At 53.0% G+C, this 114,489-nt stretch overlaps 3 protein-coding genes and 2 long non-coding RNA genes across 5 annotated transcripts; all 5 read left to right on the forward strand.

Annotated features, from left to right (window-relative positions):
- Window positions 1–18,483: 18,483 nt before the first annotated feature.
- Window positions 18,484–22,182, forward strand: LOC127462015 (anionic trypsin-2-like). The gene is made up of 7 exons (XM_051770273.1): window positions 18,484–18,601; window positions 19,199–19,288; window positions 19,363–19,407; window positions 19,507–19,684; window positions 20,048–20,301; window positions 20,531–20,667; window positions 22,030–22,182. Exons 1-7 carry the CDS (start codon window positions 18,484–18,486, stop codon window positions 22,180–22,182), a joined length of 975 nt encoding a protein of 324 aa, XP_051626233.1.
- A 917-nt stretch (window positions 22,183–23,099) lies between these two features.
- LOC127462016 (uncharacterized) lies at window positions 23,100–29,881 on the forward strand. Its single transcript, XM_051770274.1, has 5 exons — window positions 23,100–23,200; window positions 23,954–24,197; window positions 24,550–24,702; window positions 24,898–25,053; window positions 28,497–29,881. Exons 1-5 carry the CDS (start codon window positions 23,100–23,102, stop codon window positions 28,833–28,835), a joined length of 993 nt encoding a protein of 330 aa, XP_051626234.1. The 3' UTR covers window positions 28,836–29,881.
- Window positions 29,882–45,127: 15,246 nt separating this feature from the next.
- Window positions 45,128–51,246, forward strand: LOC127462009 (uncharacterized). The gene is made up of 2 exons (XR_007900280.1): window positions 45,128–46,498; window positions 47,848–51,246. It is a non-coding gene; the product is annotated as an uncharacterized LOC127462009 (long non-coding RNA).
- Window positions 51,247–56,393: 5,147 nt separating this feature from the next.
- On the forward strand, window positions 56,394–87,508 carry LOC127462017 (ankyrin repeat domain-containing protein 26-like). Its single transcript, XM_051770275.1, has 16 exons — window positions 56,394–56,798; window positions 57,213–57,327; window positions 57,572–57,745; window positions 57,834–57,940; window positions 58,648–58,738; window positions 58,995–59,170; window positions 59,340–59,433; window positions 59,776–60,057; window positions 60,316–60,551; window positions 62,225–62,357; window positions 63,560–63,841; window positions 82,214–82,449; window positions 84,124–84,256; window positions 85,460–85,741; window positions 86,439–86,674; window positions 87,262–87,508. Exons 1-16 carry the CDS (start codon window positions 56,581–56,583, stop codon window positions 87,506–87,508), a joined length of 3,042 nt encoding a protein of 1,013 aa, XP_051626235.1. The 5' UTR covers window positions 56,394–56,580.
- Window positions 66,800–68,554, forward strand: LOC127462002 (uncharacterized). Its single transcript, XR_007900274.1, has 4 exons — window positions 66,800–67,107; window positions 67,462–67,607; window positions 67,719–67,969; window positions 68,088–68,554. It is a non-coding gene; the product is annotated as an uncharacterized LOC127462002 (long non-coding RNA).
- Window positions 87,509–114,489: the final 26,981 nt, after the last annotated feature.

The raw sequence follows: 114,489 nt of genomic DNA on the forward strand, positions 1-114,489 counted from the left end.
CATCCTCCTCTGTGACTGTTGTGGTTTGAGACCCCGAAAATCCAATTCCCAGGTCCAAGCCCCCTCCCACATCTCACCCCAGTGTGAGAGGGGTTTCCCAGACACACAGAAGACTCAATATGGGATGAAGGGAATTTTATTACAATCACTACAAAATAAATATTATAATACATCATATACATAATCCTAACTGTCTCTCCTATGATAAATCAGTATTTACATTGGATCAAATATCTTCTCCCTCCAATAAAAGTTCAGAAGTGAAGAAGGGGAAGATCCTTTCTACTTATGAGCAGCAGTGTCTCTCTTCTTCCATGCAGTAGCTGTAGCTGGATTGTTGTAGCTGGATCTCTTTCCAATAGACACCAGAGGGGTCTCCTCTCACCCCTCTTGGCTCTTCGACTCCAATCAAAGGTCTCTCTCTGCGATAGCAGGGACAGGCTCGCCTCACCGTGTTATATCATGAAGTGCAGGGGGCTTTGTGACGGTCCCTTCCTCAGGGGATTCAAGCTCCCCTGAGCCAGAACGTTAGGGCAGCTTTCAGTTGAAAGTCTTTGCCTGGAGCGGTCCATCAGAGCTCCTGAGCTCTGTCTCAGGCTGCCAGCTGGGCAGCAGCGGGGGCGAGGCCCTCCTCCGCATTCCTTCTGCCCGTCCTGCTCCAGCTCTGGGACGTGTCCGAGCTCTCAGCTCCTCTCTCCCTGGTGCTGCTGCATTCCAAGACTCCCCTCAAGTGGGAGTCCACCCCCTCCTCCTCTCTGGGAGGTCTCAGAGGGGTTTTGGGGAATTTTGGATTCAGTTCTTACCCCAGACTCTGTCGAGCTCAGTCTTGCTCTGTTGCCGGCTCTGTCTCTCCCTCAGACATCTCTCTGTCTCTCTGCTCAGCTGCATGCTTGTTTCTGATCTCCTGGGCTTTCTGCCATAGCCTCTGCTCAGTGCTGTCTCTGCCGCCGCCTTTCCGTCTTCTGCTGCCCACTCCCAGTGGAGAAAGACTCCCAGCTTCTCAGTCACAGCCCTGGGTCAGTTTAACACTGTTTCCCAGTTTCTATGACCCCAGCTGGGGGCTGAGGGGCCGTGGCCCCCAGTGGGGCTCCTGCCCCCTCTCCTCATGGCTTCAGAACATGGCCACTTCTTCTCCAACAACTACATCATCCTCCTTTTCCAGTCTGATGGGATATGTTTAATTTTGCAGGAGTGCTGATTGGGTCAACCCCAAGAGAGACACCACCCCCTCGGGGGTTACCATGTTTTTAACTCCAGGGGGAAAACTCTTTTTTCCCCCACCACAGTGACGTCACATCCTTCCTGTGACATCACATTGTTTCTGTGACATCACATCTCTGCTATGACGTGACAGCTCCCCTGTGACATCACAGCTTTCCTGTGACATCACATCCTTCTCTGGGACATCACATCTCCTCTGTGGCATCACATCCTTCCTGTGCCATCACATCTTCTCCCATGGTATCACAACTCCCCTGTGACATCAAATCCTCCTCTTTGACGTCACATCCTGAAGCCAGACAAGATCTAGAAAACAAGTAGAGCTAAAATCTAAGCAGAATATAGGAATATAAGCAGGATATAAAAATATAAGTATAAACAAAAGCACAAAGAACCTTGCCAAAACTTAGGTAGGATGCACTTAGAGATAGAGGATAGATGGTACTGTACACTGAAAGAATGCACACACCCCCCCAACCTGAGTAAGATAAGGGGGAAAAATAGGATTTGGGTCCAAGAATACACCATTAAGCCTGCCAAAACCAAGAAAGTTGAAAAGTTCAGTCAAGGAAGAGGAGTAAAAACGACCACCAAAGGATGAAGAAACAGGAACGACCCTCCTGAATTCTCCCCAAATTGAAGACCACGCCTCCGACTCCACCTAGACTCCGCCTATTATGAATATTATAATCAGATGTTGCAATTATATGAATATGTATGTAAATATGTTGCGATCACCTGTAAAAATGGTATAAAAACCTGTGAATTCACTGGAGAGACAGAGCAGTTTTGTCCAGCGCCAGCTGGCTGCTCTCCAACGTTGCTCAATAAACACACCTCGCTGCTTAAAGACTAAAATTTGTCTCTGAGCAGTTTTCTGTGCCTTTTTTGGGGGCAAAATAGGCATCAATCCTCCTCTGTGACATCACATTCATCATATGACATCACATCCTTCCTGTGATATTATATCATCCCTGTTACTTCACGTCCTTGTGGTGACATCACATCTTTCCTATGACATCACATCCTTCCCGTGACATCACATCTCCCCTGTGACATCACGTTCATCACTGTGGGGACTGTGGGGCACTGGGGGGCACTGAGAGGGACTGGGGGGCACTGAGAGGGACTGGGGGGACTGGGAGGGATTGGGAGGGACCGGAAAGTGACTTGAAGAGACTGGGTGAGACTAGGGGGAACTGGGGGGGACTGGGAGAGACTGGGAGGGATGAGGAGGGACTGAAGGGGACTGGGAGGGGATTGGGAGCAACTGGGAGGAACTGGGAGGGACTGGGGGGAGATTGGGAAGGACTGGGGTGGACTGGGAAGGGAATGAGTGGGACAAATTGGGAGGACCCGTGTTTGACTGGGAGGGGACTGGAAGCAATTGGGGGGCACTGGGAAGGATTGTGGGGGCACTGAGTGGGACTGGGAGGCACTGGGAGGAAGTGGGAGGGCAGTGAGAGGGCCCATCCCCAACTGTGACCCCCCCGTGACCTCCCTTGTGCCCCCCCACGTTCCTGGGGTGCCACGGGAAGAACATCCTGCTGTCCAACGGGAACAGAACGGCCTCCAGGCTCTCCAGCTACAACCAGGGGCTGGTGGTCATGGGGCAGCCCCTCCCCCCCGGCTACCTCTTCCACGTACCCCTCCCTGGTGACGTCACAGGGGAGTGTGGTGATGTCACAGGGGATGTGGTGATGTCGTAGGGCAGTGTGGTGATGTCATAGGGGATGTGGTGATGTCGTAGGTGGCACGGTGAGGTCATGGGAGCATGGTGATGTCATAGGGAAACGTGCTGATGTCATAGGGGAACATGGTGATGTCATAGGGGACCATGGTGATGTCATAGAGGAACGTGGTGATGCCATAGGAGGCACAATGATGTCATTGGGGACCATGGTGATGTCATTGGGGACCATGGTGATGTCACAGGGGAATGTGGGGGTGTCATAGGGACTGTAGCAATGTCATAGGGGACCATGGTGATGTCATGGGGGAGCATGGGGATGTCATAGGAGAACGTGGTGATGTCCTGGGGGCGTGGTGATGTCACAGGGAGCATGGTGATGTCATAGGGGACTGTGGTGGTGTCAGAGAGGAATGTAGTGATGTCATGAGGGCATAGTGATGTCATAGGGAAGGTGGCGATGTCGTGGGGGAATGTGGTGATGTCATAGAGGGCAGGGTGATGTCATATGGGAATGTGGTGATGTCATAGCGGAGCATGGTGATGTCATAGGGGAAATGGTGATGTCATAGATTAACATGGGGATGTCATAGCGGAACATGTTGATGTTATAGGGGAACATGGGGATGTCATAGGGGAATGTGGTGATGTCATAAGGGAACACAGATGTCATAGGAAATGTAGTGATGTCACAGAGGAATGTAGTGATGTCACAGAGGAATGTGATGATGTCACAGGGGAACATGGTGATGTCATAGGGGAACGCAATGATGTCACAGGAGAATGTGCTGATGTCATAGGGAGCGTGCTGATGTCACAGGGAAATGTTGTGACATCACAGGGGAACGCGCTGATGTTTGGGGGTAGCTGTGTGATGACATCACTCCGTGTGTCGATGACATCACCGCGGTTGTTGATAGTGTCACGGTGACATCACGGTGACATCACCCAGGTGCAGATCGACACCCTGAACCCGCACTGGAGCTCCTCGCTGGCCCTGGGGGTCACAGGGACCCCCCTGGGCGCTCCCCCCCTCCCTACCTGCGCCACGGTTACAAGTGAACCCCCAAAATATTCCCCCAACCCCCCCCCCCCGGGACCCTCAAACCTCTCCTGGGACCCCCAACATCCACCAGGGACCCCAACCCCCTTCGCCCTCATCCTGTATCCTTCAGAGAAGGGGGTTCTTACACAATGCCAGGAAGGTCAGGGGGACCACCAAAAACACCCCCTGAAACCCCCCAGGAGCCCCAAACCACCCCTGGGACCCTCAAACTAACCTGACCCCCCTGGGACCCCCAGCATCCACCAGGGACCCCCAAGCACCCCCACCTCCAGCCTGGATCCTGCAGAGGAGGGGGGATCTTCCACAATGCCAGAAAGCTCAGGGGCACCCCCAAAATATCCCCCAAACAACCCCCGGGACCCCCCAACCACTGCTGGGACCCCAAAACCACTGCTGGGACCCCCACCCCTCCCCCCTCCCGAGATCCCTCAGCCCTCCCAAACTCCCCCACCTTCAGCCTGGATCCTGCACAGGAGGGGGGTCTTCCACAACGGCAGGAAGGTCAGGGAGCTGCCTTGCTCCCAGTGCTGAAGAAACAAATACCTTGCTGCTTAAAGATGCCAAGTCTCTGAGCAGTTCTGTTATTCCAAGGTTTTTCTGCATCAGTTCATATCCCCCCTTGGAGTCTGTTTTGCCCGTGAAGGTGATCAGGAAGTGACCTCTGCCAGCTCCTGGTTCATGAATGAATCCTTGGCTGGTTTTTTTCTCTGTTCTGTCCAGTTGCAGAGGGGAGTGAGAGAGCGGCTTTAGGGGGTCCCTGGTGTCCAGCCAGGGCCAACCCACTACACCTGCTGTCTGTGCCCTGTGACTGGACCTGGTGACAGTGATGGAACGGAGCACGATGATCCTCCCTCCCTTCCCTGGGTGCTGCTGGACAGACCTGGTGTCTGAGCCCAGCGGGAACACCTGATCCCTGTCTGTGCACTTGTCCCTTGAGGGGACAGGCATCCCTCTCGTGCCCAGTCCTTCAGCCCCTCTGCCACCCACCACCACAGCAATAATTCCTCCCGTCAGACCCCAAAGCCAAACCCCAAAGCCGCCGAGCGCCGGCAGCGCCGGGAGCCAGACCTGGCAAAGGGCTCCTGCCCCTGCGCTCTCCCGGCGGGCGGGAGAAGCCGTGCCTGGAGCCGCTCGCTTTGCGCTGGGCTCTGCTGCCTCTGCCCCTACAGAGGCAAAACAGTGGAGCCTGAGTGTGTTGATCCAAACTAATCCCATCTCACCTGAAGATGTCCCTGCTAACAGAGGTCCTGTGTGTTCCCTCTGCTCTCTGGGCACTTGCATCCTTTGAGAGCTGCCCATCACTCTGGTAGCCAAGAGCACAGGGCAGGGGATCCCCTGGAGGGGGAGCAGAGACATCTTTCCTGGATCACCTTGCTCAGAGCCCCATCCAACCTGGTCTTGAATGTTTGCAGGGATGGGGCATCCACCACCTCCCTGCAAATGTGTTCCTGTGTTTCATTCTCATCATGAAATGTTCCTTCCTTATCTCTAGTTTGAACCTGCCCTCTTTTAGTTTAACTCCCTCACTCCCTGTCCTATTGTGACAGGCCCTACTGAACCCTTTGCCCACATGTCTCTAAAAAGCTGCCTTGAAGTACTGGAAGGCCCCAAGGAGGTCTCCCCACAGGCTTTTCTTCTGCAGGCTGAAGAGCCCCCACTCTCTCAGCCTGTCTCCATGCAAGAGGTGCTGCAGCCCTGGGATCCCCTGGGTGGCCTCCTCTGGAAGTGCCCCAAGAGGTGCGTGTCTTTGCTGTGCTGAGGAGCCCATGGAGCTGCAGGAGATGCCAGGGCTGGCAGGGGAATCCCCCCAAGCCATTGCCATTGCGGGTGGGTGCGTTGCAGACAGCCAGAGGAGCCCAGAGCTGGAGGCAGCACTGCAGGGGGGTCTCAGCTGAGCGGAGCAGAGGGGCAGAACCCCCCTGCCCTGCTGCCCACGCTGTGGGATGAGCCCAGGACGGGGGGGTTGTGGGCTGTGAGCTCCCATTGCTGGCTCCCATCCTGCTTTTCATCCCCCACTATCCCCATGGCCTTGGATGCAGGGCTGCTCTCCATCCCTTCAGCCCCGAGCCTGGCCCTTGAGATCTGGGGGCATTTGACACCCGCTGGCTCCTTTGATCCCCTTTCCCATCCCTCCCAGAGCACAGGGAAGGACTGAGGGGCCTTGGCTGATTGTCCCTGACCCTCCCCTGCCCCAACACCAAGCTGTGCTCCTTGGGGACGGTGCTTGGACAGCCCCAGTCAGACCCTGTTTCCCGCTGTGCCCCCAAACCACTGTGTGCCCCAGGGGACGTGGGAACACACATGGACACGGGAAGGCACCCGTGGAGGTGGGAACACACACACCCAGACAGACACAGAGCATTTGTTTTGCTGCAGGGGTTTATTGATTCTTGCAGGGAAATTGCCAGGGCACCCAGGGGATCAGGGGGGTCCTCCAGGGATGATCATCTCCTCATGCTGCTGGAGGGGCCAGGACAGGGGTGTCACCACCACTTCCAGTCCTGAAAGACAGAGCCCCAAACGTCACCCCCGGTGTCCACAGGGACATGGGAGGGGCCTTGTCCCCACCCCGTCTGTCTGCAGGGAGCTGGGGCAGGAGAAGGGAATTGGATGCTGAGATCCATGTGGCCCCCAGAGCCCCTGAGCCCGGGATGCTCTGACACCTCCCCGAGCCCCTCCCTGCCCTCCTGGTGAGCCTGGGGGTCTGCAGAGCCCCCAGTGCAAGGCCAGGCTTGGGGGCAGCTCTGTCCAGCTGCCCCGGGACACGGAGCAGGGACAGCCCCCTGCGTGTCCCTCTGCTGTCCCCAAGCTCTGCCCACTGCAGAGGGCTCAGGGACCCCCCAGGGCCCTGCCAGGCTCCTTTGGGGGGCTGAGGAGCCTCCCATATTTCTCACCTGGACATGCAGAGAGGCAGCCGAGCGTCACTGGCGCATCAGCTCCACCTGGTCAGCCACGGGGGGCTGGGGACAGAGGCAGGGTTAGAGACACACTGGGCTGGTTCTGGGACACACTGGACTGGACTGGGACAAACTGGGCTGAACTGGGACACACTGGGATGTACTGGGGCCCACTGGGCTGGACTGGGACACACTGGGATTTTGGGGAGGGTGGTGGCCATGAGAGGGGAGGGTCTGGGCCCAGCAGAACTCGGGGTACCCACCTCAGACCTCTTCACTCGACCGATATCCATGCCTCCCTGGAGAGAGAGCATGAGGTGTCACTGGTCACTGGGGTGTTCCCAGGCCCAGGAAGGATGGGGGGACTACATTTCCCCCGTTTCCCACACTGGGGACATCCCAACTCCAGGACTTACCCCAACACATCCACCTCCTCCTTGTCCCGAGATTGGCTGGGGAAGGAGAGCAAAGGTTTAAGCAGGATTGGTCCCTGTGGGGCTGGGGAAGAGACACGGGTGTCCCCAGACCCCCCAGCCCATGGTTGGCCCCTGGTCTGATGGGGAAAGTCCCTTCTGCTCCCCCCAGCCCCACTGCACCCAGTTTCCCCTGGGATCCCTGTTCCTGCAGGGCCCAGGGTGGGGATGGAGACAAGGAGAGCCAGGGGAATTCAGGGCCTGCAGGAGGGTGGGGGGAGGAGGAGGGGACCCAAAGAGGGTGAAGTGGGGGGAATTGGGGATCCCACAGGATGGGCATTGGGGTGTGGAAGGGATGGGACTGTGGGGGATGCGGGTGAGTAGGAAGGGATTGCAGTGGAGGGACCCAGGGAATGAAGCAGGGCAGGGGTGGGGGCAGGAGAAATGGGGAAGGGGAGAAAACTGGAAGGGACTGAGAGGGTCTTTGGGACTGAGGGGTCAAGGAAGGGGATTTCTGGACACGAGTGCCATGGGCAATGGGAAAGGGGAAGGATTAGAGGAGAAAGAAGGGAAGAAATGGTGTGGGAATGATGCCCTGAGTGTGTGTGGTGGGGTGGACTGGGGTGTGTGGGAATAGAGTGGGGGCCCTGAGGAAGGGACCTCCCCAGTGCACACTGGGGTGGACTGGGGAGCACTGGGATGGCCTGGAGGGTGGTGGCCACCAGAGGGGAGGGTCTGGGCCCAGCACAAGCCCTGGTACCCACCGGGCCGCCGATGACGCCTCCCTGTAGAGAGACAAGGAGACGTCACTGGTCACTGGGGTGTCCCCAGTGCCAGGAAGGGATGGGGGGCCCAAAGTGCCCCCCACTTCCCACACTGGGTGCCCCCCAACTCCCAGACTTACCTCCCCACATTGGACGCTGTCGACCTCAATGGGCTGCAGGAGGAGAGCAAAGGTTTGGTTGGGGTTGGCCTTGTGGGGCTGGGGGGGACACGGGTGTCCCCACCCCCTCCAGCCCCGTCTGCCCCCCGGGCTGAGCGGGGCTCTTTGGGATTGCGGCTCCCAGGCAAGTTGGGGACACCAGTGCAGGGGGAAAGGCAAGGCATTGAGGGCAAAGCCTGGAGGAAAGGCCCTGGGAAGGGGCCATGGCAGGGCATTTCCCAGTTGGTGCCAGTTCAGTCTGGCCAGGCCTTGTCCCACTTGAGCCCAGGGTGGAGCTTGGACCTGTTTGTCCTCCTTGGACTCCAGTGGGGCTTGGCCCAGTTCCACCCAGTTTGGGTTGGGCCTTTGCCTTGGCTGGGAAAGAGAGGAGATGGTGGGGAGATGCCCCAGGGGACCAAGAGGATGGGATGGGGAGGCCCAAGAAGGTGGGATTTGGGGTCAGAAAGAGCAGGAAGCGTTGGGACTGTGCCAGGATGGAGGCGGGTTCAAGCATCCCGTGAGGAAGCGGAGCTGCAGCAGCAGGAGTTGAATTGTGGGAAGGGGAAGGAGAGAGGGAATTGTGGTCAGAAGAAAGTGGCCTGGCCCGGGGCTGGGGGTGCTGGGGAGTGCTGGGGAGCCCCTGGATTGGGAAGGGGCCCATCCCTGAGCCCATGGCCCATTCATGGGGGCCTCACCTTGGCATCTGCCGAGGGGCTCAGCAGGATGGTGAAGAGCAGGGCCACGCTGAGCACAGCGACCTTCATCTTCCTCTGGGCCTGGGCAGCGCTGGCTGAGGCTGCACAAGGGCAGGAGCACATTTATCCCTGCCGGGACTCCTCCCTGCCCCCTCCCCGAGAGCCCCCGGGGCAAAGCCCGGCTGGGCACAGCCCCCAGCCCTGGCCACAAGCCCAGCCCTGGCACAGAGTCCATCCCGCCTGCGGCACCCATCCAGCCACCTTCCCCGGCATCCCTCCAGCTTCCTGCACGGGGCAGCTGCCCCTGGAAGGGCCCAGGGCCCTGGGGGTGCCAAGGGGGTGGGCAGGGAGCTGAAAGCAGCTGCATACCCTGTGGGGACAATCCCACACAACACAATCCATCCTCCAACAGCCCCCAAAGCCTGATCCCCCCATGTCCTCCTGCCCATCCCTTCCCAGAGCTTTCCCTCTGGGACACCCCAGAGCTCAGCCCAGCCCCAAACGCAGGATGTCTGAGCACAATTGTCCCTGTTCCCACTCCAGCCCCTTGGCTGAACACAGGGCTGGCACTGCCCCCCTTCTTAGGGCACCAGGAGCCCGGGATCAGGGAAACAGGGAGCTGGGAGATAAAGGGGCTGACGGGCAATGGGCACAGTCGGGTGACTGGGATCTCCAGTCTGGGCAGGCACTGGGGAGCACTGGGCAATGCTGGCCCTGGCACACAAGGGCTGGGCCCAGGGAAGTGCTGGGGTGGTGGCAGTGCCCGGCTCCAGCCCATTTGCGGGCACTGCAGCCCCCAAGTGGTGCATGCCCAGCCACGGCCTCCCCGAGCAAAGCCCAGAGGGGCAGATGCCCTTTGCTGGCCCTGCCCCTGTCCCAGCTGGGCACACCGTGTCCTCCCGCATCAGCCGGGCCCCGCTCTGCTGAGCTGGCCCAGGCAGGGGGGGCCAGGCACTGGCAGCCCAGCAGGGCTCTGGCTCCACACTGGGCTGGCCCTGGCACACAGCTGCCCCAGTGCCCCTGTCCCCAGGGATGGCCCTGCCCTGCCCTGGGCCCAGCGCTGGCCCTCAGCAGGATGGCACCTTCCCACCCCACTCTCCCTCCCTCCCCACCCACCTCACAGGCCCCTCTGGGCTGGGACCCCCGTGGGCACAGATCAAGGACAGCCACTGAGCGGGGGCTCCCGGCACCTGCCACAGCCTCAATTCTCCACTCACCTTTGGCCACATTTCCGCAACACCTTCCATCCTTACGGGCCCCTGACCACACACAAGACACCATTGTGGGGCAGCTGGGAAAACATCTCAGCTGAATGACTTGACTGTTTGCCTTGCATTTTCCCCAGGAGCCGGCAGTGACCTGGAAGATTTTCCTTTTGCCCTTTTCTGCTTCGTGTCTCGTTTGTTGGATAATTGAGGAACGTTGACTGAGGAGGGGCCCAGGGGAGGTGAAGCTTCTCAAGAAGGAGGCATTTACAGCCCCTGCACCCCAAGGGGATGTGATTGCCTCCACCACAGGGAATTCCATCTCATCCTGGGCACCTCCTGCACCGGGAGCTTGCAAGATCTTTCTCCAAGCCATTCCTGTCCTTCCCTCTCTGCAGGAGACACCTCCAGAGGCTGAGGACTGCTGCCCCCTTCCCAATCCCACTGTCCTTATCCCCAGCAAGGAATCCCCAGCTGGACTCCACACCCTCCAATTCCTCACTCCTGGCCCCAGTATCTGGCCTCTTCCTTAATGATGGAGGCCAAGGGATGGAGGGCACCCTGAGCCCATGACACTGAGCTGAGCGGGGCAGGTGACACACCTGAGGGATGGGATGGCATCCAGGGGGACCTGGACAAGCCAGAGAAATGGTCCCAGAGTGTGGAGAGAGAGATAAGGCTAAAAGTTAACATAGAATAGGAATTAGAGAGGAAAACCAGCTGCTGCTTCCCAGACAGCAAAGAGACTCCAGCTGCTGCTTCCCAGCTGGGATAAGGTCACGATGCCCCACAAAACTCCCCAGGCACCCAGAAATAATTGTAACACTTCTCAGTAGAAACCCTCAAACTTCTCCAAAACCTTAAAAATAGCATAAGAGATAGTTGGAAATGGGGAAAGAATTGTGGGAGATTTCCATTGAAACTCCTGGGATCAATGGAGGGGTTGAACCTGCCTTCCTCCCCCTCAGGGACACCTGTGCTGGGTGGGAAGTGTCAGCTCTGCGTGTTAGTCACTGCTTGGAAGGACTAGAGCTGGCTTTTGCTTCCTAATGTAGTTGTGGATTGGTTTGGTGTAGAGGTTGTGCTTTGCTTTGCTTTAACAACAATTTTGAGATTGTTTGAAGTGTGTTTTTGCAGCCAGACCCTGTCCCTGACCACCACGAACCTTTAACCTGTGCCAATTTGTATTAATAAAGAGTGTTATTCCTCAGACTGTTGGAGGGAGTCCTTTATAAAGGTGCTGCCAGTTTTGTTGATGCTGGAGTAACTGGTGGAAATATCCACTGAGGGGTTTTCCTTTGGCTGTGACGTGTCAGTGTCCGAAAAAGGGCACTGGAATTCCCCCCCAGCTGGTGGATCTGTTTGGTGGAGGGTTCCTGGGTGGAATATGGGACAGACTAGATGGGACTGACAGGGTTTTGTTTTGCCCTGGGGCACCAGCAGACAAACAAATCTCCAAGAGTCGGGTGAATTCCCCTTCCCCCCGTTTGCCGGCACACACGGGAATCTGCTGAGGTTGGACAAGACCAAGGTGGTGCAGCCGGGTCAGGGCAACCCCCGGGATCGGTGCAGGCTGGGGGAGGAAGGGATGGAAGAACCTGCTGGGAGAGGGCTCTGGGGGTGCTGGTGGGTGACAAATGGGACACGAGCCAGCCCGGAAACCCCCCGTGTGCGGGGCTCATCCCGGGGCAGGGGAGGAGGGGAATGTGCCCCTCTGCTGCCCTCAGGTGAGACCCCACCTGCAGTGCTGCCTCCAGCTCGGGGGGCCCAGATCAGGAGGAATGGACCTGTTGGAGTGGATCCAGAGGAGGCCACAAAGATGCTCGGAGGGCTGGAGCCCCTCTGCTCTGGGGACAGGCTGGGACAACTGGGATTGTTCAGTCTGGAGAAGAGAAGGCTCCAGAGAGGCCTTTGAGCCCCTTCCAGTGCCTCGAGGGGCTCCCAGAGAGCTGCAGAGGGATTTTGGACAAGGACCTGTAGGGATGGGAGAAGGGGGAATGGCTTCCCACTGACAGAGGGCAGGTTTAGAGGGATATTGGGAAGAAAGTTTTCCCTGTGAGGAGGGAGGCCCTGGTACAGGTTGTCCTGAAAAGCTGTGGCTGCCCCATCCCTGGAAGTGGCCAAGGTCAGGATGGACGGGGCTTGGAGTAACCTGGGCTAGTGGAAGGTGTCCCTGCCCATGGCAGGGGGTGGCACGGGATGAACTTTAAGGTCCCTTCCCACCCAACCCAGTGCATGATTCCAGGATTCTGTGCTGAGACAAGTCCCAGTGGTGGGCAGTGACTGTAAACCAGTCCATTATCCCAGTCAAAACCAGGACAACAGGACAGACACCTCCTGCTGAGTCTGGTCCTGCCTCCCCTCTCCTGCAGCTACTGAGGGACTCTGGGAAGCTGAGGGCACCAGGAAATTGGGAAGGGAGACATAAATGTGGGGAGAACAGGGCCTCCTTTTCTCCTCCCCTTTCCCTCTGGGAGTCACCACAACACCTCCCTGCGGGTCACGGCCTGAGGAGAACGGCCAGGCCCCAAATCCATTTGGAACCAGAGGGTGGGAAAAATCCCACAGCAGGGACTGCAGGAACAAGAGGAATTTCCCCAGGTGCTCCCAGCCCTGCTCAGGGGGAAGGAAGGAGACAGTCCAGGGGGATCAGCTGCACCTCAGGCACCCTGCTCACGTCTCTCGTCCATCTCTCTCTCAAACACCACACTGGGGACATTTCCCTCTTCCAGTGAGCTGCTGATGCCCCAATTTGGATGGTCCAGAGTGGGATCATTGGTGTTGAGGGGCTGTAAATGCCTCCTTCTTGAGCGGCTTCACCTCCCCTGGGCCCCTCCTCAGTCAACGTTCCTCAATTATCCAACAAAGGAGGCACGAAGCAGAAAAGGGCAAAAGGAAAATCTTCCAGGTCACTGCCGGCTCCTGGGGAAAATGCAAGGCAAACAGTCAAGTCATTCAGCTGAGATGTTTTCCCAGCTGCCCCACAATGGTCTCTTGTGTGTGGTCAGGGGCCCGTAAGGATGGAAGGTGTTGCGGAAACGTGGCCAAAGGTGAGTGGAGAATTGAGGCTGTGGCAGGTGCCGGGAGCCCCCGCTCAGTGGCTGTCCTTGATCTGTGCCCACGGGGGTCCCAGCCCAGAGGGGCCTGTGAGGCGGGTGGGGAGGGAGGGAGAGTGGGGGGGAAGGTGCCATCCTGCTGAGGGCCAGCGCTGGGCCCATCTCACGCTCCCCCCCCCAGGCCGCCACTGCCGCTGCAAATTTGACCAACAACCCAGGTAACTGGGGGGACTGGGAGGGACTGGGAGGGACTGGGAGGGGATTGGGAGGGACTGGGAGGGGATTGGGGTAACTGGTTTAACTGGGGGGTCACTGGTTTAACTGGTGTAACTGGGGGGTCACTGGTTTTAACTGGTTTAAGTGTTTTAACTGGGGGGTCACTGATTTAACTGGTTTAACTGGTTTAACTGGGGGGTCCCTGGGGTAACTGGTTTTAACTGGTTTAATTGGCTTAACTGGTGTCACTGGGGGGTCACTGGTGTCACTGGTTTAACTGGTGTCACTGGGGGGTCACTGGTGTCACTGGTTTAACTGGTGTAACTGGAGTCACTGGTTTGAACTGGTTTAACTGGTACCAGGACGGGGGAACCGGACGAGGCCGAGGGACCCCTGAGACAGTCCGTGAGATGTGAGTGGGGGAGGGGACTGGGACCCCAAAACCCCCCCCGGGACCCCCAAAATCTCCCAAAACCACCCCAAAATCCACCCCGGGACCCCTAAAACCCCCACAGGACCCCAAAATCCCTGAAAACTGCCCCAAAATCCACCCAGGGACCCCCAAAATCCACCAAAAACGCCCCCAAATCATCCCAAAACCCCTCCAAAATCCTCCTGGGACCCCAAAATCCACCAAAACCGCCCCAAAATCCTCCCTGGGACCACAAAATTCCCTAAAAACTGCCCCAAAATCCACACAGGGACCCCCAAAATCCACCCCCGGACCCCCAAAATCCACCAAAACGACCCCCAAAACCCCCTTGGGACCCAAAAAACCCAACCTGGGACCTCCAAAATCCCCCCGAAATGCCCCAAAATCCACCCAGGGACCCCCAAAATCCACCAAAACCACCCCAAAATCCACCCTGGGACCCCCAAAATCCACCAAAACGACCCCAAAAACCCCCTTGGGACCCAAAAAACTCAACCTGGGACCCCCAAAATCCCCCTGAAACACCCCAAAACCCACACAGGGTCCCCCAAAATCCTCCCTGGGAGCCCAAAAACCCCCAAAACTGCCCCAAAATCCTCCCTGGGACCCCCAAAATCCACCAAAACCGCCCCAAAATCACCCCAACCCCCCCCCAAATCCTCCCTGGGACCCCCAAAATCGCCCAAAACCACCCCAAAATCCATCCCGGGACCCCCAAAATCCTCCCTGGGACTCCAAAATCCTCCAAAACTGCCCCAAAATTCACCCCAGGACCCCCAAAATTCACCAAAACCGCCCCAAAATCGTCCCAAAACCGCCCCAAAATCCTTCCTGGGACCTCAAAATCGCCCAAAATTGCACCAAAACCCCTCCCAGGACCCCAAAATCCCTGAAAACTGCCCCAAAATCCACCCAGGGACCCCCAAAATCCTCCCTGGGACCCCAAAACTGCCCCAAAATCCACACAGGGACCCCCAAAATCCACCAAAACTGCCCCAAAATCGTCCCAACCCCCCCCCAAAATCATCGCTGGGACACCAAAATTGCCCAAAACCACCCCAAAATCCACCAAAACTGCCCCAAAATCGTCCCAAAACCACCCCAAAATCCTCCCTGGGACCACAAAATCCCTGAAAACTGCCCCAAAATCCACCCCGGGACACCCAAAATCCACCAAAACTGCCCCAAAAACCACCCTGGGACCCCCAAAACCTCCTCTGGGACCCCCAAACCCCCTCAAGATCCCCCAAAAAATTCCCCCAAACCCCCTCAAGACCCTCCAAAATCCCCCCAAAACCCCTTCAAGAGCCCCAAAAATCCCCCCAAAACCCCTTCAAGACTCCCCAAAATCGCCCTAAAACCCCTTCAAGACCCCCCTTTTGGGGGGATCTTGAGGGGATTTTGGGGGGTCTGGGGGGGGGGGTTGGGGGGTCCTGAGGGGATTTTGGGGCACCTGGTAGGGGTTTGGGGCAACTGGAGGGGGTTTTGGGGGGTCTTGAAGGGGTTTTGGGGGGGTCTGGAGGGGTTTTGACGGATCTGGGGGGGTCTGGAGGGGGATTTGGGGGGTCCTGAGGGGGTTTTGGGGGGTCCTGAGGGGGTTGGAGGGGGTCTTGAAGGGGTTTTGGGGGGTCTTGAGGGTATTTTGGGGGGTCCTGAGGGGGGTTTTGGGGGGTCTGGGGGGTCTTGAGGGGTTTTGGGGGAGTCTGGAGGGGATTTTGGGGGGTCCGGAGGGAATTTTGGGGGGTCTGGGGGGGATTTGGGGGGGTCCTGAGCGGATTTTGGGGCGACTGGAGGGGATTTTGGGGGGTCTCGAGGGGGTCTCGAGGGGTCCTGAGGGGGTTTTGGGGGGTCTGGGGGGGTTTTGGGGGGTCCTGAGGGGATTTCGAGGGGTCCGGGGGGGGTTTTGGGGGGTCCTGAGGGGGTTTGGGGCGCCTGGAAGGGGTTTGGGGCGACTGGAGGGGGTTTTGGGGGATCTGGGGGGTCTGGAGGTGCATTTGGGGATTCCTAAGGAGATTTTGGGGGGTCTGGAGGGGTTTTCGGGGGTCTTGAAGGGGTTTGGGGGGTTTATTGGGGGGTTTATTGTGGGGGTCTGGAGGGGGTTTGGGGGGTCTGGGGGAGGGGCTGAGGGATTTTGGGTGGCCCTGAGGGGATTTTGGGGAATCTGGGGTGGATTTTGAGGGGTCCCGAGGAGATTTTGGGGGGTTCTGAGGGGGTTTTGAGGGTCTTGAAGGGGTTTTGGGGGGTCTGGGGTGGATTTTGGGGAGTCTTGAAGGGGTTTGGGGGGTTTATTGGGGGGGTCTGGAGGGGGTTTTGGGGGCTCGGGGGGGGGGCTGAGGGATTTTGGGGGGTCTTGAAGGTGTTTTGGGGGGTCTTCAAGGGGATTTTGGGGGGTCTGGGGGGGATTTTGGGGGGTCCTGAGGGGGTTTGGGGGGGAATTTTGGGGGGTTCCGGGGGGTCCTGAGGGGGTTTGGGGGGGTCTCGGGGGGGAATTTGGGGGGTTTGGGGGATCCTGAAGGGATTTCGGGGGGTCTGGGGGGGATTTTGGGGGGTCCTGAGGGGGTTTTGGGGGGTCTGGGGGGGAATTTTGGGGGGTTCCGGGGGGTCTTGAAGGGGTTTTGGGGGGTCTTGAGGGGGAATTTGGGGGGTCCTGAGGGGAATTTAGGGGGTCTGGGGGGGATTTGGGGGGTCCTGAGGGGGTTTCGGGGGGTCCTCAAATCCCCCCCTGGGACCTCAGAAAATGGGAGAGAAACGGGGTAAAAATGGGAATAAAAGAGGGAAATTTGGGGGAAAACGGGGCAAAAATGGGAATAAAAGGGAGAAATTGGGCGAAAATGGGGCAAAAATGAGAATAAATGGGGCAAAACTGGGGGAAATGGAGCAAAACTGGGGGAAAATGGGGTAAAAATGGGAATAAATGGGGCAAGAATGGGAATAAAAGAGGGAAATTTGGGAGAAAATGGGGCAAAAATGGGAATAAAAGGGAGAAATTGGGGAAAATGGGGCAAAACTGGGGCAAATTGGGGCAAACTGGTCGGAACTGGGTCCAAACTGGGCCAAACTGGGCCAGAGTGGTGCCGCGGGGGGTGGGGGAGGGGCGGCCCCGCCCGCGTGGGGGCTTAAAGGAGGAAACGCGGCCCCGCCCCTCCCCCACCCCTGCCCCTCCCCCACCCCGGGCACAAAAACCCCCCCCGGGAGGGACCGGAGAGAGATGGGGGAGAGGTGAGGGGGAAATGGGGTGGAAATGGGGGGAAATGGGGGGAAAGAGGGAAAAATGGGAAAAAAGGAGGAGAAATGGGGGGAATGGGGGAAATGGGGGAAAATGGGGGAAATGGGGAGGAAAGGGGGGGAAATGGGGGGGAAATGGGAAGGAAAGGGGAAGAAGGGGGGGAAATGGGGAGGAAATGAGGGGGGAATGGGGGGAAATGGGGGGGAAATGGGGATAAAAATGGGGGAAATGGAAGGAAAAAGGGGCAAAGGGGCGGCAATGGGGGGAAATGGGGAGAAATGGGGGGAAATGGGGGGAATGGGGGGAAATGGGGGGGAAATGGGAAGGAAAGGGAGAGAAAAGGGGAGGAAATGGGGGAAAATGGGGGGAAATGGGGAGGAAATGGGGGGGAAAAGGGGCGGAAATGGGGGGGATGGGGGGAAAGGGGGGGAAAGAGGGGGAATGGGGAAAAAAGGGGGAAATGGGGGGGAATGGGGGGAAAGGGGGAGGAAATGGGGGAAATTTGGGGGGAAAGAGGGGAAAATGGGGGGAAATGGGGTTATGGGGGCAGAAAAAGGGGCAAAAGAGGAGAAAAAGGGAGGAAATGGGGGGAAATGGGAAGGAAAGAGGGGAAAAAAGAGGGAAATGGGGAAAATGGGGGGAAATGAGAAGGAAAAGGGAGGGAAATGGGGAGGAAAGGGGGGAAGAGAAAAAAGGGGGAAAAGAAGAAAAAAGGGGGGAAAGTGGAAAAAAGGGGGAATGGGGAAAAAGGTGGAAACAGGAAAAAGGGGGAAAAGAGGAAAAAAGGGGGAAAAGAGGAAAAAAGGGGGAAATGGGGGGAAGGGGGAGGGGCCAGTTTGGGGGGGAGGGGCCAGTCGGGTCACCTGTTTGTGTCCCTCCCCCCCCCAGGGCCGTGACGTCACTGCTGCTGCTGCTGCTCTCAGGTAACGGGGACACACCTGGGGACAGGTGGGGACACACCTGGGGACACACCTGGGGTCACCTGGGGACACCTGGGGACACCTGGACACACCTGGGGACAGGTGGGAACACACCTGGGGACACCTGGGGACACCTGGGACAGGTGGGAACACACCTGGGGGGACCTGGAGACACCTGGGCACGTGAGGGGACACACCTGGGGGGACCTGGGACAGGTGGGAACACACCTGGAGGGGACCTGGACACACCTGGGGGGACCTGGACACAGGTGAGGACACACCTGGGGTACCTGGGGACAACTGGAGGGACCTGGGGACATGAGGGGACACACCTGGGGACAGGTGGGGACAGGTGAAGACACACCTGGGGACAGGTGGGGACACCTGGACACACCTGGGGACACACCTGGGGACAGGTGGGACACACCTGGAGTAGCTGGGGACACACCTGGACACACCTGGACACACCTGGTGGCCCAGGAGGTGCCGGTGTCCCCACGGAGGTGACACACCCGGCGTCCCTATGAAAGTGCCACGCCCGCTGGCCCAGGGGACACACTCGCTGGCCCAGGGGACACACCTGGTGGCCCAGGTCACTATGGAGGGGACACACCCGGTGGCCCCAGTAGATGCCACCCCTGGTGCCAGTGTCCCCACACTCCATGTCCCCAGGAGGTGCCACCCCCATGTCACCCCAATATCCCCAGGTGTCACCCCCATGTCCCCAGGTGTCCCCAGGTGTCACCCCAATATCCCCAGGTGTCACCCCAGGTGTCCCCAGGTGTCACCCAAATATCCCCAGGTGTCACCCCTCTGTCCCCCAATATCCCCAGGTGTCACCCCCATGTCCCCAGGTGTCCCCAGGTGTCCCCAGGTGTCACCCTCATGTCCCCAGGTGTCCCCAGGTGTCACCCCCTTGTCCCAGGTGTCACCCCCGTGTCCCCAGGTGTCCCCAGGTGTCACCCCCATGTCCCCAGGAGGTGCCACCCCCTGTGTCAGAGGTGTCACCCCCTTGTCCCCCGGTGTCACCCCCTTACCCTCAGGTGTCCCAGGTGCCACCCCTGTGTCCCTCCTGTCCCCAGTTGTCACCCTCATGTCCCCAGGTGTCCCCAGGTGTCACCCCAATATCCCCTGGTGTCACCCTCTTGTCCCCAGGTGTCCCCAGGTGTCACCTCTTGTCCCCAGGTGTCCCCAGGTGTCCCCCCCGTGTCCCAGGTGTGACCCCGTTCCCCCCCCAGGCCCGGCTCTGTCTGTGCCAGAGGAGGACGAGGGTCGGATCATCGGGGGGTCCCCGTGTCTGCCCCGCTGTCCCCTGCAGGTGTCCCCAGGTGTCCCAGGTGTCCCCAGGTGTCCCCAGGTGTCCCCAGGTGTCCCCCCAGGTGTGACCCTGCTGTCCCCCCAGGCCTGGCACTGTCCGTGCCCCCCGAGCCCCTCCCGGAGGACGAGGGTCGGATCATCGGGGGGTCCCCGTGTGTGCCCCGCTGTCCCCTGCAGGTGCCACCCCCTGTCCCCAGGTGTCCCCCCAGGTGTTCCCATGTCCCCCCAGGCCCGGCTCTGTCCGTGCCCCCCGAGCCCCTCCCGGAGGACGAGGGTCGGATCATCGGGGGGTACCCGTGCCGGCCCCTCTCCCACCCGGCCCAGGTGCTGATTTACGGCCCCCTGCGCTGCAGGGGGGTCCTGGTGAGACCCCGATGGGTCCTGACAGCGGCTCACTGCAACAGAAGGTGAGACCCCGAGGGCCCCAAAGCCCCCCATTTATCCCAAAGCCCCCCATTTATCCCAAATCCCCCCATCTGTCCCAAATCCCCCCAATGTCCCCAAAACCCCCCAATGTCCCCAATCCCCCCATTTGTCCCAAATCCCTCCAATCTCTCCATTTATCTCAAATCCCCCCAATGTCCCCAAATCCCCCAAACATCTCCAAATCCCCCCAATGTCCCCAAATCCCCCCATTTATCCCAAATCCCCCCAATGTCCCAAATCCCCCCATTTATCCCAAATCCCCCCAATGTCCCCAATACCCCAAATCCCCCCAATACCCCAAATCCCCCCCTGACCCCCATCTCTTTCCCCTCCCCTCCCCAAAGGGGTCTCCGTGTCCGGCTGGGCGAGGACAAGCTGTGGGGGGAGGAGGGGTTGGAGCAGGAGCGGGGGGTGATCCAGGGCATCTCCCACCCCGAGTTCGACCCCTCCACCCTGGACAACGACCTGGCGCTGCTCCGGCTCGACCGGCCCGTCCGGCTCGGCCCCGCCGTGGCCACCATGCCCCTCCCCCGCTCCTGCGCCCCCCCCGGCACCCCCTGTCTGCTCTCGGGGTGGGACACGGTCACCTCCCCCCAGGGTGAGAGAGGGGGAAATGGGGGGGAACGGGGGAAATGGGGGAAATGGGGGAAATGGGGGGAAAATTAAGGGGAAAATGGGGGGAAATGGTGGAAAATGGGGGGGAAGTGGGGGAAAATGAGGGGAAAAGGGGGGAGATGGGGGGAAACGGGGGGAAACGGGGGGGGAGGAAGGTGTCCCCTCCCCCCTTGACCCCTCCCCCTCCCCTTGACCCCTCCCCCCGCCCGCAGTGACCCTCCCGGGCCGCCTGATCTGCACCGACGTGCGGGTGCTGCCGGACCGGCTCTGCCGCCAGGCCTACCCCCAGCGGGTCACCCCCAACATGTTCTGCGCCGGCGTCCAGAACCGGCGCGTCGACTCCTGCCAGGTGACACCCCAAACCCCCCCAGAAATAGGCCACGCCCCCCCAAATTCGCCCCGCCCCCCCCAGTCTCCCCTCCCCCTGCCCGAATCCAAACCGGACGGATTTGGCACCAAATTTAAGGGGTTTGACCTCAAAATCAGGACTGAGCCACGCCCGGGAAGTCAAGACACGCCCACGAACTCGAGGCACGCCCACAAATGCGAGACACGCCCACAAAATCAAGACACGCCCCCAAATAGGCCACACCCATAAATTTGCCCCTCCCACCCCAAAGTGAAACCAAATTAATTTGGCACCAAAGTTGGGGGGTTTGCCCTCAAAATCAGGCCTGAGCCACGCCCAGAAAGTCAAGACACGCCCACGAACTCAAGACACGCCCACAGCCTTAAGACACACCCCCTAGAATAGGCCACGCCCCCAAAGTCTCCCCTCCCCCTGCCCGAATCCAAACGGGACGGATTTGGCACCAAATTTAAGGGCTTTGACCTCAAAATCAGGACTGAGCCACGCCCGGGAAGTCAAGACACGCCCACGAACTCGAGGCACGCCCACAAAAAATAGGCCACGCCCTCCAAAGTCTCGCCAAAGAAACCCGATGAATTTGGCACCATAATTGGGGGTTGTGCCCTCAAAATCAGGCCTGGGCCACGCCCAGAAAGCCAAGACACGCCCACAAGCTTAAGACATGTGCCCTAGAAGAGGCCACGCCCCCAAACTTTCCCCTCCCCCTGACCAAATTGCAACCCTCCCCCCCCAAGTGTCCCCTCCCCCACCCTCAAAGTGTCCCCTCCCCCCTCAGGGTGTGTCCTCTCCCCCCCCAAGTGTCCCCTCCCCCCTCAGGGTGTGTCCCCTCCCCCCCCCAAGTGTCCCCTCCCCCCTCAAAGTGTCTCCACCACCCTCGGGGTCCCCCTTTGACCTCAGGGTGTCCCCTCCCAAAAATGTCCCCCCCAAAAGTGTCCCACCCTCAAAGTGTCCCCCCACCCTTTGAGGTGTCCCCTCCCCCCCCCAGGGCGTGTCCCCCTCCCCCCTCAAAGTGTCCCCCCTGTCCCCCCCCTTTAGGGTGACTCGGGGTGACCCCTCTGACCTCGGGGTGACCCCCCTGACCTCGGGGTGACCCCTCTGACCTCGGGGTGACCCCCTGCCCTCGGGATGTCCCCTCTGTCCCCCCCCCTTTTAGGGTGACTCGGGGTGACCCCTCTGACCTTGGGGTGACCCCCCTGACCTCGGGGTGACCTCTCTGACCTCGGGGTGACCCCTCTGACCTCGGGATGTCCCCTCTGTGTCCCCCCTGTCCCCCCCCCTTTAGGGTGACTCGGGGGGTCCCCCTGACCCCGGGGTGACCCCTCTGCCCCCTCCCCCCTTTAGGGTGACTCGGGGGGTCCCCTCTCGTGCAACGGGACCCTCCAGGGCATCCTGTCCTGGGGGCTCCAGACCTGCGCCCTGCCCGGGCACCCGGGGGTCTACACCAGGGTCTGCCGGTACCTGCCGTGGATCCAGATCACCATGGACACCAACTGAGGGACACTGGGGACACCCTGGGGACGTGGGGACATGGGGGGGACATCGTGGGGACACCCTGGGGACGTGGGGACATCGGGGGGGACACGGGGAGGGGGGACATGGGGGTCAGCACCAGGGTCTGCAGGTACCTCAGGTGGATCCAGGAGACCATGGACAGGGATTGAGGGACCTTGGGGACACCCTGGGGACACCCTGGAGACATCCTGGGGACGTGGGGACATGGTGGGGACACGGGGGGGATATGGGGAGGGGGGACACAGGGGTCAGCACCAGGGTTTGCAGGGACCTCAGGTGGATCCAGGAGACCATGGACAGGGACTGGGGGACCTTGGGGACACCCTGGGGACGTGGGGACATGGGGGGGACATCGTGGGGACACCTCAGGGATGTGGGGACATCGGGGAGATACAGGGGGCACAGGGGGAGGGGGGACATGGGGGTCAGCACCAGGGGCTGCAGGGACCTCACCTGGATCCAGGAGACCATGGACAGGAACTGAGGGACACTGGGGACACCCTGGGGACACCCTGGAGATGTGGGGACATCAGGGGGACATGGGGGGGACACGGGGAGGGGGGACATGGGGGTCAGCAGCGGGGTCTGCAGGGACCTCAGGTGGCTCCAGGAGACCATGGACAGGAATTGGGGGACACTGGGGACACCCTGGGGACATCCTGGGGACACCCTGGGGATGTGGGGATATCCTGGGGACACCCAGGGGACACCCTGGAGATGTGGGGACATCGTGGGGACATGGGGGGGACACGGGGAGGGGGGACATGGGGGTCAGCACCGGGGCCTGAGGTGGCTCCAGGACACCATGGACAGGGATTGGGGGACACTGGGGACACCCTGGGGACACCCAGGGGACACGGGAGGGACACGGGGACACTGTGGAGAACATCTTGGCCACCATGGAGAGCATCTGGGCCACCATAGAGAAGATCTGGGCCACCATGGGGGACAGCTGGGCTGTCGTGGAGGACAGCTGGGCCACCATGGAGAAGATCTGGTGGTGGGGAGTGGCTGTAGTTACTTCTTTATTTATGTATTTCTTTTATTTTGGGACGTGGGAGGCAGAGGGGGCCGGAGAAGGGATGTTGGGGGGGAGCGGGCTGGTGTTGTTTGTTTCCCTTTTCCAGCACTGCATTTTGGTTTGGTTTGGTTTTTACTTGTCAGTTTTTCAATGCAATAAATCTCTCCAGACATGGGAGCTGCCATCCTGCAAAGGCCGGGCCCCCCCACTGCTGCAACGCACAGACACAGACAAAGAGATACAGACACACAGAGACTCCCAGACATACACACAGACACACACACAGAGTGTAGGGGCAGAAAACCTTCCAAGAAACACCGAGGATGGGAAAACCTTAATGCCCACTCAAGGAAACTCTCGCTGCCAGGGAAAAGCTTTAACGTGGGAAGAAACAACTTTCTCCTGTAGGGTGCTGCGATGTTTTCTTTACCTGCTGCCCGGAGGTAACTCCCTTGCTCCGAGCGATAAAATCCTCACAGAGGTGCCTGGGCCCCCCCAGGGGGGTCAGGCGGGTCCCAAACCCAGGGGAGCACACAGCCTTTCGGGGTTTGTCGCTCACGCCAAAGGGGTTGTTCCAAAAGCCCCCAAACAGGTTTCTGCTCCGGCTTTCTTGGCCAGCTTTCCCGCAGTGTTCTCGGCCGTCCCAAACAAACAGTGTTCAAGCTCCGGGCCCGGCCCGGTGCAGACACAGCCCCTGCCGCGCTCTCCCTCTCCTCCCCCGCCGCCTTTCAGGCCCCGCGCACGGGTCGGGGCCGCCCCGCCCTCCCCCCTCCCAGCGGCGGTGCCGGAGCGGGGCGGCCAAGGCGGTCCCCGCGCCCCGGGGCGGCGGCAGCGGCAGCGCCGGGGCGAGGAGGAGGCGGCGCGGGGGGAGGCGAAGGCGTTCGGCGCTGGGCGCGGAGCCCGGAGCAGAGGGGAGGCCGGGCACGGGCCGGGGGCGCTGCCGGCGGGGCCGGGCGGGGTCTCCGTGCGAAGCACAGTTGGGGTCGCGTCGCTGGGAGTCTTTTCGGTGTCGTGGGGTCGCCCCGATAGGGGAAAATGTTAAGTTGCTGTGGAGAAGATGTTACGCTGCTGCCGCTAAGGGGAAATCGAAGCTGCAGAGTTGAACAAGTGCAGCTCGCAGGGCCCGGGGCTGTCGCTAAGAGAGCAGCCGTGTGGGCGGGGAGCAGCCAATGGGGAGGTGCCCAGAGGCAGCCAATGGGAAAGCTGCGGGATGGCGGGAAGGGGCGGCCAATGGGAGAGCGCGCGGTGCAGCCAAGCGTAACCAATAGACAACCGATGGGACACCGAGCAGCCAATGAGGAGCTGCCGCCAGGGGAGGGTGCTGAGAGACTGCGCATGCTCCGAGAGCGAGGGACCAGTTCGGAGAGAGGAAGACTCTGAGCCTTCATCCCCTACGACCACCCGAGACGGCCACGAGAGAGAAGCGCGCGGGCGCCAGAAGGCGTGTGCCGAGATTGACCTCGAACACCGCCCAGTCTCGGGTAGGTCATGAATATGTAAAGTGCGCGATGAATATGTATGCCGGAGTTGTAGACAAGGGGAGCTGTGAGGGGGGAGGGTGTGCGCCTGTTAGTTGGAGGTGTTTTCTTTTCGTCCTGCGCCGTAACAAACAAATAGCGGCTTAATAGGACCTGTGGCTATTGGGTTTTACTACCGTCGGCTTTTCCCGGCCTCAGTTCCGGCCAGCCAGGCAGGAGCCATCCTGTGCTCGGCTGCAGACTCCGCTGGAGGCAGGGACTCCCTGGGGCGCCCTCGAGATTTTGCCGAAGGGACTCCTCACTTCACTGGGCTCGCTGCGGGAGCAGACGGGGACCTCTTGCGACCAGTTGAAGGTATTTGTTTCGTATAATTTGGTTTGGGGTGACCGGTCATTGGAAAGTACCTGTAAGCCGCTTTCTGTTTCGGAGTTCGTGTGTGTCCCGGTAAATTGTTTCTGTTTCGGAGGTCGTGTGTGTCCCGGTAAATTGTTTCTGTTTCGGAGGTCGTGTACGGTGTGTAAGGCAAAGCTTGTGGGTCTTAATAAATTATTTCAGAAGTTTGGTGAGTGCAGAGTGTGTGAAGTATAGCTCTCAGTGTCTGGTGTAGCTGCTGTGAGAGAAGTTTTCTTAGTGTCTTGTAGCACGGATTTTAATGGGCACGTGTTGGCACCTGAGTGTCTGGTGGGGGTGCTGTGAGTGAGAGGTTTTGTTATTGTCTTGTAGCACCGATTTTAATCGGCACATGTTGGCGTCTGAGTGTGAGTGCTGTGAGCGAGAGAAGAGTTTTTTCTTGTCTTGTAGCAGCGATTTTAATGGGCACGTGTTGGCGTCTCGGTGTCTGGGATAGGTGTTGCGAGTGAGAAAAGTTTCCTTGTCCTGTAACAGCGATTTTAATCAGGAGGTGTTGGCATTTGAGTGTCTGGTGTGGGTGCTGCGAGTGAGAGAAGATTTTTTCTTATCCTGTAGCACCGATTTTAACGGGCACGTGTTGGCATCTGAGTGTCTGATGTAGGTACTGTGAGAGCAGTGTTCTTGTCTTGTGGCAGGGATTTTAATCAACACGTGGTGGCATCTGAGTGTCTGGTGGGGGTGGTGTGACTGAGAGGTTTTGTTATTGTTTTATAGCACCAGTTTTAATCGGCACATGTTGGCGTCTGCAGTAGATACTGTGAGAGCAATTTTTTTGTGTTTTAGCAGCGACTTTAAATCAGCAGGTGTTGGCATCTGAGTGTCCAGTGTGAGTGTTGTGAATGCGAGAAGTTTTCTTGTCTTGTAGCAGCGATTTTAATTAGCAGGCGTTGGCATCTGAGTGTCTGGTAGGGGTACTGTGACTGGGAAAAGATTTTTTTCTTGTCTTGTAGCAGCGATTTTAATGGGCACGTGTTGGCATCTGAGTGTCTGGCGTAAGTGCTGCGAGTGAGAGAAGATTTTTCCTTGTCCTGTAGCACCGATTTTAATGGGCACGTGTTGGCATCTGAGTGTCTGGCGTAAGTGCTGCGAGTGAGAGAAGATTTTTCCTTGTCCTGTAGCACCGATTTTAATGGGCACGTGTTGGCACCTGAGTGTCTGGTGGGGGTGCTGTGAGTGAGAGGTTTTGTTATTGTCTTGTAGCACCGATTTTAATCGGCACATGTTGGCGTCTGTACAGTAGATGCTGTGAGAGCAGTTTTCTTGTGTTCCAGCAGCGATTTTAATCAGCATGTGTTGGCATCTGAGTGTCTGGCATAAATGCTGCGAGTGAGAGAAGGTTTTTTCTTATCCTGTAGCACCGATTTTAATGGGCACGTGTTGGCATCTGAGTGTCTGGTGGGCATATTGTGAGAGAGGTTTTGTTATTGTCTTGTAGCACCGCTTTTAATCAGCACGTATTGGTGTCTGAATGTCTGCTGTAGCTATTGTGAGAGCAGTGTTCTTGTGTTCTAGCAGCGATTTTAATCAGCAGGTGTTGGCATCTGAGTGTCTGGTGTGGGTGCTGCGAGTGAGAGAAGGTTTTTTTCTTGTGCTGTAGCACCGATTTTAATCAACAAGTGCTGGTATTTTATTGTCTGGGTTAGATGCTGCGAGTGAGAAGAGTTTTCTTTTTGTCTTGGAGCAGCGATTTCAATGGGCACGCGTTGGCATCTGAGTGTCTGGTGGGAGTGAGAGAAGTTTCCTTAGTTTGTCTTGCAGCATCGATTTTAATCAGGAGGCGTTGACAACTCAGTGTAGGTGCTGTGAGAGAAGTCGTTATTGTCTTGTGGCAGCGATTTTAATTACAAAGTGTTGGCATTTCGGTGTCTGGTGTAGGTAGTGTGAATGGGAAAAGTTTTCTTATTGTTTTGAGACAGGAGTCTTAATTAGCACCTGTTAACATCTTAATGTTTACTGCAAGCAGTGTGGTAAGAAAAGGCTTTCTTCTTGTTCTGTAGCACTAATTTGAATTCGCAGTTGTTAACATCTCAGTGTCTGGTGCAGGCAGTGTGATTAGGAGTTTTTATTTTCTGTGGCAGTAATTTTCATCAGCTTCCCAGTATTTATTTCCCGCAGTTCCTAACTTAAAAAGCAGTTGTATTTAAGGGTTGGTAAAAAGAAAGGAGGTAGAAAAGCACCTGTAAATTACTATGGGAAATAGCCAGAGTAAGAAAGTTGTGGAAAAGAGTCCTGTGGGCTGTATTTTAAGCCATTGGAGAGATCTGGGTGGTGTGAGTGGAAGTGGTGTCAGTAAGGCTAACACGATTAAATCTTGCAGATAATGGTGGCTTTTGTATAAATGAAAGGAGGGAGAAAGTTGGCTGCCGAATGGAACTTTAAATTATAATACGGTTTTGCAATTAATGTTATTTTTAAGGCGTAATGGAAAAGGGAATGAGGCAATATGTGGAGATAGGTTTTTCTGTTTGAGAAACCATCCAGAATGGCAGAGAGATTGCAGGATAAACGTTTCACTCCAGGATCCCCTGTTATTAGGATTAGAAAAGGACAGGGGGAAAGAGAACCAAAAGATAAAAAGGTGCTGCTCATCATGCAGCATCGGGCAAAGGTGCTTTCAAACAAGAAAAAGGAGAGGCCTTAAGTCTGACGGGGTTATAGATCCGGAAGAATTGAGAGCACCACACCCCCAGTTACCCCCGCGGGACCTGAAGCCCCTGCAGTGGCATCAGGAGATGAATCTAGCAGTGATGACAGGGAAGCAGGAGCCAGCGGCAGCACCCCCATCACCGCACAGGAGGAGTAAAAGGAGCCAAAAGCCCCCAGCTCCGGGCCCCCCTTGGGCAGGGAGTAGGACGGGCAGGAGAGTTGGTGAGAGTAAAGGTCCCTTTTAGTGCAGCAGATCTTGATAATTGGAAGGAGGTGGTTAAGGGATACCGAGATGATTCCAGTGAGATAGTGAAACATTTTGAGAGGACTGTTAGAAACCAATATTCTGATTGGTCAGATGTAGGGAATTGGCTATAGAACACGGCTTGCCTAGGCCGTGGGAACATCTTAGATAGGGAGGTTACAGTGCCCTTGTACCCTGTTAGCTGGCTGGTAAACAGGACATTGTGATTAGCAAAACAAAAGTAACTGAGAGCCATCTGTGTCAACATAAGAAATGAGTAAGAGGTGAGATCAACATTTAAGCAGAGCCAATAATGAGCTTAGCTTTTGCAATATGTATGAGCTAATTATAAAGCATATATTAAGCTGTTAGCAATGATCAATAAACGAAGCTTGCTGATTCTCATATTGAGGGTCCCTTTCTTCCCTCGTCAGGACAGTCAGATGTTGATTTAATGCTTAATGAGATGACTGTCTGCGATTGCCTTTGTTCACAGGCGAGCCAGAGTGGTGTCCCTTTGGCCGTGGAGAGGAGAGGAGCAGATGAAAGACTAAAGCCATTGAAAAAGCCCGAACCCCATCCGGATGGAAGACACTCCTCTAGCGGCCAGGCCAAGTCCATTCCCGGAGCCCATGTGTACCAGGCGAACCCAGGAACGGGGAGCAGGCCTACCTGCGGCAGCGGGATCCGCCAGGCAGGGGGAAACGGGGCACGGGAGTGGGATGCCATGTCTGCCCCACCCAGCCCAGGCGTGCCAAGGGTGGGTGGCCCTGGCTCGAGGGCCACCAGGTCTCCTGTGTGGTGGGAGATGGGAGCAGCCGGAGCCCTGCACTGATCAGCGAGGGGCCGCCTGCCACTGCCACCCCCTGTGACGGTGGGTTCCCCCATCGCAGCCCAGCCCCAGCCCCGCGGATCCCCACCGAGGGAAGCAAAAGCCTCCAGTGGCTTCCCATGTGCACTCCCATTGTTACCTGGTCCCTGGAGCCCAGGTGCTTGGTGCCAGAAGTGAGAGCCCCCCTCGGGGCTCGCCCCCCCCCCTCAGTGGGTAAGTGACAAAACCATCAGAGTAGCGTGTGCCCGGCCTCCTCCTTGTTCTCCACCTCTCATGTCTCTTGACAGCACCAGGCTGGAGTCAAGCTCCACGGGGTCTTCTTTCCTCAGTGATTCAGCCCAGCCAGTTCCCTTGGCTGTGGTTTTGGTGGACAGTCAGTGGGGACAGTGGTGTGAGAAACAGAGACCCAGTCGGGCGATTTCCAATCAGAATTTATTATATGATAAAAGCAACTTCAGCGCTGGGTGATCAGGGAAGGGGTCCAACAACTCCCAACGCCTGTCACACCCAAAGAATACAGTTGTTCTACATTTATTTCCAGCTACTTCATGCATATTCATTATACATAAGCATAAACATTACACATTGTTAGGTACATGAGTATAAACATTACACATTGTTAAATCAGACTTTCAGCAGATGTTCGCTTGTTATCTATACAAAGTTATAAATTTTAAGAAAGGTGCTATTATCTAGCTAACTAAACAAAATTCTCTCACTATAAATCCTACACAAGGTAAAAGGGAGGTAACTTGTTTTATCTCTTTATAGGGGCCCAATTAAGTTTTACGACTTGTTTTTCTTTTCTCTCCAGATCATATTGACCTTACACTGTTTTCTCTTAATTAGCTCGAATCATTTTCTCAGTTGATCACAGTGGGAATCTCGTTCCTCCATTCATGCTCATCACTAATTAAACGGGGAGGTATTTGGCTATTCATCAGGCACATATAATAGTATATGTAATTTCTGTCTCCTCTTTTTCTGGATTAAGCGAAGGTGGCCTGTCAAGCTTGGTAAAATTTTGTCACAGATTAGTGGTATGTGCCACATACCACCAATGGTCTGATTCCATTGTCGTCCCCACCTGCTGTCCAGGCCAGATTTAACTGGATTGTGGTGACCTTGCCTTCACAGCACTCACTTTAAGTGCTGTGAAACTGTTGTGAACTAAGAGGATACAGCAGTATGTGTTTTAGTCACAAACATTGTACAATATCTACAGAGGTAAGGAGTGCTCTGGAGGGCAGGGCCTGGGCTGTCTTCTCTTTCCTCCATTTGGAGAAACACAGGTCCCTCAAAAGTTCCTCATTTCTACGGTGCTGGGGGGTCTGTGCTTAAATGAGCACTCCCACGACTTCTTAGAAGGAATTGGTAAGGTCATTTTATTGTAGGATGGGTAGTATACGAGGCACAGCTGAACAGATCAGGAGAGAGAACAGAAGAGCCTCTTAACACAAAATGGCTCCAGCCTTAGATACTTTAGGGTAGGGAAGGTGCTGGAATAAGGGGAGGAGTTAAGGCAGAGCATGCAAATTCATGGGCAATCAGAACACAGGATATATATACATAGGGAATAAAGCTCAATATATATAAAATCGTATCACGTACAATGGACTAAATACAGAATTTATAATTTTAACTCCCCAACACGGTACCATTTCCCCTGTGCTCCAAGGGGAAAGCCCATAAATACAGTGTCTGCTGCATTTGTCAGATCCTAAATTTGTTGGTATTTCCCTAGTTTTTCCATTGCAGCCTCTTCCGAAGATGTGTCAGTGTCACAGTGACATCCACCACGTGTGCTGGGTTGTCCTTCACAAATATGAGGTGCCATTTATGTAACTTGTTGTTATCTCTTCTGTGTGGTTCCTGAAACACCACCCAAATTTTCTGTTTAGCTTCCTTTGATAAGATATCACAGATACAGTTGTACCTTTTAAGTCTTGCATCCTGCAAGGCTGGGCAATTCCCAATGATATGGGAGCATGTTTCCTTCTCAGCCTGGCAGTGTCTGCAGGATTTGATGTGCCTTGCTTGTCTGCCCGTTGCCAGGAACTCTCTTGTGGGGTAAACGTTGGCTCTCAATTGCAGTGCTGTTCTAGGCTTCGTGTGGGTGATGCCTCTGTAGTTGTTGATCCCAAAGTTGCTGGTCCCACCCCTTTCAAAGTTAGTAATGCCCAGGTGCTGGGGTACCAGCTTGGTCCATTTTGCAAATTCTGATGCTCTCCAGTTTCAGGGTTTCAGAAAGCTGATCTTCAGAGTGGGTACCTCCCATTCCAATGTTCTTTTCTCATCTCCATCATTGGATAGTTGGATTACTGGTTTGGGTTCCAATATTGTTGGCTCTTTTCTTTGTCTCCTCCAGCTTTTATCCATAGCTTTTCATCTGCTTGTTTGATTTGTTCTATTTTCAGAATTGTTTTGAGTGTTTCATCTGAAGACTGAACCAGTCTCTGCCATCTTTGGGCTTGTGCACTTGGGATCAATCCTGTCAACCTGGTGATACCCAAACCTCCACCCCTTGTGCTTGAATTTAGGATGATGTGAGATGTGCTCAGTGGCAAATGCAACTATTCCTTGGCAGTGGATCGTATCTGTAGGTCCAGGGACTGGAGGAACCCTGCTTTCACATCAGTGTGGGGCCCGAGTAGGTTAATGTGGGGATGGGATAAGTTTTGCAGATGTCAGTTTTCTGTAATGGTTTCAGCGGTGCCTTATTGATCCCTTGTGACCAATTTGCTAATTTTGCAGATAGTTCTGGTGTATCTCTACCAGTCCAGGGGTCAATCTGCCGGCCCAGATATTTCTCAGAACTACCGGGTTCAATCCCATTGAGGGGTGTGCAGTTAAGGGTCTGTGCTGGACAGTCACTGACGGTGTACGAATCCTTAGTTGGCTTGATGTAGAAGCCGTGGCACTTTTCTCCCTGTGTCCTGCAGAAGGTCTGTAGGATTTTGATGTTGTTTTTCATGCCTTCCCAGGATCCATTTATTAGGACCAAGTCATCAGTGAAGGGCGTTGCTGTTATGGTGTTCCCTCCCTGTTGGTACCCTTTTCCACACTCTTGCAGCTTGCACAGCAGAGGGTCTACAGGCAAATTGAATAGAAGCAGCGCCATTGGATCACCTCGTTTCACACCACTTTGTATGTGGATGTGATCTGTGCGTTCATTCTTTGTGTCTATACATGTGTAGATGTTCTCATCCAGGTTCTTAAGCAAGGTGATAATAGGAGGGTCTACTCCCTTCTGTTTGAGACCCCTTAGGATGTGTTGATGGCTCACGGTATCAAAGGCCTTTGCGATATCAACCAATAGCACTCGCAGTTCTCTGTGTCCTTAGCATTTCAAATTAGCAGTTGTAACAGTTTGGGATTTTTGGAGCATCCTGCCTGTCTTCTGAATCCTCTCTGCCTGAGATTAATGGGGCATGCCTTGGCCAGCCTTGCTGTCATTGTTCTGGAAAAGAGGCTTAAAATGATTGATCCAATGGTAATGGGCTGTGAGTTGTTGTGCAAGTTTCGAGCTGGCTTCCCACCAAGTCCCCGAAACTCGACAACAAGGACCCGCCTCCCAGAGAGGGGAAAGAAAAAAAACCAAGCAGCCAAAGCTATAGCAAATATATATATATATATATTACATATGAGACAGATACACAAAAGGAGAATACCACACACCAGGAGGGGGGGTGGGGGGGGAAAGGGGAAGGGAGAAGGACAAAAAGGGGCAAGGACCGAACAAGCCAACCAGCCGACCGAAGGCAAACTAGCAAAAATCTCACCACTTCCCTTCGAACAGGCAGGATGGCTAGACACGGCCCAAGGCTCTCCCCTCACGCGTGGCAGATAACAGCTGTCACTGTAGGCCTCGGCTCCAGATAAACCAGACCAAAACAGGGACCCACCGTTCTCGAACCTCGCCGGAAAGGAAGAGAGCGAGATGCCTCCCGCTGGCTTTATTTATACCTCAAGTTACGTAAAGGAATAGCATGGAATACTTCCGTGATCACTTTCCTAGTTCCTTCCTGGTTACAAGTTGGTCTCCAGGAAGGCCTAGAGTGAAACCACCACATTCTCCACCCCTTATTCCATACTATTTCTTTACGTAACACCTATGTCTCACGTTCGTCTACATCCCGCGCATATATACACATATGCATATATATATATATATAGTTCTTGTTGGTCTCTCGGCACAGTTGTCTCGTCGTTGGAAAATCAATACCGATGTCAGTTCAGTCCAGATCTTTGGTCTCCTCAGTCACAATTACAGTTCTGATTTATGGCTGTTTCATCGCTGGACAGTCTCATCACCGGATACCAGCATCAGCTTAGTTCAGGTCTCTCATCTGGTGACTGGCTTCCTGTAAAAACACAACTTAGGACATACAATTAGTTTTTCCCCAAGGCTAAGTTTCCTTGAGGCACACACTGGATGACTCCGTCCTTCCTCATTACCCACCACGTATGTCCTGGCCCTTGAGCAAAGACAATCCCACGAATGGGTTTGTCTTGGCCTGAGGCAGGGGTAACCCAAACAGCTTTCCCTAGCATTCCCCTCAAATGGATTGCTGGAACTTTATCTCCATCAACAATGTGAAGGGATTCTGCCTGTGCAGGGCCAGCTCGATTGACAGAACCTCTGGTGTTAACTAGCGAGGTAGCCTTGGCTAAGTTCTTGTCCCAGTTTTTATAAGTTCCCTCACCTAATGACTTTAGAGTGGTCTTCAATAATCCGTTATATCTCTCAACCTTCCCAGCAGCTGGTGCATGATATGGAATGTGGTACACCCATTCGATACCATGTTCCCTCGCCCAAGTGGTGACTAATCCATTTTTGAAATGAGTCCCGTTGTCCGACTCAATACGTTCTGGGGTCCCGTGTCTCCACAGGACTTGCTTTTCAAGGCCCAGAATGGTATTCCGGGCCGTTGCGTGGGGCACTGAAAAAGTCTCTAACCATCCCGTTGTTGCTTCCACCATGGTAAGTACATAGCACTTACCTTGGCGGGTCTGTGGCAGTTTGATATAATCAACCTGCCATGCCTCTCCATACTTATACTTATCCCATCGTCCACCATACCACAGGGGCTTCAGTCTTTTCGCCTGCTTAATAGCGGCACAAGTCTCACAATCATGGATAACTTCAGAAATGATATCCATGGTTAAATCCACCCCTCGGTCTCGTGCCCATCTGTGGGTGGCATCTCGACCTTGATGACCGCAAGCATCATGGGCCCATCGGTGTTCTGGTCTGGTTGACTTTGGTATTAAAATAGTCCAGCAGCACCTCACCATGTCTGGTATCTGCTGATGCCAGCCATAGATGGAAAACTTCCATGGTCTGGGAGTGGCGAGGGTCCAACTGCCAGGGGTAACAAGAGAATATGCATGAGAAGGGAGTGGAACTTTAGTGGGAACGAACCATTACAACATGGGGATATCAAAAAACATTAAAAGAGCCATAAACTTGTAATTTCGCTCCATTCAGTAGTCTCAGTTAAATGAGTCCATTATTTCAAATCCATTCTTCCTCCTCTGCGACTTCTTTCAATGCTGCAGTCCAGTGCTGGTAGGCTTTTCTCTCTGGTTCTTCGGAGTCCTCATCCACACTCTGAGGAACCTTGATGAAGTTGGTTCAGTTCCTCTGTCACCGAGGGGTCTGTCAGTTGTTTTGCTTCAGATTTTTTCCAGGCCTTTTGTTTTATCCATCGCTCTCGTTGCTGCTGTATTGCCAGTTGAGCTGCCCGTTGTTACGACCCGCCCCAGGAAAAAAGGGAGAGGGGTAACCCAGGTTTTATCAATAATTCCCTTGGGCTGGATTAAAGTGAAACGACACTGAATAATCGGTGTCTGAAAACATATATCGACAAGGTTTATTTGAACAATTTTGTATCAACAGGTACGCCAGCATTTTGGGGGCTGTCATAACCTTTCCGGGGAGGAGAAAAATGCCCAGGGGAGAGAAAGACAGGGTAAGAGTAAGGGAGAGCAAGAGAAAAAGAAAAGATGAGAGTGGTATAATCACCGCCCACTGGATCCAGTGACGTCTTGATCCGCAGGCGGTGGGGGGAGAAGAAGAAGAAAATCCCCCCCAAACCCCCAAAGTCACCAGTCAATATCCATATCCTTTGCACCTCCCCCAAGGCGGGGAGTTGTTTTCATAGGGGGGTGTCCCCCTTTTTGGCGTGGAGTTCATGTGGAGGGCATGGTAAACTTGACTCTTCCTGCCTTTTCAGGGCTTGCACTGCAGGAGGGGGGATGGGCCCAGTTGCCCATCAGAAAGTCAAAAGCCTGCAGAAGTCTCTTAGAATGCATAAATGATTAACCATTTCTCTGACATAGGGGTGTTGTGTTCTTGAGGTAGAGCTTTCAGGTGTTTGAGTCTCTACAGTAATTGTTATAAAAATAAATTAAGAAACTTAATATATCTATTAATTACAAAACATCATATCATTACAAACAATTAGAATATACAAAACAACATATAAAAACATTAATTAATATACATATATATATAGATGTGCATGTATTTTTAGAGTTTGTCTGTAGTTTCCTGGCTATGTAGTTTTCTTTTTTTTATTAATGATCCTTCACCTTCTTTTCCTTTTATTATAGAAGCTTCTCCTTTTCTTTTTCTAGATGTTTTTCATTATCGCGATCGCCTTTTTTTACCCTTGGCCATAAAACTCAGCAAATATATTAGTGACAAAGAAAATACTTATCATTCAATTTTATAACAAAACCATAAAGATGAAAATAACTTCCTATTCCTAAATATCAAAAGTAGCACGGTCGTGTGGGTGTGCCAGCCATGCGGCCCAGTACCCGCCGTTCAGCCGGGAGGACTGTGTGAGCAACACCTCCCTCCTGAGGTGTGCTTGTACCCTGCGCAAGCTGAGGTCGACTCGACTCCTCTACGCCAGGAATCAGCTTCTCAGCTCCGCCTTTGGTTTCCATTTCACAGCCCAAAGGGGATGTCAACCTTGAAAGGTTAACGAACGGGGAAAGGGATCTGCCCCTGGTTGCTACCTCTTAAGCTACTCACTGGTTTCCCAGGAACTGTGATATTTAGGAAGAGTTTTAGCCATTGCGTTACAAACGTGGTTAAATAAAGGATCCCCGTTAATACATACACTTATATAAAAATGAAACATATACACCCATAAACAAGAAGTAATAGCAGCAGATAGAGTTTGAGGTAGTTAGTTGTTAACTAAAATGTTCATGATTATTCCAAAAATTCAAGCTTTTCTGGAAACACTACTTTTTGTTCGCTGGAAATGGTTTGATGGATTCGACGCTTCTTCTTCTTTTGGCGGGCTACGAGTTCTGTGATATGTTTTGTTGTCTCATCTGTCACGGCTCGGAGAGTGACATCGCCATTCTCGCGCTGAGAAACTTGGACCACGTCCGGTACAGACGCGACCAGTTGTAATACAGCTTGAAAACCTAGTTCTTGGACAGGCAGATCTTTATATGTCATGGCTTTCTATTGCAATTCTAGTGCAGTTGGTGTTAAACCCTCTCTTTCAGATATCAGGGTCGATCTCAATTCTTTTTTTACTGTGTCCATTGACGGTGTTGGTTTTACTGAATTAGTAGTGGTTGTTCCTTTTGAGGGGTGTTACTTACCAAATGTGGTGAAAGCTAGTTCTGAATTTGAGGCCCATCTGTGGATGTTAACCGCAGGCCTTGAGCTATTGGCAACTGTCCCTGGGCGGCGCCATCTTGGCGGATGTTTACATTCTGAGAGCCGGAAGCTCCTTGGGCGCCGCCATCTCGGATGTTAAGGGTGTCACCGGATGTGGGCGTGGTGCAGATGTTGTCATGGGCCTCCGTTACTAGGGTGTTGGTTGCCACAGAGGTGCCATTTTGGGAGATGGTAGAATTTTTCGCAGCACGAGCCGAGCCACCATTTGGTGTTCCTAATTTCCCGCTGCAGACTTTCGCGCCATCTGTTTTCCTGCCGGGGCGTCCCGCGCTCTGGGGCTCGTCGCCATTTTGTGGAGAATTATTTAATTTGGCATCCTTTTTGCCCTTGTCTTTTGATCCGCTATTTTTTTATAGACGTTTTTGCATTATTGGTAATATAGACATTTTTACTTTAAAAAATAAAGAAGGAAAAGTTTTGATTTTCTTTTACTTCTATCTCCTTATCCTGATTTTCCCGTTTTACAGTCTTTTTTTAATATTGTAAAGATTATTCTCCACGCTTTTAAAGTCTTAATGGCGTGACGATCTCCATGATAAATAGCATATGAAATCGAAGCTCCGATATTCACCCATTCCAAATACGTGATTACTTCAGGAACAGGGTCCCTAATTTTTGGTCAGGTCCTTTAAATAACTATACATCTCCCATGCATAATCTACAATTTCCTTATTAATTACACTTTTTTAGACCACCACAAACCTGCCCCGTGAAAGGGGACTGGCCCTTTCAGTAGAAGGGGATGGACTGACAGTCACTGGACTCCAGGGGTTGCCTCACCATCAGGGGGTTCATTCAGGGTGGAAGCAGCAGCCAAAGCTCTTCCCCCAGTGGGGGCACTGGTAGGGCTTCACTTACTGGTGGGTCTCTTGGTGTCTCGTCAAGTTAGAGCTCTGGGTGAAGCTCTTCCCACACTCCTCACACTTGTAGGGCCTCTCCCCAGTGTGGGTGACGAGGTGGGAGTTCTGTTTGAAGCCCTTCCTGCAGTCGGTGCAGCGGAAGGGCCTCTCATCCGTGTGAATCCGCTCATGCAGGAGGAGATTGGAGCTGGTGTGAAACCTCTTCCCACATTCTCCACCCTGGTAGGGCCGTTCCCCGGTATGGATGAACTGGTGTCTGCGGAGGTGGGAGCTCTGTCTGAAGCTTTTCCTGCATTCCCCACATGGGTAAGGCCGTTTCCTAGCGTGGATGCGCTGGTGTTGGAAGAGGTGTTTTATCAGGTCGGAGTTGTTCCTCGAGCTCTGCCCACATTCCCAACACATATAGGGCCATTCCCCAGTGTGGATGTGCTGGTGTTGGATCAGGTCAGAGTTGTTCCTCAAGCTCTAGCCACGTTCCCCACACATGTAGGGCCGTTTCCCACTGTGGATATGCTGGTGTTGTGCGGAGGTCGACGCTTGAATAAACACCTCCACAACTTGTCAGGGTGCAACTGGTAAGGTGACTTTATTATAAAAATGGGGTACAACTGAATGGCTTAAAAGGAGGAACGAAAAGAATACTGCATAAAATGGCTCCAGCCTTAAATAACATGGGTAGGGAAGGCACTGGAACAGAAGGTGGGGTTTAGGCGAAGCATGCAAATTAGGACTATATAAGGAAAAACATAAATATGCATAATACTGCAACCAATCAGAACACAAGAATTACATAAAAAGGTATAACATATACAAACCCATACAATGACAATAAACCTAATACAGAATTTATAATTTTCAATCCCTCAACAGGTCCCCCTTTTTTGTTTTTTATTAAAGCACATTTTTTTTTTAATTGGGAACGAAAGGAATCATCAGAATGCCATTAAACTTTGGTCGGTATAAGAAAAAGAACTGTAAAAGAACATCACTTACCAGTGAACAATTTGTAAAAGTCAGCTGACACAACTCTTAACACGACAAAGCAAGAAACATCCTTTTTAGCTTATAAAAGAGGTTTAAAGAAGCAGAGTCTTTCATTTAATTCACCTTATCCTCACTTCTTCTTCCACTACAATCTTCCTATAACTTAATTCTTTTTCTTCTTAGAACTGCTGCTTGCGAATTGTCTTTCTTCTCGTACCATCTTTCGACTTACATAAACTTTCTTTTCATAGTAAACCACTCTTAAAACTTTCTATTTAATGACATTCTATGTTCTTCATTCTTAGTAAACCACTCTGGGAGCTTTCTATTACGTATTTTTTTCTTTATCACCTTCATATTTCGCTTACAGTTTGTACAGATGTTTCTCCAAATTTTCGCTTCAGATTTTGGTGTGTCCTCATTCTAATGAAAACTTTTTTCAAACTGATATTTTTAAAGATCAAGACAATCTATTTCATAAAATAAAGTGAATAGGATATTGTCAAATTGTCAGGATTGTCAGGGTTCAGATTGTCAGGGTTCTTCCCCAGCTGCTCGTCTCTTATATTGGACACGAGGGTCAGCCCACCTTGCGGTGTGATATCCGCTGTTCAGCTGGGGGGGCTGCTGGAGTGCTGCTCTCTGAGCCACAGCACCTGTGCCCAGGTGGGCAGGCGGGTTCCTTCAATATGAAGGACCTACAATCCTGCACCACGTCTGGCCGCCATTTAACGCAGCCTGATTGGAGAATGTGATCAATGAAACGAGGCTATAATTTGGGTTGCAAGGAAATAAAAGATTTTTTAATGCCAATCTTCTAACAGATTCCCTATTTCTTTTTTAAAGGCTCTTACATCTCCAGAGCTGAGGGGCACAGACACAAATCCTATCCCTCCTTGTCTTCCTGTCAGAGCTGTTTCCCTGAGGGGATATAGTTGTGATTGTGGAAGGGGGTTCTCAATTTTTTCCATGAGTCAATGTCATGCCTGGATTTAAGGGCGACTCACTGGGGTATTTTACTAATGTGTGTGCAGAGGTTGGTGACAAAATGGCGGCTTCCTGCCCTTGTGCAAATAAAATGGCAGCTTCCCGCTCTTTTGCAGATAAAATGGCGGATTCCCGCCCTTCTGAACACAAACTGGAGGTTTCCCGCCCTCGAGGAGATGAAATGGCGGACTTTGACTCTACTGGAGCACTTGGTGTTACTATACTTTCCCCATTATAGGGTGGAATATAAGGTGGAGGGGAATTCCAAGGCTCCGGATCTTTATCTGAGTCTACTTGCTTTCTTTTCTCCCTCAGGGGAAATAAACGAGTATGTGTACTTGCTCCTAACCAAATGATAGCATAATGACTTTCCTCTAAGCAGTAAGGTCTTTTATCACTAACATGCCAATATAAGACTTCACAAATCCAATTCTCTAATGTGCCATAAATTGGCCAATACACACCATCTCCTATTTGTTTGCCTCCCCACACCTCAACACAATAATATATCATTTTCTCCCTTGACTTTCCAAGAGTGTGTGGGTAACCACGCCAGTTTTTCAACAATATTCCTAAGGGGCTATCTGGTGGAATCCCCTGCGAACTAGCCTCAAAGCCGCTTATTTTAAACCTTTGCTCCTCCAAAGAGTCTCTTCCAGGCTTACTCACAAATTTATTCTCTTTTTTGGTAGATAGGTCCTTAACTGTAAGATTCCTTTCTCCCTGGGAGCTGCAGCTACCTAGCGCAGACTCTCTCTCTCCCAGAGGGTCCTTCTTCGAATTCTTAATTTTACTCCTGAGTCCTTCCCTTTCCCGGAAACTACTGGACTTCGGGAGCCTTCCTCCATCAGAGGAATCATCTGGCTGCTCTACCTTACAGCCTCCCATGGGTGAGGAAGCCTTGCTCTTCCCCAATCCCATCTTCTGGGGTGCCTTCTCGCTCTCACTCAAGCACTCAGATCACAGACGCTTCCCCCTGTTCGTGGCCTGCTCCCTCGTGGGCTACAGGAACTGCACTACTGAGGGGTCCTCACTCGCTTCGTCCTCAGAGAACGTCTCACGCAGGCACATCCCAGGACCCCCTCCCAACCGCCAGGAGGGCTCGCAACACTCACCTCTCCCTGGATGAGTCTTCGCTCTTTACGGCAGCACCACCCGGGGCACTGGAGCGGACCCTCCCCAACCGGACAAACCCACAGCTGCCTCGCCCTTGATCAGCTGCCGCCCGCAAACCAAACCTACCAAAATTACCTGTCCGAGCTCCTCCCTGAGCTGGACGTTGTCCGGCCCCACATGCGGAGATTACAGAGATCTGCAGAAAACCTTCCTTTTGCTTGCTTGGCCTTAATAAATTGGTCGGTATGAAGAGTCTGAATAATAGAATCTCCCCAGGGCCGTCCAAAAATGGGACGGGGGCGCCCTCCCCAGAGAGTGGCTCTACCACTCAGGGGTCTTCATCCGAGTCACGGCACCAATTGAGATCGATGAAATGAGGCTATAATTCGGTTTGCAAGGTAAAAAAAAATTTATTAATGCCAACAAGCAAAAGCGACCAGCCGGGCGACTTGGAGGAAACCTCAGTTCCTACCACAGTCTGCAAAAGGGAACAGAAACAGCACCGGTTATACCCTCTGTTGACACCTCCCCCCCAGAGTCATGTCTTTAGTTCACTGGTGGAATGTTCGCGGGCTGCCTTCTGCTTGGTTCCCTCTTCACGGGCCAACCTGTGGTTGGTTCCTCCGTTCGCGGGCAATCGGTGTTGTGATCCCCAATACTGATTGGATCCAATTGATCGCTCCTAATAGTTTTTGGAGGTCATTTAAAATTTGGACTTCCTTATTAATCACAATTGATTGAGGTTTGATGGATTTAGAGATAATTTGGAGCCCGAGGTACCTCCAGGGTGCTTCTCTCTGTACCTTTTCAGGGGATACTTCCAATCCATGGGAATTCAGAGGTGGAGATCATTTTAGCGACCGGGAACCGATCTTCCAGCTGTACAGGTGGAAGTATGACAGACAAACACACGGCAATGTTATCATTAGCAAGACCCGTCAGGAGAATTGGAACCACCATGACGCCTCTCGACACTGCCGAGAAATGTGACACTCTTAAATATGTCTCTTCTGGGTGAACGTTTGTAGATGACCTAACCCTGGCCAACTGCTTTACGAACTGAGATGGGTTGAGGGATGGACAACTGTTAAAATGATCCAGTCCAAGGGGGTGCACTGTTTCTTTATAGGGACTGGGACCGGTGGGGGCTCCTGTATTACGGGGTAACTGGGCGCGGTGTCGGGCGCAGGACGGAGCGCAGCTGAGGGGATATTTTGTCGTCGCGCCCCCCTGAGCGCTCTGCTCCCCGTTTCCCAAGTGCTCACAAGAGCACGGGCGGAGGTCCAGCAGCGAACTTAAAGGTGACTTTTCAGTCCCAGGGATTTTCTTGGGGGAAGGAACTCGCCATTTATATTAGTTAACGACTGACAGCTGGAGGACCAATGACGGCCCTTCCCGCACCTCTGGCAAAGTGTCTTTGGAGCATTTGGTTCTGCTGCTAACTCTGGACAATGCTTTTTGAAGTGACCTCTATTCCTGCAGTTAAAACAGGACTGGGATCCGGTGAGAGTGGCGGCTAATAGATGTGCTTTATGGGATCTTGCAGGCTTCAATCATCTCAAGTAGGGAGGGGTCTTTTAAGAGCCTTTTGACAATCCTCGTTTGCTTTTTTGATTACCAGTTTGTTAAAGAGGATATCTTGACTTTCCTTTTGTTGGACCTGTCGGCTAATGGCCTCTTTCAGTCTAGTAATGAAGTCCACAAAAGGCTCTTTTGGACCTTGGTTAATTAATGTAAATGAGGGAGTCTGGACATATGCATCTGCTACCCTCTTAACTGCTTCCAATGCCAATTCTTTAGATACATCCAAATGTTTCAGATCAATTCTGGACTGATCGTCCCTACTTGAGTAATGTCCTTGGCCATAAAGCATGTCTACAGCCTGTGTCACTGGTATTCCCCTCCTCTCCACCTTTTCGTTAACCTAAGTTGTAATTAGTTTCTTCCACTCCGTCTCAAAGACGGACGATTGCACGGTGGAAAAAAGCCCATTTGTAACTGCACGAATATCATAAGGTGTGAGTCTATAAGGTAAAAGGAATGATTCCAGCAGGCCAACCGTGAAGGGTGCTCCTAACCCATACTGAACAAGAGCTTTTTTAATGTGCTTCAGCGTTGGGTAAGAGATAGGTCTCCATTCTGGAGCTTTACCCTCCTCTAAGTAAATTGGAAAGGCCTTTAGGAAGTCCCTGTCATTGGCCTGAGCAGCCTCCTCCCTGAAAGACTTCCAGGTGTTTGGATGGTTTGCCTGTCTCTCAGGGGAGTGCTGCAAACAGTCCGAGTCGGTGTCGGATAACTGGTAGGTAGGGTAGGCCTCGGTGGAACGGGCCCTATGGGCACGGTCATGTTTGCGGAAGCTGGACTTGACCTTTGGCCTGGCCCCGCCCCTCCCTTCCCTTCTGTCCCGGGAGGGAGGACTTTCTGGGGAGGAGGTGGAGCTGGAGGGAGAGGCCGTGGGTGTGGGTGTGTCAGGGGTGGAGTCCCTGACACACGCAGGTGGAGGCAGAGGTGGCCTAGGGGGTGGTGCTGAGGGAACCCATCCCCTTCTTTCCCGCACTGGCGTTTCCCGCAGCAACTTTTCCCGCCTTCGCTCCTTGCTCCTCGCCTCCCTCCTTCCCAATGCCATTTGATTGGTGCTGTGACGCTGCCACGACCCGCGGGAAAAAGGGAATGGGGTCGAGCACTGCAAAGAAGGGTTCTTTACACAATGGAGGTCGAGGTGCAATGCCAAAGTTTATTGAGGGAACAACAACTTATATAGGGTAGGTTTTAGGGTGGAGTTTGGGTTAGGGAGGAGCAAGAGACTGACAACTTGGGGATAAAGGTGATTGGATAACTGGGTAAAGAGGGGCGGAGTTAGGGCGTGACTAAGGGAATGGACCAATGACAGCTACCTCTGCACTGCACCAAACACTGACCAATGGCAGGCAGAGGAGCGGGAAAACAGGGAAAAGGCGGGAAAACTGAGGGGAGGAGAAGGAGACAACATGGAGGACAATTTAAAAAACAACAACTGGGGGTACTCATGACAGTACAACAATACAGTGGTGAACTGGGAAGAACTGGGGTGAAACTGTCGCATTCATGGGGTGTCACATCCGGTATAAATGAGTCAAGTCCAACATATAAGTGTCCATTTATGGGTTGTAGATTCTCCTCCAGGCTTCGTATCTTTGCCACTCGTCTTCATCCCTTCCAACATGACGCAGCTTCATTCTCCCTCCTGCCATCTTGTGACTGATGAAATTTGTGTGCCGAGGTGATAGTCGTTTCAGTGGATGAGAGTGGATTAGCTGTCTCCTAGCTCATTGCATGCATTAATACCCTCCCATGATGGTGGTCTGATGGGAAAAGGAAAACTGATGAGCTCCCTCTGCCCTGGCATCAGGCGGGTGCAGGGTGTCCCTGCCCTTCCCTCTGTGCCATTTCCAGCTCCTGAGGGAAGCTGAACCCAGGACTCACGGAGCAGGGCAGGGCCAGGACTGCTGGGGCAAGCCCTGGCACAGCACAGCACTTGCACCCCCTGTGTTGGGAGCCAGGCAGAAGGACACCAACCTGAAGGGGATTTGGATCCCCATGGTGAACATATCCCTGCAAAATGTGTCATCATTTCTGCAGAGGGGGCACTGGAGGGATAAAAGACCAGCATGCAGAGCCTGTCCCTGCAGGAAAGACACAAGTAGCACGAGTGAGGCCCTGGTGCTGCTGAGCCCCTGCTGTGCCTGTGGGGGTGAGGGAACCACTCCTACTTGGATGCAGTCCCTGTGGAACCAGGCGGTTTTGCAGGCTGGGCACACCAGGGTGTGGAAGGTCTTTCTGTCCTCCACAGGCTCCAAGCAGATGAGGCATTGGGTGCCCGGCTCTGGAGTCGCCTCCACTGCCTGCTCTGGGCTGTGTGTGGGGCAGTAGGAGCTGGGGGGAAAAGGGGTGGGTGAGGTGAGAAGTGCTGGGCCCTTCCCTGGTGGTGGCAAGGAAGGGACAGGGGGTACCTGAATGGTCTGTGGAACTGAGTGACACAGCCTCCCTGCTTGGCACGGGGCAGGTGGAAGCTCAGGTCACAGTGTCTTCCACAGCAGGAAATGGTGGCCCCGCTCTGGCCACAGATGCAACAGCTCTGGAAAGAGCAGCCCTATCAGCAGCAGCCTCAGGGCACTCCCTCATGCCCGAGCGTCAACCGCGGCCGTTCCCAAAGCGCCAGGCTGATATATAACAGTCTTTTGCTGTGGGAGTGTTCTGGGCTCCTGAACACTCCCTCCTCACCAACTTCCAGCAGTTGTTCGTTGTAGTCTCTCCTCATGAAGTCCAAGAAGATAGCTTTGAGTCCTTGCTCTCCTGCTGCTGGTGATCTCTCCCTCTCGGTGTCCCACCTCGGTTCGTAGGCTGCTGCAGTGTAGCTTATCAAACATACGTGTCCTGGAATCTTCATTCCTCTAAGTCAGTTTTTGGCTGCCCCCGGTCAGCTTCAGTGGGCAACTCTCGAGCCTCTCTTGGCCCGTCTCCCATTTCGCCTGGGATTCTTCTCCCAAGCACTGAGCTGATTTATCAGCCCGTCCACTTGGCTCTGCTCAAGTGCTGAGCCTCAAAATCCACCCCCCACCAGCCCAAATGCAGTGGGGGGAAAAAAAGCCCCCTAGCCTTGGCCACAGGCAGCTCGGTTCAGTTATGCACTGTCCCAGGCGTCCCGCAGCTGCAGGGGGGGAAAGAAGGCCTGACCTCCTCCCTCTTTCCTCAGGTGCTGTGAATCTCTTCCTTCACAGCACACACTCCAAATGCTGACTCTAGTTCCCCAGAGGGGAAGAGAGGGAGCCCAGCCACCCCCTGGCCTTGTCCACCTACACGCAGCAGACACCAACAGCAAAACAACCAAGACAGCACTGCCAACCGTTTCCGGTGCTGTGATATGTGATTTTGAGCAGAAGCGAACCACATGGACAGTGATTGGCTCTCCGGGGAACACTGCCCTGGCACCCAATCACCTCTGAGCCCCTCGAACTCTCACGGGGGGCCAATTTCAAACTGTGACATCAGGTTAGATGTTCTGACAGTGTGTGTTGCAACAGACTGAAGATGCACTCAGACAGCAAGTTGGCAGGCAAGGAACAACAAACACTTTCTTCACAGCAGGCTTAGTTTTATAGTCTTTTTCTTCTGTCCACGTGCAAATACCATATCTCATCGGTTATATGTTCTTGTCCAGGCCCATCCTCTAATAGGCGGTCGGCATCCCTTCGCGTGCTGGCAAGTCTCAAAACAACACCTGTTATTTACTGCAGTTCTTCCTCCTTTTCTGCTTTCTAAGTCTCAGTGTTTACGTTCTTTTACCACCTCACAGCTGTAACTGCCCAAATTCAAGGCCTAAGCTGTCTGCAGCCCAGTTGTTTCCCACAGGTGTGAGGGATGTCCAGGTCGACAGTACTCCCTCAATATCTGTGAACCTGTACCCAACTGTAGCCCGTGGGCAAGGCTTTGGGTAACAGACTTTGTGTAAGTTGTTACCTATAACACTTTAGTTTTAATTCTGTTGCTGGGTAGTGAATCTGGACGATAGGGAGAGAGAGGCTTTAACCCCTCCTCCCAACTGGGGCCGAGGCCGACTCAGTTACCTGTAAAGGGCATCCAGCGGGACCACGAGGAGGTGCGACCACTGCGGCTGAGCCCAGTCAGTAACTCTGCTCCCACCTTAGGAGAGTGATAGTTACTCCCACCGTTAACCTGCACTTCACTGAATTTCTTCCCTTTGCCACTGAGAGCTCTGGGCAGAAATCCCAGCGCGTCAGCCCCCGCCGTGGGCCTTGGCGATGCTTGGCTTTAATTAACCAGTCGGATTCCCCTGGTCCGCACCAGTTCCGAGCCTGGTGCTGAGCCCTGGCCAAGGTGGGGCCCTGGCGTGGGGCCCCCTCTGGGGACCCTCCCCCACCTGAACCGTGGAGCTGATGTGTCCCCACCGGGCAGAGCGGGAACCCTCCAGACCCAGAGGGTCCACCCTGGGGCGGAGCTGGCACGATGTCATGGTTTGAGATAGCCCCAAAATCCTAATTCCCTAGTCCTAGCCCCCTTCCCCATCTCAACCTAATGTGGGATGGGCTTTCCAGACAAAACACGCCAGACTCAGAGTAGGGGAAAGGGAATATATTACAATGACTGTACAAATAAATATTATAACACATTATACACACCATCACAACTATCTCTACCATGACATATAGTATTTACAATGGATCAGATCTCTTCTCTCCTCCAAATAAAAGTCCAGGAGGGAAAGAAGGACAGATCCCTTCCAGTCTCAAAGCAGAAGCATCTTCTAAGGCAGCAGGTTTTCCTCATCTCTCTTCCATGCAGCAGTAACTGGGTTGTTGTAGCTGGATCTCTTTTCCATACGCACAAGGGGGTCTCCAAGCCCCTCAGCTCTCCTTCGGTCCAAGCGAAGGCTTTACCCGTGGACTGCCAGCAGGGACAAGACTCGCGTCACCACAGGTATATCACGAACTGCAGGGGCATCTTCGTGAAAGTCCCTTCCTCAGGGGATTCACCCCTGAGTCAGAACATCTTGGGCAGCATTCAGTTGCAAGCCTTTGCCTCAAGAGTTCTGCCAGAGCTCCTGTGCTCTGTCTCAGGCTGCCAGGTTTGTCAGCAGCAGCAGGGGGGCCAAGGTCAAACCCCCCCCCCCCGCATTCCATCTGGCCGTCCCGGTCCAGCTCCGGGACGTCTTTTGAGCTTCTCAGCTCCTCTCTCTCTCTCCAGTGCTGCATGTCCAAAACTCTTCTCCAAAATAGGAGTCCATCTCCCTCTTTTTCTCAGAGGGATCAAAGGAATTTTGGGGGGAGGGGGTCTGGTATCAGTTCTTACCCCCAGAACTCTGTCTCTCAGCTGCTGGCTCTCTTTTCCTCGGCTCTCCTTCCAGGAGTCTTCCCTGCAGTGCTGCATGTTGTTCCTGCTGCTCCTCCAGTTCAGGTCTTACCTGTCCTGGCTCTCTGCCAGTCTCTGGACGCTGCGTCTCTGCTTTCTGCTCTGTCTCCGCTGCCCAGGGTGGAGAGAAACATCTCCCAGCTTAACCACAAACACTTAGCCCAGTCTAACACTGTTCCAAGTCTTTGCAGTCCCTCCCCAGCCCGGGGCTGGGAGGGCCCAGAGGCCCCGAGGGGCTCAGAGCCCCTTCCTCGTGGCTCTACAACATGACCACCTCTCCTCAACAACCAAACTACAGTTTGTCTCTTCCGGTGCTTGTGATATGTTTACATTTTTGCAGGAGTGTCCATTGGGCAAAACTTCAAAACTTCCAGGGGTTTCCACCCCTTGGGGTCTACCACTTTCTTAGCCTCTGGGGGAAAACAAGATTCAAACCACTCCACACGAGTAAATTGGGATAATGAGTGATTGGTCACTCAGAAATCTGAACATGAAATAATACGTTCTTTAGAAGATCTGGTGAAGGAATTGTACTTTCAGTTAAATGAGGAGAAGGAAAAAGAGATGCAGGTAGAGGGGCTGCTGCTGGTGAGCACCGTGTTGGAAAGCTTCCCCCAGAGCTTTGGAATGCACATGAGAGAGAATCCGAGGGAAGAATTGCAGGATGTAGAACCTGTGACTCAGACCTTCTGTGTTCAGTGGAGGAGTTTGGGAGATGGTGAATGACTGTAATTCTGATAAAGAGCAAAACCTAACGTTTGCATTGACAGCTGATGACGAGGAAGTACCATTACGACCCTTAATTAAAACTGAGACCACAAACGATTGTCAGGGTCAGCAAACTGCTACTAAAATGGTGCCAGGTACAGCTATGGAGATGTGAAGGTCTGGCCATAAATGAGGTGAGATTGAAATCTGGCCAGTATTAAAGCAGTGGGATGCTGAGAGGCCAGGTGTGCTTCCCGGGTAGCAAAGAGTTAAAATCACTGCAGTAAACAGAGCAAGTGGGATCTGCCAAACTGCTGAGTTACTTTATGGCTCCCAGTTGAAAAGTGGCAATCTGGTAATCTTAACCCTAAAGGAAACACAGGGACTGTGCTCTCACAGTGCTGGGGTTTGCTGCAACACCAAACAGAATTTCTGAAGTTACAGCTAATTTGGCTCCACTGACAGCTGCAGCATTAAATGTTGCAAACCCAGGAGCCACAGTAGCAGCACACCCGTGCTTCAGCCCTGGAGGAGTGGTCTCAGCCTTCCCTTCTAATTCTCCTCCCTGGGCAGTTTATTACAGACAGTTGAATACCAATGCCTGGCCTTTACCAGCTGCTCTGCCAACCAGAGGGGACCCCCCTGAAAAATAGGGGAAGTTTGTGTTGTTTCCTTTTCCCAGGAATGCCAGCACTCCCCCCACTGAAGGTGAGAGGAACGAGTTGCAAGCAGGGCAGCTGCCAGCGGATTTCCCCGAGAAGGCTCACAGCCAGCCAAGATGGGATAATCATTTTTCCCTTAGGCCCTTTGAACTTTGGTTACTTGCTGCTTGAGTAGCATCCTGCCAGACAAGACATTCTTTCTTCTTTTTAAGGATTGGTCCATATTAGGCCAAATTTTCCCTTTCTTTTTCTAGGAACCTGCTGACAGGTGAGACCCAGCTGCCTGAAACCGATGGAACTTTTAATTGCCCCATAATTGCTTGTGCTGTCAGTTTATTAATGTTTGTGATTTGTTTGTGTTTCCATGGAAAGCAACTTGTTGAGAACTAAAAATATTTGGAGGATTTTATAAGACAAACTTCTATGTATTGCAAGTTTGATTTTTACTAAGTTTATTTTGTCTTTTTACTAAAAAGAATGGGGTGGGGAAAGCTTTTATCTTATGGACGTATAAGTTTGTCTCAGAAAACTCAATCAAATTTAGCCTGGGAGTTGGTACAAGAATTTATGCCTATTTGGAATCCTATAAATATGTATTAATCTTCCCACTCTGCCTCAGAAGGATTTAGATTTATTATGATTTGGCTAAATTTTTCAGAGATGTTAATGAGTGAACTAAATAATCTTAACAAAAGAAAACATTACGTGGGAAATGGTTGAGTCCCCCTTCCTAAACCAGAAGGAGGGACGGCCACGGACTGCAAAGGGGACATGGATAAAATACAGGAAGGTCTTTTACCAGCTCTCAAGACCTGTAACCAGTTTTGGAAACGCTTGTATTCTCACTTGAACGTGTCTGATGTACTACTGGGTTTCCTACCCTGTGTCCTAAGCAGGTTTTTTACTTTGCATCTCTTCTTTCATTTATGCTAATCAATATGGTAACTATAGTCCATTGTGCACCCCACATGCTTCTAAACTTTGGGTGCAATTTACTGTAGCAGCAATTGTAAAGGAATGTGATGAGGGGAATTTGCCCACTAGAATTTAAAAAAAAGGAAAAGCACCTGGGGATAATACAGTTAAATTTGAAAGGGAATTAATTTCATTTATGACCCCACCACCAGTAGAACCACAGCTTTTTGTTCTGTGTCAGGACTAAATCACAACAGAGCTCTCCCCTGTGCTCTGTCCCCTGAGAATGGAGCATAGGCTCGATGTAAAGATGTGCTTATATGAACACTCTTTTACATTTTGTGGGGCAGGAACGTTGCCTAGAAATTCTTCCAACTCGATGTGGATGTGGCCAAGAGAGAACCCTGTTTTAAAGCCTTTGAACTGTATGAACACACCTCCTTACAAACCCAGTCACACTTGTTCTGGTGTGCAAAGGGAACCAATTTACTGTGAGACCTGGAGATCCCCTTTGAGTCTTGGCTGAAAAACACGTGTCTTATACGTGAGGTGTATTTGTTGGGGATCCCCCTCGATGGGATTGAAAAATTAGTACTTGCTGTGGAATTCTGGGACTCATTTCAAGCCCCAGATGTACTTGAGAGACCCCTGGACTTGCAAGACAAGCAGCTCTGGTGCCCCACTTGGGTTAGCTTGGGGTGTTCCTGACTCATCACGCAGGTCTGAGGTGGGGGGAGTGCTGCCATCCATTTGCCCAAATCGTGTCTCTCCTTACCCATTGGCAGGAAGGACAGGGCAGGAACTGAGTTGTCCTGAACAAAGCTGAGACTGGATCACTGACACACGTGCCCCAGATTATTGTACGGTCGGGCAAAGGATAGATTTTCATCTTTGGGTATTTTTTACACCTTCTCTAGTTCTAACACACCACCAGTGGGCCTTGGAAAGTACCCCAGGGCAGGTGCATGCCCTCAGTAATTGGGCCAGGTGTGTGTTCAGAGAGCTGAACTTGGGAGTCCAGCAGGTGTCAAAACTGGCTTTACAAAATGGGTTGGCGTTAGATATGTTACTGTTAAAGGAACAAGGGGCGTGTGGAATGTTAAATCTTACTGAATGTTGTATTGCCATTCACAATGTAACGGCAGCAATTGAAAAAACCTGAGCCAAAAATGAAAGCAATGGCTGATCAAACATCAGAACTTTTGCAATCACTCCAACCCAAGGACTGGCTTCAAGGAATTGGCCCCAGCTCCTGGCTGATGTCCATGTTCTAATCCTTGGGACTCGCGGGGTGGGGGCAGTGGCTGATGAGGATTGGGTTGATGGTTGCAATTGGATTTACATTTTTCATGATTGGAACAGCTGATGTCCGTGGTATGATTACTCTTGTTGTTGTTTCTGCTGTTTGTGTCTTTTCTGCTCTGTCTTGTCTACGTGCACATCACCCTGATGGAAAACCCGTGAACTGAGGAAAAGTCCCTGGCAGAGAGTGTTTGAGCCATGGGGTGGGGGAAGGACTTCAATGCAGTTGCCTCTCTCCAAACCCTGTCAAAGCCACAGAAGGAACTTGCTGTAAGAGAAGCCACTGGACAAAAAATCCCCCCTGTGCAGACGGTGAGAACTTGAGATGAGCCCAGAAGGGAGGAATCTGCAAGAGGAAAGAGCTCATTCCAGGCAGATGGTGAGGCAGATCTGGGGAACCTCCTCCTTCCTGCATCTCAACAATAGTTCCCACTGTGGCAGCCTGGGGGAAAGGAAACAACTGCTCACACATGTGCCATCCCAAGTAATGGGAATGGGATCTAGGCCCCTTTTAAACTCCATGAGTTCAAGTAAGGCAGTAAAACTTAGGAGATTGATGTATCTCACCATACTCAGCCATAAGGTTCACATCTGCAGCGGACACTTTTATAGCATGGAGGCAAGAGGTACCTGCACTACCACTTCATGAGGTAAAGATGATTGACTGTAGTCAAGGGGGGGCTGTGGCAGGAGGGCCTACCCCGAGAAGGCCCAGAAGCCCATCAGAAAATGCCCACAGTGCAGGCTCTCATGCAAGCTGGCTGTGGTGAGTTCCTGGTGGTGCCACAGTGGTGGGTTTTGGTGTTGAATGAGGCTAAAACCAGCCTGGTTCACCAAACCCCAAACACATCCTGCTTTTTGAAGTTGGATGTGGCAGATAAGCTGGTGGCTGGCCTGTAAATTTGTGACTAGCAGTCAATCACTTTATACTATAAAAGTCCAGTCCACTTTTCTGCAGTCAGGTTCTTCAAACCTAACCCTTCTTGGGGTGACTGTGTGGAGATTCCTCCCTTGGGCTGGGGACCCCCCAAGGATACTCCTTGAGGTTGAGCAAAAGAGTTCTCCCCACAAGTGTTGGTATGGGTGAGTTACATCCAATCTCTACTTAATGATTATTTCCCTTCTGCTACCTTGAATATAATTGCTTCAGTAATTGCTTCAATAGAGTGCACTATCCTATCCTACCCTGTACTAGTAGTAGTTGTAGCCTTTATATTGTGCAGTAAATAATTCTCATAAAGATCTTCCCTCTGTTCACCTGTTGATTTGTCTGATCATTTGTATCAATAAATGATTCATTTTATAGAAATAGTCTCACTTTGTCATCCTTCAAACCTGCAGGACAGAAGTGGTTCAATCCCACCCACCTCTGTAATTCCTCAGATTTAAACCATTGACATGATCCGAGGCTAAGATTGGATCCAGCCACACCGAGACTCCTCTCTGAGAAGGACTTTAGAAAGCAAGGGGGTCCTTTGTGCCCCTTGTGACTCCCCAGCAGGGCTTCTGTAATAAATGTTGTCTGAGCCTTCCACTCCCACCCGCGACAGCGATCTGGGGGTGTCTCGGCCCTCCTGGTCTTGGAGCCAGAGGAGCTGCTCCCAGGTCTGCTCTCAGTGCTGCTCCTCGTGCAGAAGGAGCTGTGTCATGGCAGTCCCAGCCCTGAGGACATGCTGTTTGTCCTGGAAAGGGAAAGGAGAGGCTCTGCTGGGAGGGCTGAAGGTCGGTCTGTCCTCCCTGCTGGGAGGGGTTTCCCTTTGCCTTCTGGCCTGCAGGAGAAGGGCTCCCTGGAGAGCAGAGAAAGCAGCATTTCCCCATGCTGGCCCCCCAGGCCTCCCTGCAGAAGGGGCCCAGGACTGGGCTGTGTCCCTCCAGGGAGCCCCCAGCCTCGGGCACGGTGCTGGCAGGCTCCTGGCTTGGGGTGCTTCGTGCCCTGAGGTATCTGGATTCAAACCCCTGGCTGTTTCTCTCCTCCTCCCCATTGCACCTTTTCCTCCCAAGTGGCTGTTCCCCTCCAGCCTCTTCCACTGCACCCCTGCACTTGCCCTCCCAATACTCACCCTTTTAACCCTAAAGCAAAGCCAGGGAACAAAGTCATGGGAAGGGACCCGGCAGCTTCTCCACCCCAGCACTGGGGAAGGGACCCTGCAGCTCCTCCACACGCAGCACTGCCACATCCTGCCCACAGGAACCTCCCAGGCTTCCCCCGCTCCTCCTGCTCACTCACAGCAGTTGGGGATCTCCAAAGCCTGACCTTGCAGCAGGCTGACACTCCCCATGTTCCCTCTGAGATCACAGGGAGGCATCCAAGGTCACTCCAGCCCCTGTCCCCGGGATCCCGGCCAAGGAGCCGACACTCAGCACTGCAGACGGGCACAGGATCCGGCCCCTCCACACCCGACTGGGCACAGCAGGGCGAGAGCGGCATTGCCACGAAGGGGATGCACCGGGGGCTGCGGAGAAGGCAGAGACAGGCACTGAGAGGAGTAGGGAGAGACACAGGAGGCTGGGGCTGTTCCCTGGCAAGGCTGGGTGCTGGGCCATGTAAGATGAACCGGGAGGGTGTGGGGAGAGCTGTCTTCCTAAGGGGGACCCAGAGGAACCCTTGAGGCAAATGAGGAGGACAGAGAGGGGCAGAGACCCTGCAGGTTTTTCCCACCGGGTTCCTACCCTGCAGGAACTGGGATTGGGCTGGTAAGGCAGAGCAGCCGGCTGGCCCTGGTTCAGAGCAAGGAGGCACAGCAACTTCGTAGCCCCCAGTCCAACAGGGAGCTTTAGAGAAAGGGGAGGGACGTCCCCATGACCGCAGACCCCTGCCCAAACCAGGGGGCCGAGAGTGCCGTGCCAGAGCTGTGGCCACTTTGCCCAAGGCGAGGAGCACAGCCTCACCAGGGCCCTTCCCCGTGGCCTTCAGGTGGCTCTGGAGCTTGGACAGGGCACAGTGGGAGCAGGAGCGGGCCAGAGCCACCCAGATGTCACTCACAGCTGCCGTCACATCATCTGTCACCCCCTGAACAAGCACCACGGGACAAGCTCGTGGCTTCCATTATCTGGTGGTTTGACACTGTAATGGAACTACAGTGGTATTTTTTCCTGTCATGGGTCCTTTTTCCTGTCATGTATGTTTTTTGCCCATGGAAATAGGGAAGGTCTCCTTTCCAGGACGAAGCCATCCCAAATGTCCCATTGCTCTGGTGGCAACTCATGGAAGTTGTTCATGTCTGCAGCTTTAGTTGCAAGCTGTTTCCTTCCACCTCTGGCTTGGGCTGCTGAGGCTGCACCAGCAGCTCCACTGTGCAGGGAACAGAGGCTCTTTGGCTCTCTGGTCCCTTAAGTGTCAGCTCATTTGCATCTTCCTCTGGAAACCACCCTCACAAAACCTCCTATTGATGCATAGATAGCACATAACAGTGACAATGGGAAGCTGATGTCCAGTTACAAATTCAGACTTCCCAGAGCTGGGGACTGTCACTTCTTAACTTCATTTGCTGCCCCTTGTTTCCCTCACCTGCTGGAACACTCTCAGCACCCTGTCTCTTATACCCAGAGCTATTCTGGGGTTAGGTTGACAGCTTTTGAGCAAAGCTCTATTCTAACTGAGAAAGTTTTGGGTAGTCCCATTTCTGGAGAAAATTTATTTATTCTAGGATTCTATGATTGATGAGGGTTTCCTTTCTTCAAACCTTATAAGTTATGTCCTGACTTCCTTCTATTTCTTTTTTGGACCCAATGAATCCTGCTTTTTGCCGGCTGGGGTCCTATCTGTGCAGGTACTACTGAATATGTAACAGTTCTCCTCTAGTTGGGGGGGCTTTTTTGTTTTGTTTTGTTTTGTTTTTTAATTAATTTCTGTATCAGGGAGAGTTCAGAATAAACAAAACCAATATTTATTAGCAAGAGGTGGCCAACAAAAGGAAAAAACCCAAGAGAGAGGAAGGAGGAGAAAAATAAGCCCTCAGTACGACTCCTCAGTCCCCCAGGTGTTGCTTCTGAAGTTATCTCACCGACCCAGAATGCCCAGAATTGCCCAGAGCAGAAGCTGCATTCTGGGAGAGTCGGCAGGCTCACAAGATCGCAGCGTCCCCGCAAAAGGCAACGTTGTCCTTTCATGTGAAGCTTGTGTCTGCCGAGCACCAGCCATCTGCTTTTTACCCAATTAATTGGTGAGGTCTGCCTGGGCAGGTGTGGCCAGCACCACCCAGCCAGAGGCCTTCAGTCCCTGCCAACGTTCTGGAAGTGGTGCCCCTTCTGTGCATGCGTGTCCTTTGCAATTCCCCCATGCTTGCATGCTGTACTTCAGGGGGTCTTTTCTAAATGAGTCTGGCGGCGTACTTCATCCCCCTCCTCTTCACTTTCCTCTTCAAATGCCCTTGGAAGGCCATCAGCCAGTAAGAAGACACCAGTTAATTGCAGTTTGTACAAAACGCCTCCTTCAAAGACCAAGTTCCAGTTTCTCAGTGTTTGTTTTCTCCTAACTTGGCAGGAAAAGGAGAGACTCTCCCAGGTGGATGGGCCAAACACAGACCAAAAGTATCAACATCTAACACAACCCTGATACACCCGCAAAGAAAAAGGGAAATTTCATCAGCCTGCTTGCGGTGCACTGTAGTGTCCCTCCCCTGAGAAAGCTGGTGCAGAACTTGTGGGCCTTCACTTGGTGTTGTCATCGAGACAAAGTGGGACAAGATGTGTTTGAAAGTTTCTTCCTGCCCTGCTGTGTGCTGCCCGTTGGCTGGTGGAGGAGCAGAGCAGAAATTCACTGTTGGCATCTGGCAAAGCAGCAGGAGAGAGCAGTTGTGAGGGGGAGAGGGGGTGAGGTGTCTGCTCTTCAAGAGGGACAAGACAAAGGAGTTGGGGAATTGTCCTGGAACTCTGGCCTGGCAGGCTTGGAGCGCTGGGTGGGCATTTCTTGAGAGCTGTGGTGGCCCCACTTCCTCCTGAGCCTCATTGATGGCAGTGTGTCCAGAGGCAGCCCGGCTCCAGGCTGAAGCAAAAAGCCAGAGCGGGTGATGCGGGAGCTGCTCCAGCGCCTACCGCAGCCTCCGGCCCGGTGGGAGCGTCCCGGGCCCTGCCCCGGGCGCCCTGAGGCGGGGCAGTGCCCACTCCCGCCGGCCGCCCTCACAAGGCCCAGGCCGCCTCCTTGCCACAAGGCCCAGCAGGGCCGCCCTCACACCTGCCCCGCCCTGCCCTGTCCCGCCCGGCCCCACCCTGCCCCGTGGCCTCTGTCACACCCCACGCTGACGTGCTGAGCCTTCCACCAGCCATTGTGACGCCACAGGCGCCAGTCGGGCACGGCTTTGTTGGTGCCCGCAGCCGGCGCTCAGAGCTGCTGTAGCCTCTCGGGGAGCAGCAGCACATCCCGCTCGGGGAGCATTGCGCGCCTGCATCGCCGTCTGGGCAGCTGCAGGCCACGACCACTGCGCAGGGCGACCTCGTCTGCCTTGTGCTTCATACCCTGTGCCCGTCCTTATTCTCGCCCCTTTGTCACCCTCCCCCTAAACCTCGCCCCGTCCCATTCCTCATCCCCACTTGGCTCCCGGCAGCCCGCCGGGGCCTTCTTGCCCTTCCTGCTGCTGGGAGCTCCAAGCAGGGCCATGCCGTGGCTTCTGAGCAAGAAGCGACGGCAGTCGCCCTCCAGCAGCCCCAGTGGGCAGCCCTGGGCTGCCACCAGCTCCAGCAGCGCCTCCCAGCTCCGGGAGCAGGGGCTGGGCAGGCTGCACCGCGCGGCCGCCCGCGGTGACCTGGGCTGGCTGAGGCGCTGGCGCTGGTACGTCAAGGTAGTCGGCATCGACAGGCCAGACCAGGAGATGCGGTGAGTTCTGGGCCACGCTGATGGCACACCTTGCCTGCTCCTGAGCCAAGCTGCAGTAGTCCTCGGCAGCCCTCTCTTAGGGACAAGGCTTGAAAAGTGACATTTGCCCTGTCAGCTGGGACAGGGAACTCTTGAGCTTTTCACTGCTTGCAGCTGCCGCCCGGGCTCCAGCGTTGCTGCAAACGCGTGTTGCCCACCTGCCCCTTGGCCGTGCTCTCTCTGCAGGGCTGTTCTGCAGCTGCTCAGCCCTCACCTGTTCTCTTCTGCCCTCTGGCTCATCAGGGCAGGGTTGCAGCAGCAGCAGCAGCAGCAGCAGCAGCAGAGTCCGGGCAGGGTCCCCAGGGTGTTGGGTACAGACACAGCTTGGGCTCATCCTTTGTCTGTCTGGGTTAAGAGAGTCTGTTTAATTTTTAGGACACCTCTGCATCTGGCTTCGGCCAATGGCCATGCAGATGTCGTCAGATATCTGCTAAGGAAGAACAGCCAGCCCAACCTCGCTGACAGCTTCAAGAGAACGGCCCTGATGAAGGTGTGTGCAATGCCTTCTGAGCTTGGAGGTGGGGCTTAGTGCTGGGGTGTTAAAGGGGAGGTGTCTGGCAGGATTCCTTGCAGGGCAGGGCCATAGAAACACACCTATTGCAATGGGCACGGCACAGCCTCTGTTAGCTGATCTTTGAAGATGGTCTTCTATGCCAGCACTCGGGAGCTGAGGGAGTTGTGACAGAGGGGGATGAAAAGTTGGAAGCCTTTCCCTTTTGGTGTGTTGTTGCCAGGCAGTCCAGCAGGAGCAGGAAGAATGTGTTGCTGTTCTGCTGGAACACGGTGCCGACCCCAATCTGGCAGACGCTGACGGCAACACTGCCCTTCACCTGGCTGTCCTCTCTAAAAACACAGCTGTAGCAGGGCTGTTACTGGAGCATCATGCCAACAGTGATGCTCAGAACCAGGTAACCTTGGCACGGGGCTAAAGCTGCTCTTTCCAACAGCTGCAGAGCTTGTCTGTGTCTTTCTAATGGGGATTCTTTCTCCTTTTAGTGGGGATTTACCCCCTTCAAACTTGCAGCCTTGCAACAGCACGAGGAGATTCTGGAGTGCCTTGTGAACAAAGCAGCTGACAGGCCTGCTCAAGCCCAGGGGGAAAGGTGAGGGCTTTGTCAAAACAGCACCCGGGTGTTCTGGGTAGTCTGCAAGTGTGACCCAGACGAGGGGCGTGGCAATGAGCTGGGAAAAAGAAGGAGCAGCCCCGTGGAAGCAGTTCCCCGTGGGACTGGTAAATGCAGGTCTGCCCTTGGCTGCTCTCCTACCTCAGGGGCTCTCATCCTTTGCCCGCTGAGGTCTGCAAGAAAGCCTTGTCTGTGGTGCCCTCTCCCCACCCAGAGCCAGAGCCCCGGGGAAACTTGCCAGTAGCTCAGCAGCGTGGCTGCTCTGCAGGCCAGGGGGGTTTAAGGCACGGCAGAGTCGGTGCGTTCAGTGCTCTGAAGGGAAGCGTTGGGGGAAAGAGAACCAACACTGTCCCAGGGGACACGAGGGGCTCCGAGCACACAGAAGGAGAAAACTTCCTGCCATGGAGATGGTCAGGGGGTCGAAGGGCTTGCCCTGGGAGTTTGTGCAGCCGCATCTGGGGGGACTTTGAAGAGCAGTGCAAGGAGCCCTGAACAGCATGGCCTGAGCTGGTAGCTGAGGCTGCTTTAGGGAGGCCCCTTGTAAGAGAAATTCTCCAATGCTTCCATGGACTTGGCTTTGCTTTCCCGGAGCTTGTAGGAAAGGGGGGAAGAGCTGTTTTGGGAGCAAGCAGGGGAAAACTGATGCAGGATCAGACATGTTTCCGATGAAATTTTGCATGCTTTAGGACTGCTCTTGTGGTTCCTGGAAGCCCTGAGGCTCACCTGGAGGAAGATAATCTGCGCTTGCAGGAGGAGCTGGACAGGGCTGGCGCGGAGGTATGGAAAGCCTGTCCCCACAGGGAGAAACCTGGGGGTGCCTGTTGCTTCCTATCCATCCTGAAAATGGACAAAACAGTGTTCAGTGTGTTCATTGGGGAGCAGAAGTGAAGCTTTGAAGGGACTTGAATGGATTGCAGTTCTTTGGGCAGAGGGGATGCACACAGACATGCAGCACCTGAGTTCTTCAGCAGCAGCTGGCTCCTCTCTGGAAAAGCTCCCCTGACAACTGTGCATTCTTCCCGTGATTTTACAGCTGAGGGAGGAGGAAGAAAAGCATCTTCAGTCTGAGCATTGTGTTCCTGACTTGAAGACTGCTTTGGATGCCAAGAAAAGAGAGGCAGTAACTTCTTCCCAGGAACTGCAGGACCTCCTGTTGGCATCATGCGAGACCAATCCGACTGTGAACCAACTGGAAGAAGACGCGCAACAGTAAGAGAGGAACCCAGTGAAGTGAGGGGTCTGTGGCTTTGGGGATTGGGTGGAAACAGGGGGAGAGTCAGTGGGATTTTGAAGGACACTTCTGCTGTGGCTTCTGTTCCTTAGCACAGTTTGTCTGGCATTGGATTTTCTGGTAATAAGAGCTGTATTTCTTCTTAAGCTTTGCAAGTGAGAACAGCAGATTGGAAGCCACTGTCCAGCAGCCAAGCGAGAGCGTTGAAGCCCTTCCGAGAGCCCTGCAAGCCTCTGCCTCAGTAAGCTGGTGCTAAATTTGCCTTTTTGTGACTCTTGAGCCTAGTTGCCTATTTCTGCTACAAAAGCCCTGAGGGTATTTGGTGTGCTGGACACTGGAGGAATTCTTAGATTCTAAATGAGGAGTTTCATCATGAGCTCCAAGGGACCCAAAAGTATTGCTGTCAGAAGTGTCTCCCAAATTCTTAAGTAGGTCTAAAGTTTCTTCTTTCAAGTGTTTCCTATGCTCATTTCCAGTAGATGATAAATACAGTTGCCATGGCCACCCCCTTGAGAGATTGTCCCAGAATTCACTGCCTTTAGATCATGCTGAGTTTCCTTTTCTTTTTTTTTTCTGTGCACAGGGTGGTGAACTTTCCCAGCAGCTGGACATGGAGCCTGGCACAGGCATGCAGCTCGAGGCCCTAAACCAGGCTTTGCAAGAAGAGCTGTCCACTCTGCTTGGGAAGTGTGAACAACTGGAGAAGAGCAAATGTCAGCTGCAAGAAGAGGTGACAAAACACCACCACCATTTGGAGACTTTGGTGCTGGATGGCAGCCAAAGAGAACAATGTACAAGAGAGGTGGCAGAAGGAGCTGACCAGGAAAGAAGTGCAAAGCTACAAGAGGTCAGCCTCGTTTTGCAAGTAAGTGAATTTCTCCCCAGTGTCCACAGGCTCTTCATTAGTAGCTTTGAAGCAGAGTGCTCATTTGGGCTTCTTTCCCAATGAAAAGAGTTGTTTGCCCTGGCAGCTCCTGGGTTCTGCCTTGGTTGCTGCTGGGAGTGAGGAGGCAGAGCCACCTCTCTGAGTAAGGCTGGGCCCTTGAAAGTGGGTGTGTGCAATTTTGTGCTGGGCAGAGCTCTCTTTTTCTTGTGGTGGTTGAAGGTGCACTGTCTCCTTCAGGCACAGGCAGCCCACCAGGCCCCACTAGGACAAACTGGAGACATTCATTGTGAATCCATGAGAATCCAGTTGGAAGAAAGGATTAGAAATCTGGAAAGTGAATTGGAGAGGATCAAAAACACCCAACAAGAGAGTGCTTCTCGTAAAGAAGCAACGCAGGGAGAGATGGAGATGTACAAAGAGCTGTATCTGGAGGAAGTGAAAACCAGAAGATGCCTTGACAAGAAACTGGAAAGGTAAGTCCTTGCTTGTTTGGAGTGGTAATAAGAGAGTCCTTTTTCTTCCTGCATTTTCCTTGGAAATCCATCTTCTACATCTGGCCAGCATTATTGCCCTCCATTGGCCAACAGGGTCTGATGGAGTTGCCAAGACCCTCTCCTTGATATTTGAAAAGTCGTGGCAGTCAGGGGAAGTCCCAGGTGAGGGGAAAAAGGGAAACCCACTGTGCCCATCTTTGAAATGGGTAGAAAAGAGGGCCCTGGGAACTGCCAACCTGTCAGCCTGCCCTCTGTGCCTGGGGAGGTGATGGAAAAGATCTTTCTAGAAGCTCTGTCAAGGCACGTGGATGACAGGGAGGTGATTGGAAGCACCAGCACAGCTTCCCCAAGGGCAAGTGCTGCTTGACCGACCTGGTGGCCTTCTAAGATGGAGCGACTGCCTCAGTGGACAAGGGCTACCCATGTCATCTCCCTGTCATTCTGGGAAGCCTTTGACACAGTCCCCCACAACATCCTTCTCTCCAAAGTGGAGAGAGATGGATTGGATGTGTGGACTGTTAGATGGAGAAGAAATTGGGTGAACAGTGCCATGCAGAGGTGGTGACCAATGGCTCAGAGTGCTGAGGGCCATCAGTGCCGAGTGGTGTCCCTCAGGGGTCTGGATTGGGCCCAGTGTTCTTTAATCTCTTCACTAATGATCCAGAGGAAGGGCTGGAGTGCACCCTCAGCAAATTTGCAGCTGACACCAAGCTGAGGGGTGTGGTTGACACAGCTGATGCCATCCAGAGGGCCCTGGACAAGCTGGAGAAGTGGGCCCATGGCAATCTGCTGATGGTTTACCAAGAGCCAGTGCAAGATGCTGGCCGTGGCTCAGGGCAGCCCCTGTATCAGTGCAGGCTGGGGGATGAAGAGGGGCAGAGCAGCCCTGCCGAGAAGCCCTTGGGCTGGAGGAGAGGCCGGACATGAGCCGGCGATGTGCGCTCGCAGCCCAGAAAGCCAATTGTGTCCTGGGCTGTGTCCAAGGCAGCGTGGCCAGCGGGTGGAGGGAGGGCATTCTGCCTCTCTGCTCTGCCCTTGGGAGAGCCCAGCTGGAGTGCTGCATCCAGCTCTGGGCTCCTCAGCACAGCAAGGACCTCCAGCTGTTGGACAGAGTCCAGAGGAGGCCACCAAGGTGCTTGGAAAGATGGAGCACCTCTGCTAGGAGGAAAGACTGGGACAATTGCAACACTTCAGCCTGGAAAAGAGAAGGCTTTGGGGTGACCTAATGGTGGCCTTTTGGGGTGTGAAGGGAGCCTACAAGAAGGATGAAGAGAGTGCATTTAAAAGAGCAGGTAGTGAGAGGACAAGGGGGATTGGCTTCAAATGGAAAGAGAATAGGTTTAGATTTGATCCTAGGAAGAAATTGGTTGCTGTGGGGGTGGTGAGGAACTGCAACAGGTTGCCCAGAGAAGCTGTGGATGCCCCATGGCTGGAAGTGTTCAAGGCCAGGTTGGATGGGGTTGTGAACAGGCTGGTCTGGTGGAAGGTGTCCCTGCCCACAGCAGGAGGCTTGGAACTGGATGATCTTTAAGGTCCCTGCCAAGCCAAGCCATTCTAGGCTTGGATGCTGTCTGTGCTGTTTCTGTGAGACTGTGGGGGAAAGGCTGGTTCTTCCTGTGTTTCATGGTTTTCTTGACTAATTTGCTGTGCAGGCTGGAAAAGCTTCTGAGGATAGAGAGGAGGAAACTCCGGGTTAATGAAGAGAAAGGAAGTCAGTCCCAGCTGGAAGAAATGAAGAAGAGATATTCTGAAAAGGTCAAGGAAGTTGATAGATTCCAAAGAGAGGTGAGCTGTGCTCTGGGTGGGGCTCTTTGGTTGTGGTGTTCCTTCTTTTGAAAGCTGGGAGATGCTTTCCCTCTATTTCTTGTCATGCTGATGATTTTTATTCCCTTGGCTGCATTTTGGATGTGATGGGCTTTTCTTAATGCTCCTCCTGCTGTTCCAGTGGGAGATGACTCGAACTAATCCAGAGGTAGTTCTCCTTCTGGGGAAAGATGCAAATGTTGAGGGCAAAGCAGTAGGTGTAAGGGCTGATGGAGGCCAGGCTGTCCTGCAGAGGAGGGGCAAGCCAGGAGTGGCAGCCAGCCTGGCAGGGTGCGTGAGCTCCCGGGCCAGGGAGCCGTCCCACAGGCCCTGAGCAAGAAGAGCAGAACAGGCCCCCTGACAGTGAACGGGGTCAGCCAAGAGTGCAGATCCCTCGGCTGGGCCCTAGGGATGGGCAGGTCTGCCGTCCTGGCAGGACATCACGTCCATGGGCTGAGAGCAGTGGGGCCCAGCTGAGGCCTGGCTGCAGCTGGAGGGAGGCTGTGACAGCGTCCTCTGGGTGTGACAGATGAATTGCTGCCCTGGCAGAGAGGGGAGGAACAGTACTGTCACTGGCAGGGCACCATCAACCCCTGAGCCCTGTCTCAGGCACAAGCTGAGCAGGAGGCACTTGAGGCTTTGCTTTTCTGCACAGTGTTGTTGCTGCCCAGGGCCCAAGGAGGACAGGGGCCTCCCAGGGGAAAATCTGTCCCTTCTTGCTCACAGGGAGCTGTTTCAGCCCATCCTGTGGTGGGGAGCCAGAAGGACTGTTCCCAGCAGTGCTTTTGAGGCTGCTCTGCCTGTGCAGCAGTGGCACAGAACCTCTCATCCCTTCTCCGCTCGTCACTCGGATCCGTTGCTAAAGCGGCGTCTGTCAGAGTCACGCCTGGGTTTGAAGGCATCCCTGTAGAATGGCTTCCTGCCTTTGCAGTGATTCCTTTGGAGTCCAGAAGCGTGGAGCATTTTTGCATGAGGAACTCCAAAAGGCTGGGAAGCTGAGGAATCCTATGGCAAATGATGGGAAAGCTGTTCTTGCTGGAAAAGAAAAGCCTGGTTGCACTTTGTGTCTAGTCCTGAGCCAGCAGATGATGAATAAAGTCTCCCTGGGCAGCCAGTTTTGGATTTTCCCAGAATTCACTGCCTTTACACCACACTGAGCTCCTTTTTTTATTTTCTGTCTGCAGGTTGCTGAACTTTCCCAGCAGTTGGACAGGGAACGTGAACAGTGCACGCAGCTGGAGGCCAAAAATCAGGCTTTGCAAGAAGAGCTGTCTACCCTGCGTGGGGAGTGCGAGAACCTGGCCATGGACAAATGCCAGCTGCAAGAAGAGCTGGCAAAACTCCACCATCATTTGGAGACCAACGTGGTGGATCGCAGCCAACTCGAACAGTGTAAAAGAGAGGTGGAAGAACAAGCAGACCAGGAAATAAGACAAAAACTCCAAGAAGTCAATGAGTTTTTGCAAGTAAGTGAATTTCTCCCCAGTGTCCACAGGCACTTCCTAAACTTCTCTTGTGGCCATGGTGTTTGGTCTTTTTCTTTTGCTCCTGTATTCTGTGGGTTAGCTTCTGTCTTTGCTGAAGGCAGTGGCAGAAGGCAATCTGGTTGGGCAGGAGTGCTGTCATGGGTGTGGAATGTGCCGGCAGGTCCCTGAATGCAAAGGCTGCCCAAGGCAGATTCCCACTTTGCAGTGCTTGGGGGGATCTCTGTGCACTGCTCTGCTTCTCACTGCTCATCCTTGAATGGGTTTGGCAATTTCCAGCTGTCATGGCCAGACCTACAGGTGCTGCTTTGTCCTTGTAGGGGGTGAAAGTGCTCAGAAAAGGAGTCACTGAAATTCCAGGGATGGGAGGGAGGGGGTGGAGGTGGAGGTGGAAACTCTTCTTGTCTTTGAAGAATCCCTTTGGACATGCCCTGTCCTACAGACCCAGTGTCTCTTCATTAGGAGCTTTGAAGCAGAGTGCTCATTTGGGCTTCTTTCCCAATGAAAAGAATTGTTTGCCCTGGCAGCTCCTGGGTTCTGCCTTGGTTGCTGCTGGGAGTGAGGAGGCAGAGCCGCCTCTCTGAGTAAGGCTGGGCCCTTGAAAGTGGGTGTGTGCAATTTTGTGCTGGGCAGAGCTCTCTTTTTCTTGTGGTGGTTGAAGGTGCACTGTCTCCTTCAGGCACAGGCAGCCCACCAGGACACCTTAGAAGAAATCAGAACCAGTCATGTGGAGTCACTGAAAAAGCAACTGGAAGACAGAATTAGAGATCTGGAACGTGCACTGGGAAGGACAAAAAGCAACCAAGCAGAAAGACCTTTTCAAAAGGAATCCACCCAGGCAGAAGTGGACAAGTACAAAGAGCTGTATCTGGTGGAAGCCCAAAGAAGAAAAAGCCTCGCCAAGAGACTGGAAAGGTAAGTCCATGCTTTTTTGGACTGGTAAGAACAGACTCCTTTTTCCTCCTGCGTTTTCCTTGGAAATCCCTTTTCTACATCTGGCCAGCGTCAGGTGTGAAAGCAGAACGTGGCATCTTTGTGGGGAACGTTCCTTCAGACCCTTCCCTTCCTCAGACCTGTCTTCCTTTCTCTTTAGAGTTCCAGCAGTAACCCCACAGCACCACCACTATGGCATTATTGGTGTCTTTTCAAGTTGAGGTTGTTTTAGCAGGCAGTCTTTCTGCCAGTCTCTACTCTCCTCATCCCGTGGGTGACAGAAAAGATGAATCTTGTGCCCTTTCCTGTTTGAATAAGGAGAGGCCTCTGGGAGAAGAGAGTTGGATTCTGTGAATCCAAAATAAGGCGGCTCTTTCTTGGCTTCTGTTTTGGCAGCGGGTCTGAGGGTTGAGCTTTCCTTGAGAAGGCCAGGGTAGGCCAGAGTTCTTCTGGAGGTGACACTGCCTACTCCTTGCACTTGGTGTGATTTCTTAGAAACAGGCCCTGTGAACAAGCTCAGATCAAAGGATGTGCTGGTTTTGGATGCTCTTCATGCCCTTGGCTTTTAGAAGTCGAGTAGTAGCCAAGGCTGTGGAGGGTAACTTTGCAAAAGCCTTCCTGCCAAAGATGACTCTGTGTGTGCTTGTGAATGTTTCAGAGCTACTGAGAGACTTGCAGTGGCCAACACCAAGCTCTTTTTGGAGCGCCACAGAAGCAGATCTGCAGTCCCAAGCAGCGCTGTCAGCGGACTTCTGGCTGCAAGTCCACTTCAGGATTCACCTGGCCTGGGACATCTTGGCATCAGTTTGGGCTGAGCAGAAGTCTGGCTCTCAGAACACCACCCAGACACCTGTGGTAAAGCCCAAGACTTCTGCTCATCAGGTTTGTCCAGATTTTCCAGAGTGGTCAAAAAAGATTGAAATGGAAGCAATGAGCTGTGGAACTCCATTCTTTCCCAAGAGAAACTGTGGGCAAGAACTCTGTGGCACAGGAACCTCCCACCTAAGTTCTACCCTAAATTTACACGTAGTAATCTTCTGTAGTCTGTGGGGTTTGGCAGGAAGCCAACTCCAACTGGCTACAGATGGTTTTGGTGTCAGAAGTGGGATTGTTTTGGTTCCTTTGGTTTTGTTGTGGGAACGTTGTCTGGGAAAGCTGCCAAGAGCAGGTTTGTTTGTAAACATCCACCATTGTTTTGGGACACTCCTGGGAGAGCTGCCAAGAAGGATTGTGTTTATCTAAACATAGCTTTGTTTAGGAACAAGGAGAAAGAAAAATAATAACAATGGTCTTTTTACTAATTTTTTTCCTGATTCTTGCTGGTTTTGTGCCTGTCCTAGGACATCCTGTAAGGGACCGTTCAGATGGATGGAACAAATTGCTTCCTTTCCTTAATTTCGACATCCACGACCTGGTAGCCAGTTTCCTTAATGGTGGCCTTCAAGGTTTGGTAGCAAAGGCTCCAAGATCAGCTCTAACCCATCCCTCCATTGCTCAGTGACAATGATCCTAGTGGTGAAGGCAGCGAAAATGCTACTTAAAATTGGAGAGGTGGTGCTGCATTGGTCCCCTTGTTGTACGAAAGGAATCGCTGGAGCTCTGGGGACAAGAAGTGCCAAGGGCCACGACAACTGTACACAGGCAACAGTATCGGAGGAACCGAGATGCTGTGACCCCCATCCATACATCCAGTACATCCATGACATCATTGTGTGGGGGGACACAGCAGAAGAAGTTTTCGAGAAAGGACAGAAGATCATCCAGATTCTCCTCAGGGCTGGTTTTGCCATCAAGAAGAGTAAGGTCAAGGGCCCTGCCCAAGAGATCCAGTTCCTAGGGCTGAACTGGCAAATGGACGACACCAGATACCAACAGACGTCATCCACAAGATTGTAGCAATGGCTCCACCCACAAACAAGAAAGAAACCCAAGCTTTTCTGGGAACCATTGGCTTCTGGAGGATGCACATCCCAGAGTACAGCCAGATGGTGAGCCCTCTTTCCTTTGTGACCCGTAAAAAGAACAATTTCCAGTGGGGTCCTGAACAACAACAAGCTTTCAGGCAGATCAAGCAAGAGATTGCACATGCCATGGCTCTTGGAGCAGTCAGGACAGGACCAGATGTAAAGAATGTGCTCTACTCTGCAGCTGGAGATAAAGGTCCCTCCTGGAGCCTCTGGCCAAAGGTGCCTGGTGAGACGTGAGGGCGACCACTGGGTTTCTGGAGCCGAAGCTACAGAGGTTCTGAGGCCAATTCCACCCCTGTGGAGAAGGAAATCTTAGCAGCCTATGAAGGCATACGAGCAGCTTCAGAGGTAATTGGTACCAAAGCACAGCTCTTCTTGGCACCCCAGATGGGACCCCAGCATGCAAAGTGTAACTAGATAAGGGAAAAAGGGGGTAGGGTTTATCCATTTTAGGGAAAGGGTGGCCAAAAAGGAAATACTGCAATGCAGCAAACTTTGGCCAATGGGGGAGCGGGGTCTAAGGATACAGACATCAAGGGGATTTTTCATCAAACAACTTCAGGGGACAAACAAGGGAAAAACTACAAGAAATGTTAAGACACAACTGTAAAACTCGAAAGGCTTTGGGTCTGAACTTCTTGACAACTTCATCCAGGGCTTTCATCCTCTGGAGGGTCACACATTTCTTGTTGTCTTCTCCAGCTTTCAGATTCAGCAATGTCTTCACTTCTGACAGACCAGGATCCCCTTTCCAGAGTAATGGAGGAGCACCGTGATTTTTTAATCCAAAATTCCCAGATTTGAATGAAATGCTCTGGAAAGGCTCTGGAAATCATTTGGTGTTCACAGTGAGTCTCTGGTTTCCCATCCCCTGCTTCAGATGTGAAAACATGTTCCTTGCAGTCAGAATGTAAACTCATCAACTCCATTAAACTTGAGCACTATATCCCATCATCCAGATCATCAATGGAGATGTTCACCAGGAATTGCTGATCACTGGCCTCCAGCTGGATGTTGCACTACTGATCACCACCCTGGCCAGCAGATTTCAACCAGCCTGCTGTCTGCTCATCCAGCCCATACTTCATGGGCTTCTCTGTGAGGGAGCCCTGTCTGTGTCCACTAGTACACACATTCATTTTGATTTTAAACAATCAAACAGAAGTGAGTGTTTTAACAGCAGAATTATTTTTCAAAGGGAAATAGAAGGGTAAGAGTTTTTAATTTTAATGATCATGTTTTACATGATACTAATTGACATCTAGTAGAAATGAGACAGCACCTTAGGAGACAAATCTACATTCTCTATTTATGCCTCTGAATTACAGATATGGCTTTGATGGAACGAGTGCCTTCAAGCTCCACTGGCAGGCACTGTTTGAAAACTATTTGGGTGATTTTTGATAAGAAATGAAAGATGCAACGGCAGGAAGCCATTCAGCAATCCCTGACAAGGGAGGTCCACTGTCAATTGCTGGGAGGGCCCCCACCTGTTTCTTTTAATGGTGCTCCCAAATCCCACCCCTTGGACCTCCCAATCCCATCCTTTTTGGTCCCCTCAGGCATCTCCTCCCCAGCATCTGCTCTGTGTCCTACCCAGGGTCCCCAAACATCCTCCCATTGATCATTCCCAAAACTTTTCTTTCCAGACCTTTGCCTTTCACCCAGAACACTGCCCTGGTACCTCCCAAGACCATTCCTTGCCTCCCTCTCCACTCCCAACCATCTCCCAGTGCCCTCGTTTTTGTCCTCCTCCATCCTCCTCCTCCTGTCCCCACCAAGCCTCTCCCTTGCAGTCCCCCCATCCCTACACTTGAATTCCTTTCCCCTCCCCTGCATCCCACACAGGGCCCCTTCAACACCCCAATCCCAGTCCCGTGGGCTCCCCAGTTCCCCCCAGTTCAGCATCTTTGGGTCCCCCCCGATGTCCCCCCACCCTCCCTGCAGGCCCTGAATTCCCCTGGCTCTCCTTGTCTCCATCCCCACCCTGGGCCCTGCAGGCACAGGGGTTGGAGGTGAAACTGGGTGCAGTGGGAGCGGGGGGAGCAGAAGGGATTTTCCCCCTCAGATGGGGGCAGCCCTGGGCTGGGGGGGCTGGGGACACCCGTGTCCCTCCCCCAGCCCCACAGGGGCCAATCCTGAGCAACCCTTTGCTCTCCTTGTCCAGGCACTCTTGGCAGGAACCCAAAATGATCTGCAGGAGGTGAGTGGGCCGGGGGGGACTGGAGGGCATCCAGTCTGGGAACTGGGAGACACTTTGGTCCCCCCATCCCTCACTGGCACCAGGGACATCCCAGTGACCAACCAGGGCTCCTGGTCTCTCTCCAGCTGCATTTAGTGGACGTTGGGATCCTGAAGATGGTTCAGGTGGGTACCAGGAGTTCTACCTGAGTCGGGTCCTCCCCTCACATGGCCATGACACTCCTAAGCCATCCCAGTCTGCCCCAATATACCCCAGTGCACCTTCCCCAAGGATCCCATTTCTTCCCCCAGGCTCCCAATACATCCCACTGCACCCAGTGTATCTCTGAGCCTGTCTTTGTCCCCAGCCCCCTGTGGCTGAGAAGGTGGTGGGTCCTGTTGGTGAGAAACGCGTGGCTGCATCCCTGGATGGCTGAGGTGAGCAGTGCCTGCAGGGAGAGGGGTCAGGACAAGGCCCCTCTCATGTTGCAGTGGACTTTGGGGGTGACGTTTTGGGCTCTGTCTTTCAGGACTGGTGGTGACACCCGTGCCCTGTCCCCCTCCAGTGGCATGAGGAGATGATCATTCCTGGAAGAACCCCCTGATTTCCCTCAGAACCCAGGGCCATTTCCCCTGAATGATCAATAAATCCCTTCAGCAAAGCTACTCTGCTTGATCTTGTGTGTGTGTTCCCATCTCCATGGGTGTGTGTTCCCATCTCCATGGGTGTGTTCCCATCTCCATGGGTGTGTTCCCATCTCCATGTGTGTGTTCCCCTCTCCATGTGTGTTCCCATCTCCATGGGTGTGTTCCCATCTCCATGGGTGTGTTCCCATCTCCATGCCTGCATTCCCGTGTCCCTGTCCCCTCCTTCTCCAGCCCCTGCACACCCGGTGCCTCTCTGGCCGCTCCCCTGCCATGAGCAGAGAGGCTCAGGGGGCTCCTGGGGGTCTCTGCACACGAGATCCCCTTCACCCCCTCCATGTGCATCCTGAGCAGTGCCTGTTGGGGCATCATGGAATGTCCCTCCTGGGGACTGGGACAGGCAAAGGGCACACGGGGCAGCCCCTGGAGCACCTGGACCTCCCCTGTGCTCTGGGAGGGATGGGAAAGGGGATCAAAGGAGCCAGCGGGTGTCAAATGCCCCCAGATCTCAAGGGCCAGGCTCGGGGCTGAAGGGATGGAGAGCAGCCCTGCATCCAAGGCCATGGGGATAGTGGGGGATGAAAAGCAGGATGGGAGCCAGCAATGGGAGCTCACAGCCCACAACCCCCCGTGTCCTGTCTCATCCCACAGTGTGGGCAGCAGGGGAGGGGGGTTCTGCCCCTCTGCTCTGCTCAGCTGAGACCCCCCTGCAGTGCTGCCTCCAGCTCTGGGCTCCTCTGGCTGTCTGCAACGCACCCACCCGCAATGGCAATGGCTTGGGGGGATTCCCCTGCCAGCCCTGGCATCTCCTGCAGCTCCATGGGCTCCTCAGCACAGCAAAGACACGCACCTCTTGGGGCACTTCCAGAAGAGGCCACCCAGGGGATCCCAGGGCTGCAGCACCTCTCGCATGGAGACAGGCTGAGAGAGTGGGGGCTCTTCAGCCTGCAGAAGAAAAGCCTGTGGGGAGACCTCCTTGGGGCCTTCCAGTACTTCAAGGCAGCTTTTTAGAAACATGTGGGCAAAGGGTTCAGTAGGGCCTGTCACAATAGGACAGGGAGTGAGAGAGTTCAACTAAAAGAGGGGAGGTTCAAACTAGAGAGAGGGAAGAAACATTTGATGATGAGAATGAAACACAGGAAGACATTTGCAGGGAGGTGGTGGATGCCCCATCCCTGCAAACATTCAAGGCCAGGTTGGATGGGGCTCTGAACAAGGTGATCTAGGAAAGATGTCTCTGGTCCCCCTCCAGGGGATCCCCTGCCCTGTGCTCTTGGCTACCACAGTGATGGGCAGCTCTCAAAGGATGCAAGTGCCCAGAGAGCAGAGGGAACACACAGGACCTCTGTTAGCAGGGACATCTTCAGGTGAGGTGGGAATAGTTTGGATCAACACACTCAGGCTCCACAGTTTTGCCTCTCTGTGGTTGCACAGAACTGTCAGAAGAGACCGATAACCACGAGGTGCCCCAGTGTCACGGGGTGCCTTTGGGTCCCTGAGGCCCTGCATTGTCACAGGCTCCTCCTTGCCATCAAGAGGCCAAGAAGTGTCAGAGGTGCCCCAGGGCACCAGGAGGTCCCGCAGGGTCAAGGGGTAGCCTTGATTCCATGTGTCCCTGGAGTGTCCCAATGTCCCCATGGCTCCAGGAGGTCCCGCTGTGCCACAGAGGAGCAGCATTGGGCCAGTATCAAAGGACAAGAGGACATGGGCTCAAGCTCTGCCAGGGGAGGTTTAGGTTAGATGTTAGGAAGAAATTCTTTACAGAGGGGGTTATCAGGCATTGGAATGGCCTACCCAGAGAGGTGGTGGATTCACCATCCCTGGAGGTTTTTAAAAAGAGATTGGATGTGGCCCTTAGTGCCATGATATAGCAATTGGAGTTGGATCAGGGGTTGGACTTGATGATCTTGGAGGTCTTTTCCAACCCAATCTATGATTCTATGATTCTATGACCCGAAAGTGATGTCGCTGTGAACTCTTGAGGGCTGGAAGGAACTGGGGAGACCCGAAGGCCAAAAAGAGCCGGGCAGAGCCGAAGGCCGAGCCGTGCCCCGGAGCCGGGCAGAGCTGAGAAACAAAAGGAGCTGGGAAGACCTGGCAACACCATCCCGCCCCAGCCCCGCATTTCAGGATCAAGAAATAGGTTTGTCCAAAAGCAGGTGGGGTGGTGGGAAGGGGCAGAGGTAGCAGAGCCCAGCGCAAAGCGAGCGGCTCCAGGCACGGCTTCTCCCGCCCGCCGGGAGAGCGCAGGGGCAGGAGCCCTTTGCCGGGTCTGGCTCCCGGCGCTGCCGGCGCTCGGCGGCTTTGGGGTTTGGCTTTGGGGTCTGACGGGAGGAATTATTGCTGTGGTGGTGGGTGGCAGAGGGGTTGAAGGACTGGGCACGAGAGGGATGCCTGTCCCCTCAAGGGACAAGTGCACAGACAGGGATCAGGTGTTCCCGCTGGGCTCAGACACCAGGTCTGTCCAGCAGCACCCAGGGAAGGGAGGGAGGATCATCGTGCTCCGTTCCATCACTGTCACCAGGTCCAGTCACTGGGTGCAGACAGCAGGTGTAGTGGGTTGGCCCTGGCTGGACACCAGGGACCCCCTAAAGCCACTCTCTCACTCCCCTCTGCAACTGGGCAGAGGAGAGAAAAAACCAGCCAAGGATTCATTCATGAGCCAAGAGCTGGCAGAGGTCACTTCCTGATCACCTTCACGGGCAAAACAGACTCCAAGGGGGGATATGAACTGATGCCGAAAAACCTTGGAATAACAGAACTGCTCAGAGACTTGGCATCTACATTCCAGCAACCAAAGACAACTTGGACTGGCTTCTCGCAGAGGACGCTGGATTTCAGGCTGCGTTGGCAGACTACAGTGGTGACATTTCCATTCACTTCCCAAAGCACAGACTCTGGGCACAAATGGGGAATCTACCTCTAATGGCCACGTGTCGCTGCCGGCCATAACCCGTATCAGGCATCACTGTTTTTACTGACACGTCTGGACGTCAAAAAAGGCCGCAGTGACATGGATAAATCCTGTCACAGGACACTGGGACAATCAAGTACAGACCATAGACCAAGGCTCTGTCCAGGTTTTAGAGCTTGCTGCTATCTGCATAGCCTTTGAGTTGTTTTGTGAGCAGCCACTGAATATCATTACTGATTCGTGTTATGCTGCGGGGTTGGTTTCACGTCTCGAGGCCTCTTTCCTTTGAGATGTCACTAATCCTTATTTGTTCACAGAGATACGTACTATATGGTCCCTTGTCAACCACAGAAAATTTGACTTTTACATAATGCATGCCCACTCCCACACAGAACTGCCAGGGCCCAGAGCAGAGGGCAATCAAAGAGCAGATGCTGCTGCTGTGGTTGCTGCAGTTCCCAAAACTCTGAGCAGGCCAAACTCTCCCACCTATTCTTTCAGCAAAATGCACGCTCGTTAAAGAGGCAGTTCCAACTCACAGTGAATCAAGCTCGAGGTATCAGCATGTCATGTCCTGACTGGCAGCAAATTGCCCCAGTGCCATCTGAGGAAGGGGTTGATCCCCGAGGCACAGCAGCCAATGGAATTTGGCAAACGGACGTTACTCACAGAGCTGAACTTGGTCAGCTAAAGTATGTCCATGTCACAGCAGACACACATTCCAAACACATAAATGCCACTGCACACCCTGGGGAAAAGGCAAGGGATGTTTTCCGACACTGGCTTAGTTGCTTTGCAACTTTGGGAATTCCAAAAACCATAAAGACAGACAATGCTCCTGCCTATTGTTCCTCAAAGGTCAAAACATTTCTCATGGATTGGGGGATATTTCATTCCACAGGCAGACCACACTCACCCACGGGACAAGCTATGGTGGAGAGAGCACACTGCACATGGAAGGGAATGCTGCAAAAACAAAAAAGGGGGGAATCTATCTATAGTCCCAGGAACACCTGTGGAAAGTGTCATATGTCCTAAATTTCTTAAACTGTGATGACACAGATCACAGCAGGTAACGAGTGTCAACACGAATCTCAGGTACTTTCCTCTCCCAAACCACCAGTCATGATAAATATTTAATATCAGGGCAATGGTCAGGACCAGTGGACCTCGTAACGTGGGGGAGGGGAGATGCCTGTGTATCCACAGGTAAATTACAATGGATTCCTTCCAGATGTGTCAGGCCTTATATTAGCCCTTCTTCAGAGCAAGAGCAATCAACAGAAGTGACAAATGAAGAAACTGGAATCGAAGAAACACATAACTAATGACCACTACCAGACCTGAACTACGTGACTGAAGTACAGAGACATAATAAAAGGCTTAAGTGTGCATGTGTGAGGAGAGACTGAGAAGTGGCCACCTACGTATGAAAGAGGAACGTTGTGTGGACGTACGTATGAGAGTGAATTCAAACCCACTTTATGTCAGAGATGCCTTAAATAAAATACAGTCATACAATAACACTACCTCAACCCCAGCAAATACAATTGAACACAACACCCATAACCTGACACACTTCCCCTTGAGATAAAATTGATGCTTCTCTCCCAGTCACACAAATACCCTCAGATAAAATGTCTTACACAAACCGTATTTACAAACCCTGAATAATTGAAAGTGACACAGTTAATAAGGTTGTGACCAGTTTTAATAAAGGCCTTACCGCATTAGGCCCTGGTTTTTATAAATGCTTAAGAAAAGTTTGTTTATGTTAAGAAATGTTTAGGAAAAAGGTTTAAAAATTGTTCTGTAACTTGTTCTAATTATAATAAAGGGGAAATGTAGCGATTTATATTACAGGAAGTGCCACAAGACATTCTGGGACTTGTAGTTCCTTCGGTGCTCTGCTGCACATGCACAAGGAGTGCTCGAATGTCACTGGCTGAGGAGTCACGTCATGACGTGTCACAGTTTGGACTGTCTGTATCAGCTCATGCTGTTCTTAATAAATTTGATTCAGCCGCATGCCCTGTGTGTAACTGGGTCCGTGCCCACACAAATCACACATGGGACTATCCTGCCACAGTCCACCAGCCAGGGGGCTCCCCAATGTGGGTCACTGGGAATGTGGGTCACCAAACCTGTTCCCAAGGTGGGTCACTGGGAATGTGGGTCACCTGTTCCCAAGGTGAGTCCTCCGACAGGTGATGGAGTTGGAGCAGCAGATGAAGCTCTTCCTGCAGTCGAGGCACTTGCAGGGCTTCCCTTACTGGTGGGTCCGTTGGTGTTTTGTTGGGGGGGATCCCGGGGTGGGTTCCCGGCAGAGGCGGGAGGTGGCCGGGGGGATGCGGGGACCCCCCGTGGTGGGGGTCGGTGTTGCGGGGTCAGGCCCCGCCGCCCCCATTGTCAGCCCGGTGCCGGCGGGGGGGGACGCGACGAGCCCCTTTTTTAGGGCCCCCGGAGTGGGGAGAGCAGAGAGGGGCGACAGCGGAGCTGGGGGACCCCCGGCAGCCTGGGGGGACGGGAGGGGAAGCGCGGAGAGGGGGAGCCCAGAGGGGTGGGGGGGCCAGGGACCCCCGGCCCCTGGAAGAGGGGGCTCCGAGAGGGGGGACCCCTGGGATTCCCGGCATCTGCAGCAGCCCGGAAAAGGCAGAACCTGGAGAGGGGGCCCCCAAAACACGAGGGACCTCCAAGAGCCTGAACGGGGGGACCCCCAGAACCCCAAAGTGCAGAGAGCAGAGGGAGTGAACTTCGGGGAGGGTTTTTTAGAGCCTTTTCCACGGGCCTCCCTCCCCTGGCTGTGGTCTCCCTGTTTGTCAGCACTGTCAGGTTTGCCCACCTGAAGCCCCCCTCCATCTCCTCCCCGCTGCTGGAACTGCTGAGGTCAGTTCTGGACTCGGTGGTGCCTCCAGCACTGAACCCCCCCAGGAGGAACCAGGACCTCAAGGGTGCCTGGAGGAAAATGACTGGATGCTTTCCAGAAGCAATGAAGTGCCTTTTTTCTTCTTCACAGCATCCAGGATGTCAGACTGCTTTGTGCCATTTTGTTGTTGTCCATTTTGTTGTTGTTGTATTGGGGTATTTTATATTTGCATTCCTTTTTTGTCTTCACTTGTGTTACTGTTTTCCATAAAGGACTGTCATTAGTCATTCCATTGCTACACCAGTACCTACCATTGCTGTGTACAGACACACTGAGGTGCCACGATCCCTGTGTATTTCAAGAAAATCAAGTGCCCTGCAGTGACCTGTGTGTCCAAGATGCTTCCTCAGCCCTTCTCTGGAGCTGCAGGGGCAGTGCCTTTGTGCAGAGGAGGAGGGAAGAGATTCCCAGCCCAGCAGCAGGGCCAGGGCCAGGGGCTCCTGCTCTTTCCACAGCTGCTCTTTGCAGCTCCACACTCCCCTTGCCAGCCCTCTGTGGGTGCAAGGCCTGAGTGCTCCGGCAGCTTGGGCACAGTCCTGCTGCGTGTCCGTGCTGGGATCACAGGCAGGGACAGGCCCTGGCACTGCTGGCACAGTTTGGGGGCACAGCGGGAAACAGGGTCTGACTGGGGCTGTCCAAGCACCCTCCCCAAGGAGCACAGCTTGGTGTCGGGGCAGGGGAGGGTCAGGGACAATCAGCCAAGGCCCCTCAGTCCTTCCCTGTGCTCTGGGAGGGATGGGAAAGGGGATCAAAGGAGCCAACGGGTGTCAAATGCCCCCAGATCTCAAGGGCCAGGCTCGGGGCTGAAGGGATGGAGAGCAGCCCTGCATCCAAGGCCATGGGGATAGTGGGGGATGAAAAGCAGGATGGGAGCCAGCAATGGGAGCTCACAGCCCACAACCCCCCCGTGTCCTGGGCTCATCCCACAGCGTGGGCAGCAGGGCAGGGGGGTTCTGCCCCTCTGCTCCGCTCAGCTGAGACCCCCCTGCAGTGCTGCCTCCAGCTCTGGGCAGAGGGCTGGTTCGTGTCCCATTTGTCACCCACCAGCACCCCCAGAGCCCTCTCCCAGCAGGTTCTTCCATCCCTTCCTCCCCCAGCCTGCACCGATCCCGGGGGTTGCCCTGACCCGGCTGCACCACCTTGGTCTTGTCCAACCTCAGCAGATTCCCGTGTGTGCCGGCAAACGGGGGGAAGGGGAATTCACCCGACTCTTGGGGATTTGTTTGTCTGCTGGTGCCCCAGGAAAAACCAAAACCCTGTCAGTCCCATCTAGTCTGTCCCATATTCCACCCAGGAACCCTCCACCAAACAGATCCACCAGCTGGGGGGAATTCCAGGGCCCTTCTTCAGGGACTGATAGTCTTTCCGTGATTCTGTGCAGAGGGTGAGCAGTGGCCACCAGCAGAGCAGGGCCATACCCACAGTGCAGCCTGTGCAAAAGCACACACAGCATAGAGGGGCTCCTCCGCAAGAACCAACGGCAGTCGCCATCAAGACTCCAGGATGTGTCCTCGTTTTCTTCTGTTCCCCCTGCCGGCTTTGCTTCTCCCATTCCCCCATCCCAAGGCTGTCCCCTCTTCTTCCCTCTGCTTGCCTCTGGGACAGGCTTTCTTCCCGGGCTGGGAGTTAAGACTTCTCTCTCTGCCCTCTATCTGAGTGCAAATCAGTCCAGCAGACATCTTCAAGGCCGAAAGAGAAGCCAGGCCTGAAGGCCGAGCCAGAGCTGTCCTCTGCTCCCTTCAGCTCTGCTCACAGCTGCATCTTCAGCCTGTCCCAGAGGCCAGGCAAATGTGTGCCCTTCCTCCGGGAAGGCTTGAAGCACAGTGGTGTTAAGATCATGGCCTCCAGGTGAGCTATTGCTACTACTCAGTTGCCAGACTCTTGCAGTGCTTTCGAGCCCTCCTCTTTGTGTTCTGGGCAGAAGATAGTGAGTAAGCTCCTGGTAGCCTTAAAACACAGGCAAATCCCTGATCCCGTGGGAAGCAGATCAGTTTGTAGCCCATAAAGAAAAAGGGAAATTTCTTCAGCCTGTTTGTGGTCCATTGTAGTGTCCCTCCGCTGAGAAAGCTGGTGCAGAACCTCTGATCTTTCAGTTGGTGTTGTCATCGAGACAAAGTGGGACAAGATGTGTTTGAAAGTTTCTTCCTGCCCTGCTGTGTGCTGCCCGTTGGCTGGTGGAGGAGCAGAGCAGAAATTCACTGTTGGCATCTGGCAAAGCAGCAGGAGAGAGCAGTTGTGAGGGGGAGAGGGGGTGAGGTGTCTGCTCTTCAAGAGGGACAAGACAAAGGAGTTGGGGAATTGTCCTGGAACTCTGGCCTGGCAGGCTTGGAGCGCTGGGTGGGCATTTCTTGAGAGCTGTGGTGGCCCCACTTCCTCCTGAGCCTCTTTGATGGCAGTGTGTCCAGAGGCAGCCCGGCTCCAGGCTGAAGCAAAAAGCCAGAGCGGGTGATGCGGGAGCTGCTCCAGCGCCTACCGCAGCCTCCGGCCCGATGGGAGCGTCCCGGGCCCTGCCCCAAGCGCCCTGAGGCGGGGCAGTGCCCACTCCCGCCGGCCGCCCTCACAAGGCCCAGGCCGCCTCCTTGCCACAAGGCCCAGCAGGGCCGCCCTCACACCTGCCCCGCCCTGCCCTGTCCCGCCCGGCCCCACCCTGCCCTGTGGCCTCTGTCACACCCCACGCTGACGTGCTGAGCCTTCCACCAGCCATTGTGACGCCACAGGCGCCAGTCGGGCACGGCTTTGTTGGTGCCCGCAGCCGGCGCTCAGAGCTGCTGTAGCCTCTCGGGGAGCAGCAGCACATCCCGCTCGGGGAGCATTGCGCGCCTGCATCGCCGTCTGGGCAGCTGCAGGCCACGACCACTGCGCAGGGCGACCTCGTCTGCCTTGTGCTTCATACCCTGTGCCCGTCCTTATTCTCGCCCCTTTGTCACCCTCCCCCTAAACCTCGCCCCGTCCCATTCCTCATCCCCACTTGGCTCCCGGCAGCCCGCCGGGGCCTTCTTGCCCTTCCTGCTGCTGGGAGCTCCAAGCAGGGCCATGCCGTGGCTTCTGAGCAAGAAGCGACGGCAGTCGCCCTCCAGCAGCCCCAGTGGGCAGCCCTGGGCTGCCACCAGCTCCAGCAGCGCCTCCCAGCTCCGGGAGCAGGGGCTGGGCAGGCTGCACCGCGCGGCCGCCCGCGGTGACCTGGGCTGGCTGAGGCGCTGGCGCTGGTACGTCAAGGTAGTCGGCATCGACAGGCCAGACCAGGAGATGCGGTGAGTTCTGGGCCACGCTGATGGCACACCTTGCCTGCTCCTGAGCCAAGCTGCAGTAGTCCTCACCAGCCCTCTCTTAGGGACAAGGCTTGAAAAGTGACATTTGCCCTGTCAGCTGGGACAGGGAACTCTTGAGCTTTTCACTGCTTGCAGCTGCCGCCCGGGCTCCAGCGCTGCTGCAAACGCGTGTTGCCCACCTGCCCCTTGGCCGTGCTCTCTCTGCAGGGCTGTTCTGCAGCTGCTCAGCCCTCACCTGTTCTCTTCTGCCCTCTGGCTCATCAGGGCAGGGTTGCAGCAGCAGCAGCAGCAGCAGCAGCAGCAGCAGGAGCAGAGTCCGGGCAGGGTCCCCAGGGTGTTGGGTACAGACACAGCTTGGGCTCGTCCTTTGTCTGTCTGGGTTAAGAGAGTCTGTTTAATTTTCAGGACACCTCTGCATCTGGCTTCGGCCAATGGCCATGCAGATGTCGTCAGATATCTGCTAAGGAAGAACAGCCAGCCCAACCTTGCTGACAGCTTCAAGAGAACGGCCCTGATGAAGGTGTGTGCAATGCCTTCTGAGCTTGGAGGTGGGGCTTAGTGCTGGGCTGTTAAAGGGGAGGTGTCTGGCAGGATTCCTTCCACTACAGGGCCATAGAAACACACCTATTGCCATGGGCACGGCACAGCCTCTGTTAGCTGATCTTTGAAGATGGTCTTCTATGCCAGCACTCAGGAGCTGAGGGAGTTGTGACAGAGGGGGATGGAAAAGTTGGAAGTCTTTCCCTTTTGGTGTGTTGTTGCCAGGCAGTCCAGCAGGAGCAGGAAGAATGTGTTGCTGTTCTGCTGGAACACGGTGCCGACCCCAATCTGGCAGACGCTGACGGCAACACTGCCCTTCACCTGGCTGTCCTCTCTAAAAACACAGCTGTAGCAGGGCTGTTACTGGAGCATCATGCCAACAGTGATGCTCAGAACCAGGTAACCTTGGCACGGGGCTAAAGCTGCTCTTTCCAACAGCTGCAGAGCTTGTCTGTGTCTTTCTAATGGGGATTCTTTCTCCTTTTAGTGGGGATTTACCCCGTTGAAACTTGCAGCCTTGCAACAGCACGAGGAGATTCTGGAGTGCCTTGTGAACAAAGCAGCTGACAGGCCTGCTCAAGCCCAGGGGGAAAGGTGAGGGCTTTGTCAAAACAGCACCCGGGTGTTCTGGGTAGTCTGCAAGTGTGACCCAGACGAGGGGCGTGGCAATGAGCTGGGAAAAAGAAGGAGCAGCCCCGTGGAAGCAGTTCCCCGTGGGACTGGTAAATGCAGGTCTGCTCTTGGCTGCTCTCCTACCTCAGGGGCTCTCATCCTTTGCCCGCTGAGGTCTGCAAGAAAGCCTTGTCTGTGGTGCCCTCTCCCCACCCAGAGCCAGAGCCCCGGGGAAACTTGCCAGTAGCTCAGCAGCGTGGCTGCTCTGCAGGCCAGGGGGGTTTAAGGCACGGCAGAGCTGGTGCATTCAGTGCTCTGAAGGGAAGCGTTGGGAGAACCAACACTGTCCCAGGGGACATGAGGGGCTCCTAGTGCACAGAAGGAGAAAACTTCCTGCCATGGAGATGGTCAGGGGGTCGAAGGGCTTGCCCTGGGAGTTTGTGCAGCCACATCTGTGGGGACTTTGAAGAGCAGTGCAAGGAGCCCTGAACAGCATGGCCTGAGCTGGTAGTTGAGGCTGCTTTAGGGAGGCCCCTTGTAAGAGAAATTCTCCAATGCTTCCATGGACTTGGCTTTGCTTTCCCGGAGCTTGTAGGAAAGGGGGGAAGAGCTGTTTTGGGAGCAAGCAGGGGAAAACTGATGCAGGATCAGACATGTTTCCGATGAAATTTTGCATGCTTTAGGACTGCTCTTGTGGTTCCTGGAAGCCCTGAGGCTCACCTGGAGGAAGATAATCTGCGCTTGCAGGAGGAGCTGGACAGGGCTGGCGCGGAGGTATGGAAAGCCTGTCCCCACAGGGAGAAACCTGGGGGTGCCTGTTGCTTCCTATCCATCCTGAAAACGGACAAAACAGTGTTCAGTGTGTTCGTTGGGGAGCAGAAGTGAAGCTTTGAAGGGACTTGAATGGATTGCAGTTCTTTGGGCAGAGGGGATGCACACAGACATGCAGCACCTGAGTTCTTCAGCAGCAGCTGGCTCCTCTCTGGAAAAGCTCCCCTGACAACTGTGCATTCTTCCCGTGATTTTACAGCTGAGGGAGGAGGAAGAAAAGCATCTTCAGTCTGAGCATTGTGTTCCTGACTTGAAGACTGCTTTGGATGCCAAGAAAAGAGAGGCAGTAACTTCTTCCCAGGAACTGCAGGACCTCCTGTTGGCATCATGCGAGACCAATCCGACTGTGAACCAACTGGAAGAAGACGCGCAACAGTAAGAGAGGAACCCAGTGAAGTGAGGGGTCTGTGGCTTTGGGGATTGGGTGGAAACAGGGGGAGAGTCAGTGGGATTTTGAAGGACACTTCTGCTGTGGCTTCTGTTCCTTAGCACAGTTTGTCTGGCATTGGATTTTCTGGTAATAAGAGCTGTATTTCTTCTTAAGCTTTGCAAGTGAGAACAGCAGATTGGAAGCCACTGTCCAGCAGCCAAGCGAGAGCGTTGAAGCCCTTCCGAGAGCCCTGCAAGCCTCTGCCTCAGTAAGCTGGTGCTAAATTTGCCTTTTTGTGACTCTTGAGCCTAGTTGCCTATTTCTGCTACAAAAGCCCTGAGGGTATTTGGTGTGCTGGACACTGGAGGAATTCTTAGATTCTAAATGAGGAGTTTCATCATGAGCTCCAAGGGACCCAAAAGTATTGCTGTCAGAAGTGTCTCCCAAATTCTTAAGTAGGTCTAAAGTTTCTTCTTTCTGTCGGGGAATCTTTCAAATGTTTTCTAGGCTCGTTTCCAGTAGATGATAAATACAGTTGCCATGGCCACCCCCTTGAGAGATTGTCCCAGAATTCACTGCCTTTAGATCATGCTGAGTTTCCTTTTCTTTTTTTTTTCTGTGCACAGGGTGGTGAACTTTCCCAGCAGCTGGACATGGAGCCTGGCACAGGCATGCAGCTCGAGGCCCTAAACCAGGCTTTGCAAGAAGAGCTGTCCACTCTGCTTGGGAAGTGTGAACAACTGGAGAAGAGCAAATGTCAGCTGCAAGAAGAGGTGACAAAACACCACCACCATTTGGAGACTTTGGTGCTGGATGGCAGCCAAAGAGAACAATGTACAAGAGAGGTGGCAGAAGGAGCTGACCAGGAAAGAAGTGCAAAGCTACAAGAGGTCAGCCTCGTTTTGCAAGTATGTGAATTTCTCCCCAGTGTCCACAGGCTCTGCATTAGGAGCTTTGAAGCAGAGTGCTCATTTGGGCTTCTTTCCCAATGATAAGAATTGTTTGCCCTGGCAGCTCCTGGGTTCTGCCTTGATTGCTGCTGGGAGTGAGGAGGCAGAGCTGCCTCTCTGAGTAAGGCTGGGCCCTTGAAAGTGGGTGTGTGCAATTTTGTGCTGGGCAGAGCTCTCTTTTTCTTGTGGTGGTTGAAGGTGCACTGTCTTCTTCAGGCACAGGCAGCCCACCAGGCCCCACTAGGACAAACTGGAGACATTCATTGTGAATCCATGAGAATCCAGTTGGAAGAAAGGATTAGAAATCTGGAAAGTGAATTGGAGAGGATCAAAAACACCCAACAAGAGAGTGCTTCTCGTAAAGAAGCAACACAGGGAGCGATGGAGATGTACAAAGAGCTGTATCTGGAGGAAGTGAAAACCAGAAGATGCCTTGACAAGAAACTGGAAAGGTAAGTCCTTGCTTGTTTGGAGTGGTAATAAGAGAGTCCTTTTTCTTCCTGCATTTTCCTTGGAAATCCATCTTCTACATCTGGCCAGCATTATTGCCCTCCATTGGCCAACAGGGTCTGATGGAGGTGCCAAGACCCTCTCCTTGATATTTGAAAAGTCGTGGCAGTCAGGGGAAGTCCCAGGTGAGGGGAAAAAGGGAAACCCACTGTGCCCATCTTTGAAAGGGGTAGAAAGGAGGGCCCTGGGAACTGCCAACCTGTCAGCCTGCCCTCTGTGCCTGGGGAGGTGATGGAAAAGATCTTTCTAGAAGCTCTGTCAAGGCACGTGGATGACAGGGAGGTGATTGGAAGCACCAGCACAGCTTCCCCAAGGGCAAGTGCTGCTTGACCGACCTGGTGGCCTTCTAAGATGGAGTGACTGCCTCAGTGGACAAGGGCTACCCATGTCATCTCCCTGTCATTCTGGGAAGCCTTTGACACAGTCCCCCACAACATCCTTCTCTCCAAAGTGGAGAGAGACAGATTGGATGCGTGGACTGTTAGATGGAGAAGAAATTGGGTGAACAGTGCCATGCAGAGGTGGTGACCAATGGCTCAGAGTGCTGAGGGCCATCAGTGCCGAGTGGTGTCCCTCAGGGGTCTGGATTGGGCCCAGTGTTCTTTAATCTCTTCACTAATGATCCAGAGGAAGGGATGGAGTGCACCCTCAGCAAATTTGCAGCTGACACCAAGCTGAGGGGTGTGGTTGACACAGCTGATGCCATCCAGAGGGCCCTGGACAAGCTGGAGAAGTGGGCCCATGGCAATCTGCTGATGGTTTACCAAGAGCCAGTGCAAGATGCTGGCCGTGGCTCAGGGCAGCCCCTGTATCAGTGCAGGCTGGGGGATGAAGAGGGGCAGAGCAGCCCTGCCGAGAAGCCCTTGGGCTGGAGGAGAGGCCGGACATGAGCCGGCGATGTGCGCTCGCAGCCCAGAAAGCCAATTGTGTCCTGGGCTGTGTCCAAGGCAGCGTGGCCAGCGGGTGGAGGGAGGGCATTCTGCCTCTCTGCTCTGCCCTTGGGAGAGCCCAGCTGGAGTGCTGCATCCAGCTCTGGGCTCCTCAGCACAGCAAGGACCTCCAGCTGTTGGACAGAGTCCAGAGGAGGCCACCAAGGTGCTTGGAAAGATGGAGCACCTCTGCTAGGAGGAAAGGCTGGGACAATTGCAACACTTCAGCCTGGAAAAGAGAAGGCTTTGGGGTGACCTAATGGTGGCCTTTTGGGGTGTGAAGGGAGCCTACAAGAAGGATGAAGAGAGTGCATTTAAAAGAGCAGGTAGTGAGAGGACAAGGGGGATTGGCTTCAAATGGAAAGAGAATAGGTTTAGATTTGATCCTCGGAAGAAATTGGTTGCTGTGGGGGTGGTGAGGAACTGCAACAGGTTGCCCAGAGAAGCTGTGGATGCCCCATGACTGGAAGTGTTCAAGGCCAGGTTGGATGGGGTTGTGAACAAGCTGGTCTGGTGGAAGGTGTCCCAAGCCCAGAGCAGGAGGCTTGGAACTGGATGATCTTTAAGATTCCTGCCAAGCCAAGCCATTCTAGGTTTGGATGCTGTCTGTGCTGTTTCTGTGAGACTGTGGGGGAAAGGCTGGTTCTTCCTGTGTTTCATGGTTTTCTTCACTAATTTGCTGTGCAGGCTGGAAAAGCTTCTGAGGATAGAGAGCAGGAAACTCCGGGTTAATGAAGAGAAAGGAAGTCAGTCCCAGCTGGAAGAAATGAAGAAGAGATATTCTGAAAAGGTCAAGGAAGTTGATGGATTCCAAAGAGAGGTGAGCTGCGCTCTGGGTGGGGCTCTTTGGTTGTGGTGTTCCTTCTTTTGAAAGCTGGGAGATGCTTTCCCTCTATTTCTTGTCATGCTGATGATTTTTATTCCCTTGGCTGCATTTTGGATGTGATGGGCTTTTCTTAATGCTCCTCCTGCTGTTCCAGTGGGAGATGACTCGAACTAATCCAGAGGTAGTTCTCCTTCTGGGGAAAGATGCAAATGTTGAGGGCAAAGCAGTAGGTGTAAGGGCTGATGGAGGCCAGGCTGTCCTGCAGAGGAGGGGCAAGCCAGGAGTGGCAGCCAGCCTGGCAGGGTGCGTGAGCTCCCGGGCCAGGGAGCCGTCCCACAGGCCCTGAGCAAGAAGAGCAGAACAGGCCCCCTGACAGTGAGCGGGGTCAGCCAAGAGTGCAGATCCCTCGACTGGGCCCTAGGGATGGGCAGGTCTGCCGTCCTGGCAGGACATCACGTCCATGGGCTGAGAGCAGTGGGGCCCAGCTGAGGCCTGGCTGCAGCTGGAGGGAGGCTGTGACAGCGTCCTCTGGGTGTGACAGATGAATTGCTGCCCTGGCAGAGAGGGGAGGAACAGTACTGTCACTGGCAGGGCACCATCAACCCCTGAGCCCTGTCTCAGGCACAAGCTGAGCAGGAGGCACTTGAGGCTTTGCTTTTCTGCACAGTGTTGTTGCTGCCCAGGGCCCAAGGAGGACAGGGGCCTCCCAGGGGAAAATCTGTCCCTTCTTGCTCACAGGGAGCTGTTTCAGCCCATCCTGTGGTGGGGAGCCAGAAGGGCTGTTCCCAGCAGGTCTTTTGAGGCTGCTCTGCCTGTGCAGCAGTGGCACAGAACCTCTCATCCCTTCTCCGCTCGTCACTCGGATCCGTTGCTAAAGCGGCGTCTGTCAGAGTCACGCCTGGGTTTGAAGGCATCCCTGTAGAATGGCTTCCTGCCTTTGCAGTGATTCCTTTGGAGTCCAGAAGCGTGGAGCATTTTTGCATGAGGAACTCCAAAAGGCTGGGAAGCTGAGGAATCCTATGAGAAATGATGGGAATACTGTTCTTGCTGGAAAAGAAAAGCCTGGTTGCACTTTGTGTCTAGTCCTGAGCCAGCAGATGATGAATAAAGTCTCCCTGGGCAGCCAGTTTTGGATTTTCCCAGAATTCACTGCCTTTACACCACGCTGAGCTCCTTTTTTGTTCTTTCTGTCTGCAGGTTGCTGAACTTTCCCAGAAGCTGGACAGGGAACGTGAACAGTGCACGCAGCTGGAAGCCAAAAATCAGGCTTTGCAAGAAGAGCTGTCTACCCTGCGTGGGGAGTGCGAGAACCTGGCCATGGACAAATGCCAGCTGCAAGAAGAGCTGGCTAAACTCCACCATCATTTGGAGACCAACGTGGTGGATCGCAGCCAACTCGAACAGTGTAAAAGAGAGGTGGAAGAACAAGCAGACCAGGAAATAAGACAAAAACTCCAAGAAGTCAATGAGTTTTTGCAAGTAAGTGAATTTCTCCCCAGTGTCCACAGGCACTTCCTAAACTTCTCTTGTGGCCATGGTGTTTGGTCTTTTTCTTTTGCTCCTGTATTCTGTGGGTTAGCTTCTGTCTTTGCTGAAGGCAGTGGCAGAAGGCAATCTGGTTGGGCAGGAGTGCTGTCATGGGTGTGGAATGTGCCGGCAGGTCCCTGAATGCAAAGGCTGCCCAAGGCAGATTCCCACTTTGCAGTGCTTGGGGGGATCTCTGTGCGCTGCTCTGCTTCTCACTGCTCATCCTTGAATGGGTTTGGCAATTTCCAGCTGTCATGGCCAGACCTACAGGTGCTGCTTTGTCCTTGTAGGGGGTGAAAGTGCTCAGAAAAGGAGTCACTGAAATTCCAGGGATGGGAGGGAGGGGGTGGAGGTGGAGGTGGAAGCTCTTCTTGTCTTTGAAGAATCCCTTTGGACATGCCCTGCCCTACAGACCCAGTGTCTCTTCATTAGTAGCTTTGAAGCAGAGTGCTCATTTGGGCTTCTTTCCCAATGAAAAGAATTGTTTGCCCTGGCAGCTCCTGGGTTCTACCTTGGTTGCTGCTGGGAGTGAGGAGGCAGAGCCGCCTCTCTGAGTAAGGCTGGGCCCTTGAAAGTGGGTGTGTGCAATTTTGTGCTGGGCAGAGCTCTCTTTTTCTTGTGGTGGTTGAAGGTGCACTGTCTCCTTCAGGCACAGGCAGCCCACCAGGACACCTTAGAAGAAATCAGAACCAGTCATGTGGACTCACTGAAAAAGCAACTGGAAGACAGAATTAGAGATCTTGAACGTGCACTGGGAAGGACAAAAAGCAACCAAGCAGAAAGACCTTTTCAAAAGGAATCCACCCAGGCAGAAGTGGACAAGTACAAAGAACTGTATCTGGTGGAAGCCCAAAGAAGAAAAAGCCTCACCAAGAGACTGGAAAGGTAAGTCCGTGCTTTTTTGGACTGGTAAGAACAGACTCCTTTTTCCTCCTGCATTTTCCTTGGAAATCCCTTTTCTACATCTGGCCAGCGTCAGGTGTGAAAGCAGAACGTGGCATCTTTGTGGGGAACGTTCCTTCAGACCCTTCCCTTCCTCAGACCTGTCTTCCTTTCTCTTTAGAGTTCCAGCAGTAACCCCACAGCACCACCACTATGGCATTATTGGTGTCTTTTCAAGTTGAGGTTGTTTTAGCAGGCAGTCTTTCTGCCAGTCTCTACTCTCCTCATCCCGTGGGTGACAGAAAAGATGAATCTTGTGCCCTTTCCTGTTTGAATAAGGAGAGGCCTCTGGGAGAAGAGAGTTGGATTCTGTGAATCCAAAATAAGGCGGCTCTTTCTTGGCTTCTGTTTTGGCAGCGGGTCTGAGGGTTGAGCTTTCCTTGAGAAGGCCAGGGTAGACCAGAGTTCTTCTGGAGGTGACACTGCCTACTCCTTGCACTTGGTGTGATTTCTTAGAAACAGGCCCTGTGAACAAGCTCAGATCAAAGGATGTGCTGGTTTTGGACGCTCTTCATGCCCTTGGCTTTTAGAAGTCGAGTAGTAGCCAAGGCTGTGGAGGGTAACTTTGCGAAAGCCTTCCTGCCAAAGATGACTCTGTGTGTGCTTGTGAATGTTTCAGAGCTACTGAGAGACTTGCAGAGGCCAACACCAAGCTCTTTTTGGAGCGCCACAGAAGCAGATCTGCAGTCCCAAGCAGCGCTGTCAGCGGACTTCTGGCTGCAAGTCCACTTCAGGATTCACCTGGCCTGGGACATCTTGGCATCAGTTTGGGACTGAGCAGAAGTCTGGCTCTCAGAACACCACCCAGACACCTGTGGTAAAGCCCAAGACTTCTGCTCATCAGGTTTGTCCAGATTTTCCAGAGTGGTCAAAAAAGATTGAAATGGAAGCAATGAGCTGTGGAACTCCATTCTTTCCCAAGAGAAACTGTGGGCAAGAGCTCTGTGGCACAGGAACCTCCCACCTAAGTTCTACCCTAAATTTACACGTAGTAATCTTCTGTAGTCTGTGGGGTTTGGCAGGAAGCCAACTCCAACTGGCTACAGATGGTTTTGGTGTCAGAAGTGGGATTGTTTTGGTTCCTTTGGTTTTGTTGTGGGAACGTTGTCTGGGAAAGCTGCCAAGAGCAGGTTTGTTTGTAAACATCCACCATTGTTTTGGGACACTCCTGGGAGAGCTGCCAAGAAGGATTGTGTTTATCTAAACATAGCTTTGTTTAGGAACAAGGAGAAAGAAAAATAATAACAATGGTCTTTTTACTAATTTTTTTCCTGATTCTTGCTGTTTTTGTGCCTGTCCTAGGACATCCTGTAAGGGACCGTTCAGATGGATGGAACAAATTGCTTCCTTTCCTTAATTTGGACGTCCACGACCTGGTAGCCAGTTTCCTTAATGGTGGCCTTCAAGGTTTGGTAGCAAAGGCTCCAAGATCAGCTCTAACCCACCCCTACATTGCTCAGTGACAATGATCCTAGTGGTGAAGGCAGCGAAAATGCTACTTAAAATTGGAGAGGTGGTGCTGCATTGGTCCCCTTGTTGTACGAAAGGAATCGCTGGAGCTCTGGGGACAAGAAGTGCCAAGGGCCACGACAACTGTACACAGGCAACAGTATCGGAGGAACCGAGATGCTGTGACCCCCATCCATACATCCAGTACATCCATGACATCATTGTGTGGGGGGACACAGCAGAAGAAGTTTTCGAGAAAGGACAGAAGATCATCCAGATTCTCCTCAGGGCTGGTTTTGCCATCAAGAAGAGTAAGGTCAAGGGCCCTGCCCAAGAGATCCAGTTCCTAGGGCTGAACTGGCAAATGGACGACACCAGATACCAACAGACGTCATCCACAAGATTGTAGCAATGGCTCCACCCACAAACAAGAAAGAAACCCAAGCTTTTCTGGGAACCATTGGCTTCTGGAGGATGCACATCCCAGAGTACAGCCAGATGGTGAGCCCTCTTTCCTTTGTGACCCGTAAAAAGAACAATTTCCAGTGGGGTCCTGAACAACAACAAGCTTTCAGGCAGATCAAGCAAGAGATTGCACATGCCGTGGCTCTTGGAGCAGTCAGGACAGGACCAGATGTAAAGAATGTGCTCTACTCTGCAGCTGGAGATAAAGGTCCCTCCTGGAGCCTCTGGCCAAAGGTGCCTGGTGAGACGTGAGGGCGACCACTGGGTTTCTGGAGCCGAAGCTACAGAGGTTCTGAGGCCAATTCCACCCCTGTGGAGAAGGAAATCTTAGCAGCCTATGAAGGCATACGAGCAGCTTCAGAGGTAATTGGTACCAAAGCACAGCTCTTCTTGGCACCCCAGATGGGACCCCAGCATGCAAAGTGTAACTAGATAAGGGAAAAAGGGGGTAGGGTTTATCCATTTTAGGGAAAGGGTGGCCAAAAAGGAAATACTGCAATGCAGCAAACTTTGGCCAATCAGGGAGTGGAGTCTAAGGATACAGACATCAAGGGGATTTTTCATCAAACAATTTCAGGGGACAAACAAGGGAAAAACTACAAGAAATGTTAAGACACAACCGTAAAACTCGAAAGGCTTTGGGTCTGAACTTCTTGACAACTTCATCCAGGGCTTTCATCCTCTGGAGGGTCACACATTTCTTGTTGTCTTCTCCAGCTTTCAGATTCAGCAATGTCCTCACTCCCGACAGACCAGGGTCCCCTTTCCAGAGTAATGGAGGAGCACCGTGATTTTTTAATCCAAAATTCCCAGATTTGAATGAAATGCTCTGGAAAGGCTCTGGAAATCAGTTGGTGTTCACAGTGTGTCTCTGTGTTGCAGTTGGAATGTAAACTCATCAACTCCATTAAACTTGAGCACTATATCCCATCATCCAGATCATCAATGGAGATGTTCACCAGGAATTGCTGATCACTGGCCTCCAGCTGGATGTTGCACTACTGATCACCACCCCAGCCAGCAGATTTCAACCAGCCTGCTGTCTGCTCATCCAGCCCATACTTCATGGGCTTCTCTGTGAGGGAGCCCTGTCTGTGTCCACTAGTACACACATTCATTTTGATTTTAAACAATCAAACAGAAGTGAGAGTTTTAACACCGGAATTATTTTTCAAAGGGAAATAGAAGGGTAAGAGTTTTTAATTTTAATGATCATGTTTTACATGATACTAATTGACCTCTAGTAGAACTGAGACAGCACCTTAAGAGACAAATCTACATTCTCTATTTATGCCTCTGAATTACAGGTATGGCTTTGATGGAACGAGTGCCTTCAAACTCCACTGGCAGGCACTGTTTGAAAACTATTTGGGTGATTTTTGATAAGAAATGAAAGATGCAACGGCAGGAAGCCATTCAGCCATCCCTGACAAGGGAGGTCCACTGTCAATTGCTGGGAGGGCCCCCAACTGTTTCTTTTAATGATGCTCCCAAATCCCACCTCTTGGGCCTCCCATCCCATCCTTTTTGTTTCCCTCAGGCATCTCCTCCCCAGGATCTGCTCTGTGTCCTACCCAGGGTCCCCAAACATCCTCCCGTTGATCGTTCCCAAAGCTTTTCTTTCCATCCTTCCCCTCAGACCTTTGCCTTTCACCCAGGCCACTGTCCTTATACCTCCCAAGACCATTCCTTGCCTCCCTCTCCACTCCCAACCATCTCCCAGTGCCCTCGTTTTTGTCCTCCTCCATCCTCCTCCTCCTGTCCCCACCAAGCCTCTCCCTTGCAGTCCCCATGTCCCTACACTTGAATTCCTTTCCCCTCCCCTGCATCCCACACAGGGCCCCTTCAACACCCCAATCCCAGTCCCGTGGGCTCCCCAGTTCCCCCCAGTTCAGCATCTTTGGGTCCCCCCCAACCTCCCCCCACCCTCCTGCAGGCCCTGAATTCCCCTGGCTCTCCTTGTCTCCATCCCCACCCTGGGCCCTGCAGGAACTGGGATCCCAGGGGAAACTGGGTGCAGTGGGAGCGGGGGGAGCAGAAGGGATTTTCCCCCTCAGATGGAGGGCAGCCATGGACTGGGGGGGCTGGGGACACCCGTGTCCCTCCCCCAGCCCCACAGGGGCCAATCCTGCTTAAACCTTTGCTCTCCTTGCCCAGGCACTCTTGGCAGGAACCCAAAATGATCTGCGGGAGGTGAGTGGGCCGGGGGGGACTGGAGGGCATCCAGTCTGGGAACTGGGGGACACTTTGGTCCCCCCATCCCTCGCTGGCACCGGGGACATCCCAGTGACCAGCCAGGGCTCCTGGTCTCTCTCCACCTGCATTTAGTGGACGTTGGGATCCTGAAGACAGCTCAGGTGGGTACCAGGAGTTCTGCCTGAGTCGGGTCCTCCCCTCACATGGCCATGACACTCCCGGCCATCCCAGTCTGCCCCAGTATACCCCAGTGCACCTTCCCCAAGGATCCCATTTCTTCCCCCAGACTCCCAATACATCCCACTGCACCCAGTGTGTCTCTGAGCCTGTCTTTGTCCCCAGCCCCTGTGGTGGAGAAGGTGGTGGGTCCTGTTGGTGAGAAAGGCGTGGCTGCATCCCTGGATGGCTGAGGTGAGCAGTGCCTGCAGGGAGAGGGGTCAGGACAAGGCCCCTCTCGTGTTGCAGTGGACTTTGGGGGTGACGTTTTGGGCTCTGTCTTTCAGGACTGGTGGTGACACCCATGCCCTGTCCCCCTCCAGTGGCATGAGGAGATGATCATCCCTGGAAGAACCCCCTGATTTCCCTCAGAGCCCAGGGGCATTTCCCCTGAATGATCAATAAATCCCTTCGGCAAAGCTACTCTGCTTGATCTTGTGTGTGTGTTCCCATCTCCATGTGTGTGTTCCCATCTCCATGGGTGTGTTCCCATCTCCATGGGTGTGTTCCCATCTCCATGGGTGTGTTCCCATCTCTGTACCTGCATTCCCGTGTCCCTTTCCCCTCCTTCTCCAGCCCCTGCACACCCGGTGCCTCTCTGGCCGCACCCCTGCCATGAGCAGAGAGGCTCAGGGGGCTCCTGGGGGTCTCTGCACACGAGATCCCCTTCACCCCCTCCATGTGCATCCTGAGCAGTGCAGGTTGGGGCATCGTGGAACGTCCCTGCTGGGGGTTGGGACAGGCAAGGGGCACACGGGGCAGCCCCTGGAGCACCTGGACCTCCCCTGTGCTCTGGGAGGGATGGGAAAGGGGATCAAAGGAGCCAGCGGGTGTCAAATGCCCCCAGATCTCAAGGGCCAGGCTCGGGGCTGAAGGGATGGAGAGCAGCCCTGCATCCAAGGCCATGGGGACAGTGGGGGATGAAAAGCAGGATGGGAGCCAGCAATGGGAGCTCACAGCCCACAACCCCGCCGTGTCCTGGGCTCATCCCACAGCGTGGGCAGCAGGGCAGGGGGGTTCTGCCCTTCTGCTCGATTCAACTGAGACCCCCCTGCAGTGCTGCCTCCAGCTCTGGGGCTGCCTCAGGGTGTGGTTTTCTGTTGAGGAGGAAAAGGCGGGACTGAGTCAGGTCAGACTCTATTGGCAAAATGTGTCTCTCTTTTTAGGAAGACCTCTCTGCATCCTCCTCCCCTGAGCTCTGGGTTTTGCTGGCTGATGGGGGCTTTGAGAGCAGGGACCCTGTGACAGGCTCCCGAGGAATCCTCCTTGCTGTGAGAGGCAGCTCGGGACACGGGGTGATCCGAGATTAAATGTGCCTGTGACACATCAAAGCGTTTCCAGCCCTGCTGTTCACAGTTTGCCCAACTGCAGAGCAGAGCTGAGGGGATTTGCTGTAGTTTTGTTACAGTTTCACTTGGCACATTTAGGAGTTATTTTGGATGGGTGAAATCCCTGACGTTTCTGATGTTCTCCAAGTGAAATCTCGTGGGTCCTGGGAGGCAAAGGGATGGTCTCAGTGCAGAGAGAAGAACTACGCTGGCCATCACTCCTGTTCTCAGCCACCCCTCGCTGGCAGCTCGGAGCTGAGGGAGGATCACACTAAGGAACTCCCTTAAAAAGAGACAGGGCCTTTCTGGGAGCAGAGGAATCTGGGCTCAAAGGGCAGATTGACAGACTCCTTGTCTTTTCTCAGGGTGCCTGATTAGGATCTTCTCTTTCTTCTCCCAGACTGCTACACAGAGGGATCAATGCAGCTGCCCAGAGCATTTCTATGGCTCTACCACCGAGGTGTCCTCTCCATGGGGATCCCAGACAGCACAGAGATACTATGGCAGAGCTGTGCCTTTCTGGAGGACACCCTGCAGGACACCCGGGGAAGCAGCTGAATGTCCTGAAGTTGCCTGGAGGGCACTTGGGCATTTTGCTCCCACAGACACATCCCCACAGCAGCACCCAAAGGGTTTGTGTCTGGACAGGAACCTGCCACCCCAAAGCCCCTGCACTGCCTGAGAAAAGCCAATGGTGAGAAGAAGAACAGCCCAGACAACAGGGGATGGCAGGGAAATGCCACAATGCGGCTGCCAAGGGAGGAGGGACACCCAGAGAGAGATGGAAATGGGGGCCTTGTCCTTGCCTGGGCTCTGGCTGCTGCAGGGCAATGCACAGCCCAGGGGCCATGGCCTGAGGGCACAGGCTCTGCTTAGGCTGGGAAAGGAGCCCAGGGAGGAGCTGCTCAGGGAAGGGGTCTGTGCCACAGGGACAGCAGGGAGGGGCCCACATCCCCCTGCCCAGCACTTGTGGCAGCAGCTCCCTGTCCCTGCCTGCCTGTCTCTGGGTGAGGAGCTGTTCCTGCCAGCAGCCCCTCCCTGTGCCCAGCTCAGCTCCCTGCCAGTGCTGCCAGAGCCGTCCCCAGCCCAGTGCCCAGGGGCAGCTCTGCCTGGGCAGGGGCTGCAGAGCAGATCCCAGACCCCTGCGGTGGCTGGGAAGGGGGAGGTGTTCTGGGGGGATGTGCTTCCTGAGAAGGGCCCCTGGAAATGGAGGAGGTGGAGCTGAAGCTGTGAGGAGCCCTGACCCTGCAGCTGAAGGGCCCTGCCCTGCCCTGCCCTGCCCTGCTCTGCCCTGCCCTGCCCTGCCCTGAGGGGTCACTCCTTCCACCCACCCCTTCTCCCCCAGCCCCGTGGCAGCTCCTTGGCCGGGCTGAGAGCTGCCCCTGGCAGGCAGCAGAGTCCCTGCCCCAGCACACAGAGCCCTGGGGGCAGGACCCTGCTCTGCACCACAGCCCTGGGCACCCCTGGCTGCACCCCCACCTTCCCACCCCACAGCCAGCCCTGGCACAGGGAACCTTCTTGCCCTGGGCCTCTGAGGGGGCAGCAGCAAGTCCTGCTCTGCAGCAGCTTCTCCTGCTGCACCCCAGCAAATCCAGCAGAGCCATCCTGACAGCTCCTGCCACTGCTGCCATTTGGCAGCTGGCAGAGGCACTTGCAGGAACTCACCTGCACTGCTCTGCAGCCACAGCCTGATCATGGCAAAGGGCTGGCAAGGTTCCTCCCCTGAGCAGCTCTCCCCTGTCCTCCCACCCCAGGGTCCCTTGAACCTCCTGCTCACTTCTCCTGTCTGCCCTTGCTGCCTGCAGCTCCTGCCCTGCTCTGCCATATGGCCACTTCCCCTGCACTGCAGCAACTGAGAGAGTCCTTCTGAAAGATCCTAGAAGCTGTGGGATGTGGCAGCTTTAGGAGATGCCTTCAGGAAGGGAAGTTGAACTTTCCTGCAGCCAGAGAAATATTCATTCAAATCCCGTGAAGGTTTCTCCCACAGTGAGAGCTCAGTCACCTCCCAGCCCAGGCTGCCTCTCATCTCTCTGCCTTCTCTCCTGTGCCCTGTGTGCTGCAGGCAGTGCCCTCAGCCCTGCTGGGCTGTGCAGAGGAGCTGCTCCTGGGCAGAGCTTGCCAGGAGCTCCCTGTGTGCCAGGAGCCCGGCCCGGCTCAGCAGCACAGCAACAGCCTCAGTGATTCATTTGGCGACCGCGGCAGGACACCTTCTCCACCCGGCTGCGGAATCCCCCGGAGGACGGGACCCCCTTGGGCGCCCTCGGGTAAGTCTTTTTACCCGAAGGGGCTCCCTTCTTTGGTGGCTTCTTGCGGGGGCTGGACAAGAACACTGCCTATTGATAAAAGGTATTTGTATCTGGTTTCTGGTTCTGGTTATTCTGGTTCTGGGTACCCGTGAGTCGAGGCGGGACGCCGTCTCGCAGGGAACACGGGAGAGGACGCTCTCCCAGGGGAATATCCCCTCTAGTCTGGTTTTGTTTGTATTTGGCCAAATATTGTTATTGTGTACCTGATATATCTTGCTTACCTTGAAACATCCAGGAGCACATAGTTAAAGGTATTATCATGCTAAGAGTTGCTATATGAGAGGTAGTGCTGGAGAGTTAACTATAAGCACATCACTTTGGATAAGACCTAGAATTAAGATTTGTCAGTTTTGCAACTGTTAGTTATATGTATGAGCCTTGTGTAACAGATGTAAGGTTTGCCTCCCCGACAGACAAGGTTGGGTAGAACCAGTGTGCATATTGCAGAAAAGAGGGACACTGGAAGCAAGAATGCCCTGAATTAACAGGTGGAAATACAGGCACAGGAGAGGCTGTTGTTGCTTACAGAGTATTGAGTGAAGGGGGGGCCGGCAGGCCAGTGCTAGGGGACCTGCTGGTAAAAATTAAGCTAGGGGAAGAAAAAGAAGAATTAGATTTTCTAATTGATACCAGGGCTACATTTTCTGTTTTGAATTAATACCTAAAAGTGATAAATATGTTTAAGTTGTGGGTGCCACTGGCCAATCAGAAAAGCTTTCTTTTGAAACCCCTAAAGTTCAAAATTGGAAAACAAATGGGAGTGCATCAGTTTTTGTATTTACCAAATTTATCCAAACTCGTATTGGGCAGAGACTTACTAGATAATCTGGGAGCTGTAATAGAATTCAAACAAGGTAAAATTGAACTTAAGGTAAAGGAAGAACAATTAATAGCAGCTCTGAGTTTAGCAATGAGCTATGTGGAGCCAAGCCAGGGTAATGCAAATGTCAATCAAATTTTAGATCAGGTATACCCAGGAGTTTGGGCTACTGAAACACCAGGAAAGCCAAAACAGGGCAGCTCCCATTGAAATAGAATTATGGCCAGGAGCAAACCCAGTAGTTAGGAAGCAATATGCACTGAGGCTGGAAGATAGAAGGGGAATTGAGCTAATAATAGACAACTTTTTGGAATTAAGGTTTTGTAGAGTGTGAATCACATTGCAACACGCCAATTTTACCAGTCAAAAAGACAAATGGAACACATAGGCTGGCTCAGGATTTAAGAGCAGTAAATAAAATAGCTAAAACATACATGCAGCTGCTGCAAACCTATATACCTTATTAACAATATTAAAAGAAAGTATAATTTGGTTCACAGTATTAGACTTAAGAGATGCCTTTTTCTGCCTTCCCTTAACACAGGAAAGTCAAAGGATATTTGCCTTCAAGTGGGAAAATCCCACCACAGGAAAGAAAACTCATCTCATTTGGACAGTGTTACCTTAAGGGTTAGAAAATATTCCCACAATTTTGGGAATTAATTAGCTAAAGAATTGGGACAATGGCAGTCACCACCGGGAAAGGGTGTACTTTTATAATATGTGAATGACCTATTGATTGTTACTGAAAAACAAGAAGAATGTGTCCAATGGACAGTAAACCTCTTAAACTTTATGGACTTAAATGAGTATCAAGTCTCTCAACAGAAAGCACTTCCAGTGCAGAAACAAGTGGTGTACCTGGATTGCAAAGTATCTGAAGGACAATGATCACTGGGGACAACAAGAAAGGAAACTGTTTACCAGACACCGAAACCACAGAGAGTGAGAAACCTTCAAGCCTTTCTAGGAATGACAGGTTGGTGTTGTTTATAGATATATCAGTATGGGCTAATTGCAAAGCCTTTACATGACCTGCTGAAAATGACTAAGGGCAACCTCATCTGGACTCCCGAAGCAAGTGGAGCCTTCAAACAACTGAGATGAGAACTCATGAGGACCCCGGCGTTGGGATTGCCTGACGTAACGAAACCCTTTTGTTTGTTCTCGCATGAACGACAAGGAATGGCTCTGGGGGTCCTGGCTCAGCAACAAGGGCCATACAAAAGAACAGTAGCCTACTTCTCCAAGCAGTTGGATGAAGTAAGCAAATGATGGCCCACCTGCCTAAGGGCAGTAGAACAATGATCATAAATCTAGAAGAAGCCAGGAAATATACAATGGGACAGAAAATGACTGTGTTAGTGTCCCACACAGTATCTACAGTACTGGAACAGAAAGGAAATCATTGGCTGTCACCCTCCCAATTTCTGAAATATCGGGTAATCCTGGCTGAATCAGATGACATAACCATTCAGGTGACTAACACTGTTAACCCAGCTTCATTCCTAGGAGGAAGAATCTCGGCTGCACCTGTCATGCAGGACTGCCTGGAAACCATTGAACAGTGCACTCCAGCTGCCTGGACCTTAAAGAAGAACCACCCCTGGATGCAGAAGACTGGTTTACCGATGGCAGCAGTTTCATAAGACAAGGTGTGAGGATGGCTGGGTATGCTGCGACCACCACTACTGAGGTAATCAAATCAAATCCTTTGCCCGCAGGAACCTCAGTCCAGAAAGCAGAACTGATGGCTCTCTTTCGAGCTTTAGGATTGGCAGAAGGAAAACAAATTAACACCTGGACTGACTCCAAATATACCTTTGACATAGTTCATGCTCATGGAGCAATTTGGAAAAAAGAGGACTTTTAACTCTTCAAGGAAAAGTTGTGGAATATACTGAAGAAACTCTATGATTATTAGAAGCAGTACAACTCCCCTCTCAGGTGGCAATTATGCACTGCCAAGGACACCTGAAAGGTAACACTGTCCTGGAAATAAGAAACAGAAAAGCTGATGCAGAAGCTGAATTAGCTGCTGCAAGAAGTAAAGAACTATCAGTAACCGCTTTAGTGCTAGAAGAACTAGACACAGATCAACAGGTAGAATATCAAGAAACAGATTATAAGTGGATACATGAAAATGAAGGTAAGGTGTTAGACAATAGATGAGGTTAACTAAAAACAGGTCAGTTAATACTATTAGAGAAATTAGTGTGGTAATTTGTAAAAGTAAAACATGATAAAACTTATTGGGGCTTAGACTCACTCTATTAGCATTTAAGGACTAGAGTAGCAGGACCAAATTTATTTATCACAATAGAGCAAGTCACATCTCAATGTGGACTTTGTCTGAAATACTGGAACAAAAATACAGCAAGGGGCAATAAACAAAAGGCATTTCCCAGGTGACATCTGGCAAATTAATTTCTCTGAGCTCCCAAGAAAAGGGGGGGGTCCTGTTATCTCTTAGTTTTGACTGACACATTTTCTGGATGGCCTGAACCTTTCCCATGTAGAAAAAAAATGAATCAAAAGGAGTGGTTAAAGTCTTATTGAATGAGATTATACCATGGTTTGGAATGCCTAAGAGCATCTCTTCAGATAGAGGTTCACACTTTTGTGCATGAATTGTACAAGCAATAAGTAAAGCACTAAAAATCAATTGGCAACTGCATATGCCCTATAGACTCCCAAGCAAATGGGCAAGTAGAAAAGATGAATCTAAAATATGTCAAGAAACAAATTTTCATTGGTATCAAGCTTTACCTATTGCTTTAATCAGGCTAAGGGTCGAACCAAGATCAAAAAAGAAACTGAGATAATTTGAAATTCTATTTGGCAGACCCTATATGATGCAAACTGTGAATAGTGAAGCTGTAGATCAAATTGGTAATCAATATGTGTATGATCATGTTATGGCTGTAGGAAAACAATTGCAGAAAAATGCTACAGTGGTGTTAGAACAGCAACCCAAGCAGCCTGACTGTAAGTTACATCCATTCAACCCTGGTGATCGGGTATATGTTAAGAATCTTTCAGGAGATCCACTACGGGAGAAGTGGGATGGACCCCAGCAGGTGCTGATGACCACCTCCACACGATCTGGGTGAAAGAGAAACCCACGTGGATCCACTGCTCTCGAGTCAAGAGAGTTCCAGAGGAAGCATGGACCTGGGGAGAGGAATCATCTACTATCAAGCCTCCTCAATGCTGATCTTTGGACTGATAAGTACATTGGTGTTAAATCAAACTCTTGCCCAAAAATTATTATGGTCTCAGGCCTATAATGGGAATTCTAGTCTATGATTTGCTATAAATACAGATATTCTGAATTCATCTGAACTGAACCAATACAATGCATCTGTTATAGTCCTCCAAGGAACAAGGGTACTGAATAATTGGTAAAATCCTGGTACCCCATACGATGCAAGTGTTTTAATAGGCACAGATTAGATGGTCACCCAGAACTGACGTTACTGTGAAATGTAATTAGTGGCTGATCAGTGTTGGCACATCTTCACTCTAGATAAATCAGTTTCTGTGATGTGTCAGTGGACATTCAGGGAAGGAAAAATAACCAGGAGATTTCCAACCAGCAAATCTCCTACCACCCCATTGACTAAGAACACCACCAGTTTTACAACTCCTTCTTTAGCCTGTGAGTGTCCACAATTTAACTTATGCTGGACCTTACATGATTAGACACTCAAATGAGCAGAAGCTGTTGTTAGATCCCACATATTCACTGAAGAGGGTTCGAATAAACCTTCAAGTAAACATATCAAACATACAAAAAGATTGTCAGCCCTGTATTCAACAAAGCCTTAAAGGCTGGCATGCATAGATGATGGCCAGATCCCCTCGTACCAGAATTCAAAGAGATGTAACCGGATAGTTTGGCACAGGATTAAGTGTATTAAACACCATAGATCAAGAAGTATTAGTGAATAAACTAAGTGCTGTCACATCTGATCTAGGAAAATTCAAAGTCCCTTTAAGATCATCTTTGCTCACTTTGGCAGAAACACAGTCATTGGCAGTTAAATTGTTAACATTAGCAGCTAACCACACTGCAAAAGATTTCACCAAAATTATTGACTATGCTGGTGCCATCCATAAAAGGTTTGCACTTGCAATACAATGTCTCCAAACTCAACAGTGGGTACAATCTGTAGCTGCAAGAATATCAAGGAAAGGAACCTCAGGAATATTACCACAAGAAGTAAGAAATAATAGCTAGAAACAGTTCCACTACACAATTTGAGAAAGATTACCAAGCGTGGTGGCAGTTAGTAAATTTTACTTACAACCCTCAACATGAACAAATTGAAGCTTATGTACTCACTATCAGTGCAGCTAAAGAAAAGACCATCTTTCCTATCCTGACATTAGGAGCCATACACCAAAATGTAATTGTCAGACCCATAGACCATAATGTTTGGGCAAGTTATGATCACACCAAGAAAAAGTGGCAATCAGTCAGTACTGAGGCATGTATTCCTAAAGGACAATTAGGATATATCTGTGAAAATGCTGTCATAAGAAATGAAGATTTATGCTTAGATGCTGAAGATAGTGTGTGTACCTTTGAAATGCTTCCCCATGCTAAAACCCAATCACAAGTCTACTACGTAGGAAATGCATATGCATGTGTTAGAATCTTTTGTTTTAATTTTACCATAGATATTTGTCATGAAGTAGTGAGTGGTACTAATTTTTTGTTTTACTAAAATAATAGGCTGTGACTTTGATTATATCATTCTAGTGACTACTAGACAACTGATTGAAGCTGATTATACAACGTATCACGATGTGCCGAAATTGCAGATAGGAATGAACACTAATCTTTTAAAACAATGCTTAAACATCCTGATATAGAAAAACTGGTCCAGGAAGTAAACGGAACGACTAAATGAATGCTCTGGCAGGTGGAACACGACACTGAAAACATAAAAACCGTTTTAACCAAAATAGAAAAAGTGGGAGAGCGTGACTGGTGGGACATCTTTACAGGATACTCCCTTACAGCATCACAAGTGTTCCACTATTTGATACATCCAATATTGGTATTAGGAGCTAGCATGATTCCACTACTGGTCCTAATTGTTTGGCTATGGTACAAATCAAGCATCATGGTTAGAAGGATGCAGATAATGTGGGCTGTGATGAATACCTATCAAAATCCATTAGAACTTGACGAAAGAATTCGTAAATTCTAAACAAAAAGGGGGGAATGAAACAGGAGGCTAGGCCCAAAAGAGTTAACTAAGAAATTTGGGCCTGCTAACAAGCTACCAACATCCAAAACGATCTGTGCTCGTTCTGTTCTACTTACTGGACCAAAGCTTAAGAGTATAGTACAAGAACATGTAATAGAAGCAATAAATTAGAAATACAGCAGGATCAGGTAGACATTTGAATAGAAGAAATAGGCTTGGAGCCAGGGCCTTTTCCAAGCTTCAGTGAGCGGGTCAAGAACAATGGAAAAGAAGAAGGGTCAAGCTGAGGAAGATGAGTTAGAGACCCCTGCCCTATGGATGAAGATAGGAACGACCCCTCGAAATGGGGAGCCAAGAGAAGCACCGCCCCAAACTCCGCCTATACTCTGCCTATTATTAATATGTATTGATAGATGTTGTAGTCGTTTGAATATGCATTTAATCACATCTGAAAATTGTATAAAAGTGCTGATTTTCTGAGGAGCCGGTGAGCAAGTTTGTCCAGCGCGAGCTGGCTTGCTCCCAACGTTGAATAAACAAATACCTTGCTGCTTAAAGATAAAAAGGTCTCTGAGCAGTTTCTTGGACCGATTTTTCGGATTCATCAGGCAGCACTTCTGCCATTCAGAGATCCCTCCAAGTGTCCCTGGGGCTCCAGGGGACTCTGCTGGGACACAGCTAAAGGAAATAATGATGATCCTTCTCTCAGCTGGGCACAGACACTTCTTTCAGCAGGGTCATTTCTCCAAACAGACACTGAGTTAAATTCAAGATTCCCCTTTTCCTGTCCCATCATTAGACAGGAAACCCAGACAGTGCCCAGGAGGGATCTCCTTCACCTGCACTGAGGGAAGGGACTCAGCTGAGTCAACAGAGGTGTCTCATTGTGGCTCTGCAGACCTGGGGCCAGAAGGACACTCAGCTCCCTCCACAGCCCCCATGGGGTGGGATTCCTCCTGCCCCAGTTCAGTGGGCCCAAAACAGGCACCTGCAGGTGACTCCTGTTGGGGCAGATGACACTGCAGAGATAAGAAATTATCTTAGCCAGAAACCATGGAATTGAAACACAGACAAGGAAAGCTTGTTTACATATACCACCTGATATTTTTATACTATCTTTTAATTAAGCAGACTTGCTGTCTCCACGAAAATCCTTTTACCACCTTGTTTACCCCATCTCCTGTTGTAATTGTGATAAAGAAATATCTGTTTATCTGTTTGAAGAAAAATATCTCCCTGTGCTTCCTGGACCCTCAACCTCAAATGTGAATACAATGTATGTCCCCCCTTCCCTGAACCCTATATATAGCTAGAGTTGTGTCAAATTCAGCTTTGTACCCACAAAGTGGATGGTGCAATTATTTAAACTGTCTTAGACTCCTTGTCCCACCTCCCGTGGGAATGAATGAAGACCAAAGCCAGGAGTCACCTGCTGGGACACAAAGCCCTGGTCACTTCTGAGGGGCCAGAGGTGACCGAGATTCCTGCTGGGAACTGCAGGCTCCAATGGAGCAGTTCCTAGGGACAGGGCAGCAGCTGTGGGATCTTCTTGGAGGCTGCTGGGACATTGCTTTGGCCAACTTCAGTGGCAGAAGGTGCCCACATGTATGACAGGGGAACCTGTCACTGTTCCTTCTGTCCAGGGCAGCCCACAGAGGTGCTCAGCTGACCAAATGCAGGGAGGGAGGTCTCTCTCCTGTTCTTTATCAGGGTATTTTCTACACATCCTTAGGGTACAATGGCAGTTGTCTCATGGACATCCCTTCATTGCTGAACAAAATTCAGGGCAGCTGAACCTGAATTTCGTACCCAAACAGGGGCCTGTAGTGCCAGGGGAGGTGCCAGGGCTCTGCAGCACAAGTGCAGCAGCTGCCATGGACAGCACAGGGCCTGTGCAGGGACCCCATCCCCATTCCCAGCAGTTGTGTGACAGGCACCACCCAGGGCTCCTCAGACACATTGGGTGCCTTTGGGGCAGGGAGTGAATCCCAGCCCTGCAGGGACATAAGGTCTGGCCCTTCTCTATCCAGCTGGTGCTGGGCAGTTCCTGAATACAAAGCTGTGGTGGTTTGGGCGAGGCCTTCCTTGGTGACCAGTTTGTAACCAAGGAAGGGTCCAGATTTACCCAGTATTCCCTACGATTTTTACGTAAGCCAGACTATAAGAAGAAAGGAGGAGAGGCCTTCGCTCTCTTTCCTTCCGGCGGCTTGGAGGTGCAGGTTCCCTGCTGTTGATCTGCCGTGTTGGGAGCGAGGCCTGGTTAGGCCTTGCCGACCTTGGGAGACAGAGGTTGCCGGCGATCGTTCTGGAGCAACTCTCGGTTGTCCCAGGAGAGTAGTGAGCTATTTTCTTTGCTAACTCTTTTAGTTGTTAGATATTGGGTCACTAATTGGGATATCTATATATTTTATTTTAGTTTTGTTCCTTTTTTCCCTTCCCCCTTCCCTTTCCCTTGTAAAATTGTATATTTTAATTGTGTATAAGTGTAAATATATTTATATATCTCACTTTGGTTGTCTCTCTCTCGTTTCTTAGTTTTTTTTTCTCCCTCTTCTCCCTGAGGTTTGGGGGGGGGACACACTTCTGGTGGTAAGGTTTGGAGACTTGGCAGGGAGCCAGCTTCAAACCATATCAAAAGCACATCCCAGCAGGGTCTCCACTCCTGTGCATTCCCTTTTTGTGTGGTTTAACCCCAGTGAGCAGCCAAGTGCCACAGAACTGCTCCCTCAGTCCCCCGACCTCCCCCTGCACTGACAGGGGAAGGAGAATCAAGAAAAGGTAAAACCTGTGGGTTGAGATAAGAAAAATGTAATAACTGAAACAAAGTAAAGTATGAAAATAATAGTAAGTGTAGTAACTGTAATAATAACTGTATTGAAAAGGGAGACAAAAGAAAGAGAGAGAGGAATAAAACCCCAGAGGAACAAGTGATGCTCAGCATGATTGCTCACACACACTGCCCAGTGCCCCACACCCCAAGCAGTGATCTGCCCCTCCTGCACAACCCCTCCTCATGTATCCACTGGGAATGATGTTCTGTGGTGTGGAATATCCCTTTGGAATGTCCAGGTCGGCTGTCCTGGCCCTGCTCCCTCCCAGCTTCTTGTGCACCCGGCAGAGCACAGGAAGCTGGAAAGTCCTTGATTAGGGTAAGCACAACCAAACCATCAGTGTGTGATCAACATCGTTCTCTCATGGAATCCAAACCACAACCCTGCACCAGCTACTAGGAAGAAAATTAACTCTCTACTTAGGAAGAAAATTAACTCTATCTCAGCATTAATCTGTAGTTAATCTATAGGAAGATTAACTCTATCTACTAGGAAGAACAGCCAAGACAAGGTTGGTGTCCACCCCTTGTTCCACACCATTTACACCATGTCAGATCCCACACTTTCCAATACATTCCACCATCACCTTTCCTATCATTTGATATAAACCCACAGATCTCATTGCTTAGTCTGTGAAAGTCTGTTGAGTTCATTTAGTCCAGGATTTTAGGCTCCATCTGCCAAAATACTCTTTCAGGGCAGGAAAAATGCTGTCTACTGTGGGATTGTTGCCTGTTGCAGCCAGTTCTTGTTCCATCACCACTGTGCTTGTCTGGTCTCCTCCAAGCTCATTGTTCATTTCTCTCAGTGATTTTCACTGTAATACCCCTGACACGGCAAAGAGTCGCCACAGCAGTGAGAATGCAGTGTTAGAGAGTTACCACCGTAATACACCTGAATTCCTTGGCTGTTCTCACCCAAAATCCAGTCCCTTCGAGGCACACACTGGATTTCCCATCTTTCCCTCCTTCCCCACCAAGTGCATCCGTGTCCTTGAGCAACGTGAATCCCACGGGTGCACTTCCCTTTGCCTGAAGCAGGAATAACCCAGACTGTCTTCTCAGCATGTTTTTAATGTGCACTACAGGAACTTTATCCCTTTCCATGGCACGTAAAAACTTGGACTGGACAGGGCCAGCCTGATTGGCACATCCCCCGGTGCTGAGTGACCAGGGGGCCTTTGCTAAATGTGCATCCCAATGTTGACAGGTCCCAGCACCCACTGCATCATTCCATCTTTCCTGGTGCATGGCAGGTGTGGTGGTTTTAGCACCATCAGGAAATTAAAATTCACATAAGTCACTCCCTTTCTCACGCCCCTTCCGGTGAGGGAGGGACAAAAAATGAGAGACTCTGGGTGGAGATAACAATTCACTAAAAACACAGAGCAATGGAATAAGACACGCACAGTCACAACAGCAATATCAGCAGCAAAAGTATCCAGAAAGAGAAGGTGTTTCACTCCCAAAAGGGGGTCACCATGGGGCACACAGACAAGATGTTGGGTGCTCCCCGAGTGACGTGTCCGCGCGGCACCCCCGGACAAAGGCAATGCGGTGGGGGAGCTCCCAAGGGTAACGTGTCCAACCCCTCAGCCCGACAACAAGGAGAACCAAGGACAAGCCAAGCCCCGGGAGCTGGGTCATCCCGGCCGTGTGGCGCAGCCGCTCCCTGGGCTCAGTCCCACGCTGGCTCCTCTCTTCTCCTCCCAACCCAAGGGTTGAGGGGGCTGAGGCTGCCCCCCAACCGCCCCGTCCTGCTCAGAGCTGTGGTTCAGCACCACGGCCCGTCGTGGTTTCCCCTTTCAGCACCAAAGGTCCATCGTCCCAATCCGGGGAAAACATGAGGGGGAGCAGCGAGGCGGAGGACGGGGAGCACAGGAGTGATGCTGACAGTCCCTGCCCTGCAGAGAGCGGGGCAGGATGGAGCAGTTGCGGTGCAGAGCCCCGGCTTTTCCTGCTGGAAGCACAACCCTAGGGATGGCATGGATGGTACAGGATAAATAACTTGGTGACACCCACAAAGCGCTAAACTGCCCCCTCTGCTCCCTAACCAGGACACTGTGGTGACTGACCGTAGCAATGGGAATGTCTGATGGTTGCCATGGTAACCGACCATAGTAATGGGAATGTCTGATGGTTGCCATGGTAACTGACGGTAGCAATGGGACTGTTTGATGTTTGCCATGGAACTGACCATAGCAGTGGGAAGTGTGATAGTTACCATGGTAACAACTGTAGTGACAGGAATGTCTGATGGTTGCCATGGTAAATGACCTCTAGCAATGGGACTGTCTGATGGTTGCCATGGTAACCGATTGTGCCAGTGGGAAGTATGATGGTTGTCATGATAACTGACCTCTAGCAATGGGACTGTCTGATGGTTGCCATGGTAACTGACCGTAGCAATGGGAATGTATGATGGTTGCCATGGTGATCAACTGTAGCAATGGGAATGCATGATAGTTGCCATGGTAACCAACCATAGCAGTGGGAATGTCTGATGGTTGCCATGGTAGCTGACTGTGGCAAAGAAGAATGTGTGATGGTTTACATGGTAATTGACGGTAACAATGGGAATGTATGGTAGTTGCCATGGTAACAGACTGTAACAATGGGAATGTATGATGGTTGCCATGGTAATTGACCGTAGCAATGGGAGTGGATGATAATTTGCCATGGTAACTGACTGTAGCAGTTGGAAGTAGAATAGTTGCCATGGTAACCAACTGTAGCAATGGAAATGTTTGATGGTTGCCATGGTAACCGACCATAGAAATGGGAATGTCTGATGGTTGTCATGGTAACTGACCGTAGCAATGGGAGTGGATGATGGTTGCCGTGGTAACTGACCGTAGCAATGAGAATGTATGATGGTTTCCATGGTAACTGACTGTAGGACTGGAATGTATGATGGTTGCCATGGTAACTGACTGTAGAAGTGGAATGTATGATGGTTACCATGGTAACTGACCGTAGCAATGAGAATGTATGATGGTTGCCATGGTAACTGACAATAGCAATGGGAATATCTGATGGTTGCCATGGTAACTGACAATAGCAATGGGAATGTCTGATGGTTGCCATGGTAACTGACCATAGCGACAGGAATGTCTGGTGGTTGCCATAGTAACCGACCATAGCAATGGGAATGTATGATAGTTGCCATGGTAACTGACCATAGTAGTGTGAGTGTATGATGGTTCCCATAGTAACTGACATAGCAATGGGACTGTATGATGGTTGCCATGGTAACTGACTGTAGCAACAGGAATGTGTGATAGTTTGCATGGTAACTGACCATAGCAATGAAAATCTATGCTGTTTGCCATGGCAACTGACTGTAGGAATGGCACTGTATGGGGGTTGCCATGGTAACCAACCATAGCACCGGGAATGTATGATGGTTGCCATGGTAACTGTAGCAATGGCAATGTGTGATGGTTGCCATGGTAACTGACCGCGGCAGTGAGAATGTATGCTGGTTCCCATGGTAACTTACCATAGCAATGAGAATGTCTGATGGTTGCCATGGTAACTGACCGTTGCAATGGGAGTGTATGATGGTTGCCATGGTAACCGACCCTAGCAATCTCTCCTAGTTGCAAGAACCGGGACCAGTTTATCACTGGGTGGCTACAACCAAAACTGTGTATTCTACACCCTCTGTGGCATTTCTGATGACTCTTAACAATGGATCTGTTGCAGCAGCTGCCCAGGGACCACCTGACACCTCAGCCTACCAGCTGGCTGGGAAAGAACTGTGCAAGGAGTGTTCCTTTGTCTTCACACGCAGGACTCAGCTGGGAGAACTCCCCTCGGGGAGGCATTAGCACCTTCACCCCCAGCCTGAGGGGTCATCTCTGCCAATGGGCCGCCTTGGACTGGCAGAACAGGCAGCTGCACACCCAGACCATCACACGCTCCAAAAATACCCCGGGACTCACAGAGTTAAATCATCCATTGGGAAACTCCCCGCCCTGGGGGAGGTGCTGGACATCCCCACCTGAACCTGAGCACATTTACTCTTGGGCTCTGGGGACTTCTGCTACCACTCGTGGGATGGAGAGGAGGACCAGAACTCCAACAGGACTGGGATTGGCACTCTCCACAGGACTGCCATCATTACCTCAACACAACTGCCACCATCATCTGCACCAACAGCTTTCCCTTGTCCTTTGCACCCTGGGGAGCCACGTGGTGTTCAGCACTGTTCTGTTCTTGTCCCAGGCTGCTGGCTTATACAGCTATTTGTGTGGGTTAGAACCAGTTTTCTCTGTATCATTGTATTTCTTGTCATCTTCTCAGTAAATTGTGAGCCTGACTTGTAATCCCTCGGGTGGGTTCATTTCTCCCTCCGGTTTACTTTTAACCCAACACACGATGGGAACATACGATGGTTGCCATGGTAACTGACCGTGGCAAGGGGGCTCAGTGCTGTTGCCCACGGCTTCCACTTCTGCAAATTGGCTTCATTCACCTTCTCCTTCAGCAGCCTCAGCCACTCGTCGTGGGGGGCCCCACACAGCAGCTTCCCAGCTCCGTGAGGTTCTGCAGCAGCCCAGGGTTCCTTTGGCCCCCCAAGGTCCTGCAGTGTCCCAATGGCCCCTCGATTTCGTGAGGCTCCACAGTGTCCCAGGGTCTCCCTGCTTCCATGAGTTTCCCCAGTGTCCCAGGTTTCCTTTGATTCCACGAGACCCAGATGTGAAGCAGTGGTCCCTTTATTCCACGAGGTTTTGCAGTGTCCCGAGGGCTCCTTTCTGCTGTCAGGTTCTGCAGAGTCTCAGGTTCCTCTGTTTTCAGGAGTTTCTGCAGTGTCCCGATGTCCTAGTTAGGACAGCTGAGACCAGTTCATCACTGGATGGGTGTAACCCAAAATTGTGTATTCTATAGCCTTCCATGCCATTTCCCAGAAACTGTTATCAATAGAGCATTTACACCATCTGCACATAGAGCCTGACTCCTCAGGCTATAAACTAGGCATTAAGAGGCCTGCAAGATAGGAATATGTTCCTGTCCTCACACCTTTTTATGGAATACCCCACTCTGAGGGAAGGACTGAGCATTCCTACCTGAACTGGAGAATATATAAACTTGGAGTTTTGGAACCTTTTTTACCACTCATGGGATCCAGAGGAAGACTGCAGCTCACCACTCTCAACCAGACTGAGACCACCACCCTCAACTGGACTGCAATCCCCACTTTTGACCAGACTGCACCAGCACTCTCACCAACAGGTTTTCCCCTCACCTTTTCCTTTGGACTCAGGGGGCCCAAAGAACACCACTCTGTTCATGCCCCAGGGTGCTGGGTTATATATTTGGGTTTTGTGGGTTAAAACCAATTGTTTGTCTGTATAATTGTACTTATTGTATTATTTTATTAAATTGTTATTCTGACTTATAATCTCTCTTTTGAGTTGAGTTCATTTCCTATTTATTCTTGCTTTGGTTTTCTCCTTCTTTCATATGCTCTAGTTTTATGGGAGAAATTTGCTTGAACCATGCATCACCACAGAATTCCAACATTTTACCGAGGGGAATATCTGGAGGAATATAAGAGTTGTCACCCTTTTTGCCACATCCCCTATCTGGATTTTTGCCCCTCATGGGCACTGGCCTTTTGTGCCCCTTGGGCATTTTCCTTTTGCTTTCCCCCAGTTCCCACATTTACTCACTGGTGAGATTCCTCAGTCTTTCCCTGTGGACTCCTTTCCAGATTATGACATTTCCTTACCCTTTCTTCCCCTCTCGCCTGTCTCTGGACCGTCTCAGGAACCCGATGAACTGTCCCATTCTGGCCACAAATGAAGGGAGTAGATCACCAAACTTCAAAGCAGGGGCTTCCCTATCCCTTGCAGCTGCTGGGGTCTCTTGTTCCTCAGCAAACTATACAGATGCTTCAAAATGGGGGTCAAAGGCTGCTTCAAAATGGGGTCAAAGGCTGCATAAACTGTAACTTTCTACTCTACTGCTAAACCAATTAGGACTGTAGTACAACTTTTGCAAGAACAGTCTTATTATTACTTATACCAGGCAGGAAGTTTCCAGCACAGGATGAATTGTCTTTGTTAGTCTCTTCTTTATCTTGTGGTTACTTCACATGTCCTTGGAGGGCTCTAAATTCTGGATTCCATGTGTCCAGATTTTAGTTCCCCCAGGATTTCTTCACTGACGCTTCTCATGGTTAGTTTGGCAAAACTTAAAGTTTCAGTGGTCTAATGATCAACTCTGACAGTAACTGTCTGTGAAAACAAGCTTGGCACCAAACTGACTGAAGTGGGAAATTTCTTGATCGAGGTGTTTGTTCCCTCTGGAGCCTCCTTTTGCTACGAGGGGATTTCTCTGATGGTCCCCTGTTGGCTTCCATTATCCCAGGAGTCCCTGGCTCACCTCTGTGAGACATCAGTTGTGCTCCAGTGTGGCTGTTCCATCTCAGAGTCACCTCAGAGGGGCCCTCACGGGTACCTTGTCCCTCTAAGTTTTTCATGTTATCCCACAGAATTCCCGGAACAAGCCTGATCTTGTGCCCCTCCCCCATCATGTCCCATTTAGAGCCCTGGGACACTGTGGAACCTCATGGAACCAAGGGGCCACTGTGACACCACAGGGCTCATGGAACCCAAGGGACCCTGGGACACTGTGGGGGCTCATGGAACCCAAGGGACCCTGGGACACTGTGGGGGCTCATGGGACCAAAGGGACCCTGGGACACTGTCAGGAGCCTCGTGGTGCCCAGGGCTGAGGAATCCCGTGGGTGCAGGTGGCTCAGGGAGCAGCTGCAGTTGGAGCTGTGGGATGAGCTCTGGGTGAGGGGCCTCAGACCAAAGGTCGTGAGCTGCAGACCCTGGAGACACAGCAGGAGCCCAGGAATCAGCAGGAAGAACGTTTTATGTGCTTGGAGTGTGAGGGAATAAAACCTCGTGGAGTTATTTTAGGGGGTCCCCCCTTGACGCACCAACTCAGGCTGTTTTTGTGTTTCTTCACAAGAAATAAATTGTTTTATCGTTTCTAAGACATGAGACTCTGCCATGGGAAACCTGGGGTGGAAGCAGTGAGGAAACCTGGTCTGACTGTGAGAGTGGAGGGTGTGGGGAGTCACAGGGGACCCGTCGGGTCACTGGAGCTGCTGCTGCTGGGAAGGGGCCTGAGTGTCAGCAGTGCCAGTCTGGGTTGGTGGGAGAGTGACTGCCAGGGAGTCTTGGGAATGGTGAGCCTGGGAAGTTCCCTTAAGAGTGTGAGGGGGATCTCGTGTGCAGAGACCCCCAGGAGCCCCCTGAGCCGCTCTGCTCATGGCAAGGATGCAGAGGAGGCAGAGTTACTGAACACCTTTGCACTGAGAAGACCTCAGGGATCTCTGGTCCAGGAGGCCAGGCTATAGGAATGTTGGAAGGAAGACCTTGCCTTGCTCAAGGAAGATTGGGTCAGAGAACACCTCCAAACACTCTACCCCCACAAGTCTGTGGGACACTTGATGACCTCCTGTCACCAAGGGGACCCTGTGACACTGTGGGACCTCGTGGTTATCAGTCTCTTCCAAACATGTGCAACTACAGAGAGGCAAAACAGTGGAGCCTGAGTGTGTTGATCCAAACTATTCCCATCTCACCTGAAGATGTCCCTGCTAACAGAGGTCCTGTGTGTTCCCTCTGCTCTCTGGGCACTTGCATCCTTTGAGAGCTGCCCATCACTGTGGTAGCCAAGAGCACAGGGCGGGGGATCCCCTGGAGGGGGAGCAGAGACATCTTTCCTAGATCACCTTGCTCAGAGCCCCATCCAACCTGGCCTTGAATGTTTGCAGGGATGGGGCATCCGCCACCTCCCTGCAAATGTCTTCCTGTGTTTCAGCATTCTCACTATGAAATATTTCTTCTTTATCTCTGGTCTGAACTTATGCTTTTTAAGTTTAACCCCTTCACCCCTTGTCCTATTGTGACAGGCCCTACTGAACCCTTTGCCCACATGTCTCTAAAAAGCTGCCTTGAAGTACTGGAAGGCCCCAAGGAGGTCTCCCCACAGGCTTTTCTTCTGCAGGCTGAAGAGCCCCCACTCTCTCAGCCTGTCTCCATGCGAGAGGTGCTGCAGCCCTGGGATCCCCTTGGTGGCCTCCTCTGGAAGTGCCCCAAGAGGTGCGTGTCTTTGCTGTGCTGAGGAGCCCATGGAGTTGCAGGAGATGCCAGGGCTGGCAGGGGAATCCCCCCAAGCCATTGCCATTGCGGGTGGGTGCGTTGCAGACAGCCAGAGGAGCCCAGAGCTGGAGGCAGCACTGCAGGGGGGTCTCAGCTGAGCGGAGCAGAGGGGCAGAACCCCCCTGCCCTGCTGCCCACGCTGTGGGATGAGCCCAGGACACGGGGGGGTTGTGGGCTGTGAGCTCCCATTGCTGGCTCCCATCCTGCTTTTCATCCCCCACTATCCCCATGGCCTTGGATGCAGGGCTGCTCTCCATCCCTTCAGCCCCGAGCCTGGCCCTTGAGATCTGGGGGCATTTGACACCCGCTGGCTCCTTTGATCCCCTTTCCCATCCCTCCCAGAGCCCAGGGAAGGACTGAGGGGCCTTGGCTGATTGTCCCTGACCCTCCCCTGCCCCGACACCAAGCTGTGCTCCTTGGGGACGGTGCTTGGACAGCCCCAGTCAGACCCTGTTTCCCGCTGTGCCCCCAAACCACCGGGTGCCCCAGGGGACGTGGGAACACACATGGACACGGGAAGGCACCCGTGGAGGTGGGAACACACACACCCAGACAGACACAGAGCATTTGTTTTGCTGCAGGGGTTTATTGATTCTTGCAGGGAAATTGCCAGGGCACCCAGGGGATCAGGGGGGTCCTCCAGGGATGATCATCTCCTCATGCCGCTGGAGGGGCCAGGACACGGGTGTCACCACCACTTCCAGTCCTGAAAGACACAGCCCCAAACATCACCCTCAGTGTTCACAGGGACATGGGAGGGGTCTTGTCCCCACCCTGTCTGTCTGCAGGGAGCTGGGGCAGGAGAAGGGAATTGGATGCTGAGATCCATGTGGCCCTAGAGCCCCTGAGCCCGGGATGCTCTGACACCTCCCCGAGCCCCTCCCTGCCCTCCCGGTGAGCCTGGGGGTCTGCAGAGCCCCCAGTGCAAGGCCAGGCTTGGGGGCAGCTCTGTCCAACTGCCCCGGGACACGGAGCAGGGACAGCCCCCTGCGTGTCCCTCTGCTGTCCCCAAGCTCTGCCCACTGCAGAGGGCTCAGGGACCCCCCAGGGCCCTGCCAGGCTCCTTTGGGGGGCTGAGGAGCCTCCCATATTTCTCACCTGGACATGCAGAGAGGCAGCCGAGCGTCACTGGCGCATCAGCTCCACCTGGTCAGCCACGGGGGGCTGGGGACAAAGGCAGGGTTAGAGACACACTGGGCTGGACTGGGACACACTGTGATGTACTGGGGCACACTGGGCTGGACTGGGGCACACTGGGCTGGACTGGGACACACTGGGATGCCGGGGAGGGTGGTGGCCATGAGAGGGGAGGGTCTGAGCCCAGCAGAACTCGGGGTACCCACCTCAGACCTCTTCACTCGAGACAGACATGCCTCCCTGGAGAGAGAGCATGAGATGTCACTGGTCACTGGGGTGTTCCCAGGCCCAGGAGGGATGGGGGTGCCACATTTCCCCCCATTTCTCACACTGAGGACATCCCCACTCCAGGTCTTACCCCAACACATCCACCTCCTCCTTGTCCCGAGATTGGCTGGGGAAGGAGAGCAAAGGTTTAAGCAGGATTGGCCCCTGTGGGGCTGGGGGAGACACACGGGTGTCCCCAGACCCCCCAGCCCATGGTTGGCCCCCGGTCTGAGGGGGAAAATCCCTTCTGCTCCCGCCAGCCCCACTGCACCCAGTTTCCCCCGGGATCCCTGTTCCTGCAGGGCCCAGGGTGGGGATGGAGACAAGGAGAGCCAGGGGAATTCAGGGCCTGCAGGGAGGGTGTGGGGGAGGAGGAGGGCACCCAAAGAGGGTAAAGTGGGGGGAATTGGGGATCCCACAGGATGGGCATTGGGGTGTGGAAAGGATGGGACTGTGGGGGATGCGGGGGAGTAGGAAGGGATTGCAGTGGAGGGGACCCAGGGAATGAAGCAGGGCAGGGATGGGGGCAGGAGAAATGGGGAAGGGGAGAAAACTGGAAGGGACTGGGAGGGTCTTTGGGACTAAGGGGTCAATGCCTCTTTCTTGAGAGGCTTCACCTCCCCTGGGCCCCTCCTCTGTCAACGTTCCTCAATTATCCAACAAACGAGGCACGAAGCAGAAAAGGGCAACAGGAAAATCTTCCAGGTCACTGCCAGCTCCTGGGGAAAATGCAAGGCAAATAGTCAAGTCATTCAGCTGAGATGTTTTCCCAACTGCTCCACAATGGTGTCTTGTGTGTGGTCAGGGGCCCGTAAGGATGGAAGGTGTTGCGGAAACGTGGCCAAAGGTGAGTGGAGAATTGAGGCTGTGGCAGGTGCCGGGAGCCCCCGCTCAGTGGCTGTCCTTGATCTGTGCCCACGGGGGTCCCAGCCCAGAGGGGCCTGTGAGGCGGGTGGGGAGGGAGGGAGAGTGGGGCGGGAAGGTGCCATCCTGCTGAGGGCCAGCGCTGGGCCCAGGGCAGGGCAGGGCCATCCCTGGGGACAGGGGCACTGGGGCAGCTGTGTGCCAGGGCCAGCCCAGTGTGGAGCCAGAGCCCTGCTGGGCTGCCAGTGCCTGGCCCCCCCTGCCTGGGCCAGCTCAGCAGAGCGGGGCCCGACTGATGCGGGAGGACACGGTGTGCCCAGCTGGGACAGGGGCAGGGCCAGCAAAGGGCATCTGCCCCTCTGGGCTCTGCTCGGGGAGGCCGTGGCTGGGCCTGCACCACTTGGGGGCTGCAGTGCCCGCAAATGGGCTGGAGCCGGGCACTGCCACCACCCCAGCACTTCCCTGGGCC

Source organism: Manacus candei, unplaced genomic scaffold, assembly GCF_025592945.1.
Source record: "Manacus candei isolate 608988 ecotype Guabito, Panama unplaced genomic scaffold, ASM2559294v1 h1tg000118l, whole genome shotgun sequence".
Classification (NCBI taxonomy): domain Eukaryota; kingdom Metazoa; phylum Chordata; class Aves; order Passeriformes; family Pipridae; genus Manacus; species Manacus candei.

Coding starts and splice junctions, on each gene's coding strand:
- LOC127462017 (XM_051770275.1), top strand. CDS start 56,581: ATGCCGTGGCTTCTGAGCAAGAAGCGACGGCAGTCGCCCTCCAGCAGC. Junction 56,799..57,212: donor AGGCCAGACCAGGAGATGCG/GTGAGTTCTGGG, acceptor TTTAATTTTTAG/GACACCTCTGCATCTGGCTT. Junction 62,358..63,559: donor TTGATAGATTCCAAAGAGAG/GTGAGCTGTGCT, acceptor TTCTGTCTGCAG/GTTGCTGAACTTTCCCAGCA.
- LOC127462015 (XM_051770273.1), top strand. CDS start 18,484: ATGAAAGTGCCACGCCCGCTGGCCCAGGGGACACACTCGCTGGCCCAG. Junction 19,685..20,047: donor GCGGCTCACTGCAACAGAAG/GTGAGACCCCGA, acceptor CCCTCCCCAAAG/GGGTCTCCGTGTCCGGCTGG. Junction 20,668..22,029: donor GGCGCGTCGACTCCTGCCAG/GTGACACCCCAA, acceptor TCCCCCCTTTAG/GGTGACTCGGGGGGTCCCCT.
- LOC127462016 (XM_051770274.1), top strand. CDS start 23,100: ATGGAGAGCATCTGGGCCACCATAGAGAAGATCTGGGCCACCATGGGG. Junction 24,198..24,549: donor GGGTCTCCGTGCGAAGCACA/GTTGGGGTCGCG, acceptor GGGTGCTGAGAG/ACTGCGCATGCTCCGAGAGC. Junction 25,054..28,496: donor CCTCTTGCGACCAGTTGAAG/GTATTTGTTTCG, acceptor CTTTGTTCACAG/GCGAGCCAGAGTGGTGTCCC.